Genomic DNA, 144,179 nt, shown 5'->3' with positions numbered 1-144,179 from the left:
CGAGACCTTGCCACTACGAAAGTCTATAAATGTTATTCAACTGGCCAACACACAAAATTGGGTTAGTGCATGAATTTTCGAACTTAAGCTAAAGCTCTGGAGAGGGGATGCTTGCATCTCATTGGTAGCGGCTTGACCTTTCGTGGCAGCGCCCTGGTGCCGCGGTGGAGGCAATAGGAAACAGCGGCGTAACGCGGCCCGCGTGTTTGAAAGCGCGGCCGACCGGATAGCGGCGACTGAGCAAAGATCTGCTAGTTTTTGCTGCGTGATGTCCATGTTGCCAGGAGGGGCATTGTCTTGCAGAAACCTCTCAGCTTTCCTCGCCGTTCGGAGACTAACTGTTCCTTCAATTTGTCGAGAAGTTCAATATCCTGCTTTGCCGTGATGGCTTTATCATATTGTGAAGAACCAAGAAGTAGGATTCCATCTTTATCCCAAAAGATGCGATGAAGTTGTCTGTTGATCTTTGTGTTTTGAACTTCTTTGAACGTGAAGAACCACTGTGTCTCCATTCTTTGGACTGTTCTTTGGTCTCTGGATCATAAGTGTATATCCATGTTTCATCCATGGTGACGAGATGGTCCAAAAATCCCACAGTATATCGGCGAAATTGTACAAAAATTGGACTACGAAGGAATCAATAGTTCACGCTTTTGGTCTGCACTGTAACAATTGAAGGCATTAGGCTAAAGGCTTTCTCATGTTCAAAATCTTGTCAATAATATTGTCCATACGTTCTGAGGATGTGCCACGAGTCCCTGCTATCTTTTCATAAATCGTCCTCCGAAGGTCCATGGTCGTGTAATGAAGACCACCCACGGTTTGCGGAACTGTGACTTGAGTTGGCGTTCCAGGACGCTCTTCATCCTCAATTCTGAAAAGCCTTGTTTCAAATGCAGCAACCTGATTCTTGATAACGGAGTATGAAGGGCAGTTACCACCCAGTGTAACAGACATATCATCATAAATTCATTTGGTCGTGTTCCCTTTAAAATAAAAAAAATAAAATAAAAAATATAAACACACCGCGACTCTCTTGCAATGTGTATTCTCTGCTTTCTTGCACCAACTTCACTTCAAACCCTCTAAGAAAAATAAAAACCTATGTTACTGCTACGCAATGGCTATCACATGTATGTAAATAACAAGATTTAATGCCAAAACATCAGAGTTCACCCACATTAATTTTAACTGTGAGAAGCCAAATACTTATCAGCATCCCTTGTTCACTAATTGAGGACCGTTTTAACAAAACTCAACAAACGCCATTTTTTTTTAACGGACCTGGTTCTTTAACACGACCCTCACACAATGGCTAAAAGAAAATATAAAAAAAATGTTCAAATGTGTGTGAAATCTTATGGGACTTAACTGCTAAGGTCATCTGTCCCTAAGCTTACACACTACTTAACCTAAACTATCCTAAGGACAAACACACACCCATGCGCGAGGGAGAACTCGAACCTCCGCCGGGACTGGCCGCACAGTCCATGACTGCGGGAGAAAATATGACAAAAGTGAATATTTGCTATTGTAAAATGCGCCTCAATATACCAAATTTTCACAAAATTCTACATCTCCATTTTTCAAGCTTCCACGAAGCTCAACTAATACTTCTTTTACATTGCATGGCTGACAATTAGCCTTTTGACTCACGTGTGTCTATTATCATGCAACTGCATAACTAAATCTAAATCTACATCATAAACCAAGTTTGCTTGGCGTTTGTTGGACAACAGTGCATACTGTCCAGCTTAATTCTCTTTCATTTTCAGCCACGCTTTTATTACAAGATTAGTAGCTGTTGTAGTCGACTCTTGTTAGAACGTCATTATTAAGATGAAACGTTCCAGGAGATGAAAAGTGAAATATAAAACAGGAGTTGTGAACGTCAAAAGGGGGAGAAGTGTTTGGTAGCAGTTTCAGATAAAGATCTGAATATAGACTGTAACCATGCTGAAAAAACGAAAGAGACGAGAGACAAAGCAGGACTTTTGTATTCCAGAGATCGTCTGACGTAAGTTGCTGTAATATCTTGGCTCACACAATATTTGCTACTCATTACAGCAACTTATCTCAGACGATCACTACCAAAAACTGACTTAAGTTGCTGTAATGATTAGCAGATATTCTGTGAGCCAAGACAGAAGCAAGATTATAGTGAAGTAGCATTGTATCGATATACACGTGTAAATTACCAACGTCCAACATTCCCTCCAGTGATGTTGGTTTTGTGAGCCGAAACCAGTAAAGGAATAATGTTACGTTGGTACAGCTGGTGGTTTACATTATTTGAAGTGCTTGACAGTCATAGATTGCTGCTTCAGGAAAATAATTTTACCAGTATGGCGGATAAGTGTAGTATGCCCTGTTCCAACGCCTGTAACTCAAAAAGGGCTACTCCAAATTACAAATGTCGTGCATGAACGTTGTAGAGTATCGATTTCTGCATAAAAAGGGTTTCTAAATTTTAATATTCGGTCACCCCTTAGCAAAGATACGAATAATTATTCGTAGCAGTAAAGAAGAAACACGTATGAAAACGTGGATACGGTGAGTTTTGTAAAAATTTGTAATTTCACCTTTTTTCTCAATAAAATAGATTAATCATGAACTTCAGTTATACCTTCATCTGTGCCTATCGACATGGATGACCAGTATTATATTTCCGAAATTTTTTGAATCAACGATATTGAGTACAACTAAAAAGTACCTCTCCTGCAAAATTCTGTGAATGGCATGTGCTGAGTTTTCTTAAAACGGTTCTCAGTTGCTGTAATTATGTAAAATGTGATGACAACTTGTCGATCGAGCAAATGTGCCTGCTTATAGTACTGAACCTTGCTCCCCCCCCCCCCCCCCCCACCCCCCCACCCCTCCCCCCACCCTTTTTTCCCTCGCAATTTCAGGAGAGCTGTTCGCAAAAATGGCAGAGCAAGCCTCACTGGACGCGAGCGAACTTGCTTTCGATCAATTACAGGAGATTGTTTGGCGTTGTAGGGGCACAAGACAGACAACGAGAGATACTGTAGACCACACAAAGCTTAATATCTGAGGTCCTGACAGATAGCGGCACTTGATGCGCGACGTATCGTATCAGCTATCTGTGAAGGGGAGGCGCGGTTTGGTGCTTTGTTATCTGTGGCTGTGCGTAGCAGTCGCTGGGCAAACATGGACGCACTCGCGTCTGGCGCCGGGGCGTACCTTTTGTGTTGCATAAGCGCAGTTACGTAAGCGCGCCCAGCTAGGTTGAGGAGTGGGCGTCTTGTGGTCCCTGGCCACCGGTTGCTACTGTGCTAGTAGTAGATTCTCTGGCAGCGCGCCATGTTTGGGTCCGAGGGCGTCCTACGCTCGTTTGTTTTCGTTCGCACAGCGGTGTATACACCACAAGCAAGGAAGGTGGTGCGATGCGCACTATGCAGCCCCCAGCCTACTCGTTAAATTCTTGTGAGATCCAGATCTCATTTTCCGCTTCAGTTTGAAGGTGCATCAGTTTTACTTTTCTTTTTATTTGAGTCATCAGGCTTGTGACCTGGTTGATGCGACTCGCCGCGAATTCTTCTCTTGTAGCAACCTCTTCTACATCTACATCTGCATGGATACTCTGCGGATCACATTTAAGTGCCTGGCAGAGGGTTCATCGAACCACCTTCACAATTTTCTGTTATTCCAATCTAGTATAGCGCGCGGAAAGAATGAACACCTATATCTTTCCGTACGAGCTCTGATATCCCTTATTTTTTCGTGGTGATCGTTCCGCCCTATGTAGGTAGGTGTCAACAAAATATTTCCGCATTCGTAGGAGAAAGTTGGTTATTGGAATTTCGTGAGAAGATTCCGTCACAACGGAAAACGCGTTTCTTTTAATGATGTCCACCCTAAATCCTGTATAATTTCTGTGACACTCTCTCCCATATTTCGCGATAATACAAAACGTGCTGCCTTTCTTTGAACTTTTTCGATGTACTCCGTCAGTCCTACCTGGTAAAGATCCCACACCGCGTAGCAGTATTCTAAAAGAGGACGGACAAGTGTAGTGTAGGCAGTCTCCTTAGTAGGTCTGTTACATTTTCTAAGTGTCCTGCCAATAAAACGCAGCCTTTGGTTAAGCCTTCCCCACAACATTTTCTATGTGTTCTTTCCAATTTAACTTGTTTGTAATTGTAATACCTAGGTATTTAACTGAATTTACGGCTTTTAGATTAGACTGATTTATCGTGTAACCGAAGTTTAACGAGTTTCTTTTAGCACTCATATGGATGACCTTACACTTTTCGTTATTTAGGGTCAACTGCCACTTTTCGCACCATTCAGACAGTTTTTTCTAGATCGTTTTGCAGTTTGTTTCCATCTTCTGATGACTTTATCAGTCGATAAACGACAGCGTCATCTGCAAACAACCGAAGACGGCTGCTCGGATTGTCTCCCGAATCGTTTATATAGATAAGGAACAGCAAAGGGCCTATAACACTACCTTGGGAAACGCCTGAAATCACTTCTGTTTTACTCGAAGACTTTCCGTCAATTACTACGAACTGTGACCTCTCTGACAGGAAATCGCAAATTCAGTCACATAACTGAGACGATATTCCATAAGCACGCAATTTCACTACGAGCAGCTTGTGTGCTATAGTTTCAAAAGCCTACCGGAAATCCAGGAATACGGAATATATCTGAAATCCCTTGTCAATAGCACTCAGCACTTCATGTGAATAAAGACCTAGTTGTGTTTCACAGGAACGATGTTTTCTAAACCCATGTTGACTGTATGTCAATAGACCGTTTTCTTCGAGGTAATTCATAATGTTCGAACACAATATATGTTCTAAAATCCTGCCACATATCGACGTTAACGATATGGGCCTGTAATTTAGTGGATTACTCCTACTACCTTTCTTGAATATTGGTGTGACCTGTGCAACTTTCCAGTCGAGCGAACGGTTGCATATGATTGTTAAGTGTGGAGCTAATGCATCAGCAAAGTCCGAAAGGAACCTAATTGGTATACAGTCTGGACCAGAAGACTTGCTTTTATTAAGTGATTTGAATTGCTTCACTACTCCGAGGATATTTACTTCTACGTTACTCATGTTGGCAGCTGTTCTCGATTCGAGTTCTGGAATATTTACTTTGTCTTCTTTCATCCTAGAGTAGCACTTGTACCCTAACTTATCAATTATTTGTTGATAAATTTCAAGCTCTGTCTTCCCCAGCAGTTTTTACCCTCTGCGGCTTCCTCTAGTACCATGGCAGTTGTTCTCTAATGCCTTAACACATGTGCTACCAGAAAAAAGGAAGTAAAATTAGGGTTTGTAGTTTTAAATAATGACAGTATTTGGAATAAGTGCAGTCGTTGGGGTAAGGGCAGATGTGGGAATGAAGAGAAAACATCTTTAAAAATGAATGGAACGATGTAAAATAATGATCATGAGTTTATGACACGACCTTGTACGAGGCATGTTTTTTAAGTAAGTACTGTTTTGAAATTTAAAAAAAAACGTGCTAAGATATCTCAATAATTTTATTTTTACATGAAAGCCTGTACCTTAATCTACGCACTGACGCCATTACAGTCTGATTCTTCCTTGTTTACGTTGTGTACTGAGTGTTTAAGATGCCTCCCATAGTCGTGAGTCCCGCCGACTGTGAAGTACGGGCTGTTATAAGATTTCTCAGTGTTAAAGGCCTAAAAGCGATCGATATTCTTCGTGAGATCTGTGCAGTTTACGGAGAAAACATTATGAGTGATGGAATGGTAAGAAAGTGGATGAGAGCATTTAAAGATGGCCGCACAAATGTGCATGATCAACAACAGAGTGGGCGTTCAAATAGTTCAAATGGTTCTGAGCACTATGAGACTTAACATCTGAGGCCATCAGTCCCCTAGAACTTAGAACTACTTAAACCTAACTAACCTAAAGACATCACACACATCCATGCCCGAGGCAGGATTCGAACCTGCGACCGTAGCGGCCTCGTGGTTCCAGACTGAAGCGCCTAGAACCGCTCGGCCACAGCGGCCGGCTGTAGACAGCTGATAATGTGCTTATACTCACATTCACAGCATGATATAAAATAAGAGAATCACCCAGAAAGGGAAGAGGAAACGAAACGAAACTTCACAGGTAGAAGGGAATGTAATGTTATTTCCATTATTACAAAATCGCGTCGACTGAAGCGCCCACAACCGCTCAGCCACACTGGCCGGCGGAGTGGGCGTCCTTCGGTCGTTAATGAAAGTTTGGTACAGGAAGTGGACAATAAGGTGAGAGAAAACAGACGCTTTACGACTTCCTCCTTGGGGGATGACTTTCCTAATGTTTCTCGTAGTGTTTTGTATGGCATTGTGACTGAGCACTTGAATTACCGAATACTGTGCGCACGTTGGGTACCGGAAGTGTTGACGGATGTGCACAAAACCAAACGTTTAGGCAGTGCATTGACTTTCCTTGAGCGGTACCACAACGACGGTGATGATTTCTTAAGCCAAATTGTAGCGGGCGATCGATGAAACATGGGTGGCCTACGTCACACCAGAATCAAAGCAACAGTCCATGGAAGTAGAGCAAGGGCATCGTTTTGCTGCAAGACAACCCCCTTCCGCATGTGGCGAATCAGACTAAAGATCTCATTACATCTTTTCGATGGGAAACTCTAGATCATCCTCCTTACAGCCCCGATCTTGCGCCCAGTGACTACCATCTGTTTCTGCACTTGAAGAAACACATGGGCGGTCAGCGTCTTCAAGACGATAACGAAGTCAAAACAGTGCTGATGCAGTGGTTAACAAGTCAGGCGGCAGACTTCTATGAGGAGGGTATTCAAAAACTGGTACAACGTTATGACAAGTGCCTCAATATTGACGGAAATAATGTAGAAAAGTAGATTAAGGTACAGGCTTTCATGTAAAAATAAAATTATTGAGATATCTTAGCACGTATTTTTTTTAAATTTCAAAACGGTACTTACTTAAAAACTCACGGATCGTATATACATTTCCATGCATCGAAAAATGTGTTTTGCATCAAGAATATTTGTCTCGGCTTGCACGGAGGGCAGAGATCAGGGACTGTCAGTAGCACCGCATAGCCTATAAATTTAACTACACAAACATTTTCAGTTAAAGTAAGCACGTTAGGACGTAGTAGCAATAGGTAAATCACAATTCAAGGCGGCGATAACAAACATGTTCGTCGTTTCGAAAAGTATAGTCATTTAGAAAAGTCAACCTGTACGACATGCAGACATAATGGCTTACCGCTCTGGTCACGGTTATTATCTGTGACAATACTATGTACAAATTATATTAACCAGTAAATAAGTAATCTAAAAGAAAAAAATTATTTGTAGTAAGATAATATGAAAAGGGAGTCTCTCATTCGCGATTAACAAGTTAACTTCGTAAAATATAGGTACGAAGCTGGGCATGCGTAGCGCCCTTTTGCTTGTGACAGAAAAAAGTCTCTTTTACCTTAAAATTTTCCACAAATCGTTTTATCGCAAAATCGATATGCGATGTAAGAATCCGGTAAAAAGACCTTTCTAACGATATCTCATTCATCCCTGTACGATTAGTATATGAGAAAAAGGGATGTTGATTTGATAAATGATATATATCATGATCAACATGCTGGACAGGCATATAATAGTATGTCACCGATCATTTCAACGTCTACACTGAAGCCCTCATAAGAAACTGAAAGAGGGAGGTCAATGAAGATACACAGCTGAAAGGGGACTACCATCTAAAGGTTATTCTATATGCCGATGATGTAATTGTGTTGCAAAATACAGAAATAGACTTGCAAAACTCTGTATATAAATTATTTGAGTTCGGAAGAAGACATTACAATTTAAAAATATCCACTACTAAAACAAAAGTTACGGTCCACTGCGGGAAATTGACAGCTCGTTATAAGATTGTTATCGAAAACAAGATATTTGAGCAAGTCTCCAATTCCAGTTATTTAGGTAGTGACATAAGTCTGTACGTAGACGAAGACATAGCAAGGAAAACCAACAATTTCAACATTTATGTTTAAATATAAACAAGAATTTAAAAAATAAAGTTAGAAAAGATCAAATTGAAACTGTATAAAACAGGGGCAGCTACTGGGCTACTTTATTGCTGCGAGTCCTGCATTGAACAGAAATGAGAAGAACTGTGAAAAGTTAAAATGATGACATTCGGGCAGAATTGGGAATTTATAATTTAAATGAGAAGACCAAGGACACAGGGGAGAATGGAGACAACACTTCAAGCGGATGGGTGAAAACAGAATTTCAGTCGTTGAAAACAAGTATAAGCCCTCAGGAAGAAGAGATGTAGGACTGTGGAGAAAGAGAGAGAGTTAATTATGCGAAGTCGGAACAGGAATATTGCCTACGCCTCGAACAGCAGAAGACGACGAGTAAGAAGATTGAAGTTAATTTTTGATAACAACAAACTTTTCCTCTGACTAGTAATATGTAGTATTTACGGATGGGCCAGGACTCACAAGAGATGGCAGAGTAAATAACCACAATACGCACGTGTGAGTAGATGCAAATCCTCGAGCAATCATGGAGGTGAGGCACCAGGATCGCTTCAGTATCAGTGCATGGGCAGGAACTGTCGGTGACAGACTCCTAGGACCATACAATTTACCAAGCAGATTGACAGGTGCTGTGTATCGTAGTTTTCTGCTTGATAAATTACCAGTACTATTGGAGAACGTTACCCTTGGAAAGCAATGATTGTTCATTCACGACGTGGCACCACCCCATTCTCAACGAATCGTGCGACTGTACTTAATTGCAACGTTCCATAGATGATGATTTTGTACAGAGGAGGTCCGCTAGCATCACCTCCCCATTCGTTGGACCTGAATCTGTTGGATTTCTTACTCTGGGGACATTTAAAGGCATTGCAATTTGCGCAACTCGTCGACAATGTGCAGACGTTGCACTGTCGTATAGTCAATGCATGTGACGCAGTCCGAATGGAGTCAGGTGTACTTGAAAGAGTGTGTGATTCACTGCGAAGAAGGTCTGAGGGATATTTTAGGATGCATGGTGACCCCATGCAACACTATCCGTAGTGTCCTGAGTGACAGACAAATGGGAACTGGAGCCTAGACTGGCAAATCTCTCAACATGTTTTGGTTTCCAGACATATGATTATACGATTATTTACTCTAGTTTTGACCCAATCCACTTCCTGCAGGAATGTGTGACACTGTTGTGTACACCCAGTACTAATAATTTTTATTATTTTTAACTAACTTCGATTTTAAATTATCGACAGGTAGATAAATATGTGACAGAACAACGGAAAGACTGACAGATACAGACTTTAACAGAGATCGATTTGGTTTCCCGAGAAACGTACCAAAACGCGATGAAATGCTTATCCTATTGCTTATCTTAGGAGGTCGATTGAAAAACGAACTTACATTTATAGTGTTTTTTGGTTTAGAGAAAGCTTTTGGCAGTATTGACTGAAATTCTGAAATTAGCAGGGATAAAAATAGGGGGTGAAAGGTTATCTACAACTTGTACAGTAGACAAAATCCGAAGGACATGAAAGGGAGCAGTAAAGAAGGAAGTGACACTAAATTGTAACCTATCTCTCATGTTATTCCATCTGTACACTGAACGAGAAGTAAAGGAAACTAAAGAGAAATTTTAAAACGGAATTAAAGCTCAGAAAAGTCTTTTGATGGCGTTGCAATTCTATCAGAAACAACAAAAGTCTTAGAAGATATACTGTACGGAAAGGACAGTGTCTTGAACAGAGGTAATAAGTCAAACAAAGGTAAATGAAGTTTTTGTTGAGGAGCAGGAGGAGGAGGGAGATTAATGTTTATCGTTCCGTCGACAACGAAGTCATTAGAAACGGAGGACAAGCTCAAATTAGGGAAGGATGGGGAAGGAAATCAGCCGTGCATTTTCAAAGGAACCACCCGGAATTTGCCTGAAGTGATTTAGGGAAATCACGGAAAACCTAAAACAGGATGACTGGACGCGGGTTTGAACCGTCGACCTCCCGAATGCGAGTCCAGTGTGCTAACCGCTCGGTAAAGTGTAGTTTGAATTACGACAGGTGAAACTGAGGGAATACGGTTAGGAAATGAGACGCTGAAAGTGTCAGGCAAGTCTTGCTAATTTAGGAACAAATCAGCTGTGCACGACAGCGCCAGAGAGGATTGAAAACGTAATCTACATCTACATCTATACTCCGCGAGCCACCTTACGGTGTGTGGCGGAGGGTACTTATTGTACCACTATCTGATCCCCCCTTCCCTGTTCCATTCACGAATTGTGCGTGGGAAGAACGACTGCTTGTAAGTCTCCGTATTTGCTCTAATTTCTCGGATCTTTTCGTTGTGATCATTACGCGAGATATATGTGGGCGGTAGTAATATGTTGCCCATCTCTTCCCGGAATGTGCTCTCTCGTAATTTCGATAATAAACCTCTCCGTATTGCGTAACGCCTTTCTCGAAGTGTCCGCCACTGGAGCTTGTTCAGCATCTCCGTAACGCTCTCGCGCTGACTAAATGTCCCCATGACGAATCGCGCTGCTTTTCGCTGGATCATGTCTATCTCTTCTATTAATCCAACCTGGTAAGGGTCCCATACTGATGAGCAATACTCAAGAATCGGACGAACAAGCGTTTTGTAAGCTACTTCTTTCGTCGATGAGTCACATTTTCTTAGAATTCTTCCTATGAATCTCAACCTGGCGCCTGCTTTTCCCACTATTTGTTTTATGTGATCATTCCACTTCAGATCGCTCCGGATAGTAACTCCTAAGTGTTTTACGGTCGTTACCGCTTCCAATGATTTACCACCTATGGCATAATCGTACTGGAATGGATTTCTGCCCCTATGTATGCGCATTATATTACATTTATCTACGTTTAGGGAAAGCTGCCAGCTGTCGCACCATGCATTAATCCTCTGCAGGTCCTCCTGGAGTACGTACGAGTCTTCTGATGTTGCTACTTTCTTGTAGACAACCGTGTCATCCGCAAATAGCCTCACGGAGCTACCGATGTTGTCAACTAAGTCATTTATGTATACTGTAAACAATAAAGGTCCTATCACGCTTCCCTGCGGTACTCCCGAAATTACCTCTACATCTGCAGATTTTGAACCGTTAAGAATGACATGTTGTGTTCTTTCTTCTAGGAAATCCTGAATCCAATCACAAACCTGGTCCGATATTCCGTAAGCTCGTATTTTTTTCACTAAACGTAAGTGCGGAACCGTATCAAATGCCTTCCTGAAGTCCAAGAATACGGCATCAATCTGCTCGCCAGTGTCTACGGCAATGTGAATTTCTTGGGCAAATAGGGCGAGCTGAGTTTCACATGATCTCTGTTTGCGGAATCCATGTTGGTTATGATGAAGGAGATTTGCATTATCTAAGAACGTCATAATACGAGAACACAAAACATGTTCCATTATTCTACAACAGATTGACGTAAGCGAAATAGGCCTATAATTATTCGCATCTGATTTATGACCTTTCTTGAAAATGGGAACGACCTGCGCTTTCTTCCAGTCGCTAGGTACTTTACGTTCTTCCAGCGATCTACGATAAATTGCTGATAGAAAGGGGGCAAGTTCTTTAGCATAATCACTGTAGAATCTTAAGGGTATCTCGTCTGGTCCGGATGGTTTTCCGCTACTAAGTGATAGCAGTTGTTTTTCAATTCCGATATCGTTTATTTCAATATTTTCCATTTTGGCGTCCGTGCGACGGCTGAAGTCAGGGACCGTGTTACGATTTTCCGCAGTGAAACAGTTTCGGAACACTGAATTCAGTATTTCTGCCTTTCTTCGGTCGTCCTCTGTTTCGGTGCCATCGTGGTCAACGAGTGACTGAATAGGGGATTTAGATCCGCTTACCGATTTTACATGTGACCAAAACTTTTTAGGGTTCTTGTTTAGATTGTTTGCCAATGTTTTATGTTCGAATTCGTTGAATGCTTCTCTCATTGCTCTCTTTACGCTCTTTTTCGCTTCGTTCAGCTTTTCCTTATCAGCTATGATTCGACTACTCTTAAACCTATGATGAAGCTTTCTTTGTTTCCGTAGTACCTTTCGTACATGATTGTTATACCACGGTGGATCTTTCCCCTCGCTTTGGACCTTAGTCGGTACGAACTTATCTAAGGCGTACTGGACGATGTTTCTGAATTTTTTCCATTTTTGTTCCACATCCTCTTCCTCAGAAATGAACGTTTGATGGTGGTCACTCAGATATTCTGCGATTTGTGCCCTATCACTCTTGTTAAGCAAATATATTTTCCTTCCTTTCTTGGCATTTCTTATTACACTTGTAGTCATTGATGCAACCACTGACTTATGATCACTGATACCCTCTTCTACATTCACGGAGTCGAAAAGTTCCGGTCTATTTGTTGCTATGAGGTCTAAAACGTTAGCTTCACGAGTTGGTTCTCTAACTATCTGCTCGAAGTAATTCTCGGACAAGGCAGTCGGGATAATGTCACAAGAGTCTCTGTCCCTGGCTCCAGTTCTGATTGTGTGACTATCCCATTCTATACCTGGTAGATTGAAGTCTCCCCCTATTACAATAGTATGATCACGAAACTTCTTCACGACGTTCTGCAGGTTCTCTCTGAGGCGCTCAACTACTACGGTTGCTGATGCAGGTGGTCTATAGAAGCATCCGACTATCATATCTGACCTACCTTTGATACTTAACTTAACCCAGATTATTTCACATTCGCATTCGCTAATAACTTCACTGGATATTATTGAATTCTTTACTGCTATAAATACTCCTCCACCATTGGCGTTTATCCTATCCTTGCGGTATATATTCCATTCTGTGTCTAGGATTTCGTTACTGTTCACTTCCGGTTTTAACCAACTTTCCGTTCCTAATACTATATGCGCACTATTTCCTTCAATAAGAGATACTAATTCAGGAACCTTGCCCTGGATACTCCTGCAGTTTACCAATATTACGTTAACTTTTCCTGTTTTTGGTCTCTGAGGACGGACGTTCTTTATCAACGATGATAATGTCCTCTCTGGTAAGCCGTCAGGTATTTTATCGTTTCGCCCAAGGGGGGGTCCGTCTAACCTAAAAAACCCCCGTGTGCACGCCACACGTACTCTGCTACCCTAGTAGCTGCTTCCGGTGTGTAGTGCACGCCTGACCTGTCTAGGGGGGCCCTACAGTTCTCCACCCAATAACGGAGACCCAATATGGCAACAGCAAGTAAACCTTTTCTGAAAAAGGGAAATTTGATAACTTCAAATGTAGATTTAAGTCTCAGGGAGTCCTTTATGAATACATTTGTCTGGTTTATAGCCTTCCATGGGAATGAGATATGGATCATAAACAATATAGATAAGAAGACGCTTTTGAAATTTAATGCCGTAGAATAATGCTGACGAGTAGATGGGAAGATCGAATAACTAGTGAAGATGCGCTCAATCGAATTGAGAAGAAAATTGTACGGAGTAGTTTGAGTAAAATCGTCTCTGTGCCATGTTCTGTAAATCATTTTCTCTATAAGGAACACGACTTTGGAACAACTTCAAAAGAAAATAGTTTCAAACATCAAAAGACAGCTAATGGGCTCACCTTCTATCGCAGTAGATATCTCTTCTTGCAGCTCACTCTCGTCAACCCTCCTTCCCCGTCATTTTTCCCTCCTCTTGCCTACAAATTTCTCTAACGAAATTGTCTTATTTCACTTCATAGTCACTTCAGTTTCAATCCTCTCTTCTTTCGTTATCCCCTCCACTTCCTCTAATACCAAACAAGGCTTCAAAAGTGCTAAACTAATCGATGTCATTCTTGATGCCTCCATTTTAATATTTTATTATTATTATTATTATTATTATTATTATTATTTTTGCTATTATTACTATGATTGTTGTAAATTATATCTTTTTGTTTATAATGTAACTTATTATTATTAAGATAATAATTACTGAGGTGTTATTATTGAGGCAATAATTAATTAATATCATTCTTAATTCCTCTGTCATTTTAGCATCATTATTAGCATTAGTATTTTTATAATGCAAATTATTATTATTGTGTTTGTTATATAATATTTTTGTACGAGTATGTGTTCTCCTTGGTCAGATGTAACAGAGGGCCTTAAGGTCCTAATCTGGTTATACTAAATGAGCAATAAATAAATAAAAGAAAGGATAGGTTGGTAGGACATATTGTGAGGCATCAAGGTATTGGCAATTTGATTGCAGAGGGAAGTGTGGGAGGCAGAAATTAAAGAGGGTGACCAAGGTTTGATTCCAGTATGCAGGTTCAAGTAGGAGTAGGTTGCAGTTATACAGACATGAAGAGGCTCGCACAGGATAGACGGATATGGAGGGCTGCTCAGGTCAGTAATTGTTTGGACTCTCACAAGCTTATGTTTACTAGTATTTATTCCATGGATTTGCTCTGATAGTAAGTGCCGAAGAGTGAACGCCTAGACTGAAGCAGCCTGTTGGCGGGTATTAAACCATATCTATCTTCACTCTATGAATTTTCAAACTGGGGTATAGCTTAGATACTTCTTAGATATTTAACATCCCTCTTTGAGTCAGTTCTGAAATGTGAAAAAGATGGGTTTAAGTCCAACTAATTTAATAATATGCTAATCATGTGATGGATACGTGATTGCAGAGTATATACTGTGATGTGTCTGTGTGAGGGGACTCCAAAAGAGGCACAGAGAAAGCTGTTTGCCAGACAGTGAAATCCAGGTGAAACTCCAGAACCGCTACTGCAGTGGCAGGAACACAATGGACACAACACCTATCGCTTGTTTGACCAATAGGTCAGAGCAGTAATGCGCAATTCAGGAAACATTCCAAGGAACTTAATATGATTTACTATCTAAGTAGGACACAGCGTTTACAGATTTCGTTCAATAAGTATTACTCAAGAACGGAATACTTTTAGAAACGACCGTGTCTGGCAAGTGATATAAGTGGAGGCCACAACAAACATCAAGAAGAAATGCTAACAAATAATTCCAGTAGCAAGACGAAGAATTTTGGCTAGTCAGTCAGATATAAGATGTAACCGTCTAGCTCTCTTTAGTTCAGAGTCATAAATTAAGTATGTACTATTTTGAAGTAATCAACCACTTTTACGCATATAACATAAATTTCTGTGAGATTTAGAAGCGCCAATAAACCTTCACTTATTCGTTAATTACACAGAGCAGAAGATCGTTTCTCGTTGAAGTTAATACTGCACTGTCTTAATTTTTTCCAGAGTGCTATTCTGAAACAACTATTTAAATTTGGCATGGTTGTATTTTCCAAAAAACAATAAAAACATTTAACTTTAATTAATAAAATGAGCAACTACATATATAGTAACGTTCATAGTCAGCCCATTAATACTGCCTCATAGTGCATCCTAATTCTTACTGACCAACTCCTCAGCAAAGTTAGTCGCTATTCTATAGTGTTAAATGATACAAATGTACTTTACTCACACTATTATTCATTTACATTCATTTGCAATTTACATAACATGATTTTTATATGATAACAACTGATTTTGTCTTTCAAAATTGTTATTTCCTTGGTTTTAAAATACCCTATTTTAATGTTTACAATCCTAATTTAACTAACAACTACAATGGCAGTTTCTACTTGAAACCTATAAATCTTACTTAATACCGATGAAATACTACTGCTGACAATTTTCTTTTGCAAGTGTATTAAAATAATCATATTCCTTCTATAATGATAAAATAAACCATGTTTTTCACTAAGTTTCACATTTTGTACAGTTAGATGGAAATCCAGTTTCTTAATAAACTGCAGGATTCGTAATACTGGTCGAATTTTAAGTTATTTGAACAGATAATTAATTTCGGTTTTACAATCATAATCAGATCTTATCCAGCAGTGAAACACAGGATGTGTAGCCATTAATCCAGCCACATTCTTAACAAAGCTCTTTTTTGTCGATATATAATAGTACTTATTTAGATAATTTGGAGATAGCATTATCTTCCACAAAACCTATTATATTTCGTCTAGTTTCACAACTTTGCCATGAGCTGTACTGGGCTAGAATGACATAGCAGTCAGCATTTATTTGCTATTAAGTGTTTATCGTTTCTAGAAGATTCTCAAAATTTCTCATGTTTGTAATGTTTGCGTATTCTGGAATATTCGATATCTGTATAAATAACAGTACTCTCCATCCAGGAGTTCATTTCAGTTCTGGCTGTACGTTGGTGTTGTTAGTGCGTAGTGAACGTTCTCACAATGCTAGGTGATGCAGTCAGCTGACTGCCTTGCTTTCGAATTAAGGTTTTGTGGTTACGTGACAACATATGTTAGTAAAGCTGACTCGATTTTCTTTTGCGAAATGTATAAGGTACATAATTTTCAATGAAATATTATTTGTAATTTTGTAAATGATTCATACAGTTACGTGTTTTCATGCTAATTTCATCAGTAGTACAAACTGACAGTCCAAATTCTTACACATATCGATTTTAGTTATTGTATACTAACTCAAAATTAGTATCTTTAACAAAGTTTTTTGTGTAGCTACTGTTATTAATTAATGAAATAGTAATCGGTTTGTTGGTTTTGTGTAAATAAGAGATCTTACAACAATTACATTTCAAAGGACCGACCAAAAGCAGTTTTTTCAGAATATAGGAGACATATGCTCCAATTAGAGGTACCTTTCCCCTGATGTGGGGCATTTAGACTTCAGCTGGAATTTCACTCAAGTTTTTCTGAACGAATGCAATAGTTATTATTCATAATCATTAGTAGGAGACACCGGTCCCATTCTGATCAAGTCGATGTATTCACACTTCACCACTGTACATAGAGATACTTTCCTCTGTGATGCAGCATGGACATTACGCACCGTCTGATACCAATAACATTCCAGTCAGTGGCTGGCGATGAAATGCGCTAGAGAATTCTCAAAAAGGTCCACAGGCCAATGTTCCATTTGTCTCAACGTATTAATCAATGACCAGGAAAGTGACCCTGTAATGTTGTTAACACAATGGGGGTTTTATAGTTTTCTTACTGCTTTTAGTGTATGATGAAATAACAGCGATCATTTACTAATACATTTTGTAAAGTTTAACTGCAACTAAGTGTTAATTTAGTCATGTTCCATAACAAAATAAATTTTGAAGACTTACAGTATACATTACTCCAATTGGTGCAGCTAGTACGTTTTACCCTTTTACATGACAATTATTGAAATACCCACTCAGGTGCAATTTATGGTTAATAAATGTAATTAATGTAAATTATTATCTCAACATGAGTACTGCAATAAAACCGTCACTCTGTAAATAAATTCCTGTAGCGAGTTTAATAAATTCCTCACTTAAATTGTATGACCATATATGTCCGAAGTAGTAATTTACTTATACTGCCAGTAGTCAGTTGCATCATCAAGATAATTCTCTGCCGATGGTGCCTTCATGATGTCGCAAAGTCTTTTTCCAAACATGCATTTCTTTCCTGCAAAGATCTACGAAATAAATCAATCGCTATCAGCATTGTCTTTGTTTTAATGATCATCTGACAGTTCTGACAGTTTAGAGCCACTACTTGTCTTGAGACTTTCACTAGTAGGATAACAAAGAGATAAGCGGCATACGAAACATCAGCAAAACAACTGTAATCACTGAGTATTATTCACGCTTATGTCACCTGGTCGCTAGCGTTATCGTACGGTCGCCCGATGCCACTCAGCCGTGTGACAGATGACGCCACCCACTGCTTTTGGTGGTCAGCGAGGAAAAGCTATCTTTCACGTCACAGAATCTTGTTATTTCCAGTTCAAAAATGGTTTAAATGGCTCTAAGCACTATGGGACTTCACTTCTCAGGTCATCAGTCCCCTAGAACTTAGAACTACTTAAACCTAACTGACCTAAGGACATCACAAACATCCATGCCTGAGGCAGGATTCGAACCTACGACCATAGCGGTCGCGTGGTTCCAGACGGTAGCGCCTCGAAGCGCTCGGCCACTCCGGCCGGCTTAGTTCCAGTGGCACAGCAGAAGTAGCCGACAGTATTCGTGAATTGCTTATCATGAATTTTATGTTCGAACGCTAAAAGCCTTACCCGTATACATTAACTCGTTTTTGCTTGATTTCAGGAAAGGAGACATTTAAGGAAGGTCTGAGACTGCACAGGTGGCTGCCAGTGAGGTCGCCAGGTTCCAACCCAGAAAGATCAGAAAGTGGTATCTTTTAATGTGATGCCATTTCTGTGTTGACTTTCGTAGAACATTGAGGTCTGCCAATGGTACTTTGATCTGTACAGGTCTGAATCCGGTTGATTTAGAGTTACAAGGTCTCATTTCCAAGGTATTTTCGTATCAGAATGAGAAGGAATAAAAGTAGCCTTCAATCCACAATTAACGACCGTTGTAATAATTTAAATTTTCTTCTATGTTCTCATCTCACTCACCATTTCCCATTCACTACTCAGTCCCTCTTTGCCCCTCTCCTTTCTCTCACCTTTTCTCTCCAGATCCGTCTGTCTCTCTGTCTTAATTTACACTGCTTTCTTCTTCACTATCTCCAGAACCTCCTCCTCCCACTAGATTCTTATTCTTTCTGCCTCCTTGTCCCTCTCCATCCAGTCTCCTTTGTTATTTTCCACTTCTTGTGCTTCATTGTTATCGTTTTCCTCTTTTTACTTCCTTTTTATTTTTTCAGCACCTTTTCACACTTTTATGTGAAATCTCGACCTCTTGACAAGTGTCTTCGCCAGCCTCTTCAGAAGCAAAATTGCTGAAGTTGATGCAAAACTCCTCTACTACGGTAAATTGTACGTAACATACGAACACAAAAAATTTCAATAGTGAATTGCTAATGTAGATGTAGCATCTGGTAAGTTAAAGACGTAAGTACTTGTACTCCAAGACGGTACCCGGACTGACTGATCGTGAGACTAAGTGGGATTTGTGTGGACACTCCATGTGAAATGGAGAAAAACCAAAGGGCAGCTGCCAATAAAAAAAATTCTTCCAAGATCCTAGGAGATTTGGATGTTGTATTCCACTCTCGGAAGCCAGGCAATAATCAAGTTAAGAGGCGGATTGTGGCAAACACAGTGAGCAGCAAGAATTAAAATTTCTTTCCCCTAAAACTGAGAAGAAGAAAAATACGACGAAAATAAAATGGAGCCAATGGAAAAAATAAAAATGTAAATTACATAAAAATGTGAAAAATGGATGTTTTTCCTGGAACGGTTTTTGGGTTATTAATTATTAAGTTATCTATCATATATGTATTAGCCCTACAAAACAAGATCTGAACGTGTAGAGAATATTACAAAATGAATACTATAGTTCGCTCCACGGACGATGGCAGTTCGCGCATGTCGAGGCTCGTACGGAAATGGCATTGTTGACGATTCTAAGCGACAGCTGTGGTACGAGCATGCGCTTGCTTTTCGCTCAAAGGAAGCGACTATCCTGCAAATTGTGTCTGTCGCTTGCTTACACAGAATTTATCACGTATATCATCAACAGCAATGACAACTCGCAACAAATGAAATATAAATTCACTAAACAACTTCCTACGATCACGTTTAATGCTCGCATGAGCTACAGCATTCAGAGCAGAGCGCTCAGAACGCTACTGAAGACTCATTGGCTATCGGAGTATGCGTGGTATAGGTCCGCAGAACAAGAGTAAACTCGACCACCATCGTTCGTGTCTCCAACTATGGTCACATGATGGAACGGATAGAGACTAGCTTATGTAAGTCGTAAATGACGTCGTCGTTTCGTTGTGTCGTCTACATTTTAAACAACCGCTGGTACGTTTAGCATGCTCTATACTAATTAATCAAGGATATTCGGACAACTTTTGACTTTAATATTGGGTTGGTACATCTGACATTAGTATTGGGTCGGAACACGCTTCACCTTTATTACCACTGCTGGGGACAGTTTCAGCGAGGTGTCTGAATGTCTGTGGAGGAATGACAGCTCATTCTTCCTCAACACCCGAAACCAGAGAAGGCAGTGATGAAGAACGCTGGGGTCTGGAACGAAGTCGATGTTATAACTGATCCCAAAGAATTTACACTTTGCTCTGGTCGGATCTGGGGCAGGCCAGTCCATATTAAAATTGTTGTTGTCCACAAACCATTGTCTCACAGATGCTGATACAAACACGCATCGACTTTGCACTGTTCCTCAACTGTACGCAATACAAAGTGCTGTAAAATTTGTTCACAGAGTTCCGCATTTAGCTTTTCTTAAGCGCAATAATGGGACCACACGTTAACCACGAAATAGATCCCCATACCGCACTTCACTGTCACACTAAACATGATGCCAGGCAACTTTTTTCTAGTATTCGCAAATCCAAACACCATACACTGGATTGCCACAGGATGTATCGTGGTTCGTCACTCCAGATCACTCGTTTCCAGTCATCCAATGTCCAGTGGCGTTGATCATCACACCACCTAAAGCGTCGTTTAGCACTGACAGCAGATATGTATGGCTTATGAGGAGCTGCTCGACCTTTGTGCCCCATTATTTATAATTCCCTACGCACATTGTACACTACTGGCCATTAAAATTGCTACACCAAGAAGAAATGCACATGATAAACGGGTATTCATTGGACAAATATATTATACTACAACTGACATGTGATTACGTTTCCACACAATTTGGGTGCATAGAGCTTGAGAAATCAGTACCCAGAACAACCACCTCTGGCCGTAATAAAGGCCTCGATACGCCTGGCATTGGGCCAAACAGAGCTTGAATGGCGTGTACAGATACAGCTGCCCACGCAGCTTCAACACGATACCACAGTTCATCAAGAGTAGTGACTGGCGTATTGTGACGAGCCAGTTGCTCGGCCACCATTGACCAGACGTATTCAATTGGTGAGAGATCTGGAGAATGTGCTGGCCAGGGCAGCAGTCGGACATTTTCTGTATCCAGAAAGGCCCGTACAGAACTTGCAACATGCGGTCGTGCATTATCCTGCTGAAATGTAGGGTTTCGTAGGGGTCGAATGAAGGGTGGCTCTGGCTCTGAGCACTATGGGACTTAACATCTATGGTCATCAGTCCCCTAGAACTTAGAACTACTTAAACCTAACTAAGGACAGCACACAACACCCAGTCATCACGAGGCAGAGAAAATCCCTGACCCCGCCGGGAATCGAACCCGGGAACCCGGGCGTGGGAAGGCGAGAACGCTACCGCACGACCACGAGGAATGAAGGGTAGAGCCACGGGTCGTAACACATCTGAAATGTAACGTCCACTGTTCAAAGTGCCGTCAAGACAAACAAGAGGTGACCGAGACGTGTAACCAATGGCACCATATACCATCATGCCGGGTGATGCGCCAGTATGGCGATGACGAATACACGCTTCCATTGAGCGTTCACCGCGATGTCGCCACACACGGATGCGACCATCATGATGCTGTAAACAGAACCTGGATTCATCCGAAAAAATGACGTTTTGCCTTTCGTGCACCCAGGTTCGTCGTTGAGTACACCATCGCAGGCGCTCCTGTCTGTGATGCAGCGTCAAGGGTAACCGCAGCCATGGTCTCCGAGCTGATATTCCATGCTGCTGGAAATGTCGTCGAACTGTTCGTGCAGATGGTTGTTGTCTTGCAAACGTCCCCATGTGTTGACTTAGGGTCCGAGACGTGGTTGCACGATCCGTTACATCCATGTGGGTAAGATGCCTGTCATCTCGACTGCTAGTGATACGAGGCCGTTGGGATCCAGCACGGCCTTCCGTATTACCCTCCTGAACCCACCGATTCCATATTCTGCTAACAGGCATTGGATCTCGACCAACGCGAGCACAATGTCTCGATACGATAAACCGCAATCGCGATAGGCTGCAATCGGACCTTTATCAAAGTCGGAAACGTGATGGTACGCATTTCTCCTCCTTACGCGAGGCATCACAACAACGTTTCACCAGGCAACGCCGGTCAACTGCTGTTTGTGTATGAGAAATCGGTTGGAAACTTTCCTCATATCAGCACGTGTAGGTGTCGCCACCGGCGCCAACCTTGTGTGAATGCTCTGAAAAGCTAATCATTTGCATATCAAGGCATCTTCTTCCTGTCTGTTAAATTTCGCGTCTGTAGCACGTAATCTTCGTGGTGTAGCAATTTTAATGGCCTGTAGTGTAGTAGCTGGACTGCTGGAAGCGCTTTGGAACTCACTAGCGATTCCATCCGTTGATTTCAAGCAATTTTTACAACCACCTCCGCAATGCTAGACGATCGCTGTGCGCCAGTACGTGAGCTCTGCCTAGTCTGGTTTAGCTTCAGTTGTTTCTTCACGTTTCCACTTCCCAATCACATCACCAACAGCAGTCTTGAGCAGCTTTAGAACGGTTGTAATGTTCCTGATGGTTTTGTTGCTCAGCTGACGCCCAATGACTAGTGCTCATACAAAGTCAGTGAGCTCTCTCTCGTGACCGACCCATTCTGCTCTTACTGCTACTCTGCTGACAACACACTTCCGGCCTCTTTTGTAGCGGCGGGTCCGCCTCACGTGACATCTAGTGAGCACCTGCGCATTACACAGGGGTGTCCGGATACTTTTGATCTGATAATGTACTCTGCTGATTTATTAGCAGCGATGCTAAACGATAAATTTTTATTTAAACCGTGATCAAAGTCTTTTTTTTTCTTCTGACGAGAACAAATTTAGTGTTCTTATTTTCTGTCGTAAACACGTCACACGCAGTTCTTCATTTGTCTCGCCATACTATCCATAGTTTCTCTACAATTCTTGAAAGTATTTTGGTTCTGTCGTTATAACTACAAAAAATGCGTCTTTTTTCACCAGACACATTTCGCCTTATTGAGGTAAAACACAATCAGTGATCTGTAATTAAGTTATTTACATTTCGATTTACTTTAATATCGAAAAACAGTTCGTTAATAATATGTTAGTCTTTATTTTCGGTCATTTCCGCTTGATTTTCATCTGCATCGAGGAATGCCGTCTTCTAGTACATACACTCTGGCCATTAAAATTGCTACACCACGAAGATAACGTGCTACAGACGCGAAATTTAACCAACAGGAAGAAGATGCTGTGATATGCAAATGATTAGCTTTTCAGAGCATTCACACAAGGTTGGCGCCGGTGGCGACACCTACAACGTGCTGACATGAGGAAAGTTTCCAACCAATTTCGCATACACAAACAGCAGTTGACCCGCGTTGCCTGGTGAAACGATGATGTGATGCCTCGTGTAAGCAGGAGAAATGCGCACCATCGCGTTTCCGACTTTGATAAAGGTCGGATTGTAGCCTATCGCGATTGCGGTTTATCGTATCGCGACATTCCTGCTCCCGTTCGTCGAGATCCAATGACTGTTAGCAGAATATAGAATCGGTGGGTTCGTGAGGGTAATACGGAACGCTGTGCTGGATCCCAACGGCCTCGTATCACTAGCAGTCGAGATGACAGGCATCTTATCTGCATGGCTGTAACGGATCGTGCAACCACGTCTCGATCCCTGAGTCAACAGATGGGGACGTTTGTAAGACAACAATCATCTCCACGAACAGTTCGACGACGATTGCAGCAGCATGGACTATCAGCTCGGAGACCATGGCTGCGGTTACCCTTGACGCTGCATCAAAGACAGGAGCGCCTGCGATAGTGTACACAACGACGAACCTGGGTGCACGAATGGCAAAACGTCATTTTTTCGGATGAATCCAGGTTCTGTTCACAGCATCATGATGGTCGCATCCGAGTTTGGCGACATCGCGGTGAACGCACATTGGAAGCGTGTATTCGTCATCGCCTTACTGGCGTATATCCCGGCGTGATGGTATGGGGTGCCATTGGTTACACGTCTCGGTCACCTCTTGTTCACATTGACGGCACTTTGAACAGTGGACGTTACTTTTCAGATGTATTACGACCCGTGGCTCTACCCTTCATTCGATCCCTGCGAATCCCTACATTTGAGCAGGATAATGCACGACCAGATGTTGCAGGTCATGTACGGGCCTTTCTGGATACAGAAAATGTCCGACTGCTGCCCTGGCCAGGACAGTCTCCAGATCTCTCACCAATTGAAAACGTCTGATCAATGGTCGCCGAGCAACTGGTTCGTCACAATACGCCAGTCACTACTCTTCATGAACTGTGGTGTCGTGTTGAAGCTGCATGGGCAGCTGTACCTGTACACGCCATCCAAGCTCTGTTTGACTCAATGCCCAGGCGTATCAAGGCCGTTATTACGGCCAGAGGTGTTTGTTATGGGTACTGATTTCTCAGGATCTATGCACCCAAATTGCGTGAAAATGTAATTACATGTCAGTTGTAGTATAATATATTTGTCCAATGAATACCCGTTTATAATGTGCATTTCTTCTTGGTGTAGCAATTTTAATGGCCAGTGGTGTAAGAGATGTTTCTCTTCTTTAGGCACTGATAGTTTTGGTCTAGTGTTTAGTTGCTCTGCAGCACTATCCTTTTTTGAAGTTTTTAACAGTACACCTTTTTGTACATCACTGTTTTCTGTTTTGTTTTTGTTCGAGGGTCGTTCAATAAGTAATGCCTCACGTTTTTTTTAAAAAAAAAAACATTAATATTCATAGACAAACGGCCTTGTTGATGCTTCACATTTGATGTCTGTTCTGTGCGCCGGTGAAGTTTCGAACCGTTCTGGCAGATGGCACAGCCGTAGTAGAGTGTCAAAATGGCGTCTACACACGACACACGTTACAAGCAGCGCGCTGTTATTGAATTCTTGTGTGCAGAAAAAGAACCCGTGGTGAACATCCATAAACGTTTGTGTGCAGTGTATGGGGATGCTGCAGTTGATAGGAGTACAGTCGGCCGACAATAAAGAAAGTTACAGCCTCAGGAAATGCAGAAACAGAGCTCCATGATCAGCCACGCTCGGGACGTCCTGTCACAGCCACTGCTCCAGACACGCTGTATCGTGCGGATGCCATTATTCGTGCCGACCGGCGCATCACAACTTGACAGTTGATTCTACAGTTGTCGGTGAGAATTAGAAGTACGTCTGCAATGATCGAAACTCTTGGAAATTCAAAGAGGTGCTCGGGAAGGGTACCACGAATGCTCACTGCGGACCACAAGATTCACAGAAAAGCCATCTCATCTGAATTGCTGGAGCGTTTTGAAACCAACGGAGAGGCGTTGCTGTCTCGGATCGTTACGGGGGACGAAAGCTGTTTCCACCACCTTGCACCGGAAAGAAGAAAACAGTCCATGAAGTGGCATCATCCTCATTCACCGCAAAAGAACAAATTCAAGACAACGCTCTACCGGAAAAGTCATGGTGACAGTCTTCTTGGATTGTGATGGCGTCACCCTCGTGGATGTGATGCCAAGAGACTCAACCATCAATTCAGAGGCATACATGAAGACTCTGAATAAACTCAAGAACCGTTTACGACGTGTTCGATCGGACAAGAATCCAGCAGAAATATTGCTGAGGACCCGGGAAATCACCAAACGGGCTGTACATCACTGCCTCATCCACCCTACAGTCCAGACCTGCCACCCTCAGACTTCCATCTCTTTGGGCCGCTTAAAGATTCTCTACATAGGGAACACACTTTGATGATGACGAGAGTGTCAGTCATACCGTGAAAACGTGGCTACCCCTACAGGACAAGAGCTTTTACCAGCCGGGAATACATGCTCTTCCACAACGTAAGGGTACGGCCATAGAACATGATGGAGACGACGTAGAAAAATAGGACATGGACAAGACATGTTGATATATATTGTCACAAAATTCTGACTGTTAACAATAAATATGTTCTGAGAAAAAAATGTGGGGCATTACTTATTGAACGACCCTCGTACTTACACAGTATATAAATACACAGTAACATAATTAAATAGAATTACACACATACAATAAACTAAAAGAAAAGAAAAAAAGAAGTATAGGTCAAAGACAAATTAGTGGCGCGCGAAAAAGTGTGCTGTGAAAAACATAAAAAAATGCATAGTGCTGCAAAGCATTAGACCACAACTATCAGTCTCTAAAGAACAAAAACATCACCGATGCGCTAGCAGACGGTATTTCCCGATGTAGGCTAGAAATCGAGCGGGAATCACCGTAAGTAAAAACCAACATATTCCAGAATGAGATTTTCACTCTGCAGCGTAGTGTGCGCTGATATGAGACATCCTGGCAGATTAAAACTGTGTGCCAGACCGAGACCCGAACTCGGGACCTTTCCCTATCGCGGGCAAGCGCTCTACCGACCGAGGAGACGAGGTACTGGCAGAATTGAAGCTGTGAAGGTAGCTTGTTTGGGTAGCTCAGTCGGTAGAGCACTTGCCCGTGAAAGGCAAAGGTCCCGAGTTTGAGTCTTCATCCGGCACACAGTTTTAATCTGCCAAGAAGTTTCAACATATTGTTTCAACACATTGTTTACGAAGTGGTTTTTGATCTTGGAGCAGAACAAAATGTAAAGAACTTAATTACAGATCACTGATGATGCTTTACCTCAAAAAGCGAAACGCGCCTGGTGAAAAAAAAACGCATTTTTTTTTAGGTGCAACGGCAGAAAGAAAATACCATCAAGAACGACACAATCAGGTTTATTGATGATTCTGTTGACGGGTGGCTAAATGCAAACAGCTCATGAACCTAAAGGTTAAATGCAATGTATAAATATAAACTACTCGTTGTTTTATTAAATTACTGCGTGACGGTTCGCTTAATTAAGATCCAGGTAAAGTTTTTAAAATGAACATTGTGTTCCAGTCTACTTCGAATATAGCAGCGACTGAAAATAAAAGTAATGAAATCGGTACTAGTATCATCGTCTTCTATCATAGTCCAGTTTAAATGCACGATTACCCCACCCGACCTAAAGCTAGGCCAGAAGTGAGGATTGTTTCCGTCGTCAAGTAACACGTAAATAATATGTGAAACTTTGCGCTAAAAAAACGCTTAATCTTCTGGTTTTTGTTGGAGTTTACAACCTGTTGTTTTTTCTCCAGTCATCTGTAACGATGAGCGTGTCTCTGGGGAGTATTGGTTCAACCATGTACATGACATTCCAGAGTCTTAGGTAGCTTAGGCGTTTTCACCGAGCAACTGCAAAAGAGAGGAGGACGAGGTCGTGACCTAGCGTGATCTACTGCAGTAAATTTCCGATATTAAGGAGACGTTCTGAAGTTCTTTACCGCAAGTCACTTCCATTTCCCTCCTGTCCCCGCCAGTCGTTTAATAGTCGATTTAGAACTCATCAGTTTGAATGTTTGCAAGGATAGGCCGAGTTTCCAACTGCACGGCAAAACACGGCCGTTTGGAAAGCTCGTTTATACGTCTATCAGTCTCGTATATCCGCTTGCGTACGTCCGGTCGTAAGAGTTAGCCCAGACCGCTTGTCAAAATACATCGAAAATCACTCTCGCTATCGGGCATCGTAGCTGTCAGCTGGAGTTTATGACACAGTTTTTGCTCTGACATACCAGTGAGCCCGGATTAGTGTCATATACTTGAGCACGCCACAACTTTTACAAACACATTTACTCAGTGCGAGCTTCCTTCCGTACATAAAAATACGTCAGCCAGCTACTGTACTTAAGAGTCTTTCAGGGTACTGACAATGAATAAGTTACCATATTGTAGCTGCTTTCATTCATTATAATGAGTTATATGAGAATGATCTAGAGAACGTCTCTTTTGAGAAGTTTTTTTTTTTGTTGTTGTTGCATAAGCTCATGCAATAAGTATAAAATATGGTACTCATCTACGATCGTCCTGTGTTACTGGTATTCAAAGAAGTTCAAAGCTCTTGATACCTTCGTAGTGGAGTGTAGGGCAAGTAATTTGATGTAACTCCCAAATATCGATAAATGTCTGTAAATTGCCGTTTGGAAAATGGGTTCTGCTGTTTGCTCGTGGTCAGTTAAGGTAACAGGCTTTTCACAGAGTTATTGGCAAGGTTTCGTTCTTACAATTTGAATACAACAGTTTTCCTTTTATCTTGGAGTGGAAGCCAGCCTGGGAAACGACTAATGTGGTCTCTCGATGCAGGTAGTAAAACTCGAGGAAATACTGGCAATACTACTTATAACACTTCTACTCCTACTGCTATACCATAACCTTTGAGTTGGAGGCAGATCGTATAATATAACTACCTTGTTACAGCAATTATGATATAAAGCAACAGTGGAGTGTTACCCTCTGAAAGGAATTTTGTTATGTTGACCGTGATGTACCTAATGGAGGTGGCTTATCGGAAGTGAAAATCAGAATTACGTAAATATTTAAACAGTAACAAACAATAATTTACGTATCCACACTGTCCAAATGATAATAAAAACGGTCGCCAGCCTAATTAGGCATAAGAATGAGTAACATTCTTGTTCAAGAAACTGAATATAAGTAACTTCAATGGGTAAACACAGCCTACACTTTGCCACACGAGAGTGCAATGATCTCTGGCACCTGCATATGTTAACGTTAAGATTGGAGCTGACAGTTAGAGCAGAACAAACTATTTGCGTAAATATAACAGATAAAGATACACACTATTACCTTCAGGGCTTAGTCAAACTGAATTATCTCAATAATATTACTATTAATATTCACTGTAGAATCATAAATTGGACATATGTTAAGTCTCTCTTACCTAAATACCTTTCTACTTAGAATAAAATTTAAATGAAATGCACTGACAAACACTTTCTCACTGATCTATGACTGCAAACAATTACTGTAATCATAATAAATCGTCTATCTATCAAATGTATCCTACTAGTGAGCGCAATAAACAAACTGTAGATCCTATTACACTGAAGATATGCACTTTGTTATACACATGGGATCCTTATTTTAGCAAACATAACCATTAAACTTTCATCAGTAATTTGACTTGTTACTGCAGTAAGACACAAGTTAACATAAAGCATCAGGCATTGACTCACCTGGTACAGTGGATAAAAAGCTGTATTATTCATTTACTGAACAAAATTTTATAAGCCTTGGTTTTAAGAACTTTTAATTTTGAAGTTGGCAGCAACTGTTTTAGTACCTGTTTGTACTACTTTATTACTTTAGATTCTATTTTTCCCTTTAGTTTCTTAGCAAGCCCACAAACTTTTAATAAGCAGTTTTAATTGCAAAATTACACTCAGTAAACATTATTTACTTTAGCACATTCTTTTGCCACATTAACTTTAACTTTCTTTTTGCTGTGTTCAAGAGGCATTAATTAGTTAAACACAGGACTTTAATGTTTGTTCAATAAGGACACTCGGTAATCACTTTAGCATGGGCAGGATCCTAAGTGGATATGTGATAGAGGATAAATCAAGGTAATTTTTTTTGTTTACCTTATATTTGAAAACAAATATATCATCACTGTACATTTCTACAATTCCTTGGCTCCCTTACAGTGGTTGCGCAACGTGGTGGCGAGTGCATGTTGGTGTGTGGATTTGCAGGCGGAATTGGTGGCGATGATAGATATCAATTCCAACGTAATTCCAGCTAATTACTGCATCCATGCGAGGCTCTGTCACACTGGAAAACGGCACAAAACGCCCCTCTCGGTACCAGCGCAATTCACAACCTTTTCGTGAGCTGTTGGTGGTTCAGTTGCTCATCCTCGACTACCTCTCTTTTCCACCTTTCTATCCATGGCAACCACATTTTGCGCGCGCGCTACACAGTTCCGTTCCCAAGGGGAACCACACCACCTTTTACATACAAAATAACTAAGAACCCTAAGTGAAGATCAGCAGTTTACATAACAGCAAACAATCACTTTAAACAATACACATCGTTTGCACATATTGCTAGTTCTACACAAAATTATTTAAATAAAATTATTCAGTTTTAAAGATAACCAAAGAGATTATACGAGAAAGACAAAACATATCATTTGCTCATATTGTACATATTACAGAGATTACACTTCCTACGATCTAAAAGACATCAAGGTTTTTCAACTGAGAGAAGATTATACATGTTTTATACAATATTGAATTAATAATAATTACAAAAGCTCGACGATATGCTCTTGAATAAACAGAAAGCAAAAAAATGAATCAGTAAACAGTTAAGTAGGGTCAGAGTTGTGGTATTACATACTTATCTTAGAAGATTCATAGAAGAAAGATCGGCTTACATTTGTACACTCATAAAATGTTTTTGATAATGTTGGGTGAAATACTCTGTCTGAAATTCTGAAGGTGGTCAGGACAAAATGAAGGGAGCGGAAGATTGTTTACAGATTTCGCAGAAATCAGACGGCAGTCATAAGAGTCACAGAAGAGAAGGCAGTTATTGCGCTGGTGCATAAATTCGTAGCTTTTTCCGTAAGTTTAATAAAAACAACGGTTACACATAACAAAGACTTTAGTGACCACTCACATATTCTCCTTTACTATTTACAACAGTCTGCCAACGCTGGTCTAAGTTTTCTACTCCGGGACTGTAGAAATCAGGTGGCTTTGAGGTGGAGAACTCGTCCAGCCACGTTCGGAGCGCATTTTCATCCGGAAAGGAAGTTCGTTGAAGGTTGTTCGATAGAGAGAGCAAAAGCTGAAAATCTGAGAGCGCAATATCAGATGATAAAGACGGGTGCTGAACGACTTCTTAACCCAACTCCGGTATAGTGCTTTTGTCAGTCAAGCAGAATGCTGCCGCGGCTTATCGTTGAGTCTTGCTGGTCGTTGTTCTTGGACTGCGTCTGCAAGACGTCTCAGTAGTTGGCAATAAATGTCAGCAGTGATCGTTTCATCTCGGGGAAGAAATTCATAGTACATCACTCCGTCACTGTTCCACCGAATGCATAACATTCCTTTTTGTAGATGGGCTCACGTCTTTGTTCGGGGGGTTGCTGCTTTGTTTGGGTGCCACCATTCCTTTCTTTTCTTTATGTTAGCATAAACAAACTATTTCTCGTCACCATTAACTATGCAGTGTAAGAATGATCGGTGTTGCTCACGAGTCAATTGATGACGAGTAAGCAGAGATGCACACATGGCCACCCGCTGATTTTTGTGATTTTGACTTGGAGCATGCGGTGCCCATACACCTGAGTTTTGAACATTCCCCATTGCATGGAAATGCCGCACGACGGCGAGAATTAGATTAGTTTAGATTAATACTAGTTCCATGGATCATGAATACGATATTTCGTAATGATGTGGAACGAGTCAAATTTTCCAATACATGAGATAAGTAAGTTAATATAACAACTTTTTTATTTTTTTGTTTTTTTTTGTTTAAATTTTTTTATAATTTTTTTGTTTGGTTTTTTTCTTTTTTTTCTTAATTTATATCTAAAAATTCCTCTATGGAGTAGAAGGAGTTGTCATTCAGAAATTCTTTTAATTTCTTCTTAAATACTTGTTGGTTATCTGTCAGACTTTTGATACTATTTGGTAAGTGACCAAAGACTTTAGTGGCAGTATAATTCACCCCTTTCTGTGCCAAAGTTAGATTTAATCTTGAATAGTGAAGATCATCCTTTCTCCTAGTATTGTAGTTATGCACACTGCTATTACTCTTGAATTGGGTTTGGTTGTTAACAACAAATTTCATAAGAGAGTATATATACTGAGAAGCTACTGTGAATATCCCCAGATCCTTAAATAAATGTCTGCAGCATGATCTTGGGTGGACTCCAGCTATTATTCTGATTACACGCTTTTGTGCAATAAATACTTTATTCCTCAGTGATGAATTACCCCAAAATATGATGTCATATGCAAGCAATGAGTGAAAATAGGCGTAGTAAGCTAATTTACTAAGATGTTTATCACCAAAATTTGCAATGACCCATACTGCAAAAGTAGCTGAACTCAAACGTTTCAGCAGATCATCAATATGTTTCTTCCAATTTAATCTCTCATCAGTGGACACACCTATAAATTTTGAATATTCTACCTTAGCTATATGCTTCTGATTAAGGTCTATATTTATTAATGGCGTCATACCATTTACTGTATGGAACTGTATGTACTGTGTCTTATCAAAATTCAGTGAGAGTCCGTTTACAAGGAACCACTTAGTAATTTTCTGAAAGACATTATTGACAATTTCATCAGTTAATTCTTGTTTGTCAGGTGTGACTGCTATACTTGTATCATCAGCAAAGAGAACTAACTTTGCCTCTTCATGAATATAGAATGGCAAGTCATTAATTTATATTAAGAACAACAAAGGACCCAAGACTGACCCTTGTGGAACCCCATTCTTGATAGTTCCCCAGTTTGAGGAATGTGCTGATCTTTGCATATGATCAGAGGTCATCGCATTTGCCAGTTCTCGAATACAGTGACGCGGATCATTGTGGATTAATGCGTTTCAACAGTCTTCATCAAACCTCGAAGGTATCCTGAATATAAATGTCAAAACGATCCGCCTTAAAACAAGAAATCCATTTTCTTGCCGTGCTCTGTGCAATGGCATTATCTCCACACACGGCGCAAACGTTTCTGGCTGTCTCTGCTGCCGTCACCCCTCTATTGAACTCAGAGAGAAAATATTTCGGAAATATTTCGATTTCTTCACTTGGCATTCCATTTTCTACCGTTCTGAGCTACCTTCACCATCTCCAAATGACAATATGTCAACTCAAACGGAAACACTGAATTACAAATAAAAATGATAGTCGATAAGTAAACCTCTAGCACCCTGAAAACCAATATGCAAAACAAAAACGCGACAAACTTGCGCACCAATCTAATATATGAGTCAAATGACATGAACAAGAGATAGTAATAGTTGAGTAGAGAGTGAGACAGGGTTGCAGCCAATCCCCCACATTATTCAACCAGTACACAGAGTAAGCAAGAACGGTAATCAAGAAGAAATTTGGAAAAGCAATTAGATGAAATAAGAACTTTTCAGTAGGCTGATGAAGTGATTTCGTGAGAGATACCCAAAGATTTGGAAGAACAGTTGAACAAGATGGATAGTGTCCTTAAAATGGGGTGCAAGACGAACATTAACGAAAGTAAAGTAAGAGTAATTAAGCGTAGCCGAATTAAATGATGTGATGCTGGAGGAATTAGATTAGGAAATGAGGCGCTAAAAGTAGTAGATAAGTTTCGCTATTGTGACAGCAGATTAACTGTTGACGGTCGAAGTAAAGAAAATTAAAACGCAGACTTTTGGTGGAAAGAAAAGTATTTTTGAAGAAGATAAATTTGTTAACATTGAATATCAGTTTAAGTGTTAGAAATTTTTTTGTGTTTCTACCTGGAGTGTACCCTTCTATGAAAGTAAACTTAGTATGACAACACTGTAATTGACGTAAATGAACATAAGGGGGACCCTAATCACTAAAGTCCAATGAAAAAATAAAGTTTGTGTTCTGCCTTCATCAGATTATTGCATCGCTGAAAGAATACTCTTATTTAAGCAGCAAGAAATTGTTGTAATAGAATGAAAACAGGTTATGTGTACATTAAAGAAACAGTAAACACAGAAGACGGATTTAAAAAATGGTTCAAATGGCTCTGAGCACTATGGGACTGAACATCTGAGATTATCAGTCCCCTAGAACTTAGAACTACTTAAACCTAACTAACCTACGGACATCACACACATCCATGCTCGAGGCAGGATTCGAACCTGCGACCGTCGCGGTCGCGCGGTTCCAGACTGAGGCGCCTAGAGCCGTTCGGTCACACCGGCCGGCAGACGGATTTCAGAAGGAAAAAAAAAGTTTCCGTTGCTGGTAGCTAACTCTGAAGTTCTGGGTTCGATTCCTGGTGACCACCTTCCTATGTTATGTGGTGGAGAGGTTTGCAATGGGTTCCAGTTATCCCCGAGAAGCCAAAAAAAAAACTGCTTGATAAAATAAGAAGTGAAATCCACACACAAGCCTCCTATGTGAAGTCAAATCTTGTCTTTCACTAGACTGTGAGCTACAAAACGTCCATTTATTATTTACTGACACTTTTCAACGACATCAAGGTTCAGAAAGGTTGTACAGTTGGCGATTATGGCCGGCACGGCTTGACAATGAATGTTAGTCCTTGATTATATGACAGCAGAAGATTTTTCGCTTTAAAAAATATATCATGGCACAGTTGCCAACGCCTTAGGTCAAGAACAGCAACCTTATCTCGCGGGTGATTTAAACTCGCCCTCACATTAGTGGCACATTTCCCCTGGTACGCCTTGACCTAGTAATGCTTTCAGAGAGACACTGCAGCTCAAATGACATTTTATGATGATAAAAGGTTTCCAGACAGTTCTTTGTTACTAAACTCTGAAAAATACACACTATACGCAATTCGGTAGTTGTGAGAGATTTCCTCCCAGCATATGTCTGAAATTTATCGACAAGCAGACTGTATAACGAGATGCAGCTAATTTCTTGAGAGTATCACTTAATTATAAATTCACTGGCAGAAAAATACCAGAGAACTTCTGGAAAGCCTAAACAAATCTTTGTGTGCCATGTGGGCGTTGACAGACACAGGTGATATAAAAATCAATAACGTTGGTATACTTTCCTAAATGAATTCTCTAATGGCATAAAAGATTATATTCAGGGTGATTAATCAAGCAAAGCTAAAGTTGGCTGAAACCAAAGATGTGTGAATTCAAGATCATCCTGAAGATCAGCATTTAAGCCACTAGGAATGCTAACTACTATTTTGGGTATATTTATTTCTTAACATCCTCAATCCCGAGTTTAAATTGTGTGAATGAAAAGTTTATATTGTTGGTAAGTGCGTTGTTCTGGCACAAAACAATACTTTGCTTTTATTGTGTCCTTGTCCTGTATCAGTGCAGGGCAGGCATGGTTAGTTTAAGGGGTGGCCTGATGCACTACCTGTCCCATCTGTTACCTCCTGAAACGGGATATGTTTATGGCTCAAATGGCTCTGAGCACTATGCGACTTAACTTCGGAGGTCATCAGTCGCCTAGAACTTAGAACTGATTAAATCTAACTGACCTAAGGACATCACACACATCCATGCCCGAGGCAGGATTCGAACGTGCGACTGTAGCGGTCGCTCGGCTCCAGACTGTAGCGCCTAGAACCGCACGGCCACTACGGCCGGCCGGGATGTGTTTACCCCAGCTGTCTGTGTACAGTGTTATTCATGTGAAAGTGAGCGAAGGTTTTTTCGAGATGTTTGCTAATCCTATAACTGAGTCAAGGCTTGGTTACCAGCCCAGTATTCACTTGGTGGGATGTGGGAAACCGCCTAAAATCCATGTCCAGGCTGACCGGCGCTCCACCTCTTGTCGTTAAATTGCTGGGTGGATTCGATCCAGGGCAGGTGCACTTACCAATCCTGGAGGCAGAGCTTAAGATGCACGGCTATTTGAGCGGGACTCTGGGAAAAAATAAGGCTAAAACACTAAATTTAAGAAACTGTAGTGTTTTTAAAATATTAGGGCATGTCATTTAATTATACACTGAGGTGGCAAAAGTCACGGGATACGTCCTAATACCGTGACGGACCTCCTTTTGCCCGACGTAGTGCAGCAAATCGACGGGGCATGGACTAAACAAGTTGCTGGAAGTCCCCCTACAGAAATATTGAGCCATGCTGCCTCTACAGCCGTCCGTAATCACGAAAGTGTTGCCAGTGCACGAAATGACCTCTCGATTGTGTCCCATAACTTGGCTCTGAGCAAGCGGTTACAGACTGAAGCTCTCCGCCTCTGCGGCCGGCTTTGGTCCTGTTCTTGCAGGATCGTCTTCCAGCCGAAGCGATGTCGGAGATTTGATGTTTTACCGGATTCCTGATATTCACGGTACACTTGTGAAATGGTCGCACTGGAAAATCCCCACTTCATCGCGACCTCGTAGATGCTGTGTGCCATCGCCCATGCGCCGACTATAACACCACGTTTAGACTCACTTAAATCTTGGTAACCTGGCATTGTAGCAGCAATAACCGATCTAACAACGGCAGCAGACACTTGTTGTCTTATATAGGCGCTGCATGTTTACATATCTCTGTATTTGAGTACGTATGCCTATACCAATTTCTTTGGTGCTTCAGTGCATGACATCAGTGATTATCCTGTATTTTCATTTATGATATGTTGTTGTTGTTGTTGTTCTGGTCTTCAGTCCTGAGACTGCTTTGATGCAGCTCTCCATGCTACTCTGTCCTGTGCAAGCTTCTTCATCTCCCAGTACCTACTGTAGCCTACATCCTTCTGAATCTGCTTAGTGTATTCATCTCTTGGTCTCCCTCTACGATTTTTACCCTCCACGCTGCCCTCCAGTACTAAATTAGTGATCCCTTGATGCCTCAGAACATATCCAACAAACCGATCCTTTCTTCCTCTCAAGTTGTGCCACAAACTTCTCTTCTCCCCAATTCTGTTCAATACATCCTCATTAGTTATGTGATCTACCCATCTAATCTTCAGCATTCTTCTGTAGCACCACATTTCGAAAGCTTCTATTCTCTTCTTGTCTAAACTATTTATCGTCCACGTTTCACTTCCATACATGGCTGCACTCCACATAAATACTTTCAGAAACGACTTCCTGACATTTAAATCTATACTCGATGTTAACAAATTTCTCTTCTTCAGAAACGCTTTCCTTGCCATTGCCAGTCTACATTTTATATCCTCTCTACTTCGACCTTCATTAGTTATTTTGCTCCCCAAATAGCAAAACTCCTTTACTACTTTAAGTGTCTCATTTCCTAATCTAATTCCCTCAGCATCATCCGACTTAATTCGACTACATTCCATTGTCCTAGTTTTGCTTTTGTTGATGTTCATCTTATACCCTCCTTTCAAGACACTGTCCATTCCGTTCAACTGCTCTTCCAAGTCCTTTGCTGTCTCTGACAGAATTACAATGTCATCGGCGAACCTCAAAGTTTTTATTTCTTCTCCATGATATATATTTTCCGAAAAAAATTTGTATTTATGGTTTCAAATGTTTGAAATTGCGGTAGATTACTCCCAATGATGAGTTCTTTATCATTACATGTAAATTCGAGTGTCTCACGCGACTGTCATATTGATCCTCCTGCTTGTGATTAAGTGTGAATAGGTTTTGTTCAGACCAGTTTGATACACAGAACATGAAGGTCTGTTGTAGTTTCCTTCTCTCTCTTGGAACATCCAGAACACCTTCTTCTTGTTCAATGTTCAGTTGGTAGCCGGTACCCAACATTCACCATAAATCTGCGCTCAGCTGTTGGTTGTCTAACAGCGACTTTGAAAGTCACGCCTTTCTTTCCCATTCTAATCATATGCTCTGCAAGTCGGATAAGAAAGTCAGTCAATGACATTTTTATGGCAAGACAATAACGAGCAAGCAGTTATCAATGAAATTTGAAGACAGCAAACCTACTTGCACAGTCTGTAACTACAATACTGGCCATTAAAATTGCAACACCACGAAGATGACGTGCTACAGACGCGAAATTTAACCGACAGTAAAAAGATGTTGTGATATGCAAATGATTAGCTAATCAGAGCATTCACATAAGGTTGGAGCCGGTGGCGACACCTACAACGTGCTTACATGAGGCTGCATCACAGACAGCAGCGCGTGCGATGGTGTACTCAACGACGAACTGGGTGCACGAATGGCAAAATGTCATTTTTTCGAATGAATCCAGGTTCTGTTTACAGCATCATGATGGTCGCATCCGTGTTTGGCGACAGCGCGGTGAACGCACATTGGAAGCGTGTATTCCTCATCGCCATACTGGCGTATATCCCGGAGTGACGGTATGGGGGCCATTGGTTACACGTCTCGGTCACCTCTTGTTCGCACTGACGGCACTTTGAACAGTGGACGTTACATTTCAGATGTGTTACGACCCGCGGCTCTACTCTTCATTCGATCCCTGCGAAACCCTACATTTTTAGCAGGATAATGCGCGACCGGATGTTGCGGGTCCTGTACGGGCCTTTCTGGATGCAGAAAATGTTCGACTGCTGCCCTTGCCAGCACATTCTACAGATCTCTCACCAATTGAAAACGTCTGGTCAATGGTGGCCGAGCAACTGTCTCGTCACAATACGGCAGTCACTACTCTTGATGAACTGTGGTATCGTGTTGAAGCTGCATGAGCAGCAGTGCTTGTACACGGCATCCAAGCTCTGTTTGACTCAATGCCCAGGCGTATCAAGGCCGTTATTACGGCCAGAGGTGGTTGTTACGGGTACTGATTTCTCAGGATCTATGCACCCAAATTGCGTGAAAACGTAATCATATGTCAGTTCTAGTATAATATATTTGTCCAATGAATACCCGTTTATCATCTGCATTCCTTCTTGGTGTAGCAATTTTAATGGCCAGTAGTGTATAAGAATTCTGTAAACCACTAGCAGGCTCCCTTTACCAGCAGGAGATTGATACACAGCAATAAAATGCGGAAAATTCGCACTGCCTCGTTGAGAGCCTATCGTGGGACACACACGTTCCAGTGGTAGCGAAACAGTTAAGCAATTTGCTACTCCCATACTCAGAAAAGTTAATTCTGTTAAAATGAAAGGCCGCAAATGAAAAGAAATCTAGCGCCACAACATGATAAACAGTAATATTACAGCTTCCATTTCACCCCATCAGGATAGTGAGAAACTCAGAAAACATTCTCAGCAGCCGTAGAGAAAGCCGTCAAACCCTCAAATTGGGAAGACAAAGAATGGATCTTCGTTTGGCTGCTGATATTGTGCTGTTTATCTCAAATGCAGATAAGGCTTCAACTGGTGAAAAACTGTATAACGTATGGGAGTGGTCAAGGAAACCTGGTGTCACAAGACTAAAGCAATGTACACTCAAATACTTCTGAAAGAAAATAGTACAAATTAATAATGGTTTCAAAGAATAAACCGAAGAGATGACGTTTAGACTGTCAAAAAAGGTAATAGTGTCTGAAGTGCTTTTGGTAAACTATTTATTTATTTATTTATTTAATCGTATGGCTAGGGTCCCCCGTCTGGCAGGCCGTTCGCCGGGTGCCAGCCTTTCAATTTGACGACACTTCGGCGACCTGCAGTCGATGAGGATGATAGGATGATGATGAAACAGCACAACATCCAGTCCCTGGGCAGAGAAAATTTCCCGACCCAGCCGGGCATCGAACCCGGACCCATAGGCTTGACAATCCGTCACGCTGACGATTCAGATATCGGGGGGTGTGACTTTTAGTAAACTAAACAGAGTTCTCAAATCAAAATTTCTTTACCTGAAAAGGGAAGTTTACATTCAGTCAGTATTATTACGAATTTACAAGTATGTCCATGAGACACGGGATTAGAGTGCGAAAGCCATTCAGAAACGGAGGACTGTTCAGTGAACAATAGAGTGATGCATATTGAGACTTACAGTTTACAATTTATTCCGGGACATAGAAGCAATGACCGCGGGCAACGAACTTGACGCCATCTATCCTCTTCTTGCCGGCAAAACATCTGCGATGAAAATTTCTTCCTCGAACAAGTCTCAAACCGGCTATTTCCTCGTCGAGCCCCACCACACATCCGTGCGTTTGCGCCCTTGGCGAAGGCGCCGCGTTTGATTCTATTGTCTATGCCGAATGGCTGTGATATCCGTGGCGTTGCTACGCTGTTTGTTGGTTACATGCTATGCAGCTCAGCGCAAGAGAAAATTAAAATTACATCTTTTTAACACATAACGGTACTGTTAGGCTGACAGGCTGCGCTGCCCTCATATTTTACCCGAGCTTCCTTCAGGTTTCCAATTTTTGTCGTTGCAAAGCTATATTTACGGTCATAAATGTAAAATACCCCGAAAACTCTTTCAGGCCATATAGTATGGGATTTGTTATAAAGTATATGGTCAGTATTCTCTTCTCAGAGAATCTTACAACCCACACCATATAGTGTGGATGTGTTATTAAGTATATGGTCAGAACCTCTTCTCAGAGAATCTTACAACCCACGACGGACCAGTTTATTATAAAAGAAATTTCATACGGCTAGCGTGAGTGCGACATACACTACGAGGCAACGGGAACCGCTGGGCGCGCCTGCGTGATTAGGCTACCCGCTAAAAAGGCATTGCAGTTGTGCGTCTTACAATGAGGAAGAATTCCGTGTTTGATATAACCCAAGCATTACTTTTCTGAAAGCATGTAATCACGTCTAAAATACTACAGTGTTACAACAGCTCCTCAAGATACCAGAAAGATGTTCTGCCAAAATGGTGTACGCTTTTAAAGAAACTGGAAAGAAGTCCAGAAACAGTTCGAAAAACGGAATTTATCACAAGTGGGGATCTTAAAATTCTTACCGTGTTATTTCTTCGACTGTCTCATAGAGACACATTTTTTCTATTGTCTTATGAAATTCATGTCACAAAAAACGCCGACAGCTTATAAACCTTCCCACAGTCATGAAGCATCGTCCCTCTTACATGTTGACATTTAAAAGCCCGGTTTTTTGTTTGTTAGTTTGTTTCTTTGTTTGTTTGTTTCATTGTTTGTTTGTTTCTTACGGGTGCAGACACGGATGCGGTTAATAGTGTAGCCATTTTCAAACCAATTAAAAAGTCATCATTTTTATTATAATTATATTCATGATACAGTATTAAAGAACACAGCTGTGTTTTAATTCCGCGTGCCAGCATATTGCTTATTATATGCTGAAGCACAAGTTAATTCTAATATAAACGTAAACGTTTACGGTGATCCCGAAAACAGTCACACATACACGCCGAAACGTACACTATACCGATTTTAAAGAGTTTGAAAAATCAGCCAACCAGTTGTAAATAAAGATTTATTAGCCCTTGACCTAGGTTTCGAATTTAGTAACAATATCTTCTGCAGAAGTCGTGGGCCTTGTTACATCACATTCAAACTGGAGAAGATAAGCTGAAAGCAATGTTGTTCGCAGATGGCTTGATAATCTGGGGACACAGGGAGGAGAAGATTCAGGAACATCTGGATGCTTGGGAAGAAACTGACAGTATGAAATGAAATTTAATGTAAACAAATGTGAGATCCTGGTTACAGCTAAAAGAAGTGTAGATCAACTAGTGGAATAAGGATCGAAGGTGAACAATTGAAGAAGGTGGAGAGTGTCAAGTACTTGGAAAGTGTGATGGAGGAAAATGGAATAAATGAGAAAGAGATCAGTAAATGTGGCAGACAGGCAGAATCATTCCTGTACAGTGTTAGGAGCCAGGTTTGGAACGAAAACGTCCCACAAAAAAGCAAGGAAGTAATTTATAGAAGTTACTACATCCCAATACTGACTGAAACATGGGTAATGAAGAAAAGAGATGTAAGGAGATTACGTTCCTCAGAAGTAGAATAGGAGTGACAAGGAGAGACGGTGTGAGAATTGAAAGTGTAAGGGAAATAGTGAAAGAACTCTCGCAGAGCGGGATAGAAACATAAATTCTAAGATGGTATGGGCACTTAAAGGTAATGGAAAACAAGAGGATTCCCAAAAAGATATATGAAATGGAGATGAAAAGGAAACGACCAAGACGAAGACCAAGGGTTAGATGGCTGAAAGGGTGAAAGTGTATGTTGGAAAAAGAGGTGAGGACTAGACCAGAGTGAGCATAGAAAGATGGTGGGAAAACAGGACTAGATGGCGAGACTTATGTTCCAAGCTGATCCAGTCTTGGGCTGGAAATTGTCCAGGACGGTGGTGGTGATAGCATGAGTGTTTTGCAAGCAATCTCCGTTGTAGACTGGTTGCATTTTCAAAGCATCCTACCAATGATGGGAAAGCTGCCACCTACTTCACCTATGACGGAGCCTATGCAATCACTTCATCTACCTATATCCATCAGATAGATCGTACAGACCCTTCGCTAATAAAGTTTCGCCCGTTCGCGGTGATGTTTGTGAGCATTCTTGCAGTGGGACATCAACTGCGTCCGCTCGCCGTGCTGCGCAGTTGAGCTTAACGGCGCTCGCCGGCCAGACCCAGTGGCAGTGACTTTCAGGAGGCGACGACCCGTAGTTAACCCAATTCATCGTGCATCCCCGCCACGCCGTGAAGCCACTCCGTCGTACACGCAGCGCACGCCTGACTCTGTAAACCCACTGCGCATCTCGACTGCGCACGGCCCGTTCGGTTGCTTTCGGCGGCGCCCGCTGCTCGTCGGCCGCGCTCGTGCGCGGCGCTGAAGTTATAAAACCCACCTCTGCCCTGTTTTCCCGCTAGTTTTATCGGCGTAACGACGCTAGGAAGTTGGTGTTGTTACCAGTAGACCGTTACAGTGCTACAAGCAATCGCTCTGTTTTGACTACACTGCGTCGCCACGCTAACAGTTTGATGTGAGTACTCATTGCTTTATGCCTTCTCCTGCGAAATGACTCGGATTGTGTGAGTGCACAGCGGAACAGCTGATGTAGCAGTTTCATTGCAACACAGCATTCTGTAGCTGACAATCGTGTGCTGAAGTGACAAGATGTTCATGGGAATCGCTATCGTATGAAGCAGACTTCACGAGGAGTCTGCTGATAGATATCTTCCCGTAACTTGGAAACGAAACGCTTTCTCAAGCGATAGGAGGAGAGAGAACCAGTCAGCTTGCTTCACCCGCTTTCCTTGGCGAGATGCAGACGCTACAAGACAGCTAACGGTTCGACCCGCTTTCGTCAACCCGCTCTTTTAAAGCGTTGGGTGACTACCCTGCTGTCAAAATTTCAGAAGTCAGAGTTGCGAAAGAAGTTATATAAGACAATTACATACTTGCCTAAATTTTGTATTTACACCCTATCGGTTCTGACCTTATAAAATGAGTTTCTCGTAGTTAAATATCAGCAGCTCCTCTGTGCACTGAGATCATTATGTTTTCAATATTTTATTACTGCTGAGATGTATGTGACACCATTTCATTTTAACACTCACTCATATGGACACAGGCTACGTTAGCGGAATTTACGTTTTTTTTTTTTTCGTTAACAATGACATAGATTAGTTCGTAGAGCTATAACTGAAAAAAGCTTGTAGATCTTAAAACCTTAAGAGATACCAGTGTTCATAGCGTTTATATGTGCTGGAGTCACGTTTGTCACCATACAGGGCAAGCGGCGAAAAAACTCGAAATTTGTTGGGAATAACTATTTTCAAGTATTGCCTTAGAGCGTAACTTTTCGCTTCCATGCTTGGTTGTTTGTATTCTTGAGTTTTTGGAAATGTCACTATTGTTGAAACAGGTTACAGCGGCAATTGCACACCGAAGAATTGCATATGCTATCGACAGGGAACATGTACACAACTACATAGAAAACTTAGTTTGCATGTATGTTGAAATTACAGTAACAATGCTTATAAAATCACTATACTACTGGGTGGATGGGAGTACTTTGATAACAAGCTGTTTTGTTTTGATTTTCTTTTTTGTTTATAACCTTGGTTAGTTATGCGTTACGGGATAAATTTAAAACAAACAGTCGTGTTGTTGCGAATATTACTGAGGAAACTTGCTACTGCTAAGTATCACCAGCGTATGCGCAAGAGGGTAGTTGCATCTGGAAAGAAATTTGCATATAATTTGTAAAATCAGACAATTCATCCATTCATTTCGTTGCAAATTGCGTAAATTTAGTTTAAAATATATTAATCTTATAGTACTGCCTACAGAACAGGAGGGAGGAATAGGTGATGGAATTTTAATTCCTTTCAGTGTATCGAAAGTGTTAGTGTCATATTGACATCTGCTGCCAGAAGGCAGTTATTGCATTTGGGAAGTAAAACTCATTTTTGTTGCTTCTTTAAGGAAATCATTTAAAATGTTTGCGTTTTCTGTGACTGTCGAGAAGCTAAACTACAATCCGCTTAAAAAGCTAGTACACGGCAGTATATCCTGGGGAGTTAAACTTTTGATTTATGTCACTCATTACTATAATGATGTTTGCGTGTTAGTAAATCACATGCTTATTTATATGCCGTTGCAGTATTTTAAAAAAGATCTGTTTTGGGCTGTAAACCTTTGTTTTGAGTTTAGCTATGTCACAGGAGTGTCTAATCAGTGGACCACTGATGAATTTTTGACGTTCACCTGCACGATTTAATTGTTCCACAGCTATATTTACTTTTTCTTGTGTCATATGCAAATATTATTGTACCAGTCGAGGAACTTTCTACACATAATCTCATTAGATAAGTAGCTTGTTCGATGTTACATATGCTAGTGTACCATCATTCGTTATGCTGTGGTAGGAATCAGTTGTTTGACAACACTTACCCAAGCTACGGGATGACTGCACGGGAATGTAAAACATTGCTTCGCTAGTGAATGTATGAGGTGACAACTTTTATAAATATGTTACAGAATCAGCTGTCGACTAATTACTCAGAAATTTCACAAATTTGAAACAAAGTTCAGTCTGCGAACAGTATTTTACTAGTTTTCATTGACGGGTCGATAGTAAACAATCAAGATTCCTAAATCGAAGCTGTTAGTTGGGAGCAGCCGAAATATGACACACATATGGTCTAAACATACTTTGAATGTTCTTAGAATTGGTTTTCCGGGCGTAACTTGGGTCAGTTTTCACCTGTTTTTGTCTATTTCAAGGGGCAAAAACTTACCCTTATTAAAACGAAGAACATGTTTTTAACCTTCTTGGACATCACGGAGACTTATAACATTTTGAATTTCAGAGTTTTTACGTGATTGTTATTGGGGGTAGAGACTTTAAAAAACTGTTTTCCGAAGTTGTGCATAGAAAATACAGTTGGATTCGGAACTTTGAAAAGATCCGTTGCTGAGCGAGGTCTGTTAGTAATCAACGAGGGAAAAAAATCGTATTTGAGTGACTTTTCGAGAAGAGAGGTGATAAGTTTGAACTTCATCTGTTTGGAAAAAAAGTTACCTAACTTCGGCCGTAATTAAATCAATAAAGATTTTCTTAACGTGCTTAGGAACGCTGCAGAAATTAATACCACACGTGAATTAGACTTTTTATGCGATTTTTGTTGGAAACAGGGACGTTAAAGCGATTGGCTATCGCCACTATGGTGGCTGCCTAAAGACAATTCATGCCGCGACGACATAGCAGCTTCAGACTTTAAACATCAGTCGCAACCTGTTTTAAATCACACTTGTGTAGAGGTAGATGGGTCCGCTTGGTGCACAGGTTCACTGACCGTGTTCTGCTGCCCCTCGTGGCCTGTGTCAGCACAGGCGGGATGGCTTTCGCGCAGCTGCAGTTCCCACGGCGGCTCGTAGCCTTTGCCCGCGAGCGGTCTAGCGCTGCAGAAGGTTAAGCGTTTGGTCCCTGAACCGATTAGCGCCTAAAGATAGCGCCGGCTGCGTAACGCCTCCCTCCCGGCAATACACGTGACTCGTAACTAGTACGCCATGCGCTGCTTGCGACACGTAAAGTCGCCCCGTGTTGTACGCCCCCTCCTCCGTCAAGCACACTGGCGGCGAGAACTATGCCCAAGCGTGATCACAAGGCGCAGTTCACGTTCCTAAACGACGCTCGTTGTAAAATTTCCGCAGACCTACGCAAAAATACAATGCTGTCTCGTGTTTCCCAATAACGGTCTTGAATGCCTACAATCCTCAGACCGCTGTGGAACCCCCTTTCCTCCCTTGTTATGTTTATTCCCGAAGTCTCCTATGGTTACACAGAAGAAATCTGACTCTTTGCTACGTAAATATGCTAATCTCTGCGTAAGTTTTCCTGCAATTCGCACGTCTGGCGCCATTGGATGGGTCAATGGCACAGAAAAACTTCGCAACGGTTGTGAAGCCACGCAATGTGTTTAAGTTAAGCTCCCTCCTCTTTTGCGTGGATTACAAGTTGTTTCTTGTTAGGATAGCCAATACTGGTGAGATCTTCTACATCTACATTTACACTCCGCAAGCCACCCAACGGTGTGTGGCGGAGGGCACTTTACGTGCCACTGTCATTACCTCCCTTTCCTGTTCCAGTCGCGTATGGTTCGCGGGAAGAACGACTGCGGGAAAGCCTCCGTGCACGCTCGAATCTCTCCAATTTTACGTTCGTGATCTCCTCGAGAGGTATAAATAGGGGGAAGCAATATATTCGATACCTCATCCAGAAACGCACCCTCTCGAAACATGGCCAGCAAGCTATACCGTGATGCAGAGCGCCTCTCTTGCAGAGTCTGCCACTTGAGTTTGCTAAACATCTCCGTAACGCTATCACGCTTACCGAATAACCCTGTGACGAAACACGCCGCTCTCCTTTGGATCTTCTCTATCTCCTCTGTCAACCCGACCTGGCTCGGATCCCACACTGATGAACAATAATAAAGTACAGGTCGAACGAGTGTTTTGTAAGCCACCTCCTTTGTTGATGGACCACATTTTTTAAGGACTCCCCCAATGAATCTCAACCTGGCACCCCCTTACCAACAATTAACTTTATATGATCATTCCACTTCAAATCGTTCCGCACGCATACTCCCAGATATTTTACAGAAGCAACTGCTACCAGTGTTTGTTCCGCTATCATATAATCGTACAATAAAGGATCCTTCTTTCTATGTATTCGCAATACGTTACATTTGTCTATGTTAAGGGTCAGTTGCCACTCCCTGCACAAAGTGCCTATCCGCTGCAAATCTTCCTGCATTTCGCTGCAATTTTCTAATGCTGCAACTTCTCTGTATACTAGAGCATGATCCGCGAAAAGCCGCATGGGACTTCCGACACTGTCTACTAGCTCATTTATATATATTTTGAAAAGCGTCGTTATGCAGCTGTGTTACAGTTCTTTATAGCCCAAGAGACGTTAAAACGAAAGACGTCACTCCCACTACTTAACTCCAAGCTACGAAGACTGAAATTAAAATGCTGAAACCGGTTTCTCCTTTGACATTTAAACATTGGATTAAGGGAGCGCAGCATCGTTGTACGACAGCTTTCGCAGGAATCTGTTTTTTTTTTTTTTCCTGAGAAAAAGTGGTGCAAAATCAAAATAAGCATCATATCACTTCAGCCTACTAATCTCCCCAAGCATCTCGAATGTCATTAGTATGGCGTTGCTTCAGTATATGACTGCTAACGAAGTCATCTGGATTGGCCTCAGACGGCTATGGTTATATCATTTTCGCTGCAAACTGTGGAGTGGGCAATGTTGTTTTGGTTCCTGTAGCAGAGTGCTACAGTACTGTGGCCCCGGGACTTCAGTGAATGCCATTACTACAGACATGTACTTGAAAACAAGCAAAAAAGTATTACGTAACGTTATTTTTTCGAGGTGACATCAGAAACTTTGAGTACCTCTCGCAATTACCCCTTTTACACATTGTACGTCGATTCGGGACTAAGCGTCGCCATCAAAATCAACTGGTTTGGAAAACATGGTGATAACTGGGTTGACGTCTGTTACTGCACGGTCAAGTAAAACAATCGCCAATTCAGTGGTGACCATACCATCATAGCGATGCCCTAGATAAGGAAGACAGAAATGTGTGTACGTCGGCACACCGCACTTTACAGGGCTCACTAAATATCACAGACTCAGGAATATCACCACTGCACACTAAAAGGTTAGATTGTCGAAAACCACGTGTGTCCTTCTTGTCCATAAGGCATCGTTCACATGGTGGTATTCTCGTTGGGGGCTCTTCTCATGAGAAGAAATGGGGTCCCAGATAGCTTCGCCATCGTCTCTCTCGGTCAAAGGAAGCAGTAGCCTACTGTCCTATCAGGCTGCTTCTACAACGCCATGCGTCACACCACCGCTCCCAAATTCTGTGCGAGTAGTTTGAAACGCACGTCACAGACATGACGGTGCTTAAGCAGCCCCACCAGTTACATTGACCTCAATGCTGCTGAGCATATTTAGGACGCCATCGACTGATATTACCACGGCTTGCGCCCAGCTCAGACCAATCTCGTGAGCTGCGGGTGGTGACAGAGTGGTCATGAATCGGGATTTCACCCCATCACTATTGGTGTCTCATGTAATCCGTACCATGATGCTTTACTGTCGTCGGTAGGGTGAAGCGGGTGCTGCACTATACTGGGTTTTGTATGTAGTGAGTTGAAAAGGTCCCAGTATGCAACCTTGAGGGACACTTAACATCTGTATCTGACGTCTCCCTGCCCAGAACGACGCTCTGAAGCGATGAAACGTCTGTCGTGACTATCCTTGGCACCTAGTGACAGGTGACGGGAAGTAAGATGCAAGTGGATGGTACTCTCACCGCAGACACGGACGTAGACGCCCCTATGTGGGTCGGCAAGCGTAGCCAGCCCCCTCCGTGTTTGTTGTGGCGCCGCGCTTTCTTTCTGCAGCGGTGAAAGTGGGTTTCTGCGCTCTTGGGCAATGCTGCGGCGTGCGGAGGCGAAACTTGCGAAAAGCGGGGGCGGACAGCCTTGCAGACCCAGCTGGTGGCTGCAGCGGCGGAGCTGGTCGTACTTACGTAACCGGGCGGCGTGCAGATCGCTAGGCTAAGGTCTACCACTCCTCCGCATGCCACTGCCCCAGCTTTCTCGTCGTCATTCCACCTCTTATTACCCTCCCCGATCGCCCTATATTCTCGTACTTCCTCTGAAGACTGCCTTAAAGCCTATGGCAGAGCGTTACTTTCGATATCCTACATCTTTCTTCACGAATATTAGTACGAAGTACCCCCTGCTGCGCACAGCACAGTGGCTGCAAAGTATACAAGGCGTATTGGTAGCGAAATCTGACGCAGGAGAAAGTAATACTATAATACAAACATTCCAGTAAGCTAGCCATTGTGGCCGAGCGATTCTAGGCGCTTCAGTCTGGAGCCGCGCGACCTCTACGGTCGCAGGTCGAATCCTGCCTCGGGCATGGATGTGTGTGATGTCCTTAGGTTAGTTAGGTTTAAGTAGTTCTAAGTTCTAGGGGGCTGATGACCTCAGATGTTAAGTCCCATAGTGCTCAGGGCCATTTGAACCATTCCAGTAAACATGGGTCCGCAAACGACCATTGTACAGACAGGAATTTCGAATGGTTGTTGTAAAAAAATGATTTTTTGAAAAAGAGAATAAAACTGAACTTATATTTTCATTTCCACGATTCTCCTCAGTTCACTTATTGATTTACGTACTTTTTAGAGTAAAAGTTCACTCGTGCTCCCTGGGCATTAGCAAAATTTAAAAAATGAAATCTAAAGGCTATATTAGTAACAGTGCATCTTACAGTACCAAATTTCGACTATCTGCAGTACAGTTAATTGTTTTGACAGTTTAATGATCCAAATCTTCCAACTCTCCCGATTTGGGCGGAAGGCTCCCAATTTTCCACTTTTTCTCCCGCCTCCAGATTATTCCATAATTTCTCCTGAATTTTACCTAATTGTCGTCAAATCTGAAAAATTGGTTTTGAAAGCTCACGATGTCAATTCTTTTTTTTCCAATGGTCGGAAGCTTTTTGCTCGTTATTAGTTTTTAATCGATATACATATCGAAGTTTATTCAAATTAGTAAGTTGCGCGCGGCGTGTATGTCGATTGTTATTTTTCTCCTTTCCCGAACATTTTGTAGAATTTTTTTTCTGTAGGAAATTTCCACCATTTGACTGTCAATTGTTGATTTATTTTACACAATCATTATTTCGGCTTCATAGCCATTCTCAAGCGCATGTTGAAATATGTCTGACCTGTCTGTTGTGGCATGTCACCGTCGTATTTATTAAACAATACGATTACATATCGAAGGTACATAATATGGCAGACACTGTGCACAACGAGAAACCATTAACACACCGTGTAGCGTACTTAACAGCTAATATATTCCGGTGACCTGCATTCGGACTTCTATTGATAAACTCGACGAACAGAAGTGACAAATGAAGGTCACAGAAATATATTAGCTGTTACATACGCCATACTGTGTGTTAATGGTTTTTTCACTGTGCACAGTGTCAGCCATATTATGTATCTTCGATATGTACACTTACCTTGTAATGCGACAACTGGTCTGTAAGACCAGAAATGTTTTTTTTTCTCTACAATGACATATTTTAACATTTCAACGTGCACTTGAGAATGGCTATAAAGCCGAAAAATGACTGTGTAAAATAAATGAACAATTAACAGTCAAATGGCGGAAATTTCTTTCAAAAGATTCTAGGTGACGGCGATCCCCCACGAAGGAAAGATCATTCTGTGGAACGTATACCTGTACTGTTTGGTTTTGTGCTAGTCATCGAGCCAGTTTACAATTTACATGCGTATGTCACAAAACATACGGCGAACACTGTTTTACTGCAGTCGTACTGTTTTATTTAAACCACAAAACATCCCGGTATAGTACCGACTACCAGGGGTGCGCTACAGGTAAGAGGTAGGAATTAACATTTTGGGTCGTTCTAGTGTTTTCATTTGCATTTTATAGCTGTTATATAGCTTTGTGACGTCATAGGGAGAGATCAATTGTTTCGGGATTGTATTGAAAACTAGCCGCGGATTGATTTTAAAAACTGAACCTCCTGATTTCTGGTTTTCGAAGGTTGGCAAGAATTTTAATGGCGTTACGGTACATTTTGGCGTAGTTGATTTACGCAATAAACGTCACAGCAACTTTACGCTAACGTACCCATCCATGGGTAGTAAATTAAAGTGTGCCTAGCTTTGACTGTTCAGCAGAACCCATTATCTTCAGCCAGACTACTTAGTAACGGCGTTCTTTAGCGTAACAGGTATTACTCGTTTCTGGGGCGAGTAACTTTAAATATGCACGTTAGTCATCGGCTGCTGTTTCACGGTCGTAGCTCCTCTACTTTGTTTGTTTGGAGTATTTTGCTCCATTCGACGCCTCCCCTACTTTGTTTGGAGTATTTTGCTCCATTCGACGCCTCCCTGCCCTGAAATGAAATGATCGTACGGCATTGTTGCCGTGCGGGGGTATTCGGCCGCCTAAATTTTTAGCTGACGCCACTTCGGCGACTTGCTAGTCAATGATGATGAAAAACACACCACACCCAGTCATCTCGAGGCAGAGAAAATCCCTGACCCCGCCGGGAATATAACCCTGGACCTCGTGCGCGGGAAGCGAGAACGCTACCGCAAGACCACGCCTCCCTGCCCTGACCATCAGGTTGTTTCCCTGTACCATTGTATAGTTGTCATTTCATGGTCGTTGTTTGGGCATAACAAATGTGCTCGCTGTGAGGGAAAGGGTAGAAATAGGAAACCAGTAGACCAAAGTGAACGGCAATTTCACGATATACCGCTGGAAAGTATGGGGGGAGGGGAGAAGGGAAAGAGCTGCTGTCGAGAAAGTCGGTCGCGCTGCCGCAGAAGTGAAAACTCTCTTCCAAGACGGAAGTGGTACGGAAGAGGGTTGAGGAGGGGGGGGGGGGCGGGGGTGACCTCACGACAAGCTTTTCGTAACATCCGGAAACAGACCGCAGCTGACGCCATCGATTTGTTTGTAAACAAATCGTTACATAGCCACCGTGGTTAGAGTCGCATCGTTAGCCTTTCCTTGCTTATTTTCGTCTCTGTAACCCAGTATTTATTTTCGTGGTATATAGTGTTCCGGTAGACACTCTATAGATACAATTGACGTGTGAGAACGACTGTGGTTTTCTGTATGGCACAACGGGGGACAGACGGGAAACGTCGGCTGTGGAAGCCGTGAGAACAAACAGCATCCTGTGGGAGTTAATCGGGAAGTGTTAGGAAGGAGGGCGGGGAAGAATATACACGCTGATGAGTGGCTAAATTGCTAACGTTCAGAGGTCACCAAAAGCTTAACTTGCAAATGTGCCTGCCTTCTCAACCATTGTATGCAAATGCTACCTGTTTGCCTGATGTATATGTTCGGTAATTTTTGAGAGTAAATGAGGTTGGCTGAATACTTCAGATGTTTCTGTGGGAGTTTACAAACAAATGTATCACAGTTTTATGGGCGTGTTGCCTTTCTGTGATTACCTACATTGTAGCCCCTTGTTACAATTATGGTTGCACTTGGAGAGAATATCGCAAGGGAAGCGATGATTAACCGTATGTCACATGTCGTGGTAGACTGTCGCAAGCAGATACACTTCTTATGGCCAGACGGTCAAGTAAGTGATGAGGTCCAAAACGTCATAAAACGAATTGTTATTACTGTAAGTTACTGCAAGGCATACGCAAGGAGATGGCGAGAAATCTTTCGTAGTTGTGAGTTAGCAGTTTAGATTGTAATATCCTACACCCGTATCTGGCTACGTATATAGTGGTAATTAGTCCTTTACTCAATAACAAGTCAGATCCGTTATGCATTCCTTTTGCATGAGTATATTAATAAAGAGATTTCTGAAATTAGGGCACATTTTTTCTGACAGGGTTGCTATTTGTTTTCAATATTGTATTTCAATTCCCCATCGGGGCGGGCTGGCAGCAGCATATGCGCTGCTCTTCAGCCGAAAGACATAGAACAAACAATAGGAGACAGTGAAAAATATACTAAGGAGAGAATATGGTGAACATAGATATAAAAAAGAGGAACATCATGGAAGGCAATAGGCAAAAAAAGGGGCGACTGTAAAATGGAGATAAAAAACTTACAAAGTAAAGCACACAAAAAGCCACACACTGCGACAATTAAAAGAGCACAAGGAGGGTTGCAAACCTCGCTACCGGTACTTTTTGTTATCACAGCAGTGATATTTTATAGGCGACTGCCAAGGAACGCTACATTGTTGCAGTGCAGTAAGATACGTTCACCTTTGCACGATTTTCGTGCCTCGATGTTACGAAAACTGTAAACTGCTCATTCTTCAATTCAACAAGAAAAGCCACATCCCAGTTCGCCTGTACGAGCTTAACCAGTTTTTAACGGAATCATTTATATCGAGAAAGGCCCAATGCACAGTGCTGCTCCCTTATTTGTTCTGGTACTTCCATCGTTTGCCGGTAGATGTCACTAGGGGTCCCGTCGCCTGTTGAAACTCCGTTCCCGCCTTCATTCCTGCCTTCGATCGGATGTTTTCAGTCGTGTATTTTCTTACTACGTTTAAGACCTGATGAATTATAGCTTGTAGCAGTAAACTACTAGCATGTTCAGTCTGGGAAAGGTTACTATGCGATACTTGGGGGAGTCGTCTTGCATAAATCTGTTGCGGTTCACAAGAAGAGTGAAAACATTTTGTCGTCCTCCTTGGTTGTTCATCTCAATACGTAAGTATAGTATTTAATACGGGCAGTATATTGTTGAACACAATATTTTAAAACGTTTCAAATTGTCAAACACGGCGTTTCCGAATTTGTCTGCCGCTTAGTCGCACAGCTTCGCTCACTCTACTTCCCACATGCGAAGTTTCCTTGATATAGACACCTTGACGGTCATGAAACTCTGACAGGACACAAATATACGACCATCAGTTTCTTCTGCAACTCTCACTGTTGCTAGGCATGTGACAAGGCGCCCCCCGCGCCCCACTCCCTTCATCTTGCCACATACCTTACGCAGTACGCACAGTGGCCCGCGCACACGCGTATATTCCATGCCGTACACACGTCGGGTGCGTGCTTTCGCCAGAATGACGCACTCGTGAAGTATCCGCGCTGACGACCGCATTCCAGCAGGCGGCACGTGTCGCACTGACCGCGACACACACACACACACACACACACACACACAGTGGCGGCCTACTTCCAGCATCGTCTTAGAAGCATCCGCCACATCGCTATTCCTCCGTACCCACCTACATTCCGTAGTTGTGGACTTCTGTATCGGGGTTGACAGTTGCGAAATGTAACTGTTACTTTATTTTCGTGCTATAGCATAATTTCAGGCTTAGAACATTTGTTAGCGGTTCGGATCCCCATTGTGTCCCTTAAACCTTTCGGGCTTAGAACATTTGTTAGCGGTTCGAATCCCCATTGTGTCCCTTAACCCTTTCGTGAGCCGTGGGAAACATGCTTCCCACTACAATGAACTCGCTCCTAGTCCCGTGGGATTCACAGTTCCCACCTCTGTATGATGCTACCATCTAGTGAACAGTATAAGGTACTACTTCCAATCGGAAGTTCCCGCCGTTTTTGCTGTACCTTCGCACAGAGGCATTGTATATCTGAGTGTTGCTCTGTAGAGGAGCCTTTCAGTGCTGTTTGCGTGACATTTTGTGATTTCTTCCCCCCCCCCCCCCCCCCCCCCCCAAGCTATGGTATAAGGTAAATACTTTCGATTTACCCAAATATACGAAGGAAAACGTAAAATTGGATCGAGGGGAATTCCAGATTGAAATAAAAGGAGCCATTTCTGCAGTAAAATGGATGGATAACCGTCGAGTCACTTTCCAGTCCTCAATTCATGACACATGAGAAACAGCCACAGTGAAATTGAAAAGTACTAGTACAAGCTATGGTATAAGGTAAAAATACTTTTGATTTACCCGAATATACGAAGGAAAACGTAAAATTGGAACGAGGGGAATTCCAGTTTGAAACAAAAGGAGCCATTTCTGCAGTAAAATGGATGGATAACCGTCCAGTCACTTTCCAGTCCTCAATTCATGACACATGAGAAACAGCCACAGTGAAATGGAACTAGTATAGAGATTTCTTGTCCTGAAGTTGTGGCAGAATACAACAAAATAATTGGTGGTATCGATAAGTTTGATCAATTACGAGAAAGGTATGCTATTGGCAGACGTTCTGTAAAATGGTGGCACAGAATATTTTATTTCCTGGTGGACGTTGCTGCAGTGAACAGTTTTATCCTGTGGAAAATAAGTAAAAGAGAAAGTGTACAGCATGATCAGCTCACATACGTATCTGCAGACAACTGATCGCTGGTTCCTCATCCCAAAAAAGGCGTGGACAAAAACCTGTCTTTCTGGCAAAAATGGGTAAAGTACTTAAGATTTTCGTCATGTGGCTGTAGGGGAGGATCAACCCATTTTAGGAGAAACCGACTGGACGTGCCGTCATTGTAGTACCAAAGCTGCGGAAAAGAGCACTCGCTGTGTTTGTACATATTGTCAAATAACACTTTGCATAGACCCATGTTTCAGAAAATTTCATGGCAAGTAATTGTGAACAATCATTGTAACAAGAGAAGTAAATTTATCAAATAAATGACATATATTGAAAAAGTTGTTTTTGTCATTTAACTCCAAGGAAGGGCAGTGGGAAGAATACTTCCCACCTTGTTGTGTGACCTCACTTTCACAGTTGGAGCAAATTTGATATTCTGTATGATAAATATACCTATCTGTTAACTACTATCTGATCTCCATTCATTAAAAAAAAACTGCTCAATAATTTTGCCCACGAAAGGGTTAACAATGCACATGGCGTGACCAGTTCTTATTCTCTTCAGTCTTATCCACTCACTTTTCTCACTTCAGTTCAAATCCTGGTAAACTGCCAGATGGATCTTGAACACCTTGACGTTTTATTGTTGCAGCATTCTTTCTCTTGCACCACTTTTCTTTAGTGTCAAACTTCTTGTTGTTTCTTCCAGTATGCCATAGTTGACTGCGTGATATAAAGCGGTTTCTAGGGGGGGATGGGTATAAGTCTTTCTACTAGACTCGCCGAAGAAATCTTCTTCTCGAAGGCGACTCCTATCGCGGAAGCTGCACAGCTGTGTAACCACGTCTAGGGTTCCCGGCTGAGTACCGATGTTTTAGGGTATTACTGGATTTCCGTGCTTCACTGTAGGATAACAGTGGGGGGTTAGTGACGAGAGGCGGCGTGACTTGCCGCCGTATCTATTTTTAGGACGGGCGCCAGCTGTTACGCAAAGTGTCTGCTGGGCTGGCAGCAGGCGGTTTTGAAATGAAGCCGCCGCCGCCGGGGGTGGGAGAGGAGAGGGCCTGGTGTAGGGGGGGGAGTGGTGCCGGGGGGGGGGGGGAGGGGTAGCGTAGCTCTTGTGTTACGGCTCCGGCGAAGGCCGCCTTCTGTCTTGTGACGGGTCGGCCGGCTTTGCACCTGCATTCTCTGCGACTCCGGTTACAGGCGAGAAAGGAACGGAGTGGTGGGGGAGTAGGGGCTGTGAGGCCTGGTTAAGTCCGCCAGCCAGTGCTCCCACCGTAGAGCGGCAACAGAGACCTGTTTGCAGAGTACATTAAGATATCGTAAATCAAAAATAGTTCCTATTAGATGAAGGTCTCATGAAGCGTAAAGCAGTAATCAACCCGAAGTTTGATTTGAATAGCTTGCTACCTGACTGATAAATGCCCAGCTGGAATTGATAAGCCCTTAGGCCTGGGGATACTTAACATCCAACTCGACACATCGAGCATTATAATTTTATTTCCTCTCTAAACACGATATGCAGTACCGTTATTTTTTCTTCTTCCTTTTTAATTTAACTGTGTTTAGTACGTATTACGATAAGCATCGTTAATGTCAGGTTGTTCTACTCTCGATTAGCGCTCCATTTGTTCCTTATTTCGGAGTGGCATTTCTTCGCTTTCGTACGAGCAAAGTAATTCTTGCCGGTGTCTTGCTTGTTCAATCAAAATAAAACTCTGTTTCATAGGGAGGGGCTCCTCTTTTAGTCTTGGCTCCTAGACACTCTGACAGCCTTACGAGCTTCTCAGGCTGTTTCTGGCCGCCCTGCACAAAAAGAAAAGTTCTGTCACATTTTGTGTATCTTATTACAAAGCACGTTGCATTTAGAGTCTATAACCTCCATCTGTAGGTGCCGAAGCCGTTTCTTCGGAACTCGAAATATATCGTGTTTCGCAATAAAACCCACGATTAGTGACTGAAAGTGGAAAGTGTGCTTTGATGCCCCCTTCTTATCCATTAGTTCATTTTGCTACTGACTCGTGAAAGCATGTTTGACCAATTATACGCATTTCCGCTGAGAAATGATACGGTGATCCAACATTCTCATTTCCAGACGCTTGTATTTTTCCGTTGATATGGATGCTGCTTCACAAGTGGAAACAGAAACTGGAAATCTTAAATTGTTCGTCTTTCTTTTCCCAGCTCAGCTAACACGCATCTGATGCCAGTTTCGTTAATCGAAGCTGTATACGACTATTGAGAGAGCCAGTTCGAATTCTGGCATTGCAAAAAATGTTCGCGTGCAGGGAAGTAGAGCACGTGAGAAACACTTCTCGTTAGGCGGTGCATCAAATGCAGCTTTAACATTCGAATCTTCCTAGCTGTGTTGTAGTGCTAGGGCGTAAGTGTGGTGAACATACGTCCGTCGGTTGCGGGCGTTAAGCGTGGCTGGTACTTCTGTCCTGCTCGGAATCAGTACGTTACGTGGAGATACTGATCTAATGCCTTGTTTAGTACATCGCAAATAAGTGTACGTAGTTACCATCTGATGCAGTTACACATATGATACTTCAAGGCGGGGGGGGGGGGGGGGGGGGAGGAGACGCCCGGGACAACAAAGCAGGATTCCCACATTGTCCTCAACATACCGAAGTATAGAGTTGACTGTAATGATAGTTGCTTCATGATTCAGTAAGTGATGCATAAGGAGCAGGTTCGTATTCCTGACAATAATTTTTTTGGCGCTCTCCCGTAAGATTGGCCGTTACCCGAGTCCCTTCTGCGAGTAAATATTATGCTCCCCTTTTGGGCGTTTGCAGCCCAACTGGTGCGGACTGCTAGTCTGGGGCAGGAGCAGGGTTACCTCCTTCCCCCCGTGGGGGGAGGGGGGGCGGAGCTCATTGTGGCAGCCCCATTGTCCTGGCCCGGCCTTGTCTGCCCTGGTGGCCTTGGTGCTCCAGACTGCAGACGTGTCTGTGGGAAGTCCAGCTGCAGTCTCGTGTGTGCCGCGCCGCTGTCCCGTCTACGGCCTCGTCGTCGACGCCATCGTTTCGCGTTGTCGTTACCGGCGCTTTCCGGGAGCGCTGGTCGAACCGTCTGAATGATCGCTGATTCTCCTCAGTAACAGTGACTTGCTTTACGAGACGCGCGTTACGAAACAACTTTTTTACAGGTGCGGACAATACGTCAGTTGGACATTATTTGAAGGCCTTCCATTAATGAAGACGCAAATATAAAGAAACAAACACGTAGTAATTTGTAGCAAAAGAGAAAACTAGCGTTGAACGAGATTTTATTACATTACACATTTTACGTAAGCGCATAGTATTACATACATTTTCATTAATGACCGGTCGTGCCCTGAAACGATTGTAGAGTTAGCCCATAAGCAACACAAACATACCCTAAGCCTTAATAAAGCTCACGGTCCAAGAAGAAAAAAGAAATATTCATCTCGGGGAAGTCAGACATTGTAGACAGAGAAATCGTCGGCGCTTTATTCTGCAGCCAAACCGCAGATCCAAACTTTCAATTGCCGTGTGAGACGAATTCCTTTGCCAGTGTTAAAAATGAGAATTTACAACTATCGTCATTCTTTAAACTATATCGACATAGATCAGCGGGATCAGTTTCTTAAACCCTTTATCTTCCAACATTCCAGGTAACTTAAACAATCGTTTTGCCTTTTCCGACGTTATCTTAACTGATCAATCTGACTGTGCTCGTGCGAAAAAGAGGAAAAACCATTCGCCGACTAGAACCTGAAGTATGAACATTACAACCAGCTTACGGCGTCGTGCCCGCGTCGTGTAATAAAATGGAAGTGCCAGCTCCGGAACGCTAGGGAAAGTGGTTTTAGAACACAATAACCGGAAGTGAACGTCGGAGGTATGCGACGGCCGCTGTGTGCCCCCGTCTTACGTAAAGGCGCATTCTGCTCAGCGTACAATAACGATGCAAGAACCATGTCCAGTTAGTGTCTCAAAATCACAGCTGAGCGGGCGTATTCATGCAGTTAACTTAAACGTGTTACAGGTGAAACCTCGGTATCCCAAACAATTTAAGAGGTAGTTACGATTTTGTAATAATAATAATAATAAATACACGCCTAACTTCTAAGTGCACCCCCCCTCCTCCCGAAGGACGTAAATGATTACAGTATATTTCGTGCGAACAAATTAAAACCTGCATAGGTATGTAATAAACTCCTCAGCTGCATCAAGTTTTATTTCCAGACATTTGTGCGCTAACGGAAAATACCACGAAATCTAAAGAAAGAAGAATAATAGGAATACGATAGCATTCTCAAAATGTCGTAGCTACAGGACCTATTTCAATGGATTTTCTTTTAACATTAACTCGACTTAGAAACAGAGTTATATCTTTCTGTAACTGCACAACAAAACAAAATTTAAATTCGTTAGCAAAAGGAGAACACGATCTCTAAGTATCTACACTATCTATGGCGTCAGCTATGTAATAAGCTGAAAAGTGATAGAATACAATTCGTGTAGCAGTTTGCGGTAAGATAAAAAGTAATAGATTGTACCTTTCATTACTCTCAACTATGTGAGTAGGCTTCATTATTTCGCTTGTACTTTCAACGGTCAGCAAGGAATTCAACGTCTCATTTCAAAGATAGTTGCTAATCGAGCTGCAAGGATGAAAACGATGTTGTTAGTTAAAAAGTAGCGCTTCCTCGCATATCGTATACTTCAGCCCTCACGATTAATAAAAGAATTTGTCATGGTAGAGATGCAGAGTAAAAGGTTTTATATTTTGCATCGCTCGACCTAGATGCAAGTCATTGAGCGCCCGCGCGAATGTCGCTCGGCCGATAGGCATATGTTCTACATCGATATGCGCCCGCATTGTGGAATGCAGCGCCGCCAGCCAACGCTTCCGGAACCACTATTTCTGTAAGCGGCCGCATTCCAGCGTGGCGGCGGCGCGAGGGAGTTTTGCTCGTCGGGGTTTTCTGAACTTTTTTCCTGGCTGTCTCACGCCCCGTGGCCGCCGTTGCGGGCTGCATTCCTAGTCTGAGGGGAAGGGACGAAGAGGAGAGGAGGGAATGTTTACGGCGGCGCCACAGCCGACACCCGCGACGCGGTCGATAAAGGCTGGAGCGCGTGGCGGCCGTTGCGGCGGCGGGGGGGAGCGGATCGCATCTTAGCCCGTGAAGACTACAAAAGCGTCTTTCCCAGTAGTCGATACCCGACCACTTTTTCTTGTACGTCCATTATCCCATGCCATTATTGCCGACACCCCGCGTGTCCTTTGACATCCGACTTTCATTTATAATCCTGGAGCCGCAATAATTGCGACCTTTTTAACAGGAAATATGACAGTCACACCAATAATTCATTAGAAATGGTTTAACTGGTTGCACGACGATTCGTGCTGTATTACGTTACCTATACGGAATAAACTTACAGAAGTCTGTGAAAATTGCCTTGTGAATACAAATAAGTGAATTTGGGTTTTATCCTGCAAGAAACGACGTGAAGAAACGAAGTAATACTGCAAACTTGTGAGACAATGTTTATGAGGGATGGAACAAGCATCTCTTACTACGAACTCAGGGACGGAGAAAGTAATATCTCTTAGTGCTCTCGTCAACAGTAAAGTTTTGTAACATTAAAAAAAATCACTGGACGTATACTGAGCGATTTGCGACTGGCTTTCAAGAATTCCAACCACGATGTGAGGCGCATAAATGCGAACAAGCAGTCCTTTGGGAGAAAAAGTTCTTCATTTTTATACTTCCCATCTTACGAAAAAGTCAGCACATTTATTCCTGTTGCGTGCAGTACGCTCCGCCTTCTCCATTTCGTGAACCATAAGAAACGTACCTCATAAGCAATAAATAAGACACAAATTAGTGACATAAAATCGCATAACGTACACGCAGAGTGGACTTTGATGAGAAAAAGTAATGAGACCAACGAAATTCAGGGTGTAGACAAGGTCGTGCGTACGCCAGTGTAAATATTTACAATTTCGGCTTACGTGCCCCGCCCTCGCATCTACACCCCCGTTTTCCGCCCCTCTGGGCGGGCTGCCAGTATTTTTCCGTTCACCCCCTACCCCTATCCACACTACCCCTACCCGCCAGACTGTCTGGGGCGCCGGCGCAGGTTGAATGACCTGCTGGAGCGCGCGGAGCCGGTAACTTTCCACTCGCCGCCCATTGGTCGGCCGGTCAGCGGGAGGGGTGGTGGTGGGGGGCTTGGCGGCTGGAGCTCGGCGCGCGCGTTGCAGAGGCCTCATTGTTGGTGCACCAGCTATCTACGCAGGACATACAGGCAGACAGCTGCTCTCGCGACACGTGCCCCACCTCCAGTAGGTAAACAAAACAACGTGACTCCTGTGCCATCGTGAATTGTATCTACGATAGGAATAGCACGGATGAAAAAGTGATTGTACGAGGAAATAAAGCAAGCAATCAGATCCCGCAAAGCGGACTTGGCGCATGGATTAGAAGTGAATCACATTCTCCATGAGATCTCATGTTCGATCATAACGCCAAGCTTTATCTTTGCAAATTGTTCGTTACTTACGCTGCGAAAGAGTAGAGAATAAATTATAATGAAGTGTTCTTTCTTCCTTTACAGAATCAAGCATCAGAGATGTCGCTCGCCAGCCTTCATCCCGCAGAAATGCACGGCCACGACCAGTACCACAGGTATGTGTCATTATGTTGCACGTTTCGTTATTAATACAGCACGTGTAATGATTAGACTATTAAATAATACGGTAGCGTGTGAAGTGTGTGTGTGTGTGTGTGTGTGTGTGTGTGTGTGTGTGTGTGTGTGAGGTGCATTCTGCATCTGGCGACTAGAGGAGCAAGAAATTTAGTTACACGTTACGCTCCTGCTTGTTTTTTTACTTTGGTCGACGGGAATGATAGGCAATTATACCAATTCCACTTAGTCGCACGGAGAGAATGTCGGGGTGGTGTGGGTGAGTATAAGTGTGTGTGTTAGGAAGAGTGGGGGAGGGAGGGAGGGAGCAAACCTTTTCTAAAACACTTGTTAATGTTTCCGTATTGTTTCTACAATAGTGGCGGTGGGTGGTGGGGGGGGGGGGGGGGTGGAGGGAGAGCATGTACGCTCCGCGCTTGTGCATCAGGTATCCGCCCCACTCCCCGTCTCGATCATACCCCCTCTTCCTCCTATAAGGTAACGAATGCACGCAGCGCAGGCGGCATTGCCTTCACCATTTGTAGGGGAAAAGATAAAAAGTGGAAAGTGAAACGATGTGTGTAACGCGCAACAGGACTGTGTAACAAAACACACAGCATAATAATGTCGTATACTGTATAGTTTCTTTCCTGCTGGAAATGTTCAAAAATTTGTAAGAACATAGTTGCCTTGAAGGAGGAAATACAGCTTGTTTAGCGTTCTTTCGCGTGTCAGTTTTCTTATTTAATTTTTTTTTAAAATTGCTTTGTTTATTCGTCTTTGCAGGAATTATCAGTTGTGAACTTCTTCAGACTTCTTTCTGCTTCCATCACTTTTCTCTTCGTAAGGTTTTGCGTGTACTTCATGGGCGCCTTTCGAACGTAGGTCTAGTTAAGAGCGTTGAAAAAGCGATTTGGATTCATATCGCAGTACACTTTTGTAAATGTAAACTTGCAGTTTCATTATGTTTTGCAAGCAATGCCGGCTACATTCTTCATTCCTTTCCCATCAGCGTCCAAACTCTTAGGGTGGGGGAACTGGCTGTTGCGCGCGCGCGCGCGCGCGCGCGCACACACACACACACACACACACACACACACTCCTGGCATACCCCAGTGGTATTACAGTATCTCTTACGGTCCAAATATAGCATCACTGCACTAGAATTCGAACAACAAATTCTACTTGCATCTTCGCACCCGTAAAATGTGCACAATGACAGTGCTAGAATGGGACTGTGGGTGTGTAAATATTGCACTCTGGCAAGTACAGTGACAGAAGTTAAAGTAATTCTGGAGAAAACTTGACTTAAAGAATTAATTCTGTAAAACCTACACCGAAATTGGATAAGCTTCATTTAGATTTAAGGTGAAAACCACTGGCAGTAAGTTCCATTACATTTTATGAGCATGTTGAGGCACTTCACATGTATTTTTCATGGCCATAAATGAAAGGTTACATTCCTTGCCACGTTCTGATATTTCCTATCTCATGTTTATCTGTAAGGTGTCACTGTGATGCTAAGCATGCCTTGTGAACATAAAATAATTCTTCCTGGTGGAGTTAAATATAGCTCAGTAAAAGCAGCTTCATTTTTATACTGGGTGTACTGTAATATTAGCTTGTTGCAGAATATACATGTGGGTAATAAAGCTCCCATTTTTCTTAGTCATTACTGACTGTTTGTGATTTGCTTCCAGCAGTCTCTTGCACCGCAGTGCAAGCATTGGCAGTTCTCTTGAGGAGCTCCAGAGTTATTTTGGTGCAGCAGCTTCTGAGCCAGTGTTGTCAATTGAAGAACTTCGTCTGCAGCTCAATTCTTGCTTCACGTAAGTATACAAATGCCATTTCTTTCTCGTATTGTTTGATCCACATAACTTTAACCAGTTTTTAGGATAATGAATGCTGTAGACTTACATAAGTTGGCATTTAGTGTATAAAATCTTTGATTTTTAGTTATCTTTGATAAATCCATATATATATATATATATATATAATATAGGGAAACATTCCACGTGGGAAAAATATATTCAAAAACAGAAAGAGAAAATAAGACGACAGAAAAGAGAAAATAATAAAAACAAAGATGATGTGACTTAATATACGAAAGCACTGGCAGGTCGATAGAAACACAAACATACACAAGTTGCCGCCACTCATACCTCACCTGTCATTCAACATCATCTTTGCCTCTGGACTTCTGCCTCGACTGACATCTCTGCCCAAACTCTTTGTCTTTAAATATGTCTGCTTGTGTCTGTATGTGTGTGTGTGTGTGTGTGTGTGTGTGTGTGTGTGTGTGTGTGTGTGTGTGTGTGTGTGTGTGTGTGTGTGTGTGTGTGTGTGTGTCCCGTCCTTTTTTCCCCCTAAGGTAAGTCTTTCCGCTCCCGGGATTGGAATGACTCCTTACCCTCTCCCTTAAAACCCACTTCCTTTCGTCTTTCCCTCTCCTTCCCTCTTTCCTGATGAGGCAACAGTTTGTTGCGAAAGCTTGAATTTTGTGTGTTTGTTTGTGTGTCTATCGACCTGCCAGCGCTTTCGTTCAGTAAGTCACATCATCTTTGTTTTTAGATATATTTTTCCCACATGGAGTGTGTGTGTGTGTGTGTATATATATATATAGAGAGAGAGAGAGAGAGGGAAACATTCCACGTGGGAAAAATTATATATAAAAACAAAGATGAGGTGACTTACCAAACGAAAGCGCTGGCAGGTCGATAGACACACTATCGACCTGCCAGTGCTTTCGTTCGGTAAGTCACCTCATCTTTGTTTTTATATAGTGGTTCAAACCAACAACTTGTTTAACACACTCACTTTTACTGAATGCAGATGTGGTGTAAGCTGGCAAGAGGAGCATGTGTCGCTGGACTGCCGAGAGTGCGGTGGCTACTCCCTGGAGCGACCCTGCCCACTTTGCGACGGCCGCTGTGACTCTGTCTGGAAGCGGGACCTTACCACTGTAAGCACCTAGCACATTCCAGTTCCAGGAGTAGTGTAATAGAATAAAGGGCAACCTTTCCATGAAGACATGCTGTCACATCATTTACTGCTGCAGATTAATACAGCGGATAGGTAACAAAGGTGACAATGATTATATAAGTTAGTCAAAAAGAGGAATTGTGTATGACATGGGCCAAAAAGTTTTAGTGATAATACTTCCATTTTAATTAGTGTACAAGGAAAAAAAGAACACTTTAACCTCACTATTTGTTTTCTTAAACAAATTATATGCAAGCAGCAACTCTTGCGCCCAAGGCAATAGTTTGCCGAGTGCTGCTTTCACAGTTTGAGTGGCTGTACACATTAATCTAAATAACTTTGACTTCTGAGGTATAAACATATTGCAGATCAGTCAGAAGTATGCTGCAAGTCTAGTAAGTGTTTTCTTGTCATGAAATCATTCTGAGAGAGATAAGTAACTGTGAATTGTCTCTTTTCATCACAGTCTCATGCATCGGGCAAGGCGCGCTGGGAAGGATCTTGCGCGTTGGAGGCAGCCACGAGTAATAGCACCACCTCGGCAGGTGACAAGACGTCGCGGTCACCCCTGGACGATGAAACAGCGCGGTTATGTGTCCGGCTAGAGAAGCTGTCCTCGTGATGTGCCTGCATTCTAGGCACTGACTGAGTGAATGCACCTCGCCTCGCCTCCAACCCGGGAACCTCTGTGTGGCCGTAGCTTGGCTGGTGAACTTTCAATCACCTGCTGTGTTTTATTGCAGACTTATTTTTTTGCATCTGTCTCATTGTACATTTCCATACATTCACAGTCTGTAATTATCATTTGAAGTGTTAGATTGTTCGTAGTGTGATGACTTTACACTATTAATTTATTTGGTCTCAAGTGATGGACTCATGTTTATAAACTTTGGAGAAAAGTGTGATGGGCAGCTCGCCACACACAATGTTTTGTCACATGTGAAACTGTTGTGCTATCACAGGCTGTCTGTTCACTTAGATTATTTAAGTGTCGTTGTGATGTCTTTACCATTATACACTGTTCCAGCTGCATTTATGATCCTCATGGTTCAGATTTTCAGTCGTGTAATCTGCCGCTTGCTCAGCACCTTAAGTGATATTAGTTTGCAGTCCCAGAGTATGCAGAATTGATGTGCCTGCTGGAGCTCCAAACTGATAACACTACTAGTCTTGAAAGTGTTGCTGACTTCACTTAATGAGATGGGGATTAATATCCACACAGAAAATTGAAAACAGGTAGCCTAGTGCAATATGTTGGCAGACACCAATCCACATTTACTGATTTGACTAAGCACAACATGAACGCATACGGTTTCGACTGAGGTTCCAGTGTTAAAAAGACTTATTTAAGCATTACTGTTAAGAAGTCTGATCACGAATCAGTATCATTACCTGGCACAATTCCAGAGGTTCAGCTCTTGGCTTTAAGGTTTTTATTTCCATTGAGCTCAGCCGCTGTTTAGTTTTTACTTTTAAATGTTAACATTAGAATCAAAATCTTTAGAAATACCACCTTGTCTCTTCAAGTGCATGAAAATATTTTTTTGCAGTTCTTTGTAAAAGTATTTAAAATTCGATGGAAAATCAAAATTGTTAACATTTAAAAGATATTTTGATACTTGGCTTACAAGCTGTCCACTTTATTAAGGAATGACTGTTTGTTAAAGGCAGTGCAAGTCCAAAAAACTGAAAAAAATTTCAGTCAAATTAGCATCGTCTTAACTGTATTATTTATGTGTGAACTGTAGTCTCAGCACTTGCATTGCCTAACTTGTCTCTGTCGTACTATTACTGATAACTAGTTAATGTAAATATGTGTAGATCTGAGATAAAATCCTTTCCAGAATACAATCTGGCAGCTTTTTTATACAGTGTTTTGTCCTGAAAACCATCTTACTGTTGTAGTTCTGCATTTCTGTGGACTGCTTATTTTGTGAAGCCCATAACATTTTCTTTGTTGATACTGTCACAACATTTGAGTGAATTGTACTTAAAATTTACCAAAATAAGCACAGTCCTTAAATAAGTTTTCTAAGTGTTGATTTCAGGTGGATCTCCCATACATATGTCAGTTTATTGTATGAAAACATGCATTCAGTACTGGATATGCTGGTGTTAACATGCAACGTATGTTTTTGTATTGAGGATATATTAGTCAACCATTTGCAAGCGAGTTTTGTGTCTGCAGTGGAGAAAACTGTGATTACATTCAGTTTTAAATTGCAGGCTAGCATCTATTGTTTTATTTCTTCAATTTGGCTTATTGTGCCGTACGTCCACATTGTTTGTAAAACCATGTGAACCTGTTATTTGATCTGACAGTTACTGTGTCCACTTGAATAATTGTTCCTTGAAGCTTTTAAAGTTTTGTTACTGTGTAGTAGTCATCAAAGGAAACTGTAAGAGAATCTTGGAAATGTATGACACAATTTGTAAGGCTGTAATTTAATTTTTGAGTAATTTTTGTACGTATGTTATGTTCTCTTGCATCATGACACTCGCTTTGTGTGGAATAAAATAATTGTAGAAGAATGTAAGTCTTTCTTTCAAACACTGACATGTTCCTATTAACAGAAACAGGGTTTAAAAGATTCGCAAATATGTTGCATATCCACCCGCCCCCTTCTTCACCTCCTGGTCTCCGTTGCACTAAGACATGACTACAATAAAGGAACAATTCTATCACAAAATAAGACAGACCTCCTGCAATAAAAGTGGTCTACAATAAAATGTGTTGAAACTAAGAAGTCAACATGATTTAACATTTAGTGAAAATCCTATGCCGCAATGTTATTAAAATACTTTTAAAAAGTGTATAATTTACAATATCTTTCTCTGTGTGAAAAAGTTAAATGCTGTGTCAATTTTACTAAGAATAGGTGTGGGTACTGATACAATGTTTGTAGCTCAGAATGAAACAGGGTGTATATAATCCAATAAATGTCTTTAAAGTTCTTGATGTCAGTAGAAACAGTGGGTGGGCAGGCGGGCAGGCACGCCCGCGCTCAGCAGTTGGGGCTCCTCTCGGATGTTAATGGGAAACCTTTTAAACACAGGTGAGACCTGAAGTAGTGCACATTAAAGAACTGTGAGTCACTCCATAACAAATGACATGTTCTACAATCAGTATGAAGTACGTTTTAGTGATCTTATTTACAACCTAAAAAATGTAGTCATGAGTTACTTAGCAAAAAAGATAAGAAACTGAAGGCACTGGACCAGAATGAAAGATAAATATGTACATTTACAACACTTGAGACAGAAGTAGCAGTGCTTTCCAAATACCAAAACTGGTACATTTTGAACAGTTACACATTCCATTCTTTTTTTTCTCTTCATAGTTTTTAAACAGTGAACCATGGTCATGCTTCAGAAAAAACAGATCAGTAATAAACTGTCACATTGTTCAAATAATTTCTAAACAGAATACACTAAATTCACCTGTATCAAGATAACCATATGGAATTCAATGGACTTTTCAGGTAGAGATCGCTGCAGTGGCACCATATCACCATCTTGGACACAGAAATGAATTTTATTTCATTTATCTTTTCTTAAATCTCTGCCCCATTTACAATTAAACATGCAACAGCTTCATCAGAGATCTCTTCTGTGTGTGCCTCTTGACAACTTGGGGCCCCTGTTATTCAGTGAGTAGTCTCATTTACTCATAAATACCTACATTCAGCCAGAGCTTTCCTACATGTGAAAGTTAGCCTACTAATTTCATACTGCTTTATCTGTGACAACAACACAATTGGTGTCTCGTGACATATTTTGCATATTTTCTCTCAATAATGATTTGTGGAATAGTTTTCTGGCATAAATCACTACTTTTCTGATTGCACAAAAGTGAGCAGTAACAATAATACGTGGTGTCCACGAGCAGTTGTCATGCAGGTAGCTCTTCACAGATTTAGGCATTTAACTGTAGTGTCACACTACATATGTTCATTAATATCTATCACAGTTTGAGAACAGTGATGTCCTTGCCTACAACACTAGAGAAAAAAATTGACCTCTAATACCCACTATTAAAGCTGTCAGTGACTCAGAACAGAGTTCAATATTTGTCAACAAATATTTTTTATAATTTGCCCAATAACATAAAAATGTTTGGCAGGTAGCAAAGAAGATTTTAAATCTAACCTAAAATCATATTATGCCGAACAACTCCTATTCCGTGGAAAAATTCCTGTTTTGAAAGTGGTAGCCTAGTTTTTAAGTGTAGTTGCGTGAGGACTACAAAATAATGTGTTCATTAATGTCAACACTAATCATATACAGATATCCTGTAAACGGACTCATTCCACATCAATTCGATAAAAGAATTGTAACTGGATGCTGATGTAAACAGCATTAATGTGTAGAGGTCTTCACCACAATCCTACTATTCTAAATGGAGAATTTAAACTGTATCAGTCATTATTGCAATCAGCTTACACTTTCAAGGATAAGACCAACATCATGACAACAGTTTTATTATTACATAAAAAGTCACTGTCACAATGCAACTATCACTTTACTGAAAATGATAATGAGTACATTTTCGAATACATATCAAGTAAGGTTAACATTACAGTCCAGCATTATTTTTACTTGGATACTATTTAATTGCTGCAGAGGAATAAAATGTTTCTCATTTTCTTTTGCAATTATGCCCACAAATAATCCAAGAAAATGTGCAGCAGTATCAATATGCCACTTCTCTTTGATGATCCTACAACTTTACTTATTCATATATTTTCACAATCAGCTCTGAGTATATCATGAGTTATGATTACTGTCTTTTGTAGGATTAATGGCCCCTTCTGCATAATGATTAATAATTTCACGGGCCTCTTCCGAAAAGCTGTGACAGCTGTTCTGCTCAGAGGAGGTGTAATTGTTGGCCTGATCTTTTAGAACACTGTTGCTTTCCTGATTGCTATCTTTTATAGGATTAATGGCCCCTCCTGCATAATGTTTAATAATTTCACGGGCCTCTTCCGAAAAGCTGTGACAGCTGTTCCGCTCAGAGGAGGTGTAATTTTTGGCCTGATCTTTTAGAACACTGTTGCTTTCCTTGTCTGCATGATTGCTATCTTTTATAGGATTAATGGCCCCTCCTACATAATGATTAATAATTTCACGGGCCTCTTCCGGAAAGCTGTGGCAGCTGTTCTGCTCAGAGGAGGTGGAATTGTTGGCTTGATCTTTTAGAACACTGTTGCTTTCCTGGTCAGCGTGATTGCTGTCCCGCCCTGCAGAGTTAGAGTTAAGATTAATGGCGTTTTCTATATAATAATTAATAATTTCATGGGCCTCTTCTGAGAAGTTCTCAGTGCTGTCTTGGTCTGTGGAGATATAATTGTTGACCTGTTCTCCTGGGATATAGTTGCTTTCCTCTTCTATGTTGTGAACTCCATTTCTTTTTATGGATTTGCTTTCTCGTGGGGCATTCCAAGGCTGTTCATCAACAGATCCAAATGCGAGGTATAAGAAGTAAGTACCAGCAGAAGTAGCAGCAGCTATGTAGAACACCTTGTCCCACTGTGCCAATGTTTTCTGCAAAAAAAAATTTTGGTACTGATTACAAGTGCAACTGAATAAAGACAAATAAATTACAAGATTTCACCTTACTGCTGAAGAAATTAGTATTTCTATTAAAATATGAAGGATTCCTACTTGATCTTGTCTTTTCCCCCCTATTCATTCGTCTACTGACTTCACTACACTATTTCATCTTTCAAAGTTACTCATTCATTTTTTATTGTATTCCAGATTCCGTTAAATACATCAGTCAGATACTGCCTATACTGCCTAATGCTCCTTTTGAAACTCAAAACAACCACTGACTGTTTCCACTTATTGAGAATCCATCTCAATATCCTACACTTCTGTATATTCTTCCAGTTCAGTCTGCAGTCCATACCCATAACCCTCAAAATGGTTGCAGTTTAAAATCTGGTTTCAAAGTCTCAGTCTTACTATTGTATAATCTATTAGAAACCCTCTGCTATCTTCATGTTTCTTATACATATGCAGTCTTCTTTCACAACCCTTAAACAAGATGTTTACAATGACTGAGTTGTGCTCTGTGCAAAATTTTACCGGTGGCAGAGTTTGGAAAAGTCACCCAGAACCCCGAGTCAGGGGAGTCTTCTCAGATGGGACGAGAATTTTGCAAGAAGAATTTGATAGAGCACTGAGAAACCTATGACAAAACAAGAACAGATGACATTGCCACAGAATTACTGAGATTCTTGGGAGAACCAACAATGTGGTGGGTAAGATACATACAGCAAACAAAGTAGGCTAAGATTTCAAGACTCTCAATTCAAAAGAAGGCAGTGGCATGAATATTACCAAATCATCAATTGGTAAATCATAGTTTCAAAGATTAGATTAGATTAGAGATTACTAACACAAATTATTTAAAGAAGATTGGAAGACCAGTTTGGATTCTGGAGAAATATAGGAACACTTGAAGCAGTACTGACATTGCAACTTATTACCTTACCTTCTGATGAAGTCACCCTTAGAGGTGACGAAACCTGGTCAAGGTATATAGAAAACTTATGCAACCGGTTGGCAGGTTTTTACATATTTTTCAAAAAATTATTATAGAAGTTGGATTTAAAAAAGACAAACCTACCTTTATAGCATTTGTAGATTTAGGACAATGCTGACCAGAATACATTCTTTGAAACCAAAGGCAGCAGGAACAATTTACAGAAAATGAAATGTTATTAGTATATATTCTTCTTTTATAAGATGTGAATTGTGATTTATTCGTCTCATAATATGCAGATGCTAATCATTTGCTTATAGTACAGGAGACATGTAAAAAAGTGGAAACATAACTTCACTAGCTTAGTGCCTGCTGCTTTGCTCGCGTTTGTGTAGTAATTACATTACAAGCTGTTTCTTTTTTATGCTGACAAATTGTTGTGGTGACTGTTAAATAGCTTTCTTTGATAATTTCACAAATTGCAACACCTTCTAGACTTTTCACACTAATTAAGGCTTCTAAAGCATGGTCTTTTTTGAAAGTACTTCTGACCAAAAAGCAATTCTGGTAGCTAGTGTCCAAGGTTTTTGTTAATCATGCTTTTTGCTTTCTTACGGTGACATTTCCATAGAAACTTTCATCCCCTAACACATAAGTGTACATCAGTCTTCATGAATTAGCTCCTTTTTTTTTAGTGTAATGAAATATCTTCTTAAGCATTTTTCATCCCCTGTTTCGCCCCCTTGGGAGCTGAATTTCCAAAAACAGTGAAACGTATTTTTTTTTCATTTCTGACAGAAATGCCAAATACAAAATTTTGATAGATTTCGCTTGAAGAAAGACTTTCATAGTATATAATTCCATAAAACTTTTCACCCCCTATTTCACTCCCTTCGGGGATTAAATTTCCAAAGTTACTGAAAGACGAATTTTTTTATTTCTAAATGAGAAGTCAAAACCAGTTTTCATAGATGGATCTTTAACAATGCTTTAATAGTTATTTAATAATGATTTATTTTCAAAAGACTTTCTCTCACTATTTTACTCCCTTAGTGGTCAAATTTCCAGAAATGCTGAAAAACATATTTATTTATTTCTGACTGAGAAACCAAATACCAATTTACACAGCCCTAGCTTCAAAATTGTCATATTTGCAACACATTTTTCAAAAAACCTTTCATTCCGTTACACCCCTTTGAGGAATTTCAAAAAATCCCTTCTTAAACAATGCCTACAGTATAAGATCAACAACATCCTCTGCAAATTGGCTTCTATATAAGGAGACTGATATGACACTATAGTTTTGGTGAAAAGACAGCGACATTTACACAACAAAACTATTGATAAACTACCTCCTCTTCAAATATTTCATGCATCCTTCAATAAATCTTTAACTGAGTAGTAGCACTGAAGTTTATAATCATGTAGCTCCCCTTCCCCTCCTCCCTCCCAGTGAATCTAGTTTCATACTCAGAATGTTCTTGCCTGTTAGTTTGGTGTAAATGTTCACAGAGTCCGAGCACATATGTTTAAATGATGAGAAGGGAGCACACAATTAGCTTTATTTCTCATATTATAACAGTTTACCTTGAATAATTATTAGTTATTATGTTAAAAGACGATAAGATCATAGATATATAGGGAGGTAACGGTTAATTATTGCAGGTCTTTAAATAGTGGGTGACGTCATTCTAATGATTCTTTTATGTAGTTTCAGTAAGCATAATATGTTGCTCGAATTTCTTCAAACAACTATACTGGCCACGCCAACAACCAACCACTGCCAGTACATGCAATTCAACAGCGGCCACCCCTTCCACACCAAAAAACCCCTCCCACACAGCCTGGCCACCCGGGGACGGCATATCTGCAGTGACAAGAACTACCTTGCCCAGTATGCGGAAGGTCTCACAGAGACCTTCGCAGCCAGGCACTATTTCCCAGCCCTTGCCCACGAACAATTTCCCATTCCATATTTTCACACAACCCCAATCCTCCCAACACTCCCCAGAACCAGGGAGTACCCCTTTTGTCACTCAGAACCTCCTCAAACTGGAGCAACTGAACCACATCCTTCATCAGGGCTTTGATTACCTATCACCATGCCCTGAAATGAGAGACACCCTACCCATGATTGTACCCACCCTCCTAACGTGGTGACGTGTCAGGCACCCAATCCCCACAGCAAGCTAGTCCATCCCTACACCACTTCCAATCCGAGCCCCTTGGCACAGGGATCATATGCCTGTGGAAGACCCAGGTGCAAGACCTGCCCAATGCACCCATCCAGCACTTACCTATTCCAGTCCTGTCAGAGGCTTATACTACCCCATCTGGGGTCAGGCCATCTGTGAAAGTAGCCATGTCATATACTACCTCTGCTGCAACCATTCCACAGCTTTTTATATTGGTATGATTACCAACTGGCTGCCCACAAAGATGAAAGCTAATTGTCAAACTGTGACCAGAAGCCAGCATGCAGCTGAACATAATATGCTCAATTGCAAAAGCTCATTCAAAACATGGACAGTCTGGATCCTCTTCTCCACCACCAGATTTTCTGAATTTTGCAGATGGAAGTTATCCTTACAAAACATTCTTCGCCCCAGAAATTACCGTGGTCTCAACTTACCATTCCATACTGTCCCCACACCCTCCACCCAACAATTTCCCTCCCCCCTCTTGTCCTATCATATCACATCCTCCCAATTCAAGTGCCCACACCCTCATTGTGAGCTGCTCTCTGCCAAGGCACCCACCAGTCTGCTCCCATCCTTCAACACTCCCCCCTTCTCCCTCAGCCTCCCAATGCTGCACCTGGCAGCTTCATCCTACTGCCTTATAGTCACTGCACGCGACAGTGCTCTACTTTCCCCTCTGCACCCCCCCCCCCCCCCTCCTACCATGCTATTCCTCCTCCCTTCCCTACACTACAGTTGCAATCTGCTCAGTGTGGCCAAAGATAGTGAACATGTGTGCATGAGGAGTGCCTGCCTGTGTGAATTTGTGTGCATGTTTTCTTTTCTTTTCTGAAGAAGGCTTTAGCTGAAAGCTCCGTGTGTAACAGTCTTTTTGTTGTGCCTGTCTGAAACTCAACATGTCATCTTTACAGTGAGTAGCAATCTATCCTTATCATAACTGTTGATATTCCAACCTGGAATTTTCACTATTTTGTACATTATAACGGATTGGAAGCAGCTATGGTTGCGAATTTCCTTATTATTGGCACTGGCTAATATTTGAAATGCAAATGCAAAGAAACAAAATTTGTTTAGTAAATACTCAGCTTGTTTAGTCCATTTTAAATTATTATCTGTGTTTAATCTTAAAAAATTTCTTGGGCTCTACTTCTAGATATTGATTTTTACGAAATATTTCAGTTTCCTTGGGTTTTGGCTGTTTATTCTGAAATGAGTGATGTAGGTTTTTGGGATGTTCAGTGTTAATCCATTGAGCTGAAAACATGGTTCTAATGATTTAGTGTATTGGTGGTGTAGACAGGGGTGCTTTCTGACTCATGGTATTCAATAAAATGTATCATTTGCAAATAAAACTGATGGGCATTTACATTAATGCACAAACGATAAATGCAGAACAAAAGCAAAATAGTTCCTATAATGAAGCCCCGTGGGACTCATAGGAGTATCTTTGTAGTCACTGGCATGAAGAAAGTCCCATTTTTTTCAATATATTCATTGTTCAAACTAACATCCTTAAAACGATTTAATTATAACTCGAAATTTTTAGCCTGAAATTGGAGAAAATGAGAAGGTTCATGTCAATTTATTATACCAAAATATTACCAGGTTTAAAAATAGAATTAACATACCTCTGATCTGCAACCTACTAATTATGTAGGTAAAAAATGTATTTCTGAAAACCATTCCACCACAGAAAGAGGAATGCTGAGTATGAATGGGTATAGGTTAGGATGGTAGTTCAGGTACCGAGAAAAGAGAAACTGGCACATAGGCTAGGAAATAATACAAAATAAACACGCCGACAGAACATCATCTGCACAGGAGTTGAACAGATACATTCTGAGAATTACAAGCAAATGTCTTATTATTGTAAACTAATAAAAGAAAAGTACAGTAACTATATACACAAAATACAAACTTTAAACAATGTAAAATCCAGGGTGGAATAATAACAATATCATGGAAATGACAGATTGCTACTCAACACCATTTCCAAACTCCAGAAAAGAACCATAAAAATAATAACCAAAAATACTAGTCGAGCTCATTCTAAAGATCTGTTCAAAACACTGGCGATTTTAACTGTTCCATGTGAATACATTTACCAGTCAGTTGTACACATCAAAAATAACATTGGTAATTACTGCACAAACAGCTCTGCCCATGACCATGCAACAAGAGATAGACTCAACTAACATTTACCAAGAAAAAATAAACATAAAACTCAAAACTGCATTTTCTACCAAGGAATAAAACAGTATGATAAAGTACCAAAAGAGATTAAAGAAATTGCAAAAATACACTTATTTAAAAAGGCAGCTAAAAAGTACCTACTATCCAATACATTTTATACAGGGTGTTTATAAATGAATATTGGGGTTTTAATGCCTTATGATATTTATTATATTAAACTTACAGTTATAAATGATATGTCAAATGAAAGAGCAACCTAAACAGTTTCACCAAGAACCTTATAAATGTTCAATGTGAGCACCATTTGTTACACGGCACACATCAAGTCTATAGCTGAATTCTTCTCAAATGTTGATAGTGTGTCTTCAGTGATTGTAACAACAGCTGCTTCAATCCGGCTTCTTAATTTATGGAGGTCTGCTGGTAGCGGAGGCATGTACACACGATTCTTGATGAAGTCCCAAAGGAAAAAACCGCATGGCGTTAGGTCGAGTGAACATGGAGGCCATGCAAAGCAAGCCCTGTCATTGGGCCCCTTGTGGCCTAGCCAGCACTTGGTTACAGGGAAGTTCAAAATGAAGTTCTGTGGTTCATCTTCTTCCAACTGCGGGAAGAGCCATTGCTCTAGTGTATCAAGGTAAGAAGTGTCAGTTACAGTAGGTACACCAAAAAAGAAAGGCCCATAAACTATCCGCCAGGATACAGCACAAAAAACCGTCACTTTAGGGGAATCTCGTTGCATTTGTACCACTTCATGAGGATTTTCTGAGCCCCAGGTACACACATTGTGAGTGTTAACATGTCCACTAAGGTGACAGGTCGATTCATCGCTGAAGACAACATTATCCAGAAAATCTTCACCAACATGAAACAACATTCCATTTGCAAATTTGGCACGTAATCCATAGTCTGCTGGCTTTAGAGCCTGTAATAACTGTAAACGGTAAGGACGTAGTTGTATGCATTTTCTTAAAACTTTCCAAACAGTCAACACCGGAACTTGTAATTCATGATTAGCCTTCCGGACTGATTTCTTTGGGCTACGAGTGAACGACTCTCTCACTCGCTCAACAGTCTCTTCACTAACTCTTGGTCGTCCTGTGCTCTTCCCTTTACAAAGGCAGTTGGTATCTTCAAATTGATGATTCCGTCTACAAATGTTATTATTACTTGGAGGATCACAACCGAACTTCAGCCGGAATGCACATTGCACAGTAACTACAAATTCGGTGTTTGCGCTGCGCATGCGCACTGGTGCCAAACACAACTGTTTGAGTTGCTCTTTCATTTGACATAGCATTTATAACTGTAAGTTTAATATAATAAATATTATAAAGCATTAAAACCCCAATATTTATTTATAAACAGCCTGTACATTGAAGGATTACTTAGATAAAACAAAGTATGGGTTTGATAAATAAAATGTTGTACAAATAAATAATAATAATGATTATAAAGCATCCAACATTCCATGTAACACCTTCACTTTATGTTTTTTCCCTTCTTTTTTCCTTTCTAGAAATACTTACCCCCAAGCTATGCACAGCACAATACTAACACCTCTTCCTCTTTCTGAGCTCAACATCTCACTCATTATGGAGGGATGCTGACTCAGTTTTTCAGGATAGCAAATGGGAAGTTGTGGTACAGAAAATGGCCCACAGATCACCAGTGTGTGTGTGTGTGTGTGTGTGTGTGTGTGTAGTGAGTAAATTGTTATGAAACAATGTACGTACAGTGTGCAGTGACTGATAGTGAGATGTGAGTGAACAGTGTGGCATTACATTATTTAATATGTTATTTGTAAAAAAAAAAGCATTGCATACCGGTAGTAAATCTAATGATTGTCTCTAACTAAAAGTCTGTAAATATATGTGTCTACGAATTAGCTTATTTTAAATTGGTCTAAACTGAGTTGCTGACAAGCCTGCAACTCAATATCTCCACTACATACTGCATAGCTATCTATCCTTTTCATCATATAAAATCAAACTTCAGAACCATGGCTTAGATATTACTGCGCTGGACAGCCTTCTGAATACTGTGCCACATTAGTGAAATTTGGTCATTAAAACCAATACTCCTAAGTGTGAACAAGCCAGAATTAGCAATGTTTTAAATGTATCATGCAACTGAATAGTATATTAACATATACAGGACTCAAATGTCAGTTTTATGTCAGACAGTACTTGCCTTGTGAACCTGGAGTTGATGTCCAGTTTGGCTTCCCTGCCAGTAGCATTCCTATAGAGCCTTAAAGGTCATAAATAAAAATTTCTTTGATTTTTAATTACTGGCAATTATATATTCAACTGATTTTCAGATACTAACATGGAAATATGTGCAGATATGGAATGGAATAGTCACATAGGCTCAGTCATAAAAAAACGGGCGACAAACTTCGGAAGATTCAATTGGTCCACAAGAGGATTGCTTACAGAACATTCACATGACTCATCTTAGAATATTGCTCAAGTCTGTGGGCCTATACCACACAAGACTAGCAAGGGTATTGAACATATACAAAAAATTGCAACATGAATGCTTTGTTTGATCCACAGGACGGTGTCATAGAGATACTGGAAAAACTGAACTGGAATCACTTGGAAAATGCAAAATAACCAATGAAAGTCAACATACGAAGTTTGAAGAACCATCTTTCAGTGAGAAATCTAGGAATATACTACAACCCCTACATACTTGTTCTGTAGGGATTGTATAGAAAACACTACACTAGTTATAGTACTGCAGAGGCAATTAAGTAATTGTTCTTCCTGTACTACTGTAAGTAGGCTGTTTGTGTTTTCTTATTGGCAACGTTATGTAGCGCTCTGTATGAAAATCACTGGCTGTGCTGTGTGCAGTCTGTGGCTAGTTTGCATTGTTGTCTGCCATTGTAGTGTTGGGCAGCTGGATGCGAACAGCGTGTAGCGTTGTGCAGTTGGAGGTTAGCCGCCAGCAGTGGTGGATGTGGGGAGAGAAATGGCGGAGTTTTGAAATTTGTAAGACTGGATGTCATGAACTGATATATATATTATGACTTTTGATGACTATTAAGGTAAATACATTGTTTGTTCTCTATTAAAATCTTTCATTTACTAACTATGCCTATCAGTAGTTAGTGCCTTCCGTAGTTTGAGTCTTTTAGTTATCTGGCAGTAATGGCGCTCGCTGTATTGCAGTAGTTCGAGTAACGAAGATTTTTGTGAGGTAAGTGATTTGTGAAAGGTATAGGTTAATGTTAGTCAGGACCATTCTTTTGTAGGGATTATTGAAAGTCAGATTGCGTTGCGTTAAAAATATTGTGTGTCAGTTTAAGCACAGTCATGTACAATTTTTCTAAGGGGATGTTTCATATGTCGACCCTTAGCCTAGGATACTTCACTGGAATCTTCTGATTTTTTTCTTGTAGTTTGTGCAATTAGTGCAGCCTTTGTTTATTGCTAGCGCGTAATTGTAGAGAGAATTTCCTTGTACAGTAAAACAGTTGTGTCATGCATGTAGATTTGCACCAAGTATTTCGCAGCTGCGCTTGCAAAAATACGAGATATTATTTTCAATGCTATGTTAATGTGTTTTCCTATTTTGCTCTTCAAATTGTGCTTTTCTGTGTTATCGTGTGAAATATTGTGACAATAATGGCGTGTGAAAAACGTAATACTAGGCTCCAAAGTAAACTGAGAAATGACAGTGAAGACGAAAGCAGTGTGTTAGTGCCACCATGTAATGAATTAACTAATGTTCAAAGTAGTAATTTGGTAATTGTGCATAGGGAAATCGAGCGGGCTGAAAATAATGGTGTAGGCAGTGAAACAATTAGTGAACAGGGAAGCATTATCGACCGATCGGTCAGCAACAGCTCGCCTCAGGATTCCGAAATGACAGGACACAATCTTGCAAATACTGTAGATTCAGGTTTTGCGTCCTCACCGTTTTCTCAAATAAATCAAGACACATTTTCTGCTTTTCAAAATGCGAATATTGCTGGTTCAAATGCACTGCCGAATAGCACTGAGGAACATGTTTCAGACACCAGTGCACTGTTATTACAGTTAATGCAACAAATGGGACAAAGGCTACAAAAGTTAGACACAACGCTTGAACAAAATCAGAAACAAATGGGACAAAATCTTCAAAAGTTAGACACAATGGAACAAAATCTTCAAAAGTTAGACATAATGGAACAAAATCTTTAAAAGTTAGACACAATGGAACAACACCAGAGACAAACACAGCAAGTTACAACAATGGAACAAAATCAGAGACAAACGCAGCAAAAGCTTCAAAAGTTAGACACCACACTTGAACAAACACGTGAAGATTTAACTACTGAGTTACATAACATAGAATCGAAATGCCAAAAAGTCTGTAATGACGTAAAAACACAAATTTGTGAGCATTTCCAACCTATTTTTTCGCGTCATGAAAATGCATTACAGAATCACGAAGCAGCCATAAAAGAACTGCAAACTATTGTTCATGAAAATCATGAGACCTTGCAAGCTAAAATTGACTCAGTTGCACCTACCGATTCGGTTACGCTACTTGCAAAAACTCAGGAAAACTTAAAGAACACAGTAGATACGATTTCAACACAAATGGACACTCTGAAACTTGGTTCAGAAAAACACACAGAGGAAATAATTTCACTACCGGATAAAGTAGCCGAACTTTCAGATCAGTTCATTAATTTATCTACAAAGGTAGATGATGATCTGAATGACACAAGACCTGTAGCCTTCACTGACACTGAAGAATATGAACAAATTAGAAAATTCAAACAAAATCAAAATCAAAATCAAATCAATACACTGTACAAAACAGAAATCCGGGAAGTACAAGATCAGTAGCCACAAGTAATACAAGAATTACGTATTTCAGAGGACACTCATGCTCCAATACGGGAAGAGGGACATAGAAATATGGAACAGCCACAAAATAATAACACAGCGCATTTAGGAAATTATGAAAGAAATTGGCAAGGTGCACCGAATTTTGAAATGGAACCGCCGAAACGACGTAACAATGACCGATATGTGACTCGCCGACATGATGATTTTGACTATAAGCTGTTCATTACCACATGTAAATTTAAAACATTTAAGAATTCTGGCAACGACATTCATCCACAAGCGTGGCTCAATCAATTCTGTCATTGTTTTCCTCCCAACAGTCATTAGAGCACAGATTAGAATTTATGTGTGGCTATTTAGAGAATGAACCAGCTGTAAGAATGCGATTGGTCATTCACGATTGTCACAGTGAAGGGGAATTTTATCATGCCTTCCTCTCAGCATATTGGTCTCAAGCTACACAAGACCGAATAAAACATAGCATCATAATGATGAAACATTTCGAACAATCTGAATTTTCACGTCTTGTGAAATATTTTGAAGACATGTCGCACAAGAATCAGTACCTGTCAAACCCATACAGCCCTTCAGAACTCATCCGCATTTGCTTAATCAAATTACCTGAACATTTACGACACATTACTTTGGCAGTACGTTGCAAAGACGACATTGAAGCTTTTCAGGGACTGTTACAAGAATTGGAAATTGACACTGACAATCGCAGAACACGAAAACAGGAACACAACAATTAACGGTCACATCCGTCACAATTCCACGATGAAAGAAATAATAACTGGACACGACAAGGCTATTCTTACAATGTAACTTTTGTGGTATAGCTACAATGAGACAGCCTTTTTCGTAGCACAACAATACGTCACATTACAGTACTTTCTTGATCACGGTAAGGTATGTAATAACTACGATATCTATACGCAAAGAATTTCACTTTTGTTTATGATGAGGTAAGTACATTGACTTCAGCAGAACTTTGCTTACAGAGGACTATAACTACGACACTTCCACAGAATTATCTTACAACAAGACGCACAGTTCAGCGCTACAGTACACGTATTTGAGTGATTAATTTTGTACTTAAAACATTTATTTTTAAAGATATTTGAAGTACAATGATACAAAGGTTTTCCGTGATACATTTCATTCCATTGCTGTAATCTGTAACACCTGAGGGTATAATTACATTAATCCTCAGGGGGGTACACGCTTACTTTGTGTACCATGTGTGTGGCAATCACAAGGAGCCCTAGCTAATATGGTATTTGCTTATACAACTTTACACATCGGTACCATATTTCTCCAACACAGAATTACACAGCTACCTGATTATTTAACAGAGAAACAAACAATGTATTTACCTTAATAGTCATCAAAAGTCATAATATATATATATACCAGTTCATGACATCCAGTCTTGCAAATTTCAAAACTCCGCCATTTCTCTCCCCACATCCACCACTGCTGGCGGCTTATCTCCAACTGCGCAACGCTACCCGCTGTTCGCATCTAGCTGCCCAACACTACAATGGCAGACAACAATGCAAACTAGCCACAGACTGCACACAGCACAGCCAGTGATTTTCATACAGAGCACTACGTAACATTGCCAATAAGAAAACACAAACAGCCTACTTACATACACCCTAGTGTTAAGATGTGACATAGGTATCAAACATGGCCATTTTTACTGTAATATTTTTTCTGCTTGAGCTTTGTCATGTTTAGATATAAGTTATTACATTTGCTGCTGCTGTTTGCCAGGCATAGTGCTACTAAATTTCACTTTGTATTACTCTGTTAAGCTAGTTTTACTACTGATTTATTTTTCTTGTTGCTGCACATTGGCTCATATTAGTTGTAATGTTGTATTGCTTGGTAATTTAGATTTACTGTAGCTTGCTTTGACAATTTCCATTTTTTTGTCATTGCTGTTTGTGTTAATTGTTTTGTGCTGCTGCATTGCCTCGTCCCTTAGTTTAGCATCTGAGCTCAGTAGATTTAAGTTAGCTTAAGAGGGGGTAGACTATATAAGAAACTAACTATGATGAATTGGAAGAAATGCATTGAGAAGCTATAAGAAAATGGTTTGGCCAAAAAAGTATTTTGAAAGAGGATATGAACAAAAAAAGTAGGGTTTAGGGACAACAGGTTTAGGTAGGATTTTCTTGGAAATAAATGATGAGGTAAGATAATGGAAAATAAATAATGAGGCAAGACATGTGTGAACATATAAATACAGAAAGCATGCTTGGATAGAATTTTTTTGGTGGAAACAGATGTTGAAATAAGAGGAAAGACATATGAATGAAGTTTTGGGGTGGACTGCAGTACCAAATGTCACACTGAAAACAAACCCTGTCCTGTATTTTTGTGTTATTACACTATGTGAATTTGTGTTTTTCCTGTCTTAATGTGTTTAGCTAATAAGAGTTATGTTGTAGAATTTTTCTGATAATATGTTATTTACTTTGTAAAGATGTTTAGACATTATTTATTCTGTTTTGTTTTAATGCTCATGTGTGAAGTTGATGTTTCAAAAGTTATTCTGATCTTTTATGTATTTACTTATGTCATAATTCCTGTAACACTGATGTATATGTTAGTTCGTGTAACACTGATGTATATGTTAGTTCGATTCTTTAGTAAAGCCCATATTATTACAAATGTTATCTGTATTGTTATGTTCTTTAATGATGTATTTTGTACCTTTGTTATTGTATTCTTATGTTATACAATTGTAATTGACACCAGTTCATCAAATTAAGTAACTTGTAAGTTACATTTCACTGCACACGTTTCTGTTGGTCATAGTATATGGACAATATGTGAGAAGTAGGGACTGATAGTGTTTGCACGTGTGTTAATAATTCAGCAAGGGACTGGATAACAGCATTGCTGGTTCTAAGGACATTTCAAACAAATTTTTTGTGAGTGGACAAGTGGTGGTTTATGGACTTGCTATATTCTCCGCAAGACTCTTCGATGGTGATTGTGCACCTGCACAGTCGCAACAGTTGGCTGCTGGCCATCTCTACAAGAACTACAGTGGGTCTGCTTCTTTGATGACCCACCAATACCATTTTCTCTACAAGGACTGCAGTGGGTCTGCACCTCTGGTGGCCCACCAGTACCGTAATCTCTACCAGGACTACAGTGGATCTGCTTCTTTGATGACCCACCAATACCATTATCTCTACAAGGACTGCAGTGGGTCTGCACCTCCGGTGGCCCACCAGTACCGTAATCTCTACCAGGACTTCAGTGGGTCTGTTCTGTGATGAGCTACCTACCTATATTTTTCAAAACTTCGAATGACTCTGCTGTGGGTTTGCTCTGTTGTGGCCCATTACCTGTCTGCATGTCGAGAGTCAGCACTGTCTTTTCGTTGGAAGGACAACACTACTTCTTCAAGACTGCATGGAAATCCTCTACTTCCGTGTGCATTTTCTTTTACTGCTCAGACTTTGAGAAAAACACTGCAATTTTACTGTGATGAATGATCAGGACTGTCTTTATGGACTGTGAGAAAATTTTAGCTTTTGACCCCACATTGTATCAATAAGTGTGTGCATTTGATATCTTTGTTATTGTAATTATGAAAAATTTTATCAAATCATTATTGGCCACTGCCCAAAACAATTTGTAAAATTTTTTGTGGGGAGTATGGGGGCTATGTAAGTAGGCTGTTTGTGTTTTCTTATTGGCAACGTTACGTAGCGCTCTGTATGAAAATCACTGGCTGTGCTGTGTGCAGTCTGTGGCTAGTTTGCATTGTTGTCTGCCATTGTAGTGTTGGGCAGCTGGATGCGAACAGCGTGTAGCGTTGCGCAGTTGGAGGTGAGCCGCCAGCAGTGGTGGATGTGGGGTGAAAAATGGCGGAGTTTTGAAATTTGTAAGACTATGTTATGAACTGATATATATATTATGACTTTTGATGACTATTAAGGTAAATACATTGTTTGTTCTCTATTAAAATCTTTCATTTGCTAACTATGCCTATCAGTAGTTAGTGCTTTCCGTAATTTGAGTCTTTTAGTTAGCTGGCAGTAGTGGCGCTCGCGGTATTGCAGTAGTTCGAGTAACGAAGATTTTTGTGAGGTAAGTGACTTGTGAAAGGTATAGGTTAATGTTAGTCAGAGCCATTCTTTTGTAGGGATTATTGAAAGTCAGATTGCGTTGCGCTAAAAATATTGTGTGTCAGTTTAAGCACGGTCATGTACAATTTTTCTAAGGGGATGTTTCACTACATATGTCAATGGTTATTAGAGATGGAGCACAAACTCAGATTGTTTCAGCAATGGGGAAGGAAATGCGCCATGACCTTTCAAAGGAATCATCCCAGCATTTGCCTGGAGTGATTTAGGTAAGTCACTGAAAACCTAAATCTGGCTGGCCGGATGCGGATTTGAACTGTTGTCCTCCTGAATGCAATTCCAGGCTGCAAACCATTGCGCCGATTCACTCATGGCCCACGAATAAGCCTTAATAAGTGATACAATGGGAAGTACCCTCTGCCATGCAGTTCACAATTGAGTCAATCCATATGAAGTGGTCCAGTGATGGTTTCTTGACCATTTTGAAATATTTTAATTTTTTAAATATGTGATTGCCCTAGAATTGAGAAGTTCAAAACAGGTTTTAAAATAATTTACCTTGCACCTTTACTGGATGGCGGCCATTATTATTTGTAGGCACCTGACGATTTTTCAGTCTGGAGACATTAGCAAAAATTTGAATCTCTCTGCACTGGGTTAAGTTCCAACATTGCAATTGACATGATTGTTTTCAGAAAAGTGTCCTCTGCAACACTGTCTATTACACAAAATACCCTAAATTCAAAAATAAACAGTCAAAATGACCTCCAAAGTTTGGTATCCAAATTTTCAAAAATCCACTTTTTAGCTGGAAAGTTATAAACAAGGAGTGATTCATGATAGTCTATTTTTTCCTACAGTCAGATAGATAGATTTATGAGAGTCTATTTTTTCCTATAGTTAGATATCATACACTACTAGCCTCATATAGAGCAAGAACACTTACTAATGTTTCCTTAATCTTTTATGAATTTTTCATATTTGAAAATTTTCATTTTTTTTTTTTTTTTTTTTTTAAGTTTGGGGTTAGTTATCTCAGGTGGGATTGAATATAAAATATTAATTTTGCACAGTTTGTACACCTATATGATAGCAATGTACTGTAGAAATTTCAACATTGATATCTGACTGTGAACAAAGATATGAATTTTCGAAAATGAGGAAATAATTCGCATTACTCTACAATTGATCTTATGGCTGTTGCCTATTTAAATGGTTTATGTTTCACTGTAATAAAATTTAATTGTGCATATATTTAGTTAACACTATTACCCAATATTAATTTAGTTTATTTATTTTTAATAATGCAATATTAAATAATAGGAGCTTTCACTTTTGTTCTGTAGTAATGAAAATGCCCATTTATGTTTAGGTTTATTGTCAATAAAGAAGTAAATTATTGCTGGGTGTGGCATTGTAGAAGTAAATTATTGCTGGGTGTAGCATTGTTGTAGTCAGTCTGTTTTGAAACCTCTGTTAGAGTGGATGTAAATACTTCATCGAGAGTGTAAAATGTGTTATATGCTTTGTTCTGTGTGTAATTTGTAATTAATTTTGAGAGATTAACTGGACTGCAATAACATGGATGAACAGTGCTCTGTTGGACACGTAGCAAGTGAAGTGTGTCACAAAACAGTTTACAGTTCAGTTTCAAAAAACTTGAAAAATGTCAATGACTTTGATGAAGTTAGACAAACTTTGTTTAATTTTCAAGTAAGTTCTTCTGTAACATCAGTGTGTGAGTATCATGAGAAGAAATATATTCTGAAGTACAACCACATCTTTGGAAGAGAGTGCTGTGATCCGCTTGAATTTCATTAAAAGCTGTTTACTATAGGTTTGAGGGAAATAAAACTTGAATATTTGTCCTTGTTATGCAAGAGTGAAACAGCTTTCCAAGTGAAACGTAATTTGATTCCTGGAAATTCTGTCTGCCCAAATTGTTACTCAAAAATATTTGTTGTGTATCCAGAAGCATGTAAACTTGTTAATGAAGTTTATATTCCTGATGAGGAAGCTGTCAACATATTGGATTTTGCTTGTTCTAAGTTAACATATCTCCTGCTTTGAAAATAGTAAAATTAAGTAGCAGAAAAAGAAAAGCAGCTATTGAAAATAAGGTACAATAAATTTCAGACAAAATTAGAAAAGACTTGGAATCATGCTTTGATAATAGAGATACCAACATTATTTCTAAAGAAGAAGAAAACCTACCACCAGCATCATCTGACACTGAATATTTGAGCTTAATAGAAAAATTAAATGTTAAGTGACATCTAAAGAGGAAAAGGTTAAAATTTTTAGGTTTGCTCCCTGACTCATGGTCAAGAGAAAAAATAGTTCATGAATTCAATGTTTTTCATTGTTAGGTTAAACTAACCTGAAAATTAGTGAACGAGCAAGGCATTCTTCCTGTTTTAGGAAAGAAGAAATGAGTAGGTATAAGTGAAGAAACAAAAAGATCCAGCAGTTTTTTGAAGATGATGAAAACAGTAGAATATGCCCAGGTTGGAAAGATAGTGAAAGAGTTGTTATAAATGGAGTTAAAGTAAGAAAGCAGAAACGACTATTGCTGTCAAATTTAAATGAACTTTATGTAGCTTTCAAAAGTTCTCATCCTGAATGCAAAATTGGAAGGTCAAATTTTTGTGACCTCTGCCCTAAGTGGTGTATTTTGGCTGGATCCTCAGAGACACATTCTGTATGTGTTTGTTCATATCATCAAAATGTCAAACACTGATGATTGCGGGTGCAAAACTCAGTGATCTTAACTACAAAGAGTTACTAGATTTAATGGTCTATGACACTAGCAGTTATGACTGTATGATGAGTTTGTGTAATTAATGCCCTGGTAAGGAAATCGATATTGAATTGTTTCGCGAATATGATGAAGAAATGCCAGACAGTATTACCTTCAAACAGTGGGTCACAATTGACAGGGCAGAAATGATAACAGTAGTTAAATCTCAGGAAGAGGACGTGGAATCTTTAATTGATAACTTATAAAAACTCAAAAGTCACCACTATGTTTCTAAAATTCCAAAGTAAGTTTTTGAAGGACAAAACTGAATGCATAGTGCTAGCTGATTTTGCAGAAAATTTTACATTTGTGATTCAGGATGCAATACAAGGGTACCACTGGGTCAATGACCAGGCAACAGTGTATCCATTTATCCTTTACTTTAAAAATGAGGAATATGAAATTTGCAGTTCTTTAATTTGCATTATAAGTGACTACTTAGAGCACAACACTTTGACTGTACATGTGTTTCAAAAGTATGCAATAAATTACATAAAAGAAAATTTTCCCACGGTTGAGAAGCTGATATACTTTTCAGATGGAAGTGGTATTCTGTATGAGAACAAAAAGAATTTTTCAAATCTGTGCAGCCACAAAGTAGATTTTGGGTTGGAGGCTAAATGGTACTTATTTGGATCTTGCCATGGTAAAAATGCATGTGATGGAATAGGAGGTACAACAAAACGTGAATGCATATGAAAACAACACTTCAAACCAGATTTGAAAACTGTATAGCAATAAAAGAAACAAGGCATTTCCACAAATCCCTTGACATTCCAGAAAACTTAGTTCGATGCTATGTAACATCAGAAAATGAAATTTGAGGATCATTGTGTCAGTAAAATTACATCTCTGTCTTGAACGTTGAATGACATACTGACGTGTGTATGATGGACAGTGGTGGCTTGCAAAGGCTGAAAGAATAAGTTGAAAACAATGATGTTTTTGTGCACTTTTACCACCCTGCTGGACCAAGAACATCATTCAAGAAATCTACTAGTGTCAAAGTTTGGATACCAATGAAAAATGTTTTAAGGAAACTCTCAGTGCTTGAACTTACCACAGCAAATGGGAGGTCTTATTCTATATCACAGAAGCTGTCTGAAGAAATAAATGTTCTTAATATTCACCACCAGGTTTAGGAACAGTCACATCTCAAAGGATGTTAATTGAAAATATTTGTTGTCAAAATAATATAAATGTTAATTTCAGTGATGTTTCCACTTTTTGTATATAATTCAGTACCTTACTTCAATAATAATTTATTATATCCCGCCAATATCACACATGGATGGGCAACAGCCATAAGATCAGTTGTAGAGTAATGTGAATTATCTCCTCATTTTCAAAAATTCATACCTCTATTCACAGTCAGATATCAATGTTGAGAAATTTTAACAGTATGTTGCTATCATATAGGTGTACAAACTGTACAAGAATCTTATTTTTATATACAGTCCCACCTGAGATAACTAACCCCAAACTTTACAAAAAATGAAAATGTTCAAATTTCAAAAATTCATAAAAAAATAAGGAAAAATTTGTAAGTGTTTTTGCTCTATATGAGGCTAGTAGTGTATGATATCTAACTATAGGAAAAAATAGACTCTCATAAATTACTACTTGTTTGTTATTTTTGGGCCTAAAAAGTGGATATTTGAAAATTTGGATAACAAACTTTGGAGGTCATTTTGACTGGTTATTTTTGAATGCAGGGTATTTTGTGTAATAGACGATGTTGTAGAGGACACTTTTCTAATAACAACCAAGTGGACTGCAATGTTGTAACTTAACCCAGTGCAGATATACTCATATTTTTGCTAATGTCTCTAAACTGAAACATTGCCATGTGCTTACAAACGAAAATGGCCACAATTCAGTAAAGGTGAAAGGTAAAATTTTTTTAAAAAACTGTTTTGAACTTCTCAATTATAGTGTAACCACATATAAAAAAATTAAAATATTTAAAAATGGTCAAGCAACCAACTTATTTTTTATTGGACCACTTCATTTGGATTAAGTAGTTTCAGAATAGAAAGTACTTGGGTAACATTTCTGTGTTTGTTAAAGTGGAAGTTTGAGTTCACGAAGTAAATGCTAAACACCTATGCACTAATAGTCTGCGAACAGAGAGCAAGTGGTTAATCTCTATGCCAGGTCTCTTTGGTGAACACATGTAATTATAACACTTAGGGTCAACTGCACCAGCGCCGATTAAAAAGCAAGATGACCGAGGGTCCCGTGATCACAGTTAAAACTTAATCGCGTTTAAGTTGTCTCTATGCTGCGCCAACGTTAAATGCCGAGTACCAAAACGCGGTTAGCTAATCGGGAGTTTCACCGCAGTTAACTCCACGTGTTACAAAGGAAAGTGCCCATATACATGCAAAGATAATGATATTTGCTGACTGCCTGTGACAAGGGGGTTGTAACTGCCTTGGTCTGTGGTACTTATGTGCACTTTTCACATTGTTGTCATAATGTGAGCGTTGTTACTGCACTATGGAGAACAAGGAAAGGACGCAGAAATTTTCCAAATTCAAAGTAGACATACTTTTGGAGTTGATTGCCTTCAATTAAAGTATATTACAGAAAAAAAAGGATAGTTGCACAGTTAGGGAAAAACTGGATGCATGGGAAAATATAGCAACACCATTTAATTCAACTCCAGGTAAAATTAAATTTTATTTGAATCATAAATCAATAAATATCTGTTACAAATGTAAATTAAAACACTATTTTTCATGGTGCTTTGATTAACATTGAATAACAATTCAAGATACACACAACAAAAATGATATCAGCTACTACAAAATGTATCCATTTCAGGCGTAACAAAAAGAAGGCCTGAAAGGCTTAAAACATGTTACGAGAATTTGAAGAGGAGGTTGCAGAAGGATTTGGCTGAAGAGAAGGTTCAAGTCTATAAAACAGGAGGAGGGAAGGCAGTACCAGTATCTAAAAAGAGTCCAAATGAGGAAAAACTACTGAAAACAGTTGGCTCATCATTGAAGCACTGGAAAATACCTTTGATTTGAATGCACAGTACAGTGTAATGATTCTAAATGTAGATGTAATTGATGATGCAGTGGTTGGCGATGCCTGCAGTACCACAAACAGTAATGAAACTGTAATTGCTGCTGAAGCTGGCGAAAGCCTTATCCCAGCACAGGTTGTTATGGAGAATGTTTAACAACCCTTCTCCAACCTTCAAGTGCAGGAACACAAGAAACATGTAATCGGAGAAGGATGCCACTGAGGCCTAAACCAACTTCCTCCTCTGCACTGGACAGTGTGATGCAGAAGAGGGTGGAAGTACTCCAGCAGCAGCTGGAAATGATGAAGAGAGAACATATGAAAGAAATGAGAATAAAAAAATCTCAAAAGATTGGCACTAAAAGAAAAATTAAAATATTGGAAGCGGAAGAATTCTACCGAATGTAATGAAAATGTTTAAAAAACGCTATGGTATTTGTGCACTATAATAATTTCAAATAAAAATAATTACATATGTTACATGTATTAAGTAACAGTTTACCTCAGTGAAAATGTTCATCAATTATAGGGCGACGAACTGCTCGTCCTGGTAATGTGTAATCATGATATGTTTGTTGACCGGGAGGCATTGGCTCATTATCATCGATATCGGGGTCCCTCTTGCTACATAATAGCCTCAGCAGCCGCATAATTTCCATATCTTCTGGTGGCTCTTCCTTGCTTGTGCTCCTTGCAATATTATGCAAGACAGCCATACTTACTATAATTGCCATTGTCTTTTGTGGATTACACCTCATTCCCATAGATAAAATGGGGACTCTCCTTTTCCACAAACCATATTGTCTCTCCACAGTGTTCCTTGTTGTAATGTGAGACCTATTATATCGGTGTTCTGCCGCACTCAGTGGATTTGAAAGTAGTGTCAATAAGTAAGGTCTGCATGCATAGCCACTATCTTCTAGTAAGTGACCGACTGGTATTTCGCCATTTTCAAACTGTGCCCTTCAAGCGCAATTACGAAATATTGTACTATCGAGCACAGAGCCAGGCCACCAAGCCACAATGTCCCATATTATTAAATTGTGGTCGCTGATTGTTAGACAATTAAAGGAGAAATATGATTTCCCGAGGGCATGCAGCTTTACTGTATGATTACATGATGATGGCGTCCTCTTGGGTAAAATATTCCGGAGGTAAAATAGTCCCCCATTCGGATCTCCGGGCGGGGACTACTCAAGAGGATGTCGTTATCAGGAGAAAGAAAACTGGCGTTCTACGGATCGGAGCGTGGAATGTCAGATCCCTTAATCGGGCAGGTAGGTTAGAAAATTTAAAAAGGGAAATGGATAGGTTGAAGTTAGATATAGCGGGAATTAGTGAAGTTCGGTGGCAGGAGGAACAAGACTTCTGGTCAGGTGACTACAGGGTTATAAACACAAAATCAAATAGGGGTAATGCAGGAGTAGGTTTAATAATGAATAGGAAAATAGGAATGCGGGTAAGCTACTACAAACAGCATAATGAACGCATTATTGTGGCCAAGATAGATACGAAGCCCACGCCTACTACAGTACTACAAGTTTATATGCCAACTAGCTCTGCAGATGACGAAGAAATTGAAGAAATGTATGATGAAATAAAAGAAATTATTCAGATTGTGAAGGAAGACGAAAATTTAATAGTCATGGGTGACTGGAATTCGAGTGTAGGAAAAGGGAGAGAAGGAAACATAGTAGGTGAATATGGATTGGGGGACAGAAATGAAAGAGGAAGCCGCCTGGTCGAATTTTGCACAGAGCACAACATAATCATAACTAACACTTGGTTTAAGAATCATGAAAGAAGGTTGTATACATGGAAGAACCCTGGAGATACTAAAAGGTTTCAGATAGATTATATAATGGTAAGACAGAGATTTAGGAACCAGGTTTTAAATTGTAAGACTTTTCCAGGGGCAGATGTGGACTCTGACCACAATCTATTGGTTATGACCTGTAGATTAAAACTGAAGAAACTGCAAAAAGGTGGGAATTTAAGGAGATGGGACCTGGATAAACTAAAAGAACCAGAGGTTGTACAGAGATTCAGGGAGAGCATAAGGGAGCAATTGACAGGAATGGGGGAAATAAATACAGTAGAAGAAGAATGGGTAGCTTTGAGGGATGAAGTAGTGAAGGCAGCTGAGGATCAAGTAGGTAAAAAGACGAGGGCTAGTAGAAATCCTTGGGTAACAGAAGAAATATTGAATTTAATTGATGAAAGGAGAAAATATAAAAATGCAGTAAGTGAAACAGGCAAAAAAGAATACAAACGTCTCAAAAATGAGATCGACAGGAAGTGCAAAATGGCTAAGCAGGGATGGCTAGAGGACAAATGTAAGGATGTAGAGGCCTATCTCACTAGGGGTAAGATAGATACCGCCTACAGGAAAATTAAAGAGACCTTTGGAGATAAGAGAACGACTAGTATGAATATCAAGAGCTCAGATGGAAACCCAGTTCTAAGCAAAGAAGGGAAAGCAGAAAGTATATAGAGGGTCTATACAAGGGCGATGTACTTGAGGACAATATTATGGAAATAGAAGAGGATGTAGATGAAGATGAAATGGGAGATATGATACTGCGTGAAGAGTTTGACAGAGCACTGAAGGACCTGAGTCGAAACAAGGCCCCCGGAGTAGACAATATTCCATTGGAACTACTGACGGCCGTGGGAAAGCCAGTCCTGACAAAACTCTACCATCTGGTGAGCAAGATGTATGAAACAGGCGAAATACCCTCAGACTTCAAGAAGAATATAATAATTCCAATCCCAAAGAAAGCAGGTGTTGACAGATGTGAAAATTACCGAACTATCAGCTTAATAAGTCACAGCTGCAAAATACTAACACGAATTCTTTACAGACGAATGGAAAACCTAGTAGAAGCCTACCTCGGGGAAGATCAGTTTGGATTCCGTAGAAACACTGGAACACGTGAGGCAATACTGACCTTACGACTTATCTTAGAAGAAAGATTAAGGAAAGGCAAACCTACGTTTCTAGCATTAGTAGACTTAGAGAAAGCTTTTGACAATGTTGACTGGAATACTCTCTTTCAAATTCTAAAGGTGGCAGGGGTAAAATACAGGGAGCGAAAGGCTATTTACAATTTGTACAGAAACCAGATGGCAGTTATAAGAGTCGAGGGACATGAAAGGGAAGCAGTGGTTGGGAAGGGAGTAAGACAGGGTTGTAGCCTCTCTCCGATGTTGTTCAATCTGTATATTGAGCAAGCAGTAAAGGAAACAAAAGAAAAATTCGGAGTAGGTATTAAAATTCACGGAGAAGAAATAAAAACTTTGAGGTTCGCCAATGACATTGTTATTCTGTCAGAGACAGCAAAGGACTTGCAAGAGCAGTTGAATGGAATGGACAGTGTCTTGAAAGGAGGATATAAGATGAACATCAACAAAAGCAAAACAAGGATAATGGAATGTAGTCTAATTAAGTCGGGTGATGCTGAGGGAATTAGATTAGGAAATGAGGCACTTAAAGTAGTAAAGGAGTTTTGCTATTTGGGGAGCAAAATAACTGATGATGGTCGAAGTAGAGAGGATATAAAATGTAGGCTGGCAATGGCAAGGAAAGCGTTTCTGAAGAAGAGAAATTTGTTAACATCCAGTATTGATTTAAGTGTCAGGAAGTCATTTCTGAAAGTATTCGTATGGAGTGTAGCCATGTATGGAAGTGAAACATGGACGATAAATAGTTTGGACAAGAAGAGAATAGAAGCTTTCGAAATGTGGTGCTACAGAAGAATGCTGAAGATTAGATGGGTAGATCACATAACTAATGAGGAAGTATTGAATAGGATTGGGGAGAAGAGAAGTTTGTGGCACAACCTGACCAGAAGAAGGGATCGGTTGGTAGGACATGTTCTGAGGCATCAAGGGATCACCAATTTAGTATTGGAGGGCAGCGTGGAGGGTAAAAATCGTAGAGGGAGACCAAGAGACGAATACACTAAGCAGATTCAGAAGGATGTAGGTTGCAGTAGGTACTGGGAGATGAAAAAGCTTGCACAGGATAGAGTAGCATGGAGAGCTGCATCAAACCAGTCTCAGGACTGAAGACCACAACAACAACAACAACATGATTTCCTATTGCGGAAAAGTTCTGCATTCTGTCTCCCAGGTGACTGAATCCTTATGTGGGTGCAATCCACTGTACCAATGACTCCAGGAAATCCAGCCAGTGTGTTGAAACCATCCCTCACAGAGCGTACTTCCGCTTAAAAAGGAAACTTCATGTATTGATGAGACATTGTTGCCATGATTCCTGACACTTCACTTATAATTCTTTGTGCCGTTGTAGAATGTACATTAGCACTGTCACCAATTACTATATTAAATGCTCCAGTTGCGTACGCCCTTAATGTCATCAGAAGTCCGCTCATGGGTGAGACCTGATTATTTTGGTAAATTGGAAATTCTAACCTATCGTGGATTTGATCCAAAAACCACCTCACTGTTTCTTTTGAAAGACGAAACCTCTCTTCAAATTTCCAGTTTTCATGCCTGAAGATAACAAGTTGGCTTGTTTGGACATTAGACTGAGCAATTTTTCTGCTGGTGTATTTGAATTTCAGTTGTTTTATATGTTCTGTTCATGGCACTTATATAATATCCTGATTTATAGTCTTCTTAAGCGGGAGTGGTGGGGAGGGGGGGGGGGGGGGTGATTAACTGCTACAGGCAAGAAAGATTTGTGGTGAGTGTGCTCCTTAAGGTTGAATGACAGAAACTCAAGTTTTGGCTTACTAGTGTGGCAAATGTCACTAAATCTAAATGTTCTCTCTCTCTCTCAAGTGGAACTACAAAGATCACAAACTATCTCTTAAAAATTTAAAATTCTGGAAACTGAATGTGTTGTTCAGTTGCCATTCCTATCATATACCCCAGTATGCACAACAAAGTTCCTGGTTATTTGTGCACGACAGCACTCGCCTACACACAGTCAGTATCATCAAACAGTTCCTGGCAAGAAGGGGGTGGTGCAACTTGATTCTCCTTCCTATTCCCTTGATTCGAACTCACTTTGAAAGGAAAGAGATTTGATGATATTCCTGACATCCAATGAAAAATGACGCTGTTTTTTAACCTCATCCCAAAGAAGACTTTGTGTCAAGTTTCCAGGACATGTATCACAGAGCTCAGTGGTGCATAGTTATGGGAGGTGACTATTTTGAAGGACAGTAAGGTAACTATAGTTTATAGTTTATCTACATTAATGTTACAGGACTATTCACCGAACTTTATTGTCAGAGGTTGTGTAACTATTGCTCTTGTAGAGACTGTAGCTGGTTGTATTTTTAATGTCTTTCTTCTGTTAGTATGTATTCCTATGTTTGGCATTGTAAACCTCTGTGTTTATTCATTTTATTGTCTGCTTGTGTCAGTGTGTGAAGTTGTTTAGTGTTAGAGGCCCATGACATAAGTTCATTGATGTTACTCATCACACTAACCAAGAGAGTGTGTCCAAGGTATCCAAAGTAAAGCAATTACTGTTGCCCCCAGCATACATTCATTCATTCATCATGTTCAAAAGATTCCATCAATACAGACACTTCAGGGTTGTGGAATAAAATAAGCAACAAATTTAGCAAAAAATCATTTGCTTCTTTGTTAAATTAAACAGCTGCTGTTTATGTTTATTTGAGATATTCGTACTTTTCAAAGAATATAGTTACATACATCTGTAACATACAGTCTATTTGCAGTACTTTACTGCTTTGTAACTGCTGTTTATCTTTTGTCGGCAGCCGTATATTTATTTGATGAGTTCCCATTTTTCAATTAAAAAAATTATCTACATCTGTAACAACACTGGCCTGTTTGCAACACACTACTAATTGCCATGCAACAATGACCACTGCTACTGGCCATGTATTTAATAGGAATATTCAATCCTTGAATCTGGATAGTCAGACAATTTGTAGGACTGACTGTTGAGGGAAGTTTTTAATTTTCTGTGGAATTGGTTGAGAGTCCCAATTTCTTGTTGTATGGTAGATAAGAGCTTGTTAAATACCTCTGCACCAGAGTACATAAGTCCACTCTGAACTGTAGATAAGGAGATTCCAATGTAAAACATTTTATGTGGATTGTATTGTGATTCAGCTGAAACTGATGCTTCGTATCAGCAACAAAATCTTGAGAAAATGCAGTCAGTCTACAGAGGAGTCTGCTTACAAAACACAAAACATTCATAGAGCACATAATATAACATTGCTCAAGTGTGTGTGCATCTCATACCAAATAGGAATAACAGGGGATACTGAATGTACACAAAGAAGGGTGTAGCAAATGGTCACAGCATTGTTTGATCCAGAAGAGAGTAACTAAAATGTTGGAAAAATAGTACTGGTAGATCTATCCCCTGAGAAGAAGTTGGAAAAACAGTGCTGGCAGATGCTTGAAGGTAGACCCCATTTATCCGCACACGCACGCACACACACACACACACACACACACACACACACACACATACACATACACACACACACACACACACACACACACACACACACACACATACACATACACACACACACACACACACACACACACACACACACACACATACATGGAAGAGAACACACCCAACCATTACTTAGAGTCATAGTACTTGTTGAAGTTCACAGAGGCATACTGTACAGTGACAGGAACATGAAAGTAACAGTGCACAAGAGATAATTTGTAGTGTGGTCCCCAGAATATATAACACTGTCCAGTAAATTATCTTTATGCAACATTACCATTTTCAAGGTTCTTGTTTACAGCTGAGCCCAAAATGTGACATAAATGATACAGATAAGGCAGAGTTTATAAACGTGCAGTATCAAAACACAAATTTTCACAGAAATGGTATAATCATATTAGACAGGCATCGACTTTAATGCAAACCAGTATCATGATGTGACACTTACATTATCAGCATGCTGCAAACTTTTACAGCAAGGGCCGATTGCACCAACACCGATTAAAAGTTAACCGTGGTCAAGTCAGCTTTTAACCCTGATTAACTCGATATTCGGCTGACCGACCTCGATCAAAGTTAATTGAGGGATTTGATCACGATTAAAGTTAACTGAGCTCGAAGGGTCGATTATCTTGAATTGATCGCGATTAACTTATTGTAAACACGTAACATGGCAGTGCGTTTTGATGTTTTAGATGGCATAGAAGACAAAGAAATGCTATATTTTCAACAAATAAATCATCACAACTGTGTTGGTGTACTTGTGGTAAGGGGAAATCTTTTCGAAGATTATGGTGACTGGAAATTTGAAGAGAGGTTTCGTCTTTCAAAAGAAACAGTGAGGTGGTTTTTGGATCAAATCCACGATAGGTTAGAATTTCCAATTTACCAAAATAATCAGGTCTCACCCATGAGCGGACTTCTGATGACATTAAGGGCGTACGCAACTGGAGCATTTAATATAGTAATTGGTGACAGTGCTAATGTACATTCTACAACGGCACAAAGAATTATAAGTGAAGTGTCAGGAATCATGGCAACAATGTCTCATCAATACATGAAGTTTCCTTTTTAAGCGGAAGTACGCTCTGTGAGGGATGGTTTCAACACACTGGCTGGATTTCCTGGAGTCATTGGTACAGTGGATTGCACCCACATAAGGATTCAGTCACCTGGGAGACAGAATGCAGAACTTTTCCGCAATAGGAAATCATGTTGTTGTTGTTGTTGTGGTCTTCAGTCCTGAGACTGAACAAAAAGTAAAGATTATATACCAGAAGACCTAAAGTTAAAGTTATGACAACAACAAATAACACCAAAAACAAAAGCTAAATATCTTTAACTGACATGGATAACTCACATAAGCAATGTCATAGTAGAAGCAAGATAATGACTCAGACTTGCAAAACTGACTGAAGAACACATTAACAGCAGTTAAATCAAACATACAAGACCTTCATTAGAACAATTCTCAAACATTCCAGGGCCACCTGGATGGCTAACCCAATCCAAACCTAAAGACTATCCTGCACTGAAAGAAAAATCATAATAATAACTACAAGATATAGTGTATATTTGCCAAACAATAGATATATAGATATTCAGCAATCACAGGCCCTGCAGACCACACGCTGCCTCCACAAACTACCTCCAGTCCTTCCTGTTTTGTGCCCGGTTCTTCCAGGTGTCTTCAATTCCCAGGGCTGCTAGGTCCTTTGCCAGGTCGTCCATCCAGCGCTGTCTTGGTCGTCCAATGGGGCGTCTGGTGATTGGTTTCCCCACTAGCGCCATCTTCGCCTGTCTTCCATCTGGCATATGGGCTACATGGCCCACCCATTGTATTCTTTTGCTCTTTATCTTCTGTAGGATAGTCGGTTGTTGCATCAGAAGGTAGATTTCCTCGTTTTTCCTCCTCCTCCATTCTCCGTTATCTAACACTGGTCCCCATATCTTCCTCATTACTCTTCTTTCAAATATTAATAGTTTTTCCCTTTCTTGTTTAGTCATGCTTCATGTTTCTGAACCATACATTACTGCTGGGCATATCACTGTGTTGTAGATTTTCATCTTAGTGTTCACTGAGATCGATTTAGAACCAAGCGCCTCTCTGAGGGAATGCATGCATTTCGTTCCCACTGCTATTCTTTCCTTGATGTCCATTTTTATGTTGTTGTCCGTGGTAAACCACGATTCCAAGTATTTGAACTGGTCTACTCTCTTGAACCTCTCGTCATCTATCTCAAGAAATTCTATCTGCTCTTGCCTTCTTCCTAATTGCATGAACTCTATTTTGTCTCAATTCAGTTTGAGCCCTACCTTCTGTGCTTTATTGTCCATTTTCTGGTACATTTCTTTCAACTCGTGCTTTGATTCACTTAATAGTACTATGCCATCTGCATATGTGAGACAATTGAAGTTACCGTCCATCTCTACTCCAGCCCACTCCTGTTGTCTACACTGTTTTATTACTTTCTCTAAGATGACATTGAACAGAACACATGAGAGAGCATCCCCTTGTCTGAGGCCTGTCTCAATCTCGAATGTTTCTGATGTGGCTCCTCGGAAATGTACTGCTGCCTTTGACCCTTCCATACAAGCTTCTCGGGGATTCTGAAGTCCTGCATTGCATTGTATAGGCTATTCCTGTGGATGCTGTCATATGCACATTGAAAATCGACGAACAGGCTGTAGATATCTTTATCATATTCCCAATGTTTTTCAAACAATTGTCTTAGTGTGAAAATGTGATCTATTGTCGATCAGTTTGGTCAAAAGCCAGCTTGGTACTCCTGTATGTTGTTCTCTATGAATGGTTGTAATTTTCTGAGGGTAATGATGGACAGCACCTTATACGTTACAGTCAACAAGCTGATTCCTCTGTAGTTACTACATTCCATTTTGCTTCCCTTCTTGTATATTAGGCATATTATAGCCAATTTCCATTCTTCTGGCAGTTTCTCCTTCTTCCATGTCAACTGGATTAGTTTATATATCACTAAGTGTAAGCTCTCACCTCCCTCCTTGATTAATTCTGATGTTATTCTGTCCTCCCCTGGGGCTTTGTTGTTTCTCAGTCCTTTGATTGCGATTTTCACCTCTTCTTCACTAACTTCCCATTCTTCTTCATCTTTCCTTTCCTCTGTAGTGTTTTCAGGTAATATCCCATCTTGGTCTGGGAGATTCAACAGCTCTGAGAAGTATTCTTTCCATCTTTCAACAATTCTTTCCTTGTCATTTATCAGGTTGCCGTTCTTATCTCTAATGAAAAAAGTTGGGCTCTGAAATCCATGTTTCCGATTTTTTATGTATTGGAATAATTGCCTTGAGTTCTTGTTTTGGCTCTCTGCCTCAATTTGTTCTAGCAAGCTGGTTACATATATTCTCTTCTCTGCTCTTAGGATTCGCTTTGTCTCCCTTCTGATGTTGATAAAATGTTCCCTTTTCTGCTCATTCTCCCTGTCAGCTAGCCATTTCTCTCTCATCTCCCTTCTCTTTTCTGTAGCCTTCTGGCATGTCCTTATCTTCTTTCTTCCCAATATATCCTCCGCTACACTTAGTACTGCCAAACAATGCCATGTATAAAATAGCTAATATAAAACCTTTACAATACCGATTCATTGAACTTTCTAGTAAAACAGGACTGAACACATATAGTACTGGTACTAATACAATGACAATGGACCAACTTAAAGATAAAAACAAAAGTTTCCAAAATTTCAGTATAGTTACCTGCAACAAAATGAAAACAGGTTAGAACTACAATGAAACACGATGGCAAACAGGACTAGCCAGTAACATCAAACATCTCTTAATATTCATTCATTCATTCATTCATTCGTTTATTTATTGGTCCATTTGATTCATTACATACTTAAACAGTACATTGAATATAGGACAGGTCAAAATTGCAAAAGGATCAGAAACACACACACACACACACACACACACACACACACACACACACAGAGAGAGAGAGAGAGAGAGAAAGAGAGAGAGAGAGAGAGAGAGAGCATGACAAAATTAATTACAGATAACAATCGTAAATTACAAGTGACAAATATAGCAATTTGAATTTAACCATTATTACATTATCATTGTTTACAAGGCTAATTTTTGTAATTTAAAAATTCTTTTACAGAGTAAAAACATTTTTCCACGAGAAATGACTTAAGATTATGTTTAAAAAATTTTATGTTGCTGCAATTTTAAATCACTGGGTAAGCTGTTATATAGCTGAACTGTTATTTGTGATACACTTTTCTGGCACAGTGCTGTTCTACACTGTGTCATGTGGGTATTCTTTGTGTTTCTTGTGTTGTGACTGTGTATATGCTTATTTTGTTGAAGATTTCCAGTGTTTTCTTAGTTTGCAGATAGCTCTGATTGCTCTTTTCCGAATCCTAAAGATATTCATGCTGGTGGCTGAATTACCCCAGAAGATTAGCCCATATCGAAGTAGTGCATGGAATAACAGCCAATAAAGAAAAACTACTGTCCACAACATAGTTAAAGTTTTTTTTTTTTTGGGGTGGGGGGTGGGGGGGGGGGGGGGGGGAGGGGGGTGGGGCTACACTCACCTGTAAGTTGAATGGCAGGTGGCAGGTTGCACCAAACACCCAAACACCCCCCCCCCCCTCCCCCCCCCCCCCCCAAAATCAAAATATAAAATAGACAATAAACTGAAAATTGCTCTTTCTCCCCATTTACAAATACGTAGAGTCCAAACAGTACATCAAGTGTAAGCTCTCTCATCAGTCCACTCTTTCCTTACAGAGGAGAGAATGAAACATCTTGTCATGAAAAACATGATGATTGTTACTTTCAAAAAGATGGTACTTTCCCAATTTTGATGCTTAGTTCTTGTTCAACAACAAATTTTAAAAAATTAGCACTGGTTATTATTGCCTGCAGTATGCACATATATCATAGTCATAAACAACATTTCATTACTCATACAATTATAAATACCTGCTAAAATATTCTTGTAAGATATTCATTAATGTTTTGTATTCAAGGTGTCTTGCAGCCTCCATATAGCTGATAAATGGCATTTTCCATCTGCGTACAGAGACATGGATGCTTACTTTTTATATTTTGTATTTACTGGACCAATATCAAGCACATGTTTATCAGCAGCAGTCTTGTATTTTGCTAACAGTTTTCAATGAGCTTATTGCAGATGTTCTATCAGTTTTAAATGGTTTCTTAAACATTCTCACATTAGTACAAAAATAAAAAAAAATAATTTATCAAAAATATTAATGTAAAAAGTAACAAAAAATTTCTGAGCTTGTTTGTTATCAGCTCTTTTGCACACTGTAATGTTAAAGGGTGATGTAGCACAAAATGTAGAAATGAGGTTTTTAGGAGAAAGTTAAAATCCATACAGGTGGACCATCACAGTAATCTGGAATTGTATATAACTCATCCACACATAAAAATAAGAGAATATGTTTTACAGCCAGCTGCAGTCAACCAAAGGTTCAATTAAAATAACAAGTGGCAAAACAAGAAATACGTAGAAAGAGTAAGAAGATGAAACATGACAAAAATAAATAAATATTTCCACAAAAGTTTGTCAGTGAACTAGATTTATACTTAAACACAATGCTAAGGTACTTTTAGTGGAACATACATTGCCTTGGGTGAGAGCACCAACAGTGACAGGTGCCAGAATGCCAGTGACAGTGATGATAGTATGCAGCAAGCCAGCAATGGTGCCAGAGAAGTTCCTGGCAAGGTCCATGTGGTTGAGGCAGCTGCCACCATACAGTGCACTGCTAGCCACTGTGGTGACCACCATCAACACCACAACAGCTGTTTCATCGCAGTCCACCAGAGTAACTCCCAGAAGTGCTGCTGCACTACCCAATCCTGCTGTTATATCATTAGTAATTTCATTAGTGTTTTAAATGGATACTGCATTCAAAAATTACACAGAAAGAAACATTTTTTTCTTTGCCACTAGCATAAGTACAGCCATTACATCTCCATATCTGCATACCTTACAAGATGCCCTTCAACAATAATGATGTCATAGTTACAGATACTATTTGATTAAAAAATTCCAAAAATGTACAGAGAAGGACATTTGACATTTTCAAATTTCAACACATATCCATCACTGTAGTTTCAGAATATGATTTCTGAGTGATTAGCTGCCATTCCAGTACTCATTAACAATGTAGCAACAGAATGTTCACAATGCTGATTTTCATAACTAAACATCTGAAATAGCACAGCACTCCATACACAGTGAACAAAAAGAACTAACACACAAATGTTTGTGAGCCATACTGGTGTTAAACTTTACAACAGACTTCCAACCTATGTCAGAAAGTTAGAAGATGAAAATAAGTTTAAAATATAATTTAAAAATTTCTACTGGGACAGTCTTTTGACTCTGTCAGTGACTATATTGCCCAATAATATTTTGCCATTATTTTTATGTTCAATAATATTTTCCTATTAAGTTTACATTAAGCCAAAACTGAAAATACTGTCTTTCGCCCTCAACAATGTCATTATATTTACACATCTAACTGACAGCTGATGTAAAACTTTTAACGAATCACTGTTGTGTATAGAAGGGTTTCCCATTAACACATTACGAATTTTTAATAACAGAAGAGGTAATGTACATAAATTAGTATTACTTTTTGTATCACTTTGTATTATTTTGTGTGTATCATTTTATGTTATATCTATTTGTATGTGCAATTTTACTTCTTATGGATTCACATATAATTTACATGTACTTTTGGACAACATACACACAGTATTTACTGCCTACAGACTCATAAAGAAATTAAGAAATAAATAAATAAATTGTTATATATAATGACAGAGTCAGCTTTGGTGTTGTAAAAAGGGAAGCAGTAAGATCGGTTTGATGACAAAGGTGAAGAAATTTTAAGTCTCATTAGTGAAAAATAATGGGAAACATTCCACGTGGGAAAAATATATCTAAAAACAAAAATGATGTAACTTACCAAACAAAAGCGTTGGTATGTTGATAGACACACAAACAAACACAAACACACACACAAAATTCAAGCTTTCGCAACCCACAGTTGCTTCATCAGGAAAGAGGGAAGGAGAGGGAAAGACGAAAGGATGTGGGTTTTAAGGGAGAGGGTAAGGAGTCATATATCCACCCACACATACACAGACACAAGCAGACATTTGTCTGCTTGTGTCTGTGTGTGTGCAGATGGATATATGTGTGTGTGTGCGAGTGTATACCTGTCCTTTTTTTCCCCCTAAGGTAAGTCTTTCCGCTCCCGGGATTGGAATGACTCCTTACCCTCTCCCTTAAAACCCACATCCTTTTGTCTTTCCCTCTCCTTCCCTCTTTCCTGATGAAGCAACCGTGGGTTGCGAAAGCTTGTATTTTTTGTGTGTGTTTGTGTTTGTTTATGTGTCCATCAACATACCAACACTTTCGTTTGGTAAGTTACATCATATAAATCACATATTATGTGGTCTTGTTAAGGTATATAACTGGTGTGCTTCCAAGTGTTCAGTCAAGTTATTGTTTCTATTTTAAATATTTCGACAACCAATCCAGTCGACTTCTTCAGGTGCTTAGAGTTGTGCTGTTATGTGTACTTGCTGTCTGGTCTCCAGCCAGACTGTGAACCACTGATGGTCTTTCACCACATTTAGAGCTGACTTTGATTCACAATGCCCATCACACATCCAAGGGCATAATGGATGCTGAACTCAGCTATACATGGCAGTGCAAGATGAATGATAGTTCACAGTCTGGTTGGAGTCCGGGGAGTGAATGCACACAACAGTACGACCTGCAGCACCAGAAGACAACAACTCACATTGTGACTGGGTCAGTCATCAAAATATTTGAAACTGAAACAAGAATGCAGCTGAAAACACAGAAGCACATCATTAATCAATCACACCAAGAAAACCTGAGAGATAATATCAGTATTAACTGGTTCTTTTCAAAAATTTGTCGATGGTGTATGAATTATGTAGATCGTTGTCATTCCTTATACTGAATGCATGAACTGAGTTGTTTTAAAATGGAGATTATTGTATTGTATTTGCCCCGCCAGGAGGACACTGGTAAATGGCTTTCATCAACTCTGGGCTAATTCTTGTATGGCCTGAGCTGTTTGCCACAGAGTTACATGTTGCCTCCACAGCATCTGGGTATTTCAACTCACTGACAGGCAGTGTGCCTGTCACAGACAGTGAGCATTGTCATCAGGGCACTGTTCTGCTATGCCAGATCATGTGCCCTCGCAGCGCCATGCAGATATCCAACTGCTCCTCGCTATTTTGCCCACCGCCTGACCGTACAGAGTCAGTTATGCCCTACACCTCAAGGCGGCAGTACCAGCAGTTCTGTCCAGCCGAATCAGCAGTTCAATTCCAGCACTACCAGTTGCCAGTACCAACCATATTGTCTCACTTTGGCAGACCCAGCCCATTTCATCCTGGTCTTCACCATCAGCCTGTCAGCCATCACACACTGGCAGCAATGGCCCAATAATGTCCTAGATCTTCACACCACTGCCTATCATGACTCAGTGTTCTTTTCATTTTGTTAATCCATATTGGTTGTAAAACACTTTTAATAAAAAGTCATGATTGGTTTCATGTCAGTAGAAGACACATCCTCAGGTGATTGGTTCACATAAGGAAAAATTCTTTTGCAAAGACTCCTTAACAATAGTGTAAAGAACAAAGAGATAACAAAAAGTTGTACTACTGAACTGTGCTTGAAGAGTACTCACAAAGATTCTTTGTAATAGGTCTTCACTGAAGGTAAATGGCTTAGAGCCACTCCCCATCATTTGGTTGTAAACAAATAGCGCACTAAAAACAGTAGTCCTTCTTTAAGATGAAGGGGGTAGTGGAAGCTATAAAAATAAAATGTGTATAAAAACTAAATGGGCCAAACCAAGTTGTCAACCAGAAATGCATTGAGACAATATCAAAGTCTGAATGCAGTACACGAGAAGAGCCTTACTACACCACATGCAGGGTGGTTGAGCAACAGCAGGCAAGGAATACTGACTGAAAAAGACTGAGTCTCATTTATAAAAATAATGAAAGTAGACAGTTAAAATGCAACATATTAATAAAATCTAACTGATAATATAAATTCCCTCTTCCACAAATACAGTTTATAAAGTGCTGAAAGTGGCTAATTAAAACAAAAAATATTAATAAAGTCCGAGCGGTAGTACAAATTCCCTCATTCACAACTACAATACACATTAGTGGGCAAAAGCAAGGGGCTACTCTTGGAAACTAAAGACTTGTGATAATAAAATAGTGGGCAGCCCTGTGGATGCCAACACCAGTTGTCTTGTAAGTATCTTCAATGCTGGCTCTGCTGTGGCCAGCCCTCTCACCCTCCTCCCGCCCTTGTGGCCAGTCCGTTCATTCCTGCTAGCACTCCTGTTGTTGTTGTTGTTGTTGTTGTATGCTTAGCAACCAGCTGATCTTGTTGTGTGTTCTGCTGGGCCTTGGACTAAGCCTTCTTGGAAGTTTCCCTGAAAGCCCCATCAATGCCCGGTTCTTTGCTTTTACCATCTGTGATGCGAGGCCAGTTGCTGTTCCCCTGCACAGACAGGGTATGCTTGGTTTGTTGGCTCATTTTTTTGTGTTACTTAGTGGTTCACTTCTGTATTTTTATTAGTTGTCTCTTGCATTCTTATTCAGTGGTTATGCACAGGGTGTCTCACAAAAGATGCCCAGGAGGGCTCTTCAGGTCGTGCAGCACAGCCACCAGCCGTCACCACCACATCTGCCGGCCGCCCCCATGCCCAACTCTCAGACACTAATCTGCTAGACTGATTAACTTAAGCTTACTTTTATTTACAGTTGGTGTTCAAAATGATGTCCGTCTGTGGTAAGATCAGCCTGACATCTCCTGAACACATTAGCAAACATTCAATGAATTTCAGCTACCAATATCTGGGAAATGACTAGCCGAACCCTGTCTTCCAACTCTTTAGGCATTTGGGGATTGGTTGCATACAACTTGTCTTATAATATTCCTCAAAGATAAAAATCATGTGGATTTAGATCTAGAGAATGAGGAGGACAGCCAACTATCCTACGATCATAAACACATCACATTGCTGTCATAGAAGCATTGGCGTTAATGTAGTCTTGCATAGTCCTGTATGAAATAACTCTACATCTTTCCATCAGGAGTTAGTTCTCCAAAAAAAGGATCCAGTATATTGTTCATATACCTTTCAGAATGTATTGTTTCATGGAAAAAGATTGGTCCAATAATTCGTCTTGCATTAATTGAGTGACACGCTGCTGTTTTCACATCAAGCACAGGTTGTTGATGTAACTCATGAGGATTTTCTGAGCTCCAGTTCTGAGAATTTACAGACCCTCACAAATGCAGCCACACTTCATCAGAAAAAGAAGCATCTCAGGACCAACTTCCTCATCACGCACAGACTGTAACAGCCATCTGCAAAAATGATGTCGAGCAACAGTATCTGAGTTCCTCAGTTGACGAACTACCATTATTTTGTATGGTTTCCATTTCAGTTTGTGCACAGTATAGAAGACATGCACATGGTAATTTTGTCTGAGGACCGAGCCCAGCAACATACAGGCAGGGAAAGCCCCCGACTCAATGCAGTTGCAACAATATTTGAAGCAATTAAACTTGCAAAAAAATTCAAAACAAGAGTACACTCAGTCGCACAGCGTAGACGGCATGCGCAAAGTATTGGTGTCCGAGAATTACGCATATTGACAACCGGTAGATGCAGTGGCAACAGCCGAATAATGCGCCGTGTGAACTGCGGACCCTTCCCAGGTATCTTTCGTCTGACACCCTGTACTTTCCAATGTCCTTATGTACACATCACGTTTTTATTCAGTTCAGTGTGGAAGGAATACAAGGTACTTTTATTTTATTTTTCTGCTCAATTCCCAGGCATGTTTTCCTTTTGCTGACTATATTGTTGATTACACCAGCTCCCTGAAGAGTCAGCGCTGGCAGTGGGTGGCCTCCCACCTTGCGTATGATAGTATCATATCTTTTTTATGGTTGGAGGGATGTTGTATCCATCTGGTAGTCATTTCCTTCACACAACAGGCAGGCAGTGTGGGCAGCAGCCCCACCAAGATGATGTTGATAAATGTCTTTCATCAGTACCAAGATGTTTCTTGTATAGTCTGGGCTGTTTACCATGGAGTTACACGTCACATCCACATTGTCTAGTGGTACGAATCTCACTGACAGGCAGGGTACCTGTCACAGACCGAGAGCACTGTTGTCAGGGAACTATTTTCCTACACCAGGTCACATGCCCTCAGAGTGCGGCATAGATATCCACCTGCTCCCAACTATTTAGGACAAAGCCAGACTGTGCAAAGTCAGTTACACCGTACTCCTCAAATCGGCAGTGCCAGCAGTTCAGTCCCAGCACTACCAGATGGCAGCATGAGCCACTTCATCTCAGTGCTCCATGCCGGCAGACCCAGGCCATTTCATTCTGGTCTTTATCAGCAGCATGTCAATCATCACATGCCAGCAGCACTGGTCCAATAACATCCCAGATCTTCACATTCCTGCCTATCATGACTCCAGGGTTCGTTGTGCAGGTACATCCCAAGACAATGTTATAGGAGAGACGTTTCTGTTGTATGCAGTTGTGTGGATATTCATATAAGGACATCATAATTGAGTTTTGGTTTTATTAATAAAGTTATTATTGTAAAAGTGTCTTTGATCATGCATCAGTACGAGGATGACTAATACTATTCATGACAAATTTCATTAAGGGGTAAATGCACTAAAGATTGGCATCACAGACACATGATCGTCAGCTAATAGTTATAACAAAAATACTGTCTACTGAATGTTCATACTCATCAAAATACGGATCCAGATGAACCTGTAGCTCTAGTTAACCCAGAAACAGGTTTCCTAGGTGTATAGTTGTGAGAAGACCTGGAATGGGTTAAACGTGTTGAATATGCTAATGGCAATCTTAGTAGAGAATATTATGACTTAAATTATGCCTACAATAAGGCCCACCTAAATAATAGTACAGTATTTGAGGGGAAACTCTCTAGCATCATTCAGTACTTCTAGAATACAGAAGGAGGCCATCAGAACAGTAAATGGAGGAAAAACAAGGCAATAATGCAAATCTGCCTTCACAGTACTTAATATACTTCCCCTGACACATACTTATATTGTCGGAGACACAGTCCTAGTTGGCTGTGAGCCAACAACCGTATATGAACACGATTTATACAATACAGCCAACTGGTTTCGACATTGATTATGAATGTCTTCATCAGACAAAATCAAAAACAATTACCTTTAAAAAAATTACAAAAACCATTACTATAGAATAAAAATCAATAACAGATGGTTATTATACTGAACAAATTTATGGGTGATCATACTCATGCATGGTAACAGTTGAAAACAGACTTACAAGCAAAATTTTGCTCATAAATCTGTTTTCACCTGTCATTACATGTAAGTATGCTCGGAAATACAGAAGCGTCCGATCTTACCCGTCGGCTTTGACCCATGACGTCACAAATACCGCGGAAACGACTATAAACAATTCCAATATGGCGGATATAAAAACATCGCATATGTATTGTAAACACTGAAATACACAAGTTTCACAAAAAGCCTAATGACTGTAACGGGACAAGCGTGGGAAATTAGGGGTTTTTGGGTGCGGAGAAACTAAATATACAGAAATGTAGCCACCGACCGCCATTCAAAACCACGCAAAACAACGAAATAAATCAACATCACAAAACTGACCAAATACCAAAAAACACATTCCTATCCATAATCGGACACTTCCCTTAACCTATATAGCTCAACAGAACCTACCGATCACATCCCCCAATAGAAAACTAAGAAACGAAAGCTTCCCTTACACCTACATACATCGGCACTTATGCAGTTTAGCAGGTACGGAAAAAATTTTTCATTTTTTTTCAAAATTTGATCATCATGTGTCGTTATGCGGTGGGGGGAGTCTGCAGTGCCCCCCCATCCCCCCACAGGCTTCATTAGTGTCAAATCAATATTTTCGAATCATAGGCGGCCGCTGCCGCGGCCGCATTCCAAAAAAAAACTCCCAACCTAACCTCAAGTGGGCTACGCTACAGATCAATATGTTCATCAAATTGCTTCATATTACTTATACATGTTCATTAGTGTCAAATCAATATTTTCGAATCATAGGCGGCCGCTGCCGCGGCCGCATTCCAAAAAAAACCTCCCAACCTAACCTCGTATTCAGGGCTACGCTACAGATCAATGTGTAGGTCCCTTACGTCACATTCCTGAACAAAAAACCACAACCAAATACACTCAATAACAAACTCACCCGACGTACAGCAATGAGCATTAAATTAACCATTAACTCACTAATAGAAATTCCGCTTCAAATCCAACACCTGAGCAACAGAAAACTGACCCCACCACACGAAACAAACGAAACAAACGAAAACCATGAACACACCACCAGAGAGCACGACAAACAAAAACAAGACATCTACAAACACGCCACAATCGCAAATCAAACTCCGCGCCGTAATGACGTCACACACCACAACACGCTTACGTCACGGGTCAAAGCCGACGGGTAAGATCGGACGCTTCTGTTGACCCAAACAGACTTACAAGCAAAATTTTGCTCATAAATCTGTTTTCACCTGTCATTACATGTAAGTATGCTCGGAAATACAGAAGCGTCCGATCTTACCCGTCGGCTTTGACCCATGACGTCACAAATACCGCGGAAACGACTATAAACAATTCCAATATGGCGGATATAAAAACATCGCATATGTATTGTAAACACTGAAATACACAAGTTTCACAAAAAGCCTAATGACTGTAACGGGACAAGCGTGGGAAATTAGGGGTTTTTGGGTGCGGAGAAACTAAATATACAGAAATGTAGCCACCGACCGCCATTCAAAACCACGCAAAACAACGAAATAAATCAACATCACAAAACTGACCAAATACCAAAAAACACATTCCTATCCATAATCGGACACTTCCCTTAACCTATATAGCTCAACAGAACCTACCGATCACATCCCCCAATAGAAAACTAAGAAACGAAAGCTTCCCTTACACCTACATACATCGGCACTTATGCAGTTTAGCAGGTACGGAAAAAATTTTTCATTTTTTTTCAAAATTTGATCATCATGTGTCGTTATGCGGTGGGGGGAGTCTGCAGTGCCCCCCCATCCCCCCACAGGCTTCATTAGTGTCAAATCAATATTTTCGAATCATAGGCGGCCGCTGCCGCGGCCGCATTCCAAAAAAAAACTCCCAACCTAACCTCAAGTGGGCTACGCTACAGATCAATATGTTCATCAAATTGCTTCATATTACGTATACATGTTCATTAGTGTCAAATCAATATTTTCGAATCATAGGCGGCCGCTGCCGCGGCCGCATTCCAAAATTCTCCCAACCTAACCTCAAGTGGGCTACGCTACAGATCAATATGTTCATCAAATTGCTTCATATTACGTATACATGTTCATTAGTGTCAAATCAATATTTTCGAATCATAGGCGGCCGCTGCCGCGGCCGCATTCCAAAAAAAAACTCCCAACCTAACCTCGTATTCAGGGCTACGCTACAGATCAATGTGTAGGTCCCTTACGTCACGGGTCAAAGCCGACGCGTGAGATCGGATACAGCAATGAGCATTAAATTAACCATTAACTCACTAATAGAAATTCCGCTTCAAATCCAACACCTGAGCAACAGAAAACTGACCCCACCACACGAAACAAACGAAACAAACGAAAACCATGAACACACCACCAGAGAGCACGACAAACAAAAACAAGACATCTACAAACACGCCACAATCGCAAATCAAACTCCGCGCCGTAATGACGTCACACACCACAACACGCTTACGTCACGGGTCAAAGCCGACGGGTAAGATCGGACGCTTCTGTTGACCCGTATGCTCAGCTCATAAATTTGTTCAGTATAATAACCATCTGTTCTTGGCTTTTCCTCTATATTAATGGTTTTGTAATCTTTTAAAAGTAATTGTTTTTGGTCACATGTGTGTGAGTTGCTTTTGCATGTGTGTGTGTGTGTGTGTGTGTCGTCTATTTTTGACAAAGACCTTGTTGGACGAAAGCTTATTTTGTGACAGTCTTTTTGTTGTGCCTGTCTGCAACTCGTGTCTCTGCTATATAGTGAGTAGCAAGTTTTCTTTTCATTATATTATTAATTCCATCCTGGATTTACCACTGTTTTATTATTTTATTTATTTATTTATATGATATGGATCTTCACAATAAACGTTGAACATAAATGATGCAATTTGTTCACCAATTTAGTATTTGCCTCTTTTTAACGCTGATAGCTGCCAATGAACGGAGCATTAACACTCCTTGAATTGTTAGCTTGTAAGGAAAGCTTCACTCATGCCTCTGGACTTAACACAGAGCAGGCAACACTAACAAGGGGAAGGCCTCAGACACGGCCGACCGATTCAGCTCAAATTTGGCAGGTCATTTGTGTACTACCTAAGACGAAGGACTCTAAGATATTTTGGGTCAACACCCCCGCAATTTTGAGAAAATCACCCCTAAAAGTTATGACAAGCAATCGACTCAAAATTGGGGGGATCGAAAGATAATTGTAAATATAACATTTTTCATCATCAGGTAAGGGGTCCGCAAACGCAAACTTTTCCAGAAATCGAGGAAAGAAACTTTTACAACTGCCGCTTCTGTACCCACATGTTAAACACTTTTCGGCGACAGTGCTGACAGCACAACGGGCAAGGTAGCTGGCTGGGAATCGGAAAACCCGGGTTCGAATCTCGAAGAAACCTAGCTGATGTTCTGTTTGTATTTTTCCATATCTCAATTGATAGGGATAGGAGTGTTAATAAGGATCACAGATAGCCAACTGCGCGACACTTGTTTACAGCGAGGCATGGAACAGAATGCACGCGGGTGTCCCGGTTGCCTCTTCGTCATATCATAGTTGTGAACCTGGATGAGTGAAGGTGTCCAGAATGAGCCTAATAGAAGTCAATCAGAAAGAGTTGTTTTCCGTCATTAGGCTGTCGCGAACCTCGCAGATACATGTAGTGACTTTTTCATCGTTAATGCGCCGAATGAAATACGTTTTGTGAATGAATACAGTATTCATCCGTAAGTAACATATGACGAGTACTGTATGTAGTTTGTAGTAATTACCTCATCTGTTTATGCCCTAGTAACTAGTTATTGTTTGTTGTGTCATATCTTTAAAGTGCATAATCTGAATAATGGAGGATATACACCATTCGACTAGTGCTGTATTATATAGCTGAGAGCCTGTCACGGACGATGGCAAGCGGGAAGTTATGACACTGTGATTTGGTTTGTAAAAGTGTTGCAAGACAGATGCATTATCAATGCACTACCGGAAGCTGGCAGTTCTGTTTCTCGGCATTCCAGATTGATAGGAGCGGTTATCGTCGAGCGATTTTTGGAGCTGACGAACAAAATGACATTTGTTGATACTGAAGTACTCTACCATGAAGATGAAGCAGAAGGTGATTCAGTGGAAGATATCCCGACTAGTGAATCGCAAAATGGTCATAACACTTTGGAAGTCTCCACATCACTGGGAATATGTGCTTCATCTGTTCCCAATGAGTATTACGAACCGGTTACTAAACGACTGAACTACGTCACTATACCCCTTAAAATAAAAGTAAAGGCGGTAGCGCTAGCCAGGAATCAGCCAAATTGGAACTTACAAACACTGCAAGAGAATGGAGCAACAACAGCCCTGAAAAGGAAGAAGGACTTGAAACTGTGGGAAAGTGATATCATTAAAGGAGAGACAAGATACGACAAATACCAGGCGATAAATAAGTGGACATATGACCGATTTGTCGAATCTCGCTGTTGTAACGAGAATGTAACAACGAGAATACTTCAGGAGTGGGCTGCAGGTGCAGCACTTCAGTATACGGCAAACAAGGATTTTATGTTTGCTACATCATTATCTTGGGTAAGAAATTTCAAATAGGAATATAAAATTTGTCAACGGCATGTCACTAAATACGTCTCTCATAAGGAGGTAGGTACAAAATATAGAAGTTATACAGAAAGTGGCGGCTCTTTTCAGCACGCAAATGGCGTCACGTATGACCGCTTTTAATCGTGATTATGTGATCAACACCGATCAAACAGGATGCGAGTATTGGGTGAACACTCTATGCACATTATCGCATAAGGGAGAAAAACGAACCCTTGTCGCAGTTAGTAGTAAAAACAATCCAACACATTCGTACACGGCACAGTATGCCAGCACAGCCTCTGGAAAAGTGTTGCCTAAGGTTTTCCTGTGTTTACAAGAAACAAATGTTACATTTGGTCCTCAGGTTATAGAAGAGGTCAATCGTTTAACCGACTTGTTGAAAAATGTTTACATTACCTGCTCCAAATCCGGGAAACTGACAAATGCGATTTACAGAACATTTCTTGAAAATGTTTTAAAACCATATGTTTCTGATAACAAGTTTTGTCTAATGTTGGATTCCTGGAGTGGACAAATTAATACTACAATATATGACACAATGTTTATAGATGGCGAGGGTCAGGAGACGTGCACAGTTAAAGTAATACCTCCAAACTGCACACCTGTGTGCCAGCCGTCTGATGTTTATTTCTATCACCAAGTTAAAAAATTTATTTCCAGGCTTCAGAGTTGCAGTGTGCTTCTAGAAACCCAGCGGGAATTGCACAACAGCACGGATGCAATAACTATTCACAGCATAATTTGTAACCAACTTTCAGCACCGATTTTTCAGGCAATGATATCGTAAGCGTGGTACACATCAAAATTAATTCCTGAAAAAGATGTATTTTTAAACGTAAACCAAGTTTGTTTTCCGCCGATTCTTCGGAAGGAACAGTGTAGCTGTCGAAAAGATTGCATTCATTAGATGTTCTTGGTGTCGTGAGTATATTTGTTTCAAATTTTTATATGACAAATACCACCATCCATCTAGCTGTTCGAAGAAAAGTGAGGACAGGTAACAGTGACTGGAAGAGCCATCATAAAGTGACCTGGAGTAACATTTTAGTTGTTTACTATCCCGAGAGGTTTGAGAAATTTAGTTGCCTACCTTACCATTATCATTCCTTATTGATTTGCTTACCTTATTAACCCTCCTATCCTATCAATTGAGATATGGAAAAATACAAATGAAAAGAAGAACATCTGATAGGTATCTTCGAGGTTCAAAACCGGATTCTCCGATTTTGAGCCAGTTACCTTGGCCGGTGTGCTATCGGTGCTGTCACCCAAAAGCGTTTACCATGTGGGTACAGACGCAACAGTTGTAAAAGTTTCTTACCTCAATTTCTGGAAGAGTAAGCGTTTTCGGATGCCATACCTGATGATGAAAAATGCTCTATTTACAATTATCTATTGATCCTGCCAATTTTGAGTCGATTGCTCGTCATAACCCTTAGAGGTGATTTTCTCAAAAAAACGGGGGTGTTGACCCAAAATATCTCAGATTCCTTCGTTTTAGGTTGTACACAAGTGACCTGCCAAATTTGAGCCGAATCGGTTGGCTGTGTCTGAGGCCTTCCCCTTGTAAGTGGTCCTATGTCCTCAGCACGATTACTTGATGTAACGTTGTAAGTCCTCAAATAATTATGCAGTACACAGTCTATATTCATACCCCAGCTTACAGTCAAAGGGTTTTTTGAACACATGAAACCTGGAACTCAATATACCAAATGCCCATTCCACCGTTTGATGTGCACAAGATAGCCTGTAGTTAACAACTTTACCTTTCTCATTAACAGTGACTTTATATTTACAGAAGAGTTCAGTCAGTTCTTTTAATAACAGAAACAATTCATCACCTACAAAAACATAAGGAGTTCTGTTCTGTTGTCCAGGAAGTGGTTTACCTTGTGGGATATGTAGTGTCCCATCAGTCAGCTTTTCTCCTAATGCTGAATTTGAAAAAAAATGTTTGCATCACTAAATCTGTGTATAATGGAACCATTAAGACTACAGAGTAATGCTGTTTATAACCGAAATACAAGAAAATGAAGGATTTCTCAGTGTGACATGTTTCCCATTAACAGCTCCAGGACAACTGTAAAACTGCCACTTCCTATACAACTCGGGGTGCTGTGCTGTGTGACTGCTATGCGATGAACCACAGAGGCTCTACTGGTCTACCGTGCCTCTGCTCTGCCTCCGCTGTGGGCAATGCCTTAACAGTTTAGATTGGTCTGACACGGATTTAACATTTTTATAAGATATTCCACTACATCAATGGGTTGCCCCATTGTTTTGGTTCGTATAGCAGCGTGCTATGGTACAGTGGCACAGGGATTTCAATGTTTCTACCATCCTACTATCCCAATAGACAGTTAAAAAAAATTTTAACGCTGAAAGGAATATTTCTTCATATGTCTGAACTCAAGTTCTGCTAATGCATTAGATTTTCTCTCTAGTGCCCCTAATCAACTAAAACACTGAGATTTGGAAAGGTTCCTTAATTCAAAAGCATCACCCTCATGTTAATTCATCATCATCTTGTGAAAATTCTACAACTGTCAGTCACCTTCTTGTAGTCCTCTGGCATTCATCACTTCCCAACTCCAGCTCCATCTAGATCATCCAAAGTTTCTTTGTTCCAAAGTTTCTTCTTTTCGCTTGAATCCAATACCACACTTTCTTAGGCAATCTTTTCTACACATCAATAGTATTTTAGACATTTCACCTCTATGTTACCTATTATTGATCTATCGACACCTAAGTCTCAGTTATTTGGTATACAGTCCAGCTTGGAGATGCCACAACTTCACCACCAAAAGTCCATCTCTACTGGAAGCAACTCGTTTCTCTGATGATTGTTTATTATCCACACATAGCAACATTTTAAACAAGTGAATGATACATTACCTGTTTGGTCCTTTTTGTTATTCAAAAGGACTCAGTTCAGTTGTCACATGGTCCTCCTGCCCTGCCATATTTTATTGTTTATGTCATCTTCATTTTTTTGTTTGAGGATATCATAACCCCCAGATACTTAAAAGATGTACTTCTGATGGTATTACAATCTGGTCATCAGTGAAGAGAAGTGTGTACGAGGTTTTATTCCCACAGGATCTCCCAAGTGTTCCTCCAGACTTCATCTGCTTCCTCCACATAGACTTTTAAATACCGTTGATGCTGTTGCACATACTTGGCATAGCCCATTTGTAACAGGAAACTCGGCTGACACTGAATTTCTTACACTGACTGCACTCACACAGTCCATATAAAACTGTTTAGCTGCTTTCAAATTAATGATATGAATATAATAGAGAGAAACATTCCACGTGGGAAAAATATATCTAAAAAGAAAGATGATGAAACTTACCAGACAAAAGCGCTGGCAGGTCGATAGACACACAAACAAACACAAACATACACACAAAATTCTAGCTTTCGCAACCAATGGTTGCCTCGTCAGGAAAGAGGGAAGGAGAAGGAAAGACAAAAGGATATGGGTTTTAAGGGAGAGGGTAAGGAGTCATTCCAATCCCGGGAGCGGAAAGACTTACCTTAGGGGGAAAAAAGGACAGGTATACACTCGCACACACACACATATCCATCCACACATACACAGACATAAGCAGACATTTGTAAATGTCAGTAATGGCCCTTTGTGCTTCTTTCAGTTTAGTTCCATACATTTTAAGGTCTTCATCAAGTCAAGTGCTCAACCATTTATTATAGGCCTCCTTTTTCATCTGCACAATTTCTCTACCTCCTCATGCCACTATGAATTCCTCCCCTTTTTTTCAATTTCTTTTTCTCCCCCAGAGCTTCAAAGGTCACCTAATGTGTCACTTCTGTAACAGACTGATACATATTCCCTACAGTATCATCCTCCGTATGTTATGTCTTTGCTGCCAGTCTAAGTTGATAGAGGAAGTGTGTTGAATTCTCCTGCAAATTTAACACATTATAGTGGATCTTTGAAGACTTTTTATACTTGCCATCTCTTCACCTACAATTTCTTTTAGCCTAAAGGGAAAGTAAACTACCCAAACCAGTAAGTAATGGTCTGAGCCAGATTTGGGGCCCTGTAAAACTCATGTGTCCTTAATAAATCACATGGTCAATTATTGAAGTTAACTTCTGAGTCACTTGTTCCTGTGCATAGTGACGTCAGCAAATGAGATAATGAATGGATAGTTTAGGTATAAGTCACTACATCAAGTTAATTCAAAGTAGCAGCTTACCTCTCAGGTACACACTTTACAAATTTTCAATTTGGTGTACTAAGGAAGTACCTGGTAACTTAAATATTGCTTACATTCTCAAAATATGTGACTGTAATGTAAGTGACAATTATTTGGGCATATTACTTCCATTCATAACGGGTACATTTCTTGCTAGAATCTTACGAAGTTGTGTTCAGGTTGTCTCTGAGAGTGTTCTTACTAAGTCAAATGGCAGTGTAGAAAGATCCACTGGCTCAACTGGCAGTGCAGAACAAATTTAATAAAAATGTAGAGAATATCAACAATATCTGTTCTTACTTTCTATAATGAAATATTCCTTCTGGAAACAATCCCACTGCCTGTGGCTAAGCCATATCTTCACAATACCCTTCTCCCAGGAATGCTCATCCAGGAAGTTTAGCAGGAGAAATTCTGTGGCTTTTGGAAGGTAGGATATAAGGTACCTGCGGCACTAAAGTTGTGAGAATGGGTCATGCTTGACTAGTTCACTCAGTGGAGCATTTGCCCACAAAAGGCAAAGGTCCCGTGTTTGAGTCCTCGTTTGCTGCACAGTTTTCATATGCCACGAAATTTCATTATCAGCACACACACAACCACAGAGAGAAAAATTCATTCTGAAAAGATTCATTCTTTACTAATTTCCATGATTCTGGAAAGCATGGTATCAGCAACTATTCTGTTTAACCAAATTATGCAATAAATTGCAGATAACTATCAAAATTGCAATATTAATTTCCTTTATATTTGACGACTATTTCTGAGATCAGGTGAATGAAGTTCAGCTCCGTACTGCATTATACTAAAGATGTATTTAACTAAAATGAAAATTCGTGTGGCTGTCATAATGTATGTTATTGCATAGCTTATCAAATGATTTGATAATGAGCTTAGGCTTGAAACTAGTAATCAAGTACTAATGGAAATTAATATTTCAACTTTGACGGTCGTCTGCAATTTGTTGCATAATTTGGGAAGGCTCATTCTGGAAATCAAATCTGAGGATTAAGTCACCAACTTGCAAGTCCTAGGAAGAGTGGACATCAACAGCATTGAAACCACAATTGTTGTATATCAGCTAAGATGGTTTTGGCATGTTTGCAGTATGAGTTATATCATGATTACTTGTTACTGCTTTATAGTGAGCTACACTCTAGTTCAAAACACCTGGAGTTCCTATATCTCAAAGATTAATGCAAACAAGTAGTGAAGATGATCAACAACAGCCCAGATACAGGGGAAGAAAATATTCTCAATCATGTTACCAAATTATCCATAGAGCTGATGGTATTTTTGAAAGAAAAAATTTCACTCATTAAGAAGACAAATGATACAGATGCATTCATTAACATATAATGCTCCATGAATTCCAACATTAATGATAGCCTTTAACAATGTGGACCAAGCCACCCTACACATCAGTTCGCAGAAGCAGCCGTTTCGAGCTACTTTTGTAACATTCATAACAACCAACTACAACAACACTAATGTAATTACACTGATAATTAAGGGAATTATATCTAGTTAATTAACAGAAAAGTAGCTAACAGTACTCTGAAAAGAGCCACTGCATGTACTCGTAACATTTCTCACCTGCTGACTTTATCTAATGCTTCCAATTAAGTGTATATTTAACTTAACAGAGAACACTGTCTGCCACCTACCAACTGGTACAGTTAAAAGTCTGTTAAATGAAAAGATTTGTATAAACCAAATTTCACATTAATGAGTCAAAATGTTCTGATAAATCAGAGATGGACTGATCAACAAAATCTTCTTTTAGTTTACTTCTGAATATTTGGGGATTTCTGATTTCTTGCCTGCTAGCAACCTGCTAAAAGACTTTTGCAGCAGAATATAAAAATCCATTCTGAAACCTAAATATCGACACATAGTCAATACGGAAATTAGTGTTATGGTTATGACTTTCAGAATTTATTCTAAATCCACTGTTAACACTAAAAATAGGATGCATGTGTATATGTTCCGTATCTCCTCTCGAACCACTGAATTTTTTTCAACCAAATTTGGCACACATACTGCTTGCCCCACAAGAATCAGCATTATGGGGGTTAGAACCTCATAGCTCTCATAGTAGCAGAGATATGAGCAATAAAAGGCTTCTCAGCACCTGCCGCATGGGCCACCCTGCACACCGGGAATGTAATGTGGGGATAGAATCAGCTTATTTTATCGGCCACCAACACTGATGCATTTCCATGGAGGCATTCATAATTCCATAACAAGTGGCACTGACCATGGCTGGATTTATATGTGTCTATGTCTCTGTCCAGCATCTCCTAAACAATGGATCAATTTCAACCAAATTTGGTACTAATTGCTATCTGGTAATCAGCACTGTGTGGGTTAGAACTCCTACCTCCCATAGGAGTAGAGATACGGGCAAATAGACTTTTTCTTTTTTTTTCACCCCATGCTGTGCACGATGGGTTGTGTGGGTAGTGTCGGCATGCATTGCAGGGGCTATACTTGTGGATGGGCATAGCTGAGCAAAGAGAGGGGGAGGGAGGGATAGTGAGAGAGGGGGGAAGATAGGGTGGACAGAGAAAGAAAGGAGGATGAGGAGATGAACAGAGAGGCGGGGCGAGATGATGGACAGAGAGAGGGGGAGGAGAAGATGGACAAAGAGAATGTGGAAGAGGTTTGAAATGGACAGAGAGAGGGGGCATAGGACATGGACAAAAAGAGGAGTGAGAAAGGGACAGACAAAGAGAGTGTGGAGGAGAATGACGTGGAAAGAAAATGTGGGAGGAACAGATGGGCAGAGAGGAGGGAGGAGGTTATGGACAGAGAGAGATGGTAGGAGGCATGTTGTGTGGGCAGTAGCTGCATGCATTGCAGGGGCTACATATGCAGATGGGTACAGCTGAGAAAAGGGAGGGGGAGAGATTAATAGGGAGAGGGAGGAGGAGTATGAGGTGGACAGAAAGGGGGGGGGGAGGAGAATATGAACAGAGAGAGAGAGCACAGGAGGAGATAGACAGAGGAAGCTGTGGAGGAGGATGTGATGGGCAAAGAGAGGGGGTGGAAAAGATGGATAGGAAGAGGGGCAAGGAGGGATGGACAGAGAGAGGGGGAGATAGCAATTGTCAGAGAGAGAGAGAGAGAGAGAGAGAGGCAGGCAGAGATGGTCAGAAGGAGGGGGAGGAAGGGGAGATGCAGGAGGGGCAGGTAGTGGGCAGGTGGGAAAGGAAGAGATGAACAGAGAGAGGGGCGAGGAGGGGACTCATGGAGAAAGGGGGAGCAGGAGATGTACAGAGAGAGGGAGAGATGGTCAGAAACAGGAGGAGGGCGAGGGGGGTGGAGGAGGAGGAAGAGGACAGAGAGGGGGGGAGATGTAAGAAACAGGTGGAAGGTGTAGAGGTGTAGTGGGAAAGTGGAAAAGGAAAAGGGGGAAGGGAAGATGGAGAGAGACAAGGGGAGGAGAATATGTACAGAAGAGGGACAGAAAGATCTGGTCAGAGAGAGGGGGTGGTGGACAAAGAGAGGGTGGGGGAGAAGATGAGAGACAGAGCGATGGGAAAGGAGGAGATGGAGAGACAGAGGTTGGAGGATGAGGTGGAAAGAGAGATGGGAGAGGAAGAAGTCAACACAGAGGGGCTGAGGACATATATGTCTTGAACGTATATGCGAATGAAGCTGCGAGGAAATGGCTAGATATTAACTATAAATATGTTAGGGAGTACATGTATTGACACATATGGTCTGTGGAAAGGCTTCTTCAAGATGTCTGGTAATCAGCTTCATGGCACTTTTGTACCACCAGTTGCATTGTCCCAGAATATTATGCCATAGGACAGCATGGAATGAAAGTATGCAAGCAATCCTGTGTGCAGGTCAAACAAGAAGCTACATCAAACTCTAACATGGTCTTCCCCTATCAGTCTCCCTGCAAGTTTCACACTCAAATCAAACTTTCTAGCCATCAGAACAGGCACATAAGATGTAACAGGCAACAAAGACTTTTAACAGCATATTTATTTCTCCCAATCTTGAAACTTTACAACTGTTATTTTAGGTTCTTTTTCTTCAGATATTTGGCACAAGAATGACATCCATTTTCACTGGAACTGACAGACTGTATCACAGAACACTGTATTTGCTGTAACAGTGTTTGCATGTCATAGTGAAGCTGCTGTACTGCTACTGCCTTTAACATTTGGAAACATCAGCTGAGAAAGATGAGGAATGCCAGTGACAGAAAGAATCAGTTTTTATGGCAAAATTCAAAAAGGATCAGAATTCAAAACTTAATTTTCACAAACTACAAAGGGTTGAACCACAACTCTAGCACTCTTGGATAGAGAAAGGTTTAAAATTTAATGTTCAAATTGTTATGCATTCAATGTAAGTATGATCAGTTACACAACAAACATCTAAATGGCAGCTCATCTTTTGCCTTTCAAGAATCTGCTGTTATCTAACTAAGAGATTCCTTTGACAGTACAGCACAGCAGGTGTTAACTACTAGTGAATCCCTTTCGTGTTGATTACCTACCACATGATTTTAAGTCGAAATCTAATAGTATGTCAATTGAATGTACTTTAAAGATGAAATGTGGATTACAAAAAAAAAAAAAAAAAAATACTTGTTCAAAAAAATTATCCTCTTCCATGTTCACTGCAGTGCAAAAGTTCTACCTTTTAGTGTGGTAGTCATGATGCAATGCTTGCAATAACAGCAGACTGTGTGACTTCTGATACAGATTATGTTTCAGAACTCACCGTACCATTGGCTAAGATTTTAAGGTCATTGCTTGCTCATGTTGAGGATTTCCTAGGGTTCCTTTGGTAAGTTGTACAGATATGCTCAACATTTTCACCCACTTTGCTTGGTTGACCTGTGCTTTCTTGTTTGCAGGTGTAACCCTCTACAATGAATTTTCAATGATTTGCGTATGAAAAGGCTTTTTGTGGAACTGTTCGCAAAATGCACATCATACATCAACAATGGAATCTAAGTTGGCTAAATGCAGCACACAAAATGATTGTTCCTGTGGTATTGCCAATTTTCTACCAACAAGCAACAGCACAACTGTGACTTGGGAATCGAACTTCTATGTGGACTGCTCAACACTTTCAATTTTTCTCTGACTATGAGTACTGGGGTTATTTTTCTGTCTTTTGTTGTTTCTGAAAGGTAAATTCTTAAAATCTGTGGTTTCATTTGGATGAACTTCTGTTATGATGCTCAGCATGAATTGATGGTACACTGGAAACTCACAATCATGGCCCAGAAAATGGATAAGGTGCCTTTGAGAACAACAGAATGATAATAATAGAAACTTCATAGTAAAACCTCATGCTTTTTATATTTCGAGCAAAAAATTGGACAAAATATTCAAAAATGGCTTGTAGTAGTGAAGACAATTTGGAATTGTATAGAAGATTGAAAAATAAATAAATGAATTCACAATTCACCTGAGTGATCAAGCAGAGGAAACAACAAAATGAGAAAACACATTACAGGGAGAATGCAAATGTTCCCTTTTAATGTGCTGCAGCTGCGGATGTGACCTCGGAATGGTGTAGTGCCACAAGTTATAGGCCACTGTTATACAAAAACTCACGGCTAGGTATGTCCCAGGAAGACCAATAACTACTTCTAATATATGAAACAAATGAATGAAGATGAAGCTTAAATAAATTCTTTCTGTGTATGTAACCAAAATTCCTTCACAAACATGTTACTTTTATACAGCAACACGACACAGGTCGCTCAAGAGGGTAAAGGCTTAGGACCATTGGTGTGTATTCTATGGAAGCAAGCTGAGCACTGCTTAGCCAGCATAAATTGGGAACATTGGCGAAAGTAATGGAAATATTGAAGTTTAAAAACATTCTCTGCTTGGGCTGATAAATGCAAAACTATACAATAGTTTTGGATCAGCACTACAGATTTTCATGGTTCCTAGCGACTTCATAAGTTTGCACTCACTATAAGCTACGATTCAGACAAGGACTGATATTCTCTGAATATTCTGTGCATGCAGCACCTGGAGCTCTGTGATGCATGGCTCTGCCTACCCTGTTACCCCCACTCACCAGATCCCACAGTGAATCAACTGAGGATCTTCTCGTGAGGAAATACAAAGAAAGTCATAATTTTTTTTCTGGTGCGAAGTAAAACATATCTAGGGCTCTGATGGAAACCCAGTTCTAAGCAAAGATGGGAAAGCAGAAAGGTGGAATGAGTATATAGAGGGACTATACTAGGGTGATGTTCTTGAGGACAATATTATGGAAATGGAAGAGGATGTAGATGAAGATGAAATGGGAGATATGATACTGTGTGAAGAATTTGATAGAGCACTGAAAGACCTAAGTCGAAACAAGGTCCCGGGAGTAGACAACATTTCATTAGAACTACTGACAGCCTTGGGAGAGCCGCTCCTGACAAAACTCTACCATCTGGTGAGCAAAATGTATGAGACAGGAGAAATACCCTCAGACTTCAAGAATATAATAATTCCAATCCCAAAGAAAGCAGGTGTTGACAGATGTGAAAATTACCGAACTGTCAGTTTAATAAGTCACAGCTGCAAAATACTACGCGAATTCTGTACAGACGAATGGAAAAACTGGTAGAAGCCGACCTCGGGGAAGATCAGTTTGGATTCCGTAGAAATATGGGAACAGGTGAGGCAATACTGACCTTACCACTTATCTTAGAAGCTAGATTAAGAAAAGGCAAACCTATGTTTCTTCATTTGTAGACTTGGAGAAAGCTTTTGACAATGTTGACTGGAATAATCTCTTTCAATTTCTGAAGGTGGCAGGGGTAAAATACAAGGAGCGAAAGGCTGTTTACAATTTGTACAGAAACCAGATGGCAGTTATAAGAGTCGAGGGACATGAAAGGGAAGCAGTGGTTGGGAAGGGAGTGAGACAGGGTTGTAGCCTCTCCCCGATGTTATTCAATCTGTATATTGAGCAAGCAGTAAAGGAAACAAAAGAACAATTCGGAGTAGATATTAAAATCCATGGAGAAGAAAATAAAACTTTAAGGTTCGCCGATGACATTGTAATTCTGTCAGAGACAGCAAAGGACTTGGAAGAGCAGTTGAACGGAATGGACAGTGTCTTGAAGGGAGGGTATAAGATGAACATCAACAAAAGCAAAACGAGGATAATGGAATGTAGTCGAATTAAGTCGGTGATGCTGAGGGAATTAGATTAGGAAATGAGATGCTTAAAGTAGTAAATGAGTTTTGCTATTTGGGGAGCAAAGTAACTGATGATGGTCGAAGTAGAGAGGATATAAAATGTAGACTGGCAATGGCAAGGAAAGCGTTTCTGAAGAAGAGAAATTTGTTAACATCGAGTATAGATTTAAATGTCAGGAAGTCGTTTCTGAAAGTTTTTTGTATGGAGTGTAGCCATGTATGGAAGTGAAACATGGACAATAAATAGTTTGGATAAGAAGAGGATAGAAGCCTTTGAAATGTGGTGCTACAGAAGAATGCTGAAAATTAGATGGGTAGACATAACTAATGAGGATGTATTGAATAGAATTGGGGAGAAGAGGATTATGTGGCATAACTTGACAAAAAGAATGGACCGGTTAGTAGGACATGTTCTGAGGCATCAAGGGATCACCAATTTAGTACTGGAGGGCAGCGTGGAGGGTAAAAATCGTAGAGGGAGACCAAGAGATGAATACACTAAACAGATTCAGAAGGATGTAGGCTGCAGTACGTATTGGGAGATTAAGAAGCTTGCACAGGATAGAGTAGCATGGAGAGCTGCATCAAACCAGTCTCAGGACTGAAGACCACAACAACAACAACAAGAAGTAAAACATACTCATGGGTAAGGTAAACAAGTAATTACACATTAAGTATATAGTTCTGCATTATATCAATACCATAAATAGCCTTTATAGATTATAATAACCATCACACAGGTACGCTGCCATTGGTCGGAAGGTAAGCAACCTAGCCCATAGTATATCATACTGCTGAGTGGCAAAATCATGGTAACACTAGCCAGGTTGAATGTGGCTCTCTGTGGCACAACTTTTCTGCTCACAGTTTCCAAGAGGAGGGGAACATAATACAACTGGGTAGACCTACAAGTGAATCATGCATCACAACTAGAAATCTTCCACACCGCATTTCAATATGTGACTTTACAACACCAAGAAGTGGCTGTCAGGACACCCTGATAAGCAAAATCTAAATAAAATCAATTATGCTGAACTCATACATATTGTCAGTGAATGTATGTTCATTTAGAACATACATGTCAAATCTAATGCAGAAAGACTTGACTGCTTCTCTTCGAAACACATCTATGGATAAAATAAGAAAGCAGAAAAATGAATCTAATTTTGTCTCAGTTATTCTGGATGAAGCAACAGATACATGCAATTTCTCACAGGTCTCCTCAGTACTTCATTATGTCACAGCTATTGGCCAAGCCCATGAAACATTTCTAAAATTCATCAAAAAGCTCAGAGTTATGATGGTGCAGCAATTGGCTGGTCATCTGAAAGGATTGTAATTGATAATGGTAAACATGTTTTCTACTGTAATTTTCATTCACTGTATCACTCGTTGACTGAATTCATTGGTACTGCAAGCTACATCAAAGATCAAAGAATGCAGGATTCATTTCCTCTCTTTGAATGTTCTTCCAGTTTTCACCCCAAGCCCACAAAAAGAACCTGGGTTCTAGATGAGGAAGTAAAGAAACAAGTGCCTAAAGGTTCTGCCATGCAGTGGAGTTCTGCATCCCATTTAATGAAAACTTATATCAAAGGCAACTAGTTTCACTTTTAAATTATATAATAGATCTAGATAAGTGGGATGAAGAAGCCTATACTGCTGTTTGTGGATCTGAAATCATGAGGCAAGATGTCTGTTTACTTTTTGTTTTACATACTTTTGCAGATTGTTCCCTCTTACTAACACCTGATTTGGTATTTTGAGCTTACTACATTGGCTAATGTGTAATAAAATTAATGAATTGGCTGAAATGTTGCATATCAAATGTGATGGATTTTAATGAATTGGGAAGGATTCATTCATGGCCAATATATGGCTCAACCAGTTACTAAAACTGCAGTCAATTTGGAAACAAACTTTGCAAGAATCTACTGTAAAATTTCATACACAGTAATGCTGCAGTTACAATGTAGATTCAGTAACTTGGTCACTCTTGTTATTTTTGCAACTTTTAAATGTACACAATTTTGACCAATATATAGACAATATTACCCTGAACACGCATTACAATCACTAAAATATTGCTATCAGTCAGTTTTAGTTTTTTGTTGTTTAAGATCATGGCTAGTGATTGCTTATATTTCCTGAGAGATGTGTCATAAAAGTGTTGGTGATTTGTTTAAGTTTATTATGAAATTGGCCCCAGACAGCATACTGTGATCTTGTGAGACTATTATACTTATTCTAATTATCCCTCCATCCGGTGCCTCAGTTGAGTGAAAATTTCAGCAATCAAAAGGATAAAAAACTATGTATGTAGCTCACACAATCAAGAACAGCCTACAAACCTAGATCTATTATTAACTGAAAAGGACAACCCACACCAGCTGAGGTCTGAGTTTCACAATCAGTTGATCAACGAATTTGCAAAAAATGTAATTCATATTTAAAAATGACAGTTTTATTGTATTGTAACTACTTACATTTACAAAAAGTTCAGTGCATGCGACAGCTTATGACACACCCAAAAGTATTTCGTAAGTTGTCTCCTAACAGCCTATTTCACCTGTCTACATGTGTTTGTATTATACTATTGGACACATTCATGGGCCTGCTAAGGAAAATGACTTTGTGAAATCGATCAAATTAACTGGATCCCTACCTCTCAAATCAGAAATAACAATTCTTACCACTCAGTTGAGGCACGGACCACCTCACAAATGAGAAACAAAAATTGTACATGATACAAAACAATAATCTAATATAATGTAATTGGATAGATAAAAAAAATATACTCACCATATGGCGGCAAGAGAAAACACATATGAAATAAAGTTTTTCTTATGCAAGCTTTTGGAGCCAGTGGGTACTGGCAGAAGGGTTGAAGGGGAAGGAAGAGGGATGAAGGAAAGGGACTGGAAATGTTTAGGAAAAGGGGTAGAGTTCAGAAAATCCACACAGAATCCTGGAGCAAAGGAGACTTACCAGATGGGATGTACAGGAAAGACTGATTATTGGGGACTGCACCAGATGAGATTTGGAAACCTTAAAGGTGGAAGACAGAGTAAAATACAAAACTGAGATTACTGCTAAGAACATCATGCACAAGTTAATAAGAGTGCATTGTATGTAACAGAGGTGGGAGGGGGAATGGCAAAAACCAGACAGGTCAGAAAATGAAAGATGTAGAAAACTAAAATAGAGTGAAGAAAGGAGTAGTTACTGTGAAGAAATACTGAGACAGAAGAAATTAAAGTAAACTAAGATCAGGTCGGTAGCAAGGACCAAGGACATGTTGTAGCACTAGTTTCTACCTGTGGGGTTCTGAGAAACCAGTGTCTGGGGGAAGAAACCAGAAGGCACATGTAGTGAAACAGGCACTGAGGTCTTGATGTCACATTGTAGAGAATGCTTTGCAACAGGATATTATGTGTTGCCAGCACACACCCTCTGCCTATGCCTATTCAGCCTTACTGATAACTTTTTGGTAGTCATGCCGATGTAAAAGGTCAAACAGTGTTTACACAACAGCTGGTATATGACTTGTGTCATTTCACAGGTGGCTCTCCCTTTAATGGTAAATGTTTTGCCAGTTACAAGGCTGATATAGGTGGTGGTAGGAGGATGAATAGGGCAAGTCTTGCAGTGGGGACGGTCACAGGGGTAGGGAGATGGATGCAAAAGGAGCACAGGGTCCAACAAGGGCATCACAGAGATTGGGAGGACACTGAAAAGCTACTGTAGGTGTGGTGACCAAACTCTCAGGCAGAATGAATCTCATTTCAGGGCATGATTTTATGAAGTCATGGCCTTTTCCGAACTCTGCCCCTTTTCATAAAGCTCTCCAGTCCTTTTCCTTCACCCCATTCCTTCTCCTTCAACCTTTCTGCTGGAAGAAGGAGCCACTGGCTCCAAAAGCTTTCATAACTAAAACTTTTCTTTATGTGTGTGTTTTCCTGCTGCCACTCGGTGAGCAGATTTTTTTTATCTATCCCATTACATTATGTTAAAAATTGATTATTTTTGTTGTTAAACAGTTATCTAAGAAATATATATGCCTTTACATTAAGTTGTGTACAAGCTTTTTCACATTTTGAATGGAAAATGTTTTTACAAGCCCTTCTGGAGTTTGGTTCATGATGTTACAATTTCTACACCAAACAGACACACTTAACTTTGTGCATTTCAAACATGTCCTCAATTTGAACATAAACTATTTGTCTGAAATTGTGGTTTCATAATATGTGTTGTATGCTGTGGTTAAGTTCAATGAGATTTAAATTACCATCACATATGTGATACAAAATTAAGTAAATAAACAGCCGACTAATAATAGAACACACTGTATTTACCAATTCCATTGAAAACTTTGTATGCTGCTAGATGAGACAGCCACCCTCTGTCCCTCAGCCATTGTGAAAGGAATCCAAACAAGCTTCCAGTAATCCATGCGAAGAGGTATGGCACTGCTGATAATGTCCCACTCTACATCAAAAGGAAGAGCTACAAGACATTATGAAACATCACTAGCTACAGAAAAAGCACAACAAAAAGACCTTGATATAACATTTATTGTACCTTTACTACTAACAAGAGTCAGCTTGGCTTTGTATGTAAACTCTTCTTGAGCACTTAGTTTCCTAGTTCTGAGTCACTTGGAGTCAGAAGACCTCAGGTCTTTACAGTTTTGTTATTAATGTCTGTTAACTTTAACAAAAAATTATGCACTGTAGCAGTTTTGTTTCATTTTAATGTTAATTAATTTCACCTAGCGAGATTTTCATGAATGGTTAGAGGAAATAAGCATGCAAAAAATGCTCCATGACCGTATGTTCCCTTGCCTTCTGATGGTGTTTGCAGCATAAAGTGCATTGTTAGTAAGTTCCTTTCTGTGAGTGTATTGTGCCTGAGTTCTAGTGAGTTTCAGTTTCTTGTGAATAAATGCAGCACATAATGAGTCTGGAAACAGCACAATATGAATTCAGTGGGAATTTATTAGGCAAAAGTTTGGAACATGAGCTTAGAATACAAATGAAGGAATTTGGTGTGCCCATACCCAATCTAAACATCTATTAAAAACAAAAATAGTGTAAATCCATGCAAGGGTATACACGCAATTTCAGCAGAGCACTGTACAATGCAGCTGAGTGGTTCTGTGGTTCTGAAGTGAAAAATGTATTTTTCTGTTTCAATGTCTTGTTACAGATTGTAATGATAGCACCAGTTCTGAGAATGGTATCACAGACTTAAAGAATTTCTATGCAAAGGTGAAAAAATACAATTCAAATGAAAAACATGTAAAATGGTTTCAATGAAGTTTCAGTGCTCAGGAAAGTGGACATTACATGCCAACTACACTGATCAGCCAGAACATTGTGATTACTGACTACTATCAATATAAATCCAGCTAGGTGACAGCAGCATCACCTGGTGAGGAATGACTACTAGTCAGACACATGCATGGTGCATGTGGTATCAGTGAGCACGGTGTCCGTGTGTAGAATGCGGAAGGTGCACAGTATATGTGAGTTTGACAGAGGGCAGATTGTGATGGCCTGGAGGCTTGGCACAAGCATTCTGGAAACTGCATGACTTGTCTGGTGTTCGAGGAGGGTTAAGGTGAGTGCCTTCAGCACAAGGCAAAACCAATGTGAAACCACATCCAGGCATCGTGGAGCTGAGCAGCCACCCTTCATTACAGATTTTGGACGTCACAGTCTGGGGAGACTGGTAAAACAGGACAGGCAGTGAACTGTGGTGGAATTAACATCAGACTTTAATGCTGGGCAGAGTAAAAGCCTGTCTGAACCCACAGTGCACTGAACACTACTAACAATCCCCTCTGCAGCCGAAGACACATGCATATGGCAATGTTAACACCATGATATCCGCAACTATGACTGACATGGGCACAATACCATCAGCACTGGACATTGGCACAGCGTCAGAGCATTGCGTGGTCTGAAAAATCCCAATACCTTCTTCATCATGCTGGTGGAAGGGCACAAATCCGTCACCTTCCAGGGGAACAGCTCCTTGTTACCTGTACTGTGGCACGGAGTCAAGCTATAGGAAGCTCCATTATTGCCCTGGGAAACATTCATGTGGGCATTCATGGGTCCAGTGGAGCTCGTGCAAGGCACCATGACGGTCAAGAAGTATCATATACTGGTTGCATGCCACACCCCTTCATGATGATCATGTTTTCTAAAAGCAGTGGCATTTTACAACAAGATAATGTGCAATGTCATAAAACCAGGAGTGTCATGGAGTGGTTTGAGGAATCCAGTTGTGAATTCTAATTGATGTGCTGGCGCCCCAACTCACCAAAGCTGAACCCAACTGAAGACTTCTGGTGTGTGATTGAATGTGGCATCATAGCTCAAGGCCACCATACCCGGAATTTACGGGAATTAGGTGACTTGTATGTAGAGATGTGGTGCCAACTCCCTACAGCAGCCTACCAAGTCCTCATTGCTTCCATGCCACGACATGTTGCTGTGGTCATAATGTTCTGGTTTATCATTGTAGATACTGCCTACCTATGTAAACACATACAAAACAAAATACGTCAGTATATTGGTATATAGTGGTTAATGTCATATACTGCATTAAATTTTGTGGAAAATTTTAGTTTACCATTAGAGGTCATGATGAAACAGGAAAGTCCAGCCACCTACAAATTTATCAGGGACTAGTTGGTCTAACGTCAGAACTGGACAGAGTCTTGAAGCACCATATTGAAAAATCAGAAAACCAGGTTTTCTTAGTTCTGTCCAAAACATTACGATATACTGATAACTTTTACTTTAAGGACCATCTGACTACAACTGAATGAAACACAATTTTCGTGCCATATGCGTTTCGCCTTTATTTTCTACAAGGAATCTTCAGTGGCAGGTTGTGTGGACAATTTTCTACATATTACGCTCCTGCTGCATTTTTTATGTTGTTCCTCTTCTTATAAATGCCAGTTTGCGGTTTTGTTTCCCACATTTCACAGCACTAGGAACTGAACACTTGTTTTGATGCAATGTTTTGGTTTGTGTTGCTTTGGTCTGTAGATGCTAGCCATACTGCTATTGGTGCAGTATTAGAACAGCTCACTCACGACACTTGGCAACCACTAACCTTATTTTCACATCAGTTCTCACATTTGCAGCAAAAATGGAGCACTTACAATCATGAACTTCTTGCTATTTATGAATCGATCAAGCACTTTCACCACCTGTTAAAAGCCAGAGAGTTCACAATTTTTACTGATCACAAGCTGCTTACCTATGCTTTTATACAGAACAACACCACATGCTCACCAAGTCAGTACAATCATTTAGAGTTCATGCCCAATTATGCAGTGACATCCTTCACATGTTAGGCACTGACAACATCATGACCGATTGTCTTGAGTTAGCAGTGTAACAGATGCTACTGATTTTGCACAACTTGCAAAGGCACAATAATCTGACCAGGAACTCCAGACTCTACTGAAACATGCATTGTTCATCCTACAGTTTAACTGGTTGATGTTCCTGCTACTGACATGAAGGTACACTGTGACATTACTAGTAGGTGGCTTCATCCTTTTCTGCCTCTCGCATTCCACAGACGTGCTTTTGACGGACTGCACAACCTGTGATACCATGGTGTTAGATCATCAACTAACCTGATTTCAAAAATTTTTATAGCCTGGGATTCAAAATGGTTGTTACAAGTGGACTCACGTGTGCATTCAGTGTCAGTGCAGCAAGATATGACATCAGATGCAAGCACCAGTGGGAGATTTTCCAGATACAATGACACAATTTGTGCATTGCACATTGAAGTAGTAGATCTGCTACCTCCATCAAATAGTGAGCCCCGTTTGTAAACTGCAAATGATCGTTTCACTCGCAGGCCAGAAGCAATACCAGTTGACAACATATCAACAGAAATGCTAGCCTTCGTCTTTATCTCAAACTGTATTTCCAGTTTCAGTTGTCCACTGCACATCACTACTAACTGTAGCCAACATTTTGAATTAGAGCTATTTACTGAACTTAGCAAATTCTGTGGTGCTATTCCATCATAGGATGACAAGCTACCACCCATCAAGCAATGACGTGATTAAATGCTGGCACCATTCTTTGAAAGCTGTACTGATATGTCATGACACTAATTTTACAACAGCCTTAGCCATGGTCCTGATTGGTCTTTGCAACACATATAAACTGGGCTTGGATTCTTTATCAGTAGAGTTCACATACAGCAAACCCTTACAAAACCCTGGCAAATTCATTGACCCAGGTGTCATGCAGCTTCCTGACCCTGACCAGACAGACTTTGTTTGTCACCTGAAAGAATACAATGTGCGCATTCACCCTCATTGAGCATCCTGATATGGCACGAGACCAACATTTGTGCATCATGATTTACAAATAGGCACACATATCCTGCTATACAAAGATGGTGTCAAAGCAGTGCTACAAAAATCTTACACAGGCCCACATGGTGTCATCAAAAGAGGAGCATGGACTTTGGTCATTTTAGTGACACAGATCTACCACAGTCTCGATTGTTGGGTGAAATGAGCTTACATGTTCCCAGAAGTATCGCCAACACATTTACCACAGAGCCAGCCTCAGTCACATTCTCAAACACAACTGCACCTCCAAAAGCAGACCTGCTATCTGAACAAGAACATGCTCTGGATGTGGAGTGCACTTCCCAGCAAGATTTTTGCTTGACACTCCGTTTCCCACAAGGGGGCTGATGTAGCAACATAGATTTTAAATTACTGTTGGCTGGTGTGTTTAAGCGAGCTGTCAAAAGAGTTCACACTACAGCTGCCAGAGGCACTGGCTTGTCATTTTTTCACTGTGCATTCTGCAACTTTTCAAGAATGTCACATAGGATGATGATTCAATTATAGACAGTTTTGTCAAAGTCTTCTCTAGTACTATAAACTTTCAAGTATATCAAATGTGCAATTATAGTTGTATGGGTGGCTAATGCCTAGTTGCACTAACTGTAAGGAGACACCTGAAAAACTGATAGCTCAGTGTAACAACTGTGCTCCTGTAATGTATGGCCATGTTAGAGTTAAAGAGGTGTATGAAAATGTTTACTTTATTCACTGCCACTCATGCCAGTTAAATTTAATCGCTGAGCATTGTGTTACAGGCAATAACCTAGTGCAGATCTTATTCAGCAACTTGGATGGAATTTCTACCTTTTTTCCCTGGCTCCTAAATGCACAGCTGTCCTTGAAGATGCTGAAGAAATATATTCCTACCTTTCCTCAGTCCAATAGATGGAATTTCAAATCACAAGAGTGCAAACACTACATAAAAATATCAAAAGAAAATTGTTGAATGCATGGAAAAAAAATATAGATGGTGACACTAACGATTACAAGACCATGGGACCCAAGAGTTTCCCGTAAAATGAAGGTTTCCTCTTCTGGTTACATTTTTTAAAATAAAATCATCCTTACTGTGACATCCTGTTCCAGAACTACAGCAAATTAATATTGATGCTGCGGGAACTATTGACTATGAACCTCATTTTGCAGCATCTGTCCTGGAGGTGGTGGTGGTGACAGTGGTGGTGGTGGTATGCACAGGGCATTCAACAGCAAGGTCATCGGCACCCATACTCAACTAATGGGAGAACAAAAGCATCTATCAAGCATATTAGGCTCTCATTTGACATTGACCATCACTAGGAGCAAGAAGAACAAACTGAAAAACGCGGACACCTCATGGAATCAACAAAGATGTAGGCACAAGATGTCTGTGGCTGCATCATGACTTAGATCAGTGATCAATTCATTTTTACTGATTGCTCATCAGTTGGACACCTGTTTGGACCATTGTTGTTTCTGAAACATCAAATTGTTTCATTTTTCACAGAAGGAACTAAAAGTTGCTGTTGCTTTCTTACGTTATGAACTGAATGTACTGAACAGCTGAAAGGATTTCATGAAAGCATTAGGTCCTTTCACGTTACTGAACTTTCTTTATGAAAACAACTTGGCATGAGCCTTTCCTGAAACTGTTAAGATTCCTTCAGATATTAGCAACTTTTCCCATTGATGAAAGGAGAGGCAGAATGCTGCTATCTACACTAAAATGGATGATAACATTCATGCAAAATACTATGAATGATGACAGGCTTTGTGCACTTGTGATGTTTTGTCTTGAAGAAGTACCACTGAATTTTAAATGTGAACATTTTTAGGTTAGGCTTTACCGTGACTGTTACTGACATTAAATGAAACAACAAGTTTACTGTTACCAGTCACCGTTTTATTTTTTCCACGACGCGTTTCGAAGGTTTAAACCTCCATCATCGGGTGGATTTACATTAGTTAGTATTACATATGTGTGTATGTTGTGTTACGACATTTGGAGGAACTTGTGGCACTGCCTAGTGGAGAAACAAGACACTATTTCAGAATATGGTTTTGGATAACTTTTGACAAAAAATTAAACTGATATTTAATGGTAAACTTTAATAAGTAAACTAGAGTACCTCCAGTGGTCACAGGTTCCTTTTTCTGTCATAACACTTCACATGTATACTGCCACATTTGTAAACAAATATGGCGTCTGGAATCGGCTGGGTGCAAGGTTCATACAGCAGAAGAGAAGACATAATCGCACAAGTGCAAAGAATATACATTGTAACAACATTAATACAGAATAATCGTTTAAACCATTTGGAGGTGTTTGTTTTGAGGTGTCAAATATATGTGTGTGTACTTCAGGTGGTATATAAATCCAATTTTGAAAGGTTAAAACAGCTAAACATTCGTACTCGTTTATGCAATCAGGTGAAATGTTAAAATGGCTTAAACTTCATACTTGCTAATAACAATTAGGTATAATGTTATAGGCTTCAATTACAATGATCATATTGGCTACAGCAGTAAAATCATACATAGATGACACTCTTTGAAGAAAGAGAGAGAGAGAGAGGAAGGAGTGATTATATGAGAGCAAACATTTACATGGCAAGGAGTCTTAAGATTACATGTTGCATATATTAGCTGCCTAAAGGTTGGGGTAATACACTGGTTAATGTTATAAAATATGCAGATAGATATACATTTGTGCAGTAGATGATGTACATACAGTTTTAAGCTGACAGGGGGTACAAGCTGTTGGTGTGATGAATTATCTGTGAATGAGGTCAATCTCTTGTACTCTCGGCGGCTGTCAATATTTATGGTAAATATTAGGATATATATATATATATATGTGTGTGTGTGTATTTTAAGAGTGTAGGCAGTTGCTGAAAACAGAGATGATACTATTGTAAATATTGTCATTTTGGTCATTTAAGATGGATACTGGTTGTTTCATTTGGTGTTTGTATATTTGGAGTGTTTCAAGGATGTCTAGTTTTCTGCCTTTTGGTTGGATGTGTAGGATGCTAATACTTGTGTTGTTAACATGGTGTTTTGTTTCATGTAGGTGGGTAGCTATTGCTGATGTGTGGTATTTTTTGTTTTTTAGTGCTGCCATGTGTTCCTTAAACCTAATCTCAAATGATCTGCCTGTCTGGCCTATGTAGAAGCAGTCACAGTCCAAACATTCAATTTTGTACACACCTGTGTGATGAAGTGGGTTTCGTGTGCCGATGTTGTGGGGTAACTTCTGTCCAATCTTGTTGTCTGTTGTAAAGGATATACTTATGCCTTTCCATTTGAAGACATTAGCAATCTGGTATGAAATGTTACCCAGACAGGGGATTGTATGCAAGACATTATTTTCTTTTTGTTTTTTGTGTTGTGATTGCTTTGCCATTATTGAGTGTTTTAGAGTGTCTATTATGGAGTTGTTATAGCCATTTTCAATAGCTGTTTGTTTTATTATTTCAATTTCTTGATCATGTTTATATTCTGAGAGTGGTAGTTGGATAGCTCTATTAATCATGTACCGGTATGCTGCCATTTTGTGTGCTGCGGGGTGGCAAGAGGAGTTGTGGATTGTAGTATGTGTTGTGGTAGGCTTCCGATAAATTTCAAACTGATGTCTGTTATTCTTTATTGTAATGGTAAGGTCTAGGAAATTTATACTGTCATCTTTTGGGTGTTCAACTGTGAATTTTATGCTTTCGTGGGAGTTGTTGAAAAACTGATTCAACTCACTGATGTCATCTTTAGTGCTTTTGATTAAAATTATGATATCATCTACATATCTGTAGTAGTAGATGATATTTTTGAGGAGGTGGTGATTGGAATTCAAGATTTTGTCTTCTAGGTTACTAATAAATATTTCTGCTAAAAATCCGGAAAGATTTGAGCCCATTGCCAGACCATCTGTTTGTTTGTACATTTTATTGTTAAATTTAAAATAGTTGTGTGAAAGTGTGAATTCAAGCAGGTCCATTAGTTCTTTAATGTGAGTTGAAGGGATTTTTTTGTGTTTATGTAGGTTGGCATTAATTATTTGTAGTGTGGTATCTATTGGCACTGATGAATAAAGGTTTTGTATGTCGAATGAGGCAAGTGTGGCTCCATCAGGTACTTGTATGTTTTTGACATATTGTGTGAATTCTGTTGTGTTTTTAAGTGTTCTCTCATTATTGAATGTGTATGCTTGTTTGAGAATTCTGAAGAGTATTTTATTGAGCTTGAATGTTGGGCTGTTCCTACAGTTCACTATGGGTCTGATGGGGGTCCCATCTTTGTGTATCTTAGGTTGTGACCTAAGACAAGGTGCTTGTGGGCTCATTGTTACAATGTTTCTTGCTTCTTGGATGGTGAGTAGAAAGTTAATGTTGTTTGAAATGTGTTTAATCTCCTTTTGTATTCTGGCTGTTGGATCTTTATGTATTTCAGTTATGTTGCTGGTTTGGAAGAAGTCTAAAGTTTTTTCTATGTATGTAGTTCTGTCCATTACAACAGTTGTGTTGCCCTTGTCAGCTTTTACAATTATTGCATAATTTATGTTTAATTTAGTCTTAATGGTACATGTAAGGGCTTCTTCTCTTTTCTTGTATGATGGGAATGGTTTTGTAATTTCCTTTTCAATGATTTCGTTAATTTTGTGGCAGGCTCATATTCTGTCGGTTTGCTTCTTAAAGGCGGTGGTCGAGATCTGTGTGACACAAGTGATGAGCTTCTCTTGGTTCTTTTGGTCCAGCGGAACTTGAACATTGTGTTTTAAGCCTTTGCAGAGTAGTGCCTCTTCTTCTGCAGTGAATATTATGCTCGTGTTGTTGAGGAAAGGTGTGTAGAATGAGTGCTTCTTTTGGCTGTTTTGGTTCGGTTTGGAAGGTAATTGTTGCTTTATAAGATTGGCCAGTGTTTTCTTCTGTGTAGCTTTCGTTTTCTGTACGATGAACTCGGTGTACTCTTTGACTTTTTTGGTTATGGAATCATATTCTAATCTATGAAGCAACTTTCCCAATTTTAATTCTGCATTATAAAGCTGTGTGTTGAACTTTTGTGTTTTAATATAAAGTTCTTTCAGTTCATTTTTCACCCAGAGTTTTCATGCGATATCCAGTGTTTTCTTCGCAGTTGTTGTGTTTGTTTTGATGTCAATCTTGACATAATTTGGGATGACGTTATTCTTGAGACAATTCCTATTGAAGTGTATGTGTTGTGTCGTCATTGCGACCTTTTCTGCACTGTTCTTATATTCGAAAATAGCCTTGATTGCCTGACTGGGCAGATTAACTTTAAATGTGAGATTTTTTTATTAGTAACCTAGAAGACAAAATCTTGAATTCCAATCACCACCTCCTCAAAAATATCATCTACTACTACAGATATGTAGATGATATCATAATTTTAATCAAAGGCACTAAAGATGACATCAGTGAGTTGAATCAGTTGAAGCAGTTCTAGGCGCTACAGTCTGGAACCGCGCGACCGCTATGGTCGCAGGTTCGAATCCTGCCTCGGGCATGGATGTGTGTGATGTCCTTAGGTTAGTTAGGTTTAAGTAGTTCTAAGTTCTAGGGGACTGGTGACCTCAGCAGTTAAGTTCCATAGTGCTCAGAGCCATTTGAACCAATCACAGCACAATACTTCTGACATCATGGAACATCACTGTTTATCAAGCAAACACAATATATTACATATCTCAAGTTTAGAACTTAAAACACGAAAAATATTATGCATGTAGCAAGGTTAACATACACTACATAAAGAACTCTCCAAAATGTGTCTTTTAGAGCAATTTGTTATGATAAAGTGTTGGAAAATGTGAAATTAGCAGATAAATATGCTGCTTATTGATCTTATTTTGGTGTTGTTTAATACTTGGTTATAAAATGGAAACTATGAGCCATGCCTGGTGACGGCAGATGTTTGGTATAATTCACGAATCACAGTTATAGTGCCTTCGCGGCTGCTTTACTGATTAATAGCAAGAACAGCAAGAAGAAGATTACAAAAGAAGGTACAGTTTAGTAATGAGAACCAAGTGGAACTAAAACAATTTGACCAAAATATGTCCAGGCTGATAATGTGTGTAGGCTGCTAAAGTGCATGATTAAGTATGAAGAAATTCAAGAATACAGACTTTATTTGACATAAAGATGAAAGATAAAGTTCTATTTTTCAATTTGTTTAACTGTAATTGTGCAAGCATCTTCTAGAAAAGACTGAACTATAAAATGTGGTCCACAGACATTACATTTGCCATTTTCATAATTCTCTTTACAAATCAGATTTAGATTTAGAATAAATTTATTCACCTATGAACACTCTCCATCCAACTATTATTAGAGAAGTACTCGATCTTTACACATTATAATTTATGAATTAATGTATTTACAGTAATTAATTAATACAGTTGTAGTAATACATTATATTTGCTTACTAGACTATACACGTTACATCTGCATCACCTCGGTTCCAAGAGTTCTAGAAACTGTACAGAAAACTGTAATAGAGATCAACATAAACATCATTTCCGTCCTTTTTATTGCACATGAAAACCACACATTGCATGTTGTACCATCATACAGTGAGACCTTCAGAGGTGACGGCCCACACAGGTATCTCTAATACTCAGTAGCATTTCCTCTTGCATTGGTGCATGTCCGTATTCATCGTGACATACTATCCACAAGTTCATCAAGGCACTGTTGGTCCAGATTGTCACACTGCTCTACGGCGATTTGGCATTGATCCATCAGAGTGGTTGGTGGGTCATGTCATCCATAAACAGCCCTTTTCAATCTATCCAAGGCATGTTTGATATCGTTCATGTCTGGAGAGCATGCTGGCCTCTCTAGTTGAGGGATGTTGTTATCCTGGAGGAAGTCATTCACAATATCTGCAAAATGGGGATACGAACTGTCATCCACAAAGACGAATGCCTCGCCAATATGCTGCCGATATGGTTGCACTATCGGTCGGAGGATGGCACTCACGTATCGTACAGCCGTTACAGCACCACGGCGTCTTCGGCCCCACATAATGCCACCCCAAAACAGCAGGAAACCTCCACCTTGCTGCACTCGCTGGACAAGGTGTCTGAGGCATTCAGCCTGACCGCGTTGCCTCCAAACACATCTCTGGCGATTGTCTGGTTGAAGGCATAAGCGACACTCATTGGTGAAGAGAATGTGATGCCAATCCTGAGCTGTCCATTCAGTATGTTGTTGGGCCCATCTGTACTGCACTGCATGGTGTCGTGGTTGCAAAGATGGACCTCACTCCTATTGCGCACAGTTTGACTCATAACATGACATCCTGTGGCTGCACAAAAAGCATTATTCGACATGGTGGTGTTGCTGTCAGGGTTCCTCCAAGCCATAATCCATAGGTAGCGGTCATCCACTGCAGTAGTAGTCCTTCGGCAGCCTGAGTGAGGCATGTCATTGACAGTTCCTGTCTCTCTGTAACTCTTCCATGTCCGAACAACATCGCTTTGGTTCACTCTGAAATGCCTGGACACTTCCCTTGTCGAGAGCCCTTCTTGGTACAAACTACCAATGCGGGTGGGATCGAACCATGGTATCGACCATCTAGGCATGGTTGAACTACAGACAACATGAACTGTGTACCTCCTTCCTGGTGGAATGACTGGAATTGATCGGCTGTCGGATCCCCTCTGTCTAATAGGTGCTGCTCATGCATGGTTGTTTACATCTTTGAGCGCGTTTAGTGACATCTCTGAACAGTCAAAGGGACTGTGTCTGTGATACAGTATCCACAGTCAATGTCTATCTTCAGGAGTTCTGGGAACCGAAGTGATGCAAAACTTTTTTGATGTGTGTATATTGATTTGTTTAACAATGCATATTGTACAGTACTGGACATTACTATTTTTGATAGCTTACCATCGTAAAGGTAGCTCCACTGTTATGTTTTCTTGAAATTCTTCCACTGTGATGTAATCTTTACTTTTCCCAAATTTACTATTAAATTTATTAATACACAATGTGCGAGTAATTTGTGAGAGTTTATTTAAATATAATGCCAAGATGTTATAACTGTGATGGATCTTTGTTAGTTTGGTGTATGGTATGTCATTTACAAGTGCATTTCTTGAGTCATGTCGATGTACAGAGTTCTTAAGATGAAACTCTTTTATATTCTCATTACTATAGACCAGGTAACTATAAATAATAAACTTGGTACTGTCATAATATTAAATTCCTTAAAGTCAATTACAAGATTCTTGTGATGAATGCTCTGCAATGCTTCTAACTGCCTTTTTCTACCATTTAAATATTTTTTGAACCCCTGGAATTTCCCAAATTAGAATTCTATAGGTCAAATGTGAATGGAAGAAGGCAAAGTATGCATACAATGTGGGCATTTTGCTTATACAGCCTCTCAATTTATGCAAAAAAATACCCTACCCGAGAGTGTTAAACAGTTTGTCTGTATACGTATCTCATGTACATATGGCCACTATGAAAACCACTAAGTTTTACTGGCTCATTGTCCTGTTTTGGTGCATTTAAATTGAACAACATGACTTCAGTTTTTGTATCATTTACCTATTACCTACATTGTTTCAAATTTCCATGTCTTACAAACTGCATTAATTAAACATGTTTTACTTCAGGAGCCTGAAACTATACAATATTCTTGTTGCAGTACTAATTCAAGTTACAAAACCAGTTAAGCAATTACGAATTATTTAATGTACACAGCCTCAGGTGAAACAGAACACAAGTTATATTAAGAATATTAAAACCGATTGTATTTTGATTGGTTCTTGGCTCTGAAGAACTTTTATAATTATTAGTTCATTCATGCCTTTCGCATATTTGTTCCAAAAATCCCTTCATGAAACAGATTCTTCAAAGATATGCAACAAGTCAGATTATACATTATCTAGCAGGATCAGCCACTGCACACTTCTTCTGTAATATGCCTGTATATTACCAACCATTTACAACTCCTCTTAATCTACTATGACAATAGTCACTGTTCTTCCCCTACTCAGCCAATGTTTTTCTCTAATGCTTCATATGAAGAAGTTATGTAGCTTTATGGAGAAAACTTCCTGCAAATATTCAACTCTAGTGGTAACTAGAATTTCCAGCCCCAAGTGAAAATCGGTAAATTACAGAGTGAGTGGCTAATAAGATACCTTTTATACTTTAGTTCTGAATATTTAGTGATTTTAAAATTCCTGACTGATGTGTACAACTGGTAAAGTGTCTTCCTTCGAGTCTACAGGACAGTATCAGTGAAAAAACATTCCAGAAACTTCTAAAGGAGTATTTTATGGAAAAAGAACTTTATAGTGTAGAAGAATATATGTGTAAATATTGTCGAATGTTATTATCACCTGCAGTATGTATTGTAATCACCTAAATATATTGATCTAACAATTGAAAACCAGGATGGAATAATGAGAAAATTATGAAAAGGATAGATTGCTACTCACGATATAGAGACTCAACATCCCCTCTATACGGTGAGTAGCAATCTACCCTTTTCACAATATTATTGTAAATATATTTTATGCTTCATATGACTTTATACGTATTGTCGCAGAAGAAGCTGAGTAGCTCCATGGTGTAGTGGTTATGATACTAAACTGTTGCATGGAGGGTTGTGAGTTCAACACTCACCTGGATTGCACAATTTTAATTTCTATATTAGGTTCGAGTACACTCTAGAAGTATCCACAACTGTCGAGAATCATTGTACTGGAATGTTCTGTAGCTGTATATATACGGTAGGTGTTCTGGCCAGAGGCAGATCGCTCCGCGCTCTTGTATGTGCAAGTGCTGAATAAATCTTCGTTAAGTGAGTTAGTGTTTGTCATTCATCTAATTACACCTTCTTTTACGTGACATTATTCTGGTGGAGATGCTGGGTATTGGAACTTGTGATAGTGCACATTATCGATGACACAGTAGCTGCCATCATGCAACAACAGAGCCACCATTTACGTGGCGAGAAACCCAAGTTCAAGCCATATTCAACAGATCACAATCTATCAGAGACAGAAGAAGAAGAGGACATTATGATGACAGCAACTGAGTGCCACCACATGAGACATCCTTCCGGGTTCTCTGGTGATGATGGCCAAGATCCAAACAAGTGGCTGAAGGTATATGAGCATATAGCCAAATTTAACAAATGGGATGACACCATGTGTTTGGCTAACATATTTTTCTACTTGGAGGGCACTGCCAAGCAATGGTATGAGAACAACGAGGAGAAGTTCACAAACTGAGAAGTATTCCAGGTGGAACTGCGCAAGTATTTTGGAGACACACAACGACAGAAGGGCAAGGCTGAAGACAAATTATAGTGCAGAGCATAGTGTCCATGAGAAACTACAGCATCCTACATTCAAGACGTCTTGGAGCTGTGTAAAATAGTGGATCCTAGAATGAAGGAGGAAGATAAGGTTGCACATCTCATAAAGGGTGTTGCTGAGGACATGTTTCAAGCCCTACTCCTGAAGGAGGTTTTGACAGCAGACAACTTCATAAATGGTGCCAGTATATTGAGATACTGCATCAATTCACAAGTGTTCTTCATCAGACAGTGAGAGAGGATGTTCAGAAGGCACTTGGATTGCACAGCGAGCAAAAAACTGAGATGTTTCAAGAGGTCATAAGGGAGGAAGTGGAACCAGACACTGAACCCAATCTCTCATCCTTCATTTCCCTTTAAAACGGTGAAAAAGTCAAGAGCCAGGCGGAGTTACATTCCTACAATGCAGCATGAGGAACCTGTTCGGGCACCAAGGAAGATTGATGTCTGGAGGACCCAGGATAACCAACCAGTATGTTTCCACTGTGGACGAC

At 40.2% G+C, this 144,179-nt stretch overlaps 2 protein-coding genes across 5 annotated transcripts; one reads left to right on the top strand and one right to left on the bottom strand.

The window, feature by feature from the left end:
- Nucleotides 1-42,134: 42,134 nt before the first annotated feature.
- Nucleotides 42,135-66,819, top strand: LOC124776924 (protein pinocchio). Of its 4 annotated transcripts, none has more exons than XM_047252140.1 (5): nucleotides 42,135-42,261; nucleotides 61,237-61,307; nucleotides 63,009-63,134; nucleotides 64,138-64,267; nucleotides 64,754-66,819. In XM_047252140.1, exons 2-5 carry the CDS (start codon nucleotides 61,252-61,254, stop codon nucleotides 64,907-64,909), a joined length of 468 nt encoding a protein of 155 aa, XP_047108096.1. In that variant the 5' UTR covers nucleotides 42,135-42,261; nucleotides 61,237-61,251; the 3' UTR covers nucleotides 64,910-66,819. The 4 variants fall into 4 exon arrangements, with proteins under 4 accessions (XP_047108096.1, XP_047108094.1, XP_047108097.1 ...); XM_047252138.1 differs by having other exon boundaries at nucleotides 63,006-63,134; XM_047252141.1 differs by lacking the exon at nucleotides 42,135-42,261 and adding an exon at nucleotides 60,895-60,968.
- A 2,135-nt stretch (nucleotides 66,820-68,954) lies between these two features.
- LOC124777865 lies at nucleotides 68,955-135,517 on the bottom strand. Its single transcript, XM_047253399.1, has 4 exons — nucleotides 135,462-135,517; nucleotides 129,302-129,452; nucleotides 102,092-102,333; nucleotides 68,955-69,834 (listed from the first exon to the last, which is right to left on the bottom strand). Exons 3-4 carry the CDS (start codon nucleotides 102,257-102,259, stop codon nucleotides 69,055-69,057), a joined length of 948 nt encoding a protein of 315 aa, XP_047109355.1. The 5' UTR covers nucleotides 102,260-102,333; nucleotides 129,302-129,452; nucleotides 135,462-135,517; the 3' UTR covers nucleotides 68,955-69,054.
- Between the last annotated feature and the right edge of the window lie 8,662 nt (nucleotides 135,518-144,179).

This window comes from Schistocerca piceifrons, chromosome 2 (assembly GCF_021461385.2).
Source record: "Schistocerca piceifrons isolate TAMUIC-IGC-003096 chromosome 2, iqSchPice1.1, whole genome shotgun sequence".
In the NCBI taxonomy this organism is placed as follows: Eukaryota; Metazoa; Arthropoda; class Insecta; order Orthoptera; family Acrididae; genus Schistocerca; species Schistocerca piceifrons.
The sequence above is the reverse complement of the archived record's forward strand: the minus strand, read 5'-3'. Positions and strand labels throughout refer to the sequence as shown.

Coding starts and splice junctions, on each gene's coding strand:
- LOC124776924 (XM_047252138.1), top strand. CDS start 61,252: ATGTCGCTCGCCAGCCTTCATCCCGCAGAAATGCACGGCCACGACCAG. Junction 61,308..63,005: donor GGCCACGACCAGTACCACAG/GTATGTGTCATT, acceptor ATTTGCTTCCAG/CAGTCTCTTGCACCGCAGTG. Junction 63,135..64,137: donor CAGCTCAATTCTTGCTTCAC/GTAAGTATACAA, acceptor TACTGAATGCAG/ATGTGGTGTAAGCTGGCAAG.
- LOC124777865 (XM_047253399.1), bottom strand. CDS start 102,259: ATGGTGGTCACCACAGTGGCTAGCAGTGCACTGTATGGTGGCAGCTGC. Junction 69,835..102,091: donor GTGCTCTCACCCAAGGCAAT/GTATGTTCCACT, acceptor TTTTTTTTGCAG/AAAACATTGGCACAGTGGGA.